Here is a 144179-nt window from a genome sequence, read left to right on the forward strand (position 1 = left end):
GTGAGACAAAAGATAAATATAAGACTTGATTTCTATTTGCTTCATCTTTTCCCATGCCAAACATGCTCTTACCGCCCACCCCAACTGACAAACATAATATTTGCAATTCCACAAAAGGGACTGCCTTATAGTCTTGGTATTCAGAGCTAGGTCTAGAACTAGTCAGGCCCTAAGATGAATCCAAAACTTGACTTTATTACTAGGATAGTGGATTAATCAGGTTTCATTTTTTCTTATTGCTTGGAATTCAAAAGTATTAGAATGTGAAGAGTTATCTGCTTTATCCAAAATCAAACTGCATTTTCTTTTTGATTAAGTCATTTGAGACCACAGTTTACTTTGTTTCTTTTACTGGGTAATTCCATTCACTGGAAAAACTTTCTTCTCTCCTTCTTTCTTCTTCTTCTTCTTTTTGATTATTTAACTATTTGACAGAAAAAGAGAGACAGTAAGAGAGGGAACACAAGCAGGGGGAGTGGGAGAGGGACAAGCAGGCTTCAGCTGGACGGGGAGCCTTATGTGGGGCTGGAACCCAGGACCTTGGGATCATGACCTGAGCCGAAGGCAGACGCTTAACAACTGAGCCACCCAGGTACCCCTCTCTTTATTTCCTTTAAAAGATTCTTAATCAGATGTATTTATCAGAGCATTATTTTATTACAGTGAGTAGATGTATTTTGTGAATTTTCTGCCAGGGTCAAACTGTTTTCCACATCTTGATGTTTATTCTCAATTGCCATTTCCTTTTAATGTCTTTAAATATTTTGGCATTGTACCACATAACTGGGCCTTGGATTTTTCCAGTTGCCTACTTTTTTTTTCCCTTTTGTATTATATTTTCCAAGCTTTCTACCCTTATCAAGTTTTTTGATATCTATTTTGTTTATAGTTTCATTAACTATTACTACTTTTAGGACCTCGTGGCACAACGGTAGCGCGTCTGACTCCATTAACTATTACTACTTTTACTTTGTAATTACTACTAGTACAAATAGCTTCATTAGTAAGAGAAGTTCTGGATCATGGTGGAGTTCTAAGTGGTTCTATTTGCTTATAATAGGATCTGTCTGCACATCTCAGTCAGTCAGTAGTGTCCATTTACAATAGAGTTTGGGGTTTTTTGTTCATATTTGGGTTTTTTGGTAGCTGCTTTTGTAGTGACCCAAAGTTGGGAGAATTTTCATAGTACAAAGTATTTTTTATCAACTGTAAGTACAGTAGTAAATGGAGAAGTTCCAATTTTAATGATTCTGCAAATGAGATGACCCAAAGGGATCCCCCCTCAATTTGCTTTAAAAGTATACACATTTATATTTTATTATTTACCCATTTATGTAAATAAGGAAGGAAAATTCACATTTTAAAGAGTTTAAAGAGCTGTTTGATTTTGAGAAAATTACCTGACCTCCCTTTGCCTTATTAGGTTGTAATGAAATTCATTGAGTTAGAACAATATTTGGTACCTAGTAAGAGCTCAAGTGTTAGCTATTAAAAAAAAGTGTTGTCTATTATTATTAACTAATGCAGCAAGTATAAATATCTGTTTTCGGGGATCTGTGTTTGCTGCTGTTGATAGTCACTATAGCACAGGAAAGAGAATGTTCCTCATTCTTGTCAAATAAGAGCAATTGTGCTGTGTTTCTCTGAGTATCAGTAACATCTTGAGGGTTTGGAGGAGCACAGTTTATGATAATTGCTAAACTAATGAAACTTTTTTTTCCTTTTAAATTGAAAACAGAGATTCAGAAAAGCTGAATTTAAGACAGGACTTTTAGATTCCTTGGGAACTTTTGGTTCATGTCAAACATATTAGCAACTTCTTGTTTGCTCAGTTCAAAAGCAAAGAAACAGCCTAAGTCAGGTTTCTCAAAGTATAGAGTGTGAAACTCTGCTCTCAATCTCTTGGGGTGGATGCTTGTTAAAAAGGAAGCTTTCCAGAACTCTCTTGGAACCTACTGATTCATTGAAGGGTTAACCGGTATCTCAATTGCTTCTTATATAACCTTAATTTGGAGATTCCTGGCCTACTGAGTAACGCTACTCGAAAATATCCAGGGAGGATATTTTCTCCCCTGCACTTGAAATCTGAAAGAATCAAATAGGGCCAAACCCTGGGCACCTTTTAGGGTAGGCTGCTTTGCTAATTGAGTTGCCACATTTGATGCTTTGCCTGGCCATCAAGCATCTCCCAACAATTGGTTCCCTTAGGATCCAAACCTTTCTCTGCCATTACAGTTGTGACTGGCGATCTTGAGTTCCTTAGCTGCTTTCATCAACAGTAGGAAAAGAAAAGGAATTCTGGCACGCTAGTGATTATGGAAATCAAATATGGGCCTGTTCCACCTTAAAGGGCCTAGGCTTGCCTAAGTGCTTGGGTCTTGCAGAGTTTGGGCACCACCATATTTGGAGCGTGCCTACTTTGGGGCGGGAACCTCCTTGAGAGTGATTAGGTCAGCGCTGGGGGAGGTGACCTTGTTTGGTTTCTGGCACCCGAGAACAGTGGTGCACTGTTTCTGCGGCCCCCGTTTACCTAATTGGCCCAGGCGCTCCATCAGAGCAAAGCCGCCCAAGAGCTCCTCGCCGGCCGCCCCCGCGGCCCGCAGCTCGGTAGAGGCGGGAAAGCAGCGCGCCTGCGCCGTGGGAACCGGGGCCGGAGGCGAAAAGCGGGGAGCGGAGGGGGGCCATTGGAGCCGAGTAGCGTACAGAGCGGCGTGTGACGCGGGGACGCCGCGCGCTCCCAACGTCGCCCCGGTTTGACGCACACGGCACCAAACTGTGAGTTTCAGGGGTTATTTGGTCGGATTCTCCGGGACTCGAGTGGGTTTCGGGCCTCTGGGCTGTGGCGGCGGCGGGATTGAGGGTGGCGGAAGAACTTGGGGGACCCGACCTTCGGCGCTCGGGCCCGGGCAGCTACGCCCTAGGCTGGGTCCCAACCATCCAAAAGGACGCGTTTTGCCGCACAGGCTAAGATGGCGGCGGCGGCCGAGGAGGCGGAGTTGGTGCTACACAAGGAGCCCGGGCCCCGGGTTCGGGGAGGCGGCGGCCGCGGCGGCCGCGGGGGGCGGCGGAGCCTGAGGTGAGCGGCGGCCGCCGCCACGGGGCGGGACTCGGCGGAGAGGGGATGGGGGTGGGGGAACCTTTCCACGGCGGCGTCGGAGAATCCGGTAGCGGACACAAAGGGGCTGAGCTGGGCACTAGACTTGGGGGTTTTGTTTAGTCACATGAAGCCGAGCAGCCAGTGAGCAGTAGGGGGAAGGGGCCGAGATCAGGCGGCTTGGGGAGCCTGGCGGTCGCCATTGCAAAGCACTGAGTAACGGGGCGGTCCGAGAGCAGTCACCAGCCCCTCTCCGGGGCTGCTCGGTTTTGGCCAGAAGCGCCAGTTCTGGCATTAACTGTACACACCCCTCCCCTAACGTGGGACCGGGACCGCATAGCCGTCCCCTCCCCCTGTTCTGCAAGATCTTATGCCGCTAGGTGCCTGGGAAGTAACAGCAAGAGGTAAATCGCCCAAAGTGTTTGGGTTGCCAGGGGCTTGGTGGGTGTCCAGCTAAAGCTTTTTGCTTCTCCAGGTCTGATTCCCTGGCCTTTGTGTCCCTGGGAGCTTAATCTCTGCCAGAGGAAAGCAGGTGTGCTCCACTTCTCCCGTGAACCTGAAGATGAGTTGTCCCAGACCCTTCTCAGTGATTGGAAACTTAGGTGGTGGAGCTAAAGGTTTCTTGTTACCAGACTTCCACAGACGACTCTCGTGTTGGGATCCATCCATGGTTTAGCAACATTAGTGGAAAACTTTTCTTGAACTGTCTGAGTAATCTGACATAAATTTAGTTTTTATAAAACTTTCATGTCTAGACTTCAGATTTTGTGTGGTCATTAAGAAGTACTCAACAAGGGGGTAAACAAAATGAGGGCCTAAATGATGGTCCTGTTTTGTATACAAGTCAATAATTACAACAGAAATACCAAAACACCATCATCTCTTCTGGCCATTTCCGACTAATGCCAGTCTTGTTGCATCTGGATGATAGATTAGATTTGCCTTAATAGTATATTGCTTCTCTGCTGTAGTTAGTTCCATTTCTTTGGTCCAAGAAGAAGGACAGCATTTCAAAAAATAGACAACTCAAGTTACTCAAAGGAAACCTGCTCTTTGCCTTCAGTGTCGTTTGTAAGTATCCAGGGAACTTGATGGCAGTAATCCTGCCTTGGTAGCTTTGGTGAGAAAAAATTAGTTTTTATGAGGAAGTTATAATTTAGACATTTTAATTGGTGAAACATGAAGGCTTGACCACTGTTGGTGGAGTGATAAGTATATTGCTATTAAAATCATGGCAGTGTAAATTTTAGAGATCTAACATAACCTTATGCTGCACTTATGGCTGCATCATACTTTGTATATTGTGTTAACTGGGATTTTAAATACAAAACTTGGAGACAACTAATGTTTTGTTTTGTCCAGGTCACATTAACAGAGTAAATAATGTGATTGGAGGGAGAAACACATTGAGATCGTCAACTTTAGATCTGTTCAAATTAAAATTTGACTTTTTTAATGTAACTTAAAACTTTCATTTTCCTTGCTTCTTTCAGATATATATTTTCCCCCTTTAAGCTTTTCTTCTAATAGAGAACAATCTTACTGTATTAATGAATAGAAGATACATTAACATTGGCAAAATGTTTTATTGAGTCACGCAGTGTTAGAGTGAAAGGAATCTCAGGGAACAGCTAGTTATACCCACTGTTTTATGATATATTGAGGGCCACATATGATTATATTAGTGCATAATGGAAAATTGTCTTTTCAACTTCTACCCCATTGCTCTTTTCGTTGGTCACATTGCTGGGATGAGAAGGTGACTCTCTGTAACTAATGGTTGAAAAATGAAACGAGAGTATGTTTGAAAGTATCTGTTATATACTATTATTTTAATGAGAACTTCTGTGACAATAAGTTAAAAGCTGTTATCTAACATGATATGGTGGTGTAGTTTTTAAAGTGACTTCTAGTGAAATAATTCCAGATACCAAATACAGACATTTCAGGTTAATTTTGGAGCAATGTTGTTTTTGAATTTCGAGTTTTTCAAAAAGCAGTCTTGACCCAAAAAATTTAGAGAAACAAACAGCTTGATGAACTTCTTGGAAAGTTTGAAATAACTGCCATTACTACCAGTTATTACATAAGAAATGAGATGCCAAAAACAATGATGTAGAGCCTTCATTTTGTAATAGATTTTTTTTGGGGGGGTAAATGGACGTGCCACTTAGATTAGCTCTTGTTAAAAACAACTTGCTAAGATTACTACGACCACCGAATAGATCTGTAAGATCTATTAGGAAATTCAACAAGTAGCAAAATCACTTATGGTGGGATCTCACAGTTCTTTAATTTCTTTATCAAATATAACAAAAACTTGTTAAATTGTATTGAGGTTTTAAAGCTCAGGTTTTAAAGTTTTATGGGTTATTTAACATGCATTTAAATTACTGATTTTTGAAGAAAGTTGGTAAGCTGTTGCTTTATTTTCAACACCTTGTGAGTGGATTTACTTGCATTTTAGTCTTATAATTAGGATTACTCTCAGATGATTTGTAATTACAGAGTGAGTCTGTTACCTGCAAACCTTAAACATTTTGCAGTTTTAGTTTGTTACTCAAGTTATAAGAGGGAGAGTTTTGGTGTGGTTGAATTGAGACTGTATTGGGTAGCAGGACAAGAAAAGAGAGTCAAGGACAGTCACTCGAAGTGGTGGGGATACCTGCAATTTAGAGAAATTGATAGAAAAAGATCAGGTTTGTCGGAGATATACAGTTAGTGTTAGGGTTACTTACTTAGATTCTTCACAGTGTATGATTCCAAAGGAAAAGCGTGGCTCTTATTCTTGTAGGAGTACTTTTCTTATGATTGCTTTGCAGGCAATCTTAAGGCAGAGGTTTGCTCTGAATTCAGAAATAGGTATGATGAATTAACAATTCCAAATTTTTAGAACATTCTTTTTAAAAAAGTGTTTTTAACTTTTTAATTAATAACTGTACAGTAAAACATGAGAATAAAGGATGGCTACTATGATATTTTGAATAGGTATTCAAATGAGTTCTAACTTTTTACATTAATATCATTAATCCCTATAGAGACTATTTTGTAGATGGAATTTGTAAATATTTACAAAGTTATGAGATGTAGCAATGACTAAAGCAGTTCTAGAAGTATTGTCTTTTAATTCTAGTTTATTAGAGGGATATCATTGCTTATAATATTATAAACCATTTACATCTTTGAATTTTCAGAAAATTGACAGTAATCAATCTGATTCTACCACTAGCTCACCCTGCTGGTTGGCTGAAGTATTTCTGTCTTCTCTTAAAAACAAGTAACAAAGATCATTGGAGACCTAGAAGGTAGAACAGCAAATTCAATTCATAGTCTTTCTTCGGGAATATGGGGTCTCCAAAAAGGTATTTTCTCATCTTTAGGGTCTTAGTTGCTCTACTGTTAAGTTTTTTTCTAAAATCTGCCAAATTTGAATTGTGGAGTTACTACCTCTTTGAATTTGCTAGGAACTCTTACGTGATTATGAGGAGTTACTATGTTTTTGTTTTTTTAAATTCAAGATAGGACATCCTTTGACAATTGAGAGATGTTAGCATGGAAAACAAAGTCCTGTGAGATAACTTTCCAGGAGGAAAAAACAGAGGATTTCAGGGAGAAGAAAAGAAGCATGCCAGGACAGAAGCAGCAGCGCACACTTCCAAGTGGAGGAAAGTGAGGCTGGATTAAGATTCGTGTTTCTAAGATACTACCTTTATACTCTCCCTCTGCTAATGTTTGCTTAACCTCTTCTGTTTGCAAGCTATAGCCTTCCCATTTCATTTGGGATTCTTCGAACTGTGATCTTGTGAGTAGCTTTGTAAAAAGTATAGATGAGTTATTTGTTCCTTGCAGTTTAATTCTGTTAGTCTAGATTGTGGTACAGTTGAAGTTGGTTAGAGTGATAAATACGATTTTTAGGTAATAAGCCTTTTAGTATGTGTATCATTCATTGAAGTTGAATATACAGCCTTTAAAAGTTTTTAAAAGACTTTGTAAAAGGTCCAGAAATTTAAATATGTTAGGAACCAAATGGGTAATTTAAAATAAAATCCTAATAAAGTGTTAGGATTAAAATACAAAGCATAGATATCTGTATTATATCAGTTTTTTAAATCTACCTTTTATAAGAGATTAACATTTTTATCCTTTTCTTTCATGGCATTTATCCTTTTATTGGAAAGTTTAATGCAAATCTTCATCAGTTTCTTAAGAAAGATGTTAAATGTAACTTTTATTTTCAAAACAACATTTATTGGGGAGGGAATGATTGCCAATTGTTGAATGGTTTGTGAAGGTGGATAAAACCTTGCCAAAGTGGGAATTAATTTCCTGCTGCTTACTATTGATTTACTGAATAATACATACACACACACACACGTGCGTGTGTATGTACACATACACACACAGGAAATCATAGTTGCATTTATAATTGTATATGAATAAAGAGGCAGGATGAGATAAGGTTTAAAAGTGTAAGCCTTGAAGTAAATCTAGCTGTGTGGGGATGCCTGTTGGGTCAGTCGGTGGAGCATGTGTCTTGAGTCAGGTTGTGAGTTCAGGCCCCACTCCCTACATTGGGCATAGAGAGGACTTAAAAAAGAAATCTAGCTGTGTGAGCACTAAGCAAGAGGATTTAACAGTAATATCATCTTCATAGAAGCTTAAGGTTTACATTGCATAATTCTCATAAAGTCCTTAGCTTTCTGGTACACAATGAATACACAAATGCTAACCTATTATAATAATAGTTATTACTATTACCATTGTTTAATTTTTTTTATAGTACCTTGATATTTTCACCTGCACGTGATTTGGAATCGTATACTTTTGCTGCTTTTCCTTTTTTAGACCCATGTCTATAAAGGTAAGGTTGTGAGGAAGTCAGAGGCAGGCACCAAAGTTTGCCTTCGCCAGTTCTAGCAGCAAAATCTATTAAACAGGTTCAGTATTTCAGGAACACATTTGCTTTTGTTACTGTCAACTGATGAATAAAGACACTTGAGAATGAGTACATTTTAGTAAAGTTATTTCCCAACCAATGTGTTGGGTTATCTTTGTTAAAACATCCTAAATTTCTTCACTCTCCTTTAAAATTTTGACCATGAGAATGGTGGTGATCATTAGTAGAGAGGAGAAGGTGAGTGGTTTTGTGTATTTGTACGTAATAACATATAAACTCCAGATAGGAGAGAAGAGAAGCTTCAACAGCAGCTAGATTGAGGAGAGGAGAGGCATGTTAATCTTTTCAATGCTTAGTCTGAGTCAGGGGAATTTCCTCAAACAGCATTTCCTTTTGCTGTTTTCTTCTCTATACTTTGTTTTTTATTTGTTTCTGCTGATAGAATCTTAAACTTATTTCTATCTTTAATTTTTCTTCTACCATGTACTTCTCTCACTGCCAGACAAATCTTAAGCTTTTTTCAAAAATTGTGAAAGGAAGCTAGTAAAATTAATTGTAAATTTACATGCAGAGGAGTGTGAGTCTGAAAAATTAGAAGTTTCATATATGCTTAAAAATACTTTCAGCAGTTTGGAAAATGAAGGGGGAAATGTCACCCATAATCTTTTCACGATTATATAGTTATTAGTATTAAAGGAAAGGGATATGAGACTGACATTAATTAAACATCTATGTATTCCTTATAATGATGCTTGATACATACATATATTCCCATTTTATATGCAAGGAAACAAATTCAGACTCATGTCACATAGATAGTAAATAGTCCAGCAGCCAACTTTGAACATAGGCATAGCTTGCTTCTATAGATAAATTCTATTCTGCCTTCTTCTCCTTTCTATCTATACTTTAACAATACTTTTATTACAATTTGTAAATTTTATTTCCTACTTATAAAACATAAAAGCAATTTTCTGCCTACCCTTATTTCAGGCGGTATCTTATTGCCCACATTGTTTATTCATACTACCATATAAAGACTCTTTGTCTTGGCTACTGGATATTGGTACAGTGATATTGGTCAAAGTAGAAGCTGCCTTTTTCTTTACCGAGTGACCAAGAAGAAAAATAATGTAAGTTAATCAGAACTAATACTTTCTGGTATTAGAAAAGCTACAGGTTTAATAATAACTATCTGATGAGACATTTAACTCAAAATTGGAGATACTTAAAATGTAGATGAATTTTCAATTTATAGCTGTTAGAGAACAACTTTTTAAATAATTTTATATTTTGAAATGCCATAAGCTTCCTTGTTATATTTTTAAAGTGATATTAAAATTAAACAGGCACTTAATTCTTTTTAGTTACTATCCATAATTCCTAATGTAATAATCACTCTAGGGTGCCCGGGTGGCTCAGTCATTAAACGTCTGTCTTCGGCTCAGGTTATGATCCCAGGGTCTTGGACTAGAGCCCCGCATCGGGCTCCTTGCTCAGCAGGGAACCTGCTTCTCCCTCTCCCTTTCCCCCTGCTTGTGTTCCCTTTCTCATGTCCCTCTCTGTGTCAACTAAATAAAAAAATCTTTAAAAAAAATCACTATAAAAGGGAAAAAATATTGAATTCTTATACTCTCATTGGATGGATGGCGTGTATTTAAAAAAAGTTGTGGGCCTTTTATAAATAGATTGTATAGGGCAGCACCCCTTGATAGAAATATGTTGAGCCACAAATGTGATTTAAAATCTTCTATAGCTTTGTTAAAAAATAAAAAGAAATAGGTAAAATTAATTTTATTAATGTGTTTATTTAACCCAGTATATTTAAAACATTTTTTAATAAATAAATACAATTGAATTATTTTGCGTTCTTTTTTTTTCCCATGCCAAGTCTTCAAAATCAAAAGTGTGTGTTCCACACTTAAAGCACATCTCAATTCAGAGTAGCTAAACCTCAGGTATGTAATAGTGACATGGCTTTCATATTGGACATTGCAGATATAGGTAGTAAGTTCTGTACAAGGATGGGGAAACGATAGTAAGTTCTGTACAAATACGGAGAAAGGATAAAGTAGAAATTGGACTGAGCCTTAAGGAATAGCTGTGAAAAGAGTATGCTGGAGAACAAATCTGTAGTGTTGGGAATTAAAATAGGAGATATAATTTGAAATCAGGTAATAGAGTGACTTGAATCTAGGGAATTTGTTTTATATGGAGAATATATATGTGAAATATATGTTAGAGGGTGCTTAATCATGTCTTGTACACATGAGCATTTAATGAATATTGAATTAATATTTGAGTGAATTAATACGAGGCAGAGCAAGAAAAATGCTGGAAGAATACTAACAAAGCCTCATAGGTCTCCTAAGGGGAAAGAGTTGTGCTTAGGGTATATTAGTGATCTGTGATTAGCAATATGATGGAGAATGATCAACATGGATGAGATTTGAGAAAAGGTTTTTAGATTTGACCATTATTGGTAAGTTATTTTTAAATGTTTTATTTTATTTTTTTTAAAGATTTTATTTATTTGACAGATCACAAGTAGGCAGAGAGACAGGCAGAGAGAGAGGCAAAGAGAGAAAAGGGAGGAAGCAGGCTCCCTGCTGAGCAGAGAGCCTGATGCGGGGCTCGATCCCAGGACCCTGGGATCATGACCTGAGCTGAAGGCAGAGGCTTTAACCCACTGAGCCACCTAGGCGCCCCATAAATGTTTTATTTATTTTTAAAGATGTATTAAGTTATTTGAGAGAGAGCAGAGGGGAGGAGCAGAGGGAGAGGTTGAGAATCTCAAGCAGACTCCCTGCTGAGTGCAGAGCCCAAAATGGGGCTCCATCTCACAACTCCAAGATAATGACTTGAGCTGAAATCAAGAGTCAGATGCTTAACCAACTAAACCACCCAGGCACCCCTATATATTGTATTTAGATATAGTTTAAATACAGTGAAGTGTGCAAATCTTAAGAATACAGTTCAGTGAAATTTTACATGTAAGTACATATAACTTCTACTCAGATCCATATACAGAACACTGAGAAAGGTGCCTTATGCCCCCTCCTATTAATCCCCCCTCCAGAAGTAACCACTATTTTGGTCTCTATCACCATGAATAAGTTTGGCTTATTTTTTAACTTGTTTATGGCATATTTGTCCTCCTTTCCAAAGGTAGTGAGAATTGATGGCTTGAATCTTTTCTATCCTTGTTTGGCCTTAAGTGAATTTGGAGGTAATGAGCTAGTAAGTAATTGGTTCCATGGCTCTTCTAGTGTTTTGTTTTGTTTTTTCCCCCAGTGTGGAGTATGCCAAAATCAGAGGGGTATTTCTTAGTTTTCATTAATTTTGACCCTTAAGAAGTTTTATGATGAGAAAATTTGTTTAGAATGCAGAGATTTGAATTGCCTCTTCAGATAACATAGTTATCTGGCTTATTTTCATTACAGTGTCCTCTAGGCATATAGCCAAGAAGTAGGTAGAGGAGGTCTTGGTTTGCCTCCTTATATAGAGGCCTTTTGGAACCTCTTTAATAGTAGCTTCTAAGCATTCTGTGAGTTAGCTTTCAAGCATTGCAGGTTACTTAATAAGGTATTTCAGTATTTCTGATTGTGATTGTAGGGATAAGAATAAATTGGTATACTTCTGTTTACAGCTCAGTTAGTATCCATTCTCAGCCTGAAAGATTTTGACATTTATGTGTGAAGAACTAAAATATTACCTTAAGGACAGCTGCACAAAAATCTGAAGGGTTAAAATCGATGAGGTACACTTTATAAAATGAGAACTGAAATGGAATTACTGATGATGATTTTTACTTCTAACTTGAATCAGTTTTATTTTTCAAATGAATTAATGGTTACAACATTGTGTTTCATAAATATTGAGCAGTGTAAGGATTGTTTACTAGTGTAACAATTGGTGCTTTTGGGAGAAGGATTTTTATTTCTGAAATATGTATTATAATAAAGTTGTAAGAAGTACATAATGAAAATATGTATCTTTATATTCTAGTATGCCTAGTTTTGAGGAATAGATATGTTTTATAAATTGTGCATAAGTGGACATGAAAATACTTCCTCATTAACGTTTGATTTGTGAATGCTTTTAAATTTATGAATGAAAATATTTATAAAGTTTCGGTTTTTTAAAATGTATAGCTTGGCTTAATTATACTCTTGCTCTAAAAATTTTAATAGTTGTTCTGAAGAAATAAAACCTCATCTATCAACTTATATAGGTTTTATATTTGTGAAGTATAGAAGGCTAAAGCAAATTGGTTAGATTAGACCTTGAAAACATATGGTTATTATCTACAAAATATTAAGACTTTATGTAGTACCTTTTGTGTAAGATTTAGAAAACCACAAACAAAACAATTAGAATGTTACTAATTAATAACCTTAAGAGCCGATTTCTATGGGAAGAAAAAACACATTTAAGGGTGTTTTCTATGTTTTTGTGTTGTTTTCACAAAAATGGATGTTGTATTTGAATGTTGTTTGGGGAGATTGGATTTTTTTTTTTTTTCCAGCAAAACCTTATTTGTATGGTTGTCTCTTCAACCTTTGCTTGTTTTCATTGGGTTAGTTATATATAGAATTCATATAGTATCTTGCTTGGGGTAAGAATGCTGTAATAATAGAGCAAAGGATATGGTTCCTCCTCTAAAGAGCTCATGAACTAAGACACAAATTGAGGAGTACTTAATAATGAAACATTTGAAATACTGAGCTGACACAAAATAAAAATGAGTGGTGTCAGATAAGATTGGATTAATTAAGCTTGGCAAGAATGTTTTCATAATCTAGGTTTTGAAGAAGTGGTATGAATGAATAGATTAGTGGAAAGGGAAGAGAGTATCAACTAGGGAGAAAAGCATGTTAAAAAGCACAGAGATGAGAATTGTGGAATGCAAGCATTTTCCTTACTCAAAGTAGAATCTATTTTAAATGAATGTAATGAAGAATAAATTTGATAAGATTGTGGCCTGAGCTGAAGGAATCTAAAGAAATTTGGATTAGAAATTAGAAATAAGGGATTCAACTAAGTCCACTAAACAGAAATAAATGAAGAAAAAGAAGATTAGCAGCCAGATATAACATAATTGAGTGAAAAGATTGAAGTGAAGAAGGCCAGTTAGAGGTTATTATCTCTAATATAATAAGGAGGATATAATAAAAGGGAGGATATTTTAGGAGTAAGGATGGGTAGTTTTAAAATCAGGCAGGTGAAATGTGTGGCTCTTAGGTTTGCATACAAAGTTAAAATTAAAATGGAACAGTTTTATTATCTCCAGATACTGAAAATAAATTTACTTGGACACAATTTGCAAATAAATTATTAACACTAATTAGGATACATCTGCCTGTTCTATTAAAAAAACTGATGAGCTTTTAAGTTTGATTTGAAAACTAAGTTAAAAAGTTATGCTATACAGAGAGAGTCAAGTATCATATGGTTTCACTTATTTGTGGAGCATAACAAATGACATGGAGGACATTGGGAGATGGAGAGGAGAAGGAAGTTGAGGGAAATTGGAAGGGGAGACGAACCATAAGAGACTATGGACTCTGAAAAACAACCTGAGGGTTTTGAAAGGGCGGGAGTGGGAGGTTGGGGGAACCAGGTGGTGGGTAATAGGGAGGGCATGTATTGCATGGAGCACTGGGTGTTGTGCAAAAACAATGAATACTGTTACGCTGAAAAAATAAATAAATAAATATTAAAATTGTAAAAAAAAAAAAGTTATGCTATAGTGGTATTTTCTGAATTGCTAGTACTTTGAACTAAAAAAATACTTGAGATGAATAGTTATAAGAGCTTGAATTGTAATGTTGTATTTTGAGTTATAATAGTACATTTTAGCCATGGTTTAAGAAACTGTTGGTATGGGAGTTGGGGAAACAGATAATAAAAATTAGTAGTCTGGACTTTCAGTGTTAAATTTGTTTTTTAAAATGCTTATTTTAAAATTTTAGGATAGTTGAGAACACACTGCTTTTATTGGGGGGAAGTTCCCTATAGTTCCTTTGGAGCAATAGTATTTTTTGATATTTAAGATATAAGTTGTTTGTCTTTACTAGAGTTTTTAAGAGCTCTTGAATGTGTACCATGTCTTAGAGTGAGTAAGATTATTTTTATTTTATTTATTTATTTTATTTATTTAATTGACAGAGAGAGATCGCAAGTAGGCAGAGAGACAGACAGAGAGAGAGGAAGGGAAGCAGGCTCCCTGCTGAGCAGAGAGCCCGATGTGGGACTCGATCCCAGGACCCTGAGATGACCTGAGCTGAAGGCAGTGGCCTAACCCACTGAGCCACCCAGGCGCCCAGTAAGATTATTTTTAAAGCAAGAATTTTTTTTTTTAAGGAGTTATTTATTTAAGAGAGAGAGAGCGCGCGTGCTATGGGAAGGGGCAAAGAAGGAGTGTCTCAAGCAGACTCTGCGATGAGATCCGAGCCTAATGGGGGCCTTGTTCCCATGACCCTGAGATCACGACGTGATCCAAAACCAAGAGTTGGATGTTTAACAGACTGCACTAACCAGGTGCCCTTAAAACAGAAGAACTAGAAAAATATGAAAAATTTATACAAGTACAGTTAAAAATTGTTTTCTGTACTTTTTGGAGTTAATAAATAGAACAGAATTTGGAAGTTGAGTCTAGGAATATAAGATAGTATATTAGTCTTACTTCAACAGGTTTACATTTTAATCATTCTCACAGCTAATATAGGGTTAATTTCAGTTAAGAGTTTTCTGGCAACATGGCAAAATAGGGAGGTACATTTGACTGTGTCCAAGTTACCTGTTGAGATAGCAGTTAAAGCAAAAGAGAATAGGCTGGTCCCTATTGTCACTGGAAATAGAGATTTCACTCATCACTCTGAAGTTTGGCATTTTGGTATAAATAGTATGGGTGAGAAGGGATGACAGCAGAACTGTCTACTCTGATTATCCTGATGAACTGTTGGTATGGGAATAGGAAGCTTCCCTGAAATTTCTTCCCTGGACCTCCTTTCCTCTTCCCTGTTTGCCTGTAAACTTGTTGGGAATAGATCCATCCCCACCTTTTTGTGCTCCTTGGGTCTATAAAGCTGAAAAGCAACGAAAAATCACGATGTGCATGAGGAGAGGCCGCAGTTTGAAACGGACTAGAAAACAAAATTGACTATTCCATACACATGGGCCCCATTGAAAAGTTCATACAGGAAAGAGGTGGAGGAGACAGAGATAATCTCCAGTGGCTGTGATGGAACCAAAAATCTTGTGCTAGGTCATTGAATGCCATAATGATGGTAGTGCCATTTAGAGTGATACAAATGGCATCCTACATAGGTGTCATTTAGTGTGATATTCCTTGTCTAACTTCCTCCTGGCTCATCTTATTTTCCAAGACTTACTCACCAACTTCCTGTCAAGTTTCATTACCTGATACCCTTCTAGCAGCTTTTTCTTCACATAACAGGAATTGGTCCTCCTTACTCCCTGCCTTTACATACTGGATTACACATTCTTGGTGTGTGGTTATGAGTTTTATCTAAGACATAATAACAGAAACCTTAAAAATAAAGGAATGGCAAAATAAAAGGAATGAAAACTTAGAAGTTCATCAATTCAAGTGAAAGAAAAAAACCTAGGGTAAAACTTTTTAATAAGTTAGAACAGCTAAACACTATCAGGCTTGGGGTGCCTGGGTGGCTCAGTGGTTTAAGCCTCTGCCTTTTGCTCAGGCCATGATCTCAGGGTCCTGGGATCAAGCCCTGCATCGGGCTCTCTGCTCAGCAGGGAGCCTGCTTCCCCCTCTCTGCCTGCCTCTGCCTACTCATGATCTCTCTCTCTCTGTCAGATAAATAAATAAAATCTTAAAACAAAAACAAAAACCACTCTCAGGCTTGAACTTTTGTGTGATAAACAGCATTGAAATGTAAAGTACAGTGTAAGTAGCCTTGTTTTAGAGAAATTAGTGAGAGCAACTTTATCTCTCAGAATTTCATAGAAAAATAAACAAAAATTAAGGCTCTGAAGATTTGAGTAGCAGCATGTTCTATTTACTAGATGTATGTCAAACTTTATTCCAAATAGAGAAAAAACGTTCTTTTCAAATTCCTGTGAATTTTTAAAAAAATTGTGTCTTGGGCTTCAAAGAAAATCTAAGGTTTTAAATTAGAGAAATTGAATTGTATAGGCCAATGTTTTCTGACTAAAGTAATAAAACTAGATGATTGTTAACTACTTGGATGATGAAAACTGTGTCCAACTGGGATTTAAGCTTAAATTTAATACTGGTTAGAGGTTAACAACAATGAGAACCTGACATGAAAAAACAGATGAGATAAATATTCATTTAAACATGATGCATTAAAACACTTTACTTTGCTATCAGATCCCTAATAGAATTATAATAGCAGTTTTCTTAAAAAGGCATTGGGTGTCAAGGACAGAGGAAATGGGAAAGCTAATTACAGAAGTAAAATTTTGGAAGCTTGAAAGCAGCAAGTGGTAACTAAATTTGTAGATCTGAGAAAACCGAATTTTCTGCCATTAGTTGGGGTGGGGGCGCCTAGAATTGGTACTGTAGACGCTGGGATTGAAATTTGGTGGCTTCAGAAATTGGTGGCTTTAGGTACTTTGAAAGAATTGCTCCAAGGCATATCATAACAAGTAAACAGTACTTGTGGTCCTAGGAAAGGGTTTCTTACCTTCAGGTTTTTTCTCTGATATTCAAATGAGACTTTCTGTATTTGAGAACTCTGCACACAGCTTGGATTAAGGGTATCATACTGAAAAAAAAAAAAAAAAAAAAAAAAAGAATTACTTAGAAATCTACATGTTGAATCAGGAATCATCCCCAGCCTCTTTTCCTCTATTCTGAGAATACTGGGTGTCAGGCTCATAACCCCGGATGTGAGATTGGAAGATTAATCCTGTTACAGCAAACTAATGATCAGGGGGAAAGACCACCAGATAGTAACAGTTGTGGATCCACTCAGGGAAATGGCCCAGATTGATCATCCTGCGATGACACCTACCCATTAACACAGAATTTCCAGACAGCTTTTATATGTTTCATTTTAAGATGGGACATTATGGATCATTAAACATTTGAGGATAACCCCAGTTATCCCACTGAAATATGTTTGGAAGTAAGGTAATTGTATCTTTGAAACAAGAAAGGAAGCTTGCTATAAGGCAACCCTCAGAAAACAAAAGCTCTTAGACATTTAGAATATGAAATAATAGGATTGGAAATAAAGAATATGAGATACTTAATAGAAGAGTTAGAAGTTTAGAATATAAAATTCTTGTAGAAGGTTGGAAGACAAAATTGAGGAAATCTTCCAGAAAGCAGGACAAAAAGAGATATAAAGAGGAAATTAGAGGATCATACTTGCCAATTCAACATAATGAAAGGTAAGAATTACCTTTTCTGGAAGAAAATGTGTGGAGGAAATTAATAATAATTGAACAAAAAACTTGGGTTTTCACATTGAAAGGTCTTACAGAATGGTCAGCATAGTGATTGAAAAACAACATATCAAAGTACATCATAATGAAACTTCAGACACCAGAAATAAAAGATCCCAATAGCTTTCCCATATGGAGCATATAAAGGAGATTAGGAATCAGTAACAATGGAAAGGAATCATTAATGGAATAATGCCTTCAAAACTCTTGAAGGAAAGTTGTGTCTAAACTACTAATTCTGTACCTTGCCAAGCTGTCAAGTGTGGGAGTAAGCTAAAATTATGAAACATAAGAGGTCATTGGAATATTTCCTCCAACTGCACTGTATCTCAGGAAGTTACTAGAGGACATGGACTTTATCAAATGATGAGTTAAGTAAAAAAGAGGAATTCTCCAGGAAATAGAATTTAGCATAGGAGAGAAGAGAATACATACCTAAAATGAGGGTGAAGGGAGATCCAGGGAGGGTAGGCTGTGCAGCAGTTCTGAAAAATGATGAGTTCAGATTGGGACAAGAAGAAAAGAGGATCTAGATGGTAGATCTTTAGAAAGACTTGTATGCAAGCACACACGAAATAGAGGGGATTTTTGTGATTTTATTCAAAAGGAACATTTATCTGTAGTTTTCCTGTGGTATCTTGGTTTCGGTATGAAGGTAATAATGACTTATAAAATGAATTAGGAAATGTTCCTTCCTGTTCTATTTTGGGGAAGGTTTGAGAAGGAGTGGTGTCATTTCTCTACACCTTGGTTTAAAGGTAGATTGCACCAGAGAATCCATCTAATCCTGTTTTATTTTTGGTAAGTTTTTTCATTACTTAATCTCTTTAATTTGGCATAGGTCTGTTTAGATTTTCTGCCTCTTCTTGATTCCGTTTCTGTAGTTTTTTCTAGAAATTTGTCCATTTTTTCTGGGTTATTTAATTTGTTGCTATACAGTTCCTAGTGTTCCCATATAATCCTTTTCATTTCTTATTACAACACCAGTAGTATTGATCCTTTTATCATTCTTGATTTTAATAATTTGTCTTTTTTTTCTTGGCTAGCCTAGATGAAGGTTTGTAAATTTCATTGGCACTTTCAAGGAACCAACTTTTATTGATCTGTATTTTCTGTTCTCAGTTTCATTCATTTAAGCTGTAGTCTTTATTATTTTCTTCATCTGCCTGTTTTGGGTTTAGTTTTCTGTTTTTTTAAGGTCAAAGGTTAGGTTATTGAATTGAGATCTTTTTTAATGTAGGCATATAGTGTTATAAATTTCTCTTTAAACACTGCTTTCTCTTCATTTAAATTTTAACATGTTGTGCTTTTGTTTGATCTTAACAGATTTTATAATTTTCTTGCCTGATTTCTTTGATCTATTGGTTATTTAGGAGTTTGTTGCTTAATTTCCACATATTAGTTTCCCATATTTCTTCCATGTGTTTAGAGCACATAATTTGTATGATTTTATTCCCTTGAAATTTTTGAAACTTGTATTATAGCCTAATATATGGTCTGTATTGGAGAATCTCATATACACTTGAGAAGAAAGTGTTCTGTTGTTTTGAGTGGAGTATTCTGTAGATGTATATCAAGTCTAGTTAGTTTATAGTGATAGTCTTGTTTCCTTGTGTTTTTGTTTTTTAAAGATTTTATTTATTTATTTGACAGAGAGATAGAGCACAAGTAAGCAGAGCAGCAGGCAGAGGGAGAGAGAGAAGCAGGCTTTCTGCTAAGCAGGGAGCCTGATGCGAGGCTCAATCCCAGGACCCTGGGATCATGACCTGAGCGGAAAGCGGAGGCTTTAACCCACTGAGCCACCCAGGCGCCCCTATTGTTACTTGTTTTTATCTGTTGTCTATTTTTACTTTCAATTTTATATGTTTCGGTTTCATGTGTTTTGAGTCTTTATTGTTAGGAGCATATATGTTTATAGTTGATAAATAATCTTTGATGAATTGATCCTTTTATTTTATAAAATGTCCTTCTCTGTCTCTAGTAACACTTTTTTCCTTAATATCTATTGTGTCTGACTCCAGCTTTCTTTTGGTTACAGATTTCTTGGTAAATCTTTTTCTATCCTTTTACTTTCAGCTTATTTGAATCTAAAGTGTCTTTGAACCTATAGTCTGTCTCTTTTTATTATTTTTTGTGTGTGTGTATCTCTTTTAGATAACATCTAATTGGATTGTGTTTTTTTACCCATTCTATCAGTCACTGGTTTTGGATTGGAATGCCCAATTAATTTGCATTTAATGTAGTTACTGATAAGGGAGAATTTATGTCTGCTATTTTGTTGTTTTCTGTGTCTTAAGATTTTTTTATGTTGTTCTTTTATTCCTTTACCATTGCCTTCCTTTGTACTAAATAGATTGTTTTCTAGTACCATTTAAATCTTTTTTTCACTGTATATTTTTTTCATTGTGGTTGTCCTGGGAATTGCAGTTAATAACTTATTTCAGTCTAGTTCAGATTAATATCAATTTCAATAATATACAATAATTTTGCTCTTGTATAACTCCATTCCTTCTCTTTCCTTTGTGCTATTTTGTCATGCAAATGATGTCTCTGTATGTCTTTTAAGTCAAAAGGAAAAAGTCACAAAATTAAAAATTGTACTGTCTTACATATTTACCTACTCAGTTACCTTCCCTGTGCTCTTTATTCTTCAGGTAGATTCAAGTTACTGTCTAGTGGCCTTTCATTTCACCCTTTAGTATTTCTTGTGTAGCAGGTCTTGTGGCAATAAGTTCGGTCAATTTTTGCTTATCTGTGAATGTCTTACTTCACTTTCATTTTATTTTTTTATTTTTTTATTTGACAGAGAGAGACCACAAGTAGATAGAGAGGCAGGCAGAGAGAGAGAGAGAGAGGGAAGCAGGCTTGCCGCTGAGCAGAGAGCCCGATGTGGGACTCGATCCCAGGGCCCTGAGATCATGACCTGAGCCGAAGGCAGTGGCTTAACTCCCTGAGCCACCCAGGTGCCCCTTCACTTTCATTTTAGTAAAGAATTTGTGGTTGACGGTATTATTTTTTCAGTACTTTGAATCTGTCTTCCTATTGCCTTTTGGCTTCCATGGTTTCTGATGAGAAATTAACTATTAATTTTATGGAGGATCTCTATATGTGACAAGTCACTTATCTGTTGGCTTCCTTCAGGATTCTTGATTCTCTGGTTTTTGAGTTTATATTAGTTCCTTAAGCTTTTTGGATGTTAGGGTAATATTTGTCATTAAATTTAGGGAAATTTTCAGTGACCATTTATTCAGCTATTTTTCTGCCCTTTTCCCTCTATTTCTTTTTTTTTTTTTTTTTTTTTTTAAAGATTTTATTTATTTATTTGACAGAGAGAGATCATAAGTAGGCAGAGAGGCAGACAGAGAGAGTGAGAGGGAAGCAGGCTCACCGCTGAGCAGAGAGCCCGATGTGGGACTCGATCCCAGGACCCTGAGATCATGACCTGAGCCGAAGGCAGCAGCTTAAACCACTGAGCCACCCAGGCGCCCCTTCCCTCTATTTCTGAGACTCCTATTACATGTATGTTGGCATGTTTAATGGTGTCCCTCAGGTATCTTAGACTCCTCTTTTTTTTTTTTCCTTCTTCATTTGTTTTTGTTTTCAGAGTAGATAATCTCAATCTTCAGATGCAATGAATCTTTCTTCTGCCTGCTCATATCTGCTGCTGAAAACTTATAGTGAATTTTAAATTTTATTTACATTTTTTTGCTTTCCAACTCTAGTTCTGTTTCACTCTTTTTCATGATCTCTTTCTCTCTGTTTTCTGTTTGTGGGACACCATCTCATTCTTTAGTTTGTTAGATTTCCTTTAGTTCTTTGAACATGTTTTAAGTAAGTGATTTGTGAATATTGGCTAGTAAGTCTAATGTCTGTGTTTTCTCAGACACTTTCTGTTGACTGCTTTTTGTTTGTTTCCCATGTGTGTATGAGCCATTCTTTCTCATATTTATGTCTTACCATTTTTTTGTTGAAAACTACATTTTAAATAATGTGGCACCTTTGATAATCTGATTCTCCCCTTCTCAGTGCTTGTTGTTGTTACTGTATGTTGTTTGTTTATTGAACTAATAAACAGATTTTTTAAAATGAATTCTGTCAAATCTGTTTTCTTTATCATGGTTGGCCACTAAAGTTTCTATTCAGTTAGCTTAGTGGTCTAATAATTCGACAGAGATGTCCTTAAATGCCTGATATCTCCCAGTCTCAACCTTCAGAATGGAATTTTATAACTTTGCCTTCCTCTTCACTTACTGCTTGTACAAAGCCTCTGGTTAGCCAGAGGTGAGTGCTTAGGGCCTTCTTAGGCCTTTCCTGAGCATATGCACATCGCTGTGCTTACAGTGACCATCTAGATGCTCAGTAATGTATTGCAGCTTTTCTTAGTGCCTGGTTTTTCTTTTTAAGCTCTTTGGTTAGCCTGTTATTTGTCTCAGCTCTTATCTACTGCCTTGGTCAGCTATAATACGAAACAATTGCCTCTGATAGTTTTTTTGACAAACACCCTTGGGGAAAAGTTTTGCTTTTTTTTATTTTTGCATTGGGTGAGCTCTGAGGTCAAATTAAGATAACTTTAGGAGTGGGGTCTTCCAAGAAACCACCAAACATGTCAAATAATGACAGTCCTCTGGGAATGTAGTAGAGGTGATATCATCATCTTCTGCCTTCCCCTTTCCCCCGTATAGCTGCCAGGCTATTAGTTTTCACCAGGTTTGTGGACTGTTGAGTTTCAAAGCTGCTATAGAGCTGCAGTGGCAGGATGGGAATAGGACAAAATAAAATGCTACAAAGTTTGCTGGTCTTAAAGATTTAACCATCTTTCTTGAATAAGTTCTCCCCAGATTGCGGCAAGACTTTGGTTAATTTCTCATTTGGAAAATGCTGACTCTTTTTTTTTTTTTTTTTTTTTTTTTTGCCATTGTTCTTATTGATTTAATGGAGGTGATGATTTTCAAATGTCCTTATTTTGACATTTTTGTTAGTCTTACTTTTGAGTTTCAAGGGTTCAATTTTAGAGTCTCGGTATGTAGTTTACATTTTCTCCAACTCTGTCACTTGTTTTTTAATCCTCTTAACAGGATCTTTCACAGAGTAAATAAAAGATTTTTGCTTTGATGAAGTCCAGTTTATTTTTTTCTTTTATGGATGATACTTTTGGTGTTATTTCTAAGAATTCCTTTCCTAGGTCTAGATACTGACGATTTCTATCTTCTACAGGATTAATAGTTTTACATTTAACATTTAAATCTATAATCCATTTTAAATTAATATAGGTATAGAGTGTGAGATTTAAATTGGTATTCTTTTTTTTTTCCTCTCTGTATATTCAGTTGCTCCAGCACCAGTTGTTGAAAAGACTTTTTTGCCCCCACTGAATTTCTTTTACACTTTTGTGATAAAGTCAGCCAGCCATCCTCATGTAGGGGTTTGAGGAGATTATAGAAAATATAGATGAATTCGAGAGTTAATTCATTCTCTTATATAGGAGGCAGTTAGATCCAGAATGAAAAACCAGGATAACCAAATTGTTTAGAAATCAGGTGGGGGAGGGATGGTTAGAGAAGAGGTGGTGGGTAGTGCTAGTTTTCATACAAGCCTTGTTTGATTCTTAAAATAGGCATTTGTGTAATTTTAATTAAAATAAAAACAAAATACTATAAGGTAATGCTAGTGCTTAGGGGAAAATTTAAAACCTTAAACATCTGTATTTTTTTTTTTTTTTTTTTAACAGGAAACATAACTGTTTATTTATTTTTTTTCAGCGTAACAGTATTCATTCTTTTTGCACAACACCCAGTGCTCCATGCAAAACGTGCCCTCCCCATCACCCACCACCTGTTCCCCCAACCTCCCACCCCTGACCCTTCAAAACCCTCAGGTTGTTTTTCAGAGTCCATAGTCTCTTATGGTTCGCCTCCCCTCCCCAATGTCCATAGCCCCCTCCCCCTCTCCCAATCCCACCTCCCCCCAGCAACCCCCAGTTTGTTTTGTGAGATTAAGAGTCATTTATGGTTTGTCTCCCTCCCAATCCCATCTTGTTTCATGTATTCTTCTCCTATCCCCCTACCCCCCCATGTTGCTTCTCCATGTCCTCATATCAGGGAGATCATATGATAGTTGTCTTTCTCCGATTGACTTATTTCACTAAGCATGATACGCTCTAGTTCCATCCACGTCGTCGCAAATGGCAAGATTTCATTTCTTTTGATGGCTGCATAGTATTCCATTGTGTATATATACCACATTGGGATTTCATCAAGATCAAAAGCTTTTGCACAGCAAAGGAAACAGTTAACAAAACCAAAAGACAGCTGACAGAATGGGAGAAGATATTTGCAAACGACATATCAGATAAAGGGCTAGTATCCAAAATCTATAAGGAACTTAGCAAACTCAACACCCAAAGAACAAACAATCCAATCAAGAAATGGGCAGAGGACATGAACAGACATTTCTGCAAAGAAGACATCCAGATGGCCAACAGACACATGAAAAAGTGCTCCACGTCACTCGGCATCAGGGAAATACAAATCAAAACATCTGTATTTTTAATTTTGAAATGTTTTTAATGTGGAAAAAATACTCAGAATAATGCATGGTAAGAAATATAAAACTTCAGAGTTCAAAAGTGTGTACCTGCTTAACCAACCTTAGAATTAAAACATTGGCAGTTCCTCCATTCTTTTCCCTTCCAATCAGACCTCCACCTCTGTCCTTGGGAGACAACCATCAAACCTTTTATGGTAGCCACCTTTTTGTATATTTTTGCTACTTTTTGAACTATGTATTTTTTCCTATTAATGAAATTTATATAAATGGATCTTGGCTTTTTCAGCATTGTTTGTAAGATTCATGTCTATTTTTGTGTGTAAGTATAGTTCATTCAATTTCATGGCTGTGCAGGCATACCTCATTTTATTGCACTTCACTTTGTTGAGCTTTGCAAATGGTGTTTTTTGTTTTGTTTTGTTTTACAAATTTAAGGTTTGTGGCAACCCTGTATCTAGCAAGTCTTTTGGTGCCATTTTTCCAACAGTAGTTGCTCACTTCATGTCTTTTTGTCACATTTTGGTAATTCTTGTGACATTTCAAACTTTTTTATTTCTGATGGTGATCTGTGATCAGTGATTGTTGATGCTACTATTGTAATTGTTTTGGTATGCCACAAACCACAGCCATATGAGATGGCAAACTTAGTAAATGTGTTGTGTGTTCTGACTCCTCCATTGACTGGCTGTTTCCCTGTCTCTCTCCTTTGACTTGGGCCTCCCTATTCCGTGAGAGACAGTGTTGAAATTAAGCCAATTAAGAACCCTATAATGGCTTCTAAGTTTTTAAGTGAAAAGAAGAGTCGTGCGTCTCTCACTTTAAATTAGAAGCTAGAAATGATTAAGCTTGGTAAGGAAGGCATGTCAAAGGGTGAGATAAGGCCTGAGGGTTAAACCTCCTGCACCAGTTAGTCAAGGTATGAGTGCAAAGGAAAAGTTCTTGTAGGAAATCATAAGTGCTACACTAGTGAACACATGAATGATGAGAAAGTGAAATAGCCTAATTGCTGATGTGGAGAACATGTCAGTGGTCTGGATAGATCAAACCAGGCACAACATTCCCTTAAGCCATAGCCTAATCCAGAGCAATAGGCCCTAACTCTCTTCAGTTCTGTGAAGGCTAAGAGAGGGGGAAGGCTGCAGAAAAACTGTTTGAAGCTAGCAGTTTGGTTTACAAGGTTTAGGGAAAGAAACCTTTAGAACATAAGAGGGCAAGATGAAGCAGCAAGTGATGATGAGAATCTGCAGCAAGTTCTTCAGAAGATATCTAGCTCAGATAATTAACAAAGATGGCTACACTAAATGACAGATTTTCAGAGTAGACAAAGCAGCCTTATATTGGAAGAAGATGCCATATAGGACTATCATAGTTAGAGAGGAAAAGCCAGTGCCTAGCTTCAAAGTTTCAAAGGGCTGGCTGACTCTTGTTGGGGGGTTAATACAGCTGGTGACTTTAAGTTGAAGCCAGTGCTCATTTACCATTATAAAAATCTTAGGGCCCTTAAGGATTGTGCTAAATCTGCTCTGCCTGTGCTGTATAATAAGATAACAAAGCCTGATTCATAGCGTATCTTTTTATAACTGTTTCGCTGACTATTTTAAGCCTACTCTTCAGACCTACTGCTTGGGTAAAAAGATTCCCTTGTAAATATTACCTCTCACTGACAGTGTGCACTTCATTAAGAGCTCTGACAAAGGTGTACAGTGAGGTGAATGTTTTCATGCCTGCTAACCCAACATCTATTCTGCAGCCCATGGATCAGGAAGTAAATTCAACTTCCAAGCCTTGTTGTTTTAGAAGTACATTTTGTAAGACTGTAGCTGCCATAGATAGTGACTCCTGATAGATGTGGACCAAGTAAATTAAAAACCAGGATTCAGGGCACCTGGGTGACTCAGTTAAGTGACTGCCTTCAGTCAGTAGATATTGATCCTGAGTACCCTGAATGCAAAGGTTAGCATATAAAGAATTCAAAGCAGCTTTTCTAACTATATTACAAATGTTAAAATAAATTCAGGGATACCTGGGTGGCTCAGTCAGTTAAGCAACTGCCTTCAGCTCAGGTAATGATCCCAGAGTCCTGGGATTGAGTCCCACATGGGGCTCCCTGCTCAGCAGGGAGGCTGCTTCTCCCTCTCCCTCTGTTCTCCCCTCTGCTCATGCTCTCTTTCACACACTCTCTCAAATAAAATCTTGAAAAAAGAAAACCTGGATTCATCGTTCTAGATACCATTAAAAACATTCTTAATTCATGAGAAGTGATCAAAATAAAGATATGAATAGGAATTTGGAAGAAGTTGAATTCAACCCTTATGGATGACTTGGAAGGTTCAGAACTTCAGTGGAGGCAGTAACTGCAGATGTGGTGGAAACAACGAGAGAACTAGAAGTGGAGCTTGAAGATGTGACTGAATGGCTGCAATCTCATGATAAAGCTTGAACTGATGAAGAGTTGCTTCATAGGATGAGTGAAGAAGAAAATGCTTTCTTCAGATGGAATCTGCTCCTGGTGATGATACTGTGAAGACTGTTGAAACGATAACAAAGGAAATACATATAACATACACACTTAGTTGATAAAGCAGCATCAGGGTTTGAGAGGATTTGGCTCTAATTTTGAAAGAAGTTCTACTCTGGGTAAAATGTTATCAAACAGCATCACATGCTACAGTGAAATAGTTCATGAAAGACGAGAGTGGTTGTGGCAATTTCTTAAAAATAAGAAAACAATGAAGTAGTTGTGGCCAACTTCATTGTTTTCTTATTTTTAAGAAATTGCCACAACCACTCTAATCTTCAGTTAAGCAATTTCAGTTAAGCAACTTCAGGAATCACCACCCTAATTAGTCAGCCGCCATCAACATTGAGGCAAGACCAGCAAAAAGATTGACTCTCTGATAATCCAGAAAATGGTTAGTATTTTTTAGCAATAAAATATTTTAAAATTAATGTATATGCTTTTTAGAAGACATACTGCTATTGCACACTTAATGGACTATAGTATATTGTAAACACACTTTTATATGTAGTAGGAAACCAAAAAATTAATTTGACTTGCTTTTATTACAGTTTTGCTGTAGTGTGGCAGTGTGGAACTGAACCCACGCTGTCTCTGAGGTGTGCCTGTATCATAGGGGACATTATATGAATAGCCCACAATTTATTCATTCTGTTAGTGATGGAAATTTGGATTGTTTCTACTGTTTAGGCTTTCATGAATAATCCTACTGTGTATTTCCTTGTACGTGTCTCTAGTGCATATATGCACACATTTATATTTAGTAAATTTTTTGGAGTTAAATAGCCTAGTTTTAGAGTGTATTTGTGTTAATTTCAGAAGATATTAAAAACTTCCTTCCCAAAGTGTTTTGTAACAATTTATAATCTCATTAACACTTTTGCACTTCATCTTCACCAACACCTTCACCAACATTTTGTATTGTTAATCTTTAATTTTAGCAATTTTAATGGATGTGTAGTGTTTTTATTTCCTATTTCCCTGATTCCAAATGTGATTGTACCTTTTTATATATTTATTGGCCAGATTTTATAAATATTTTGTGTATATTTGAAAAGAATGTGTTTTGCAGTACAAAATGGGTATGGTATTTATATATGTGTCAAGTCAGTTTTGTTAAGTATGTTGTTTAAAACTTCTACATTCCCACCAATTTAATTGCAGCATGTTGGCTAATTAGAGATGTGTTAAAATTTTCTACTGTTATTATGGATTTATCTTTCTTGTGTTACTGCCCATTTTTGCAAATTTAGAATTGTTCCTGAAATGTTTCTGATGAGTTGAACATTTTATCATCATTATTTCTCATTGTTTTTAGTAATTCTCTTTGCTTTGCAGTCTGCCTTAATTAATAACAATATAGCTACACGGTCCTTATAGTTAGTGTTTGAGTGGTTCATCCCCCCCCATCCTTTAAGTTTTTCTGTGCCTTTTTGTTTCAGAATTGTTTCATGTATCCACCATATCAGTTTTTCTTTCAATCTGATCAACAGTTCATCTTTTACTTACAGTATAAAGTTTATTTAGATTTCTTGTGATTATTGATGTACTGGGGCATATATGTGCAATCTGATGTGCTTTCTATTCTGTTATGTTCTTTTTTTAACCTTTCTTGCTGTCTTTTTTTTTTTTTAAGATTTTTATTTATTTATTTGAGAGACAGAGAGCACAAGCAGGCAGAGAGGCAGGCAGAGAGAGAGGAGGAAGCAGGCTCCCTGAGGTGCAGAGAGCCCAATGCGGGGCTCGATCCCAGGACCCTGGGATCATGACCTGAGCCGAAGGCAGAGGCTTTAACCCACTGAGCCACCCAGGCGCCCCTCTTGCTGTCTTTTTATTCTTTCCTCCCTCCATCTTTTTTTTTTTTTTTTTATTATTTTGTCTGTAGCCACAAATCTCACAAAGGTATTTTTATCTGAAAATAATCTTTTTTTATTCACCTTAATTTTGAAGGAAATTATTACAGGATATAGAAGGTGTTGCTCTAGTATGTCCCATTTTTTTCTGATGATGTCAGCCATTACTTGTGTTGTCATTATCATTTCCTATATGTATCCATTTTTCCCTGGCTGCTCTCAAGGTTTTTTCAGCCTTTAACAGTCTGACTATGATATGTGTGTAGAAATGGTTCTTGATATTTATCCTACTTGGGTTTGTTGAGATTCTTGGATCTATAAATTAATGTTTTCTTTCATCTGAGATGTTTTTGGTTATTATTTCCTCAACAAACATTATTTTGAACCTTTATTATTCTCTTCTGTTGCAGCTTGTATGTCAGTGTTGAGTTGGGTTATATTAATGTTGGACTGCCTGATTGTCCTACTGGTCTCTGAGACTGGTAATTTTTTCTTCATTCATTTTATTCTGTTCTCTGGACAGTAATTTATTGCCATATTTCAAGCTCACTGATTATTTTTCTGCCTCTAATCACCCCCCTCTGTTGATTTTTTTATTTCAGTTATTTTACCTTTCAACTTTTTCTTTATGGTTTCTATCAATCTTTGAATTTATTTTCTTTTTTTGTTTATTTTTTTTTAAAAGACCTTCTTCATTTTTCAGAGAGAGAGAGAGCACAAGTAGGGGGAGCAGCAGGCAGAACAGGTAGAGGGAGTAGCTGGCTCCCCACTGAGCAGGGAACCCAATGCAGGACTCAATCCTTGGACCCTGGGATCATAACCTGAGCTGAAGGCAGTTGCTTAACTGACTGAGCCACTCAGGCGTCCCTGAATTTATTTTCTTTTAATATTTGTAATACAGTTAGAAAAGCTGCTTTGAATTCTTTATATGTTAACCTTGACATTCAGGATACTCGGGATCACTAACTATTGACTCCCACTTTTTTCCCGAGTATGGATCACAGTTTACTGTTTCTTTTTGTATGATATAATTTTGCTTGAAAACTGGACATTATGAATATGTTTAGTGACTCTGCTTTCTTTTAATGTTCTTCTGGGAATTGTTGGGTGAAATTTATAGTCTGATTTTGACGCTTGCTCTGTGATTTTCTTGCTCCTAGAGATGCCACTAATTTCCCTGTTGTTCCCTTGGTCTTGAGTTCTGTTCTCTGGCACTTCAGCCTTATAAGGCTTCAGCTTTCTGTTGCCCAAACTTTCTCTTGCCCAACAGCATGAGAAATTCATGCTGTTGAAAAAGCATCAATAGTACAGCTCCGTTTTTCAAGTGTAAATATACTGACCTCTGCTAACTTTTTCCCCTTGACCCTTCAGTTGTTCTTTGTGCATACGTAATTTATCAGTCATCCAGTCATTTGGGCAAAATTTATACTGAGAATTTTTGTTTGCTTCTCTGGTTCTTACTGCCATATTCTTTCATTTAAATTTCCATTTAAATTTTCAGCTGCCTTTCCAAGCTTAAGTTCTGAGCCCTATGGTAATATCTTTTTCCAGAGATGATTTTTGTTTGCACCGTAGAAAGTAATGTCAACCATTACTTGTATTGTATGGGATCTCCAGCAGTCTGGGATTACTTTAATTAAATTTTAGGGATTGAGTTTATTTTTTCACCCAAATATCTTTAGGTAGGGCTGCCATACATGCAAGGACTTGTTTATTTCTGGCTCACTAGAGGTTAGTCCTTTGGGGTCTCAGCTCAAATAGTGGGCAGCAGTTAGCATGATTCCCATCATTTCTGAACCTTGCATTCCCCTTTTGGTTCCCTTAACTCTGTAACAATGTTAGAAATAACCATCAGTTTCTCAGCTGCCTCATCTGGATTGGCAAAACAAACTTTCTAGGCAAAAGTATCCTTGGGTGCTGGGTTGTTGTTGTTTTTTAAGATTTTGTTTGTTTATTAGAGAGATAGTGAGCATGAGCAGGGGAGGGGATGGGGGTGGAAGAGGACAGAGGGAGAGGGAGAAGCAGACTCCCTATTGAGCAGGGATCCTAAAGGGAGTCTCATTCCCAGGACCCCAGGATTGTGACCTGAGCTGAAGGCAGCCACTTAACCAACTGAGCCACCCAGGCATGCCAGGGTGCTGAGTTTTTATCTATAGGTTTCCATCTTCGATCCTGGCCTGGTCATTCTTTACTGTTGTGTCAGCTTTTCGGTGCCTTTTTGGTGACTGTTTTTAATATTTTGTTCAGTTTCTCTAATAGGTTTCAGTAGAAGGATTGATAAGTACTTGAATATTCTGCTATTAACTGCAATTATTTCAGACATGTTTGGATTGATAGGTGCATATCATTGTGATAATGTTTATATCTCATGGCTTGAGATATAAGCCATGGGTTTTTTCTGTGGTGGCTTCATTCCTAATTATGTTAGGAGGTGGCAGAGATAGCTACTGACTGCTCTGACATACATAATTCTCCTAGCTGTTATTTCCACTGAAGAGTATACCTTTCCTAGTACTTGCAGACATCCTGAGAAGGATTTTTAATTTCCTACTCTGGCCTACATTCTCATCCATGAACAAATTACTGTGGCTACCTGAGGAATTCTCATCAGCATGGGTGTCACTTGTTCATTCCTCCGTTCAGGGCTGTGTGATGGGTACCATTGTAACAGCTGAGTAAGAGTGTTTTATTAATGGGCAGTCAGGGTACTATTAACATAAATAGGAAAAGGAATGTTAGGTGAGATAACAGATTGCTCTATAATAGTTTTCATAGATTTTTGGAGTATCCTGAAAATTTTCATTATATGGTTGAATCTGGTAAAGCTGTCTAAGAACAGAATTTCATAAAAAAAATAGTTGACTGGTAACATTACTTGTAAAAAATGATTTTGCTCAGTTTATATGTCTCTTGAGATTAACAAACTGACAAAATGTTTGTAGAGTTACTGCTAATAAAACAGTAAAATAGACTTTTATGTCTTTTTTCCCTTGTTTTCAAAAATTAAGATCTAGACCAATTGTTAATCTAAACTTATTCTTCTTGGGATAGGGATAATTTAATATGCTATCTTTAGTATAAAGTTGTATCAGTTAGCTATTACTGTGTAAGAAACTACTCTAAAACTACTCTAAAACTACTTAAAACGTTGTTTTAAACCAACGTGTTTATTATTAAAATAAGTCTGTGAGTCAGCTGGGAAGTATTTCTGGTCTTGGCTGGGCTCGTTTATGGGTCTGCAGTTAGCAGCAGTTCAGGAGGGTGGCTTTGCTGCTCTTGGCTGGGTTCTTTAGGATGGCCTGTGGTGGGACATTTGGGCTGTCTTGTTTCCTGCAGCAGATTAGACGGGGCTTTTTCTTATGGTGGTAGCAGGATTCCAAGAGCAGAAGCCTGCAAGGTCTCTTGAGGTCTAACTCAGAATTGGCAAACTGACATGCATTGCATTCTATTGGTCTTCTTTAAAAGGAAGCCTAGAGTTAAAGGGTAGGGGGAACCACTCTGCCTCTTGATGTGCGAAACTGCAAAGCCTCATTGCCAATAATGGAGTAGTGTAGAATTGGGGCTATTTTTGCAGACAGATTTTTTGATTCATGCTGTAAAGCTCATTTCTATGTTCTAGTTTGAGCACTATCATATTTTAGTAGGAATTGTGTTTGAGTATAGAAGTTGAGGCTGGTATAAATTAAATACATCAATCTGTTTGGAGGTCCATATGACTCTAGTTATATTTGTTTTGTAGGATATATCTGATGATATTTTGGAAGCATTGCTCATGCATTGAATTACCAATTGTAGAGTAATTGTAGTACCAGTGATAGGTGTTGAAAGACGAGTGATTTTTTGCATCTGTTCTCTTTGGGTTATAAATGACAGTATTCTTTTTGTGCTCATTATTATTACTCTAACTTCTTTAATTTGAGATTTCATTGTTTTCCCAAGTTTATTAATATTTGCATATTGTGATCTTAAGTGGATTTGTTGAAGTATATTTGACATATAATAAATCTTGTTTTGTGTGTATAATATGAATCTATATACACCCATGAAACCATCACCACAATCAAGATAATAAACGTATCCTTTACCCTCAAAACTTTCCTTGTGCCCCTTTTTAGTTTTAATACTTATTGCTTCTCCCCTTATGCAGTATATAATCTTTTTGTCTACATTTTTTTTACTCATCATAGTTATTTTCAGGTTCATTCACATTGCATGTATCATTAGTTCACTCTTTTTCCATTATAAAGCTATAATGTAAGGGTTCACATGTTCATGGATGTTTTTTCCTTCAGCTTTTGGCTATTACAAATAAAGAACATTTGTATGTAAGTTTTTATATGAACATATGCTTTCATTTCTTTGGGTAAATATGTAGGAGAGTGGAATGACTGATCATACATGTAGTAAGTGTATATTTGACATTTTAAAAAAATGTCAAAACTACTTTTTACGAAGTAGTTGTACCATTTATCTTCTTGTATGAGTGTATGAGAGTTTCAGTTCCTTCACACATTTACCAGCATGTGGTATGGTTGGTCTTATTAATTTGAGCCATTGTTGTAGTTGTGTAGTGATAATTCATTATGGCTTAAGTTTGACTTTTCTAATGAAAAGCGATAGTGAGTGTATTTTCATGTACTTAACACTTGTATATCTTTGGTGAAAGATTTCACCAAAAGATTTGTGGCTTCAAATCTTCTGCCTATTTTTTGATTGGGTTGTTTTGTTTTAATTGAGGTTTTAAAATTGGATTTATTGAGAAATAATTGACATGTAGTGAAGTACAAACTGGACAGTATAAGTTTTGAGGTATAGATAGTATACACTTGGGAAGCTATCACCACACAAACAAGATAATACATTTATCACACCTGAAAGTTTCCTCATGCCTTTTTGTGATTCTTCCCTTCTGAGCCTCATTCCCCTTTTGGGTCTGTCTTTCAAAAGCATTTAGTCTAAGGTTACTCTAGTCAGTGCTACCTGAATTAAGAGGTTTTTCCACTCTATCTGAAGGAAACAGGTCTTATTTTTGGCTTTGTGTGAGACTAGGGCAATAATCCTTGTCATCCTTTTGAGTGGCTCTTTCCTTGGCCTTGGGCTTATTTTAATAATACGGGGGTGTTCTCGCTCTGTGCAGTTGTCTTCTCTAGTACTCTGCCCTGCAGTCCCTACCTGTCTTAGCTTTGGACTTCCAGTTAAGTCTCCTCAACTCAGAAGCCACCAGATTCTGTCTGGGTATCCATCCCCAGGTGAGGGTCTATAGTAAGTTGGGATCGTTGGAGGGTTTATTTACCTGATCTATTTCTTTCTCTTGGGGTTCACCCTCTGTATTTGCCTATCTGGTATCTGAAAACTGTCATTTCATATATAGGTCTGGTTTTTTAGGGTTTTCAGATGGTGGGCAAACTCAGTCCCTGTTAATCTATGTTGGCCCTTACATGTATTTTTTTTTCTTGGTACTTATTTTTTAAATGGTATTAAAAAGATTGTTTACCATCTTAACCATTCTAGTGTACAGTTCAGTAGTGTTAAGGATATTCACATGTTGTGCAGCAGATCTCTAGAACTTCCTATTTTGCAAAACTGAAACTCTGTACCCATTAAACTCTAATTTTATCACTCCCTCACTTCCAACCCTTGGTTAGCAACCTTTTTACTTTTTTCTGTGATTTTGACTACTGTAAATACTTGATATGAGTGGAATCATACAACGTTTGTCCTTTGTGGTTGGCTTATTTTACTTAGTGTCATGTTCTCAACGTTCATCCTTAATGTGACTTGTGATCGGATTACTTTATTTTTAAAGGCTGCACAGTATTCCATTCCAGTGCTTCATGTATATATCACATTTCCCTTACCTATTCCTCTGTCTGTGAACTTTCAGCTTGCTTCTTCCACTTGACTTGTGAATAATCCTACAGTGAGCATGGGTATGTAAATCTGACTTTGAGATCCTACTTAGAATTCTTTTGGATATATACCCAGAATTGGGATTGCTTGATCATAGGGCAATTCTATTTTTAATTTTTTTGAAGATGTGTTTATTCTTTTGAGAGAGAGAGTGCATGCACACAAGCAAAGGGAAGGAAAGGATGAGGGGAAGCAGACTCCCTGCTGAGCACAGAGCCTCACCTGGGGCTTGATCTCACCACCCTGAGATCGAGACTTAAGCTGAAACCAAGAGTTGGACACAACCAGACGAGCCACCCAGACACCCCTGTAAATGAGATTTTCATAATTTTGTTGTCCAGTTTGGTCATTATTAGTATATAGAAATGCAACTGATCTTCACATTGCTGATATTCTGAAATTTTGCTGAAATCATTTATTAGAGTAAATTTTTTAAGACTCTTTAATATCTTCTACCTAAAAGGTCATGTTGTCAGCAGATAATTTTACTTTTTCCTTTCTAATTTGGAGATCATTTGCTTCTTTTTTCCTATCTGTTTGCCCTGACTAGTACGTCAGTACCATGTTGAATAGAAGTAGCAAGAGTAGGTACTCTTGATCTCAGAGTTGTGAGTTAGAGCCCCACATTGAGTGTAGAGATTATTTAAAAACAAAATCTTTTTTTTTTAATATTTTATTTATTTGACAGAGATCACAAGCAGGCAGAGAGGCAGACAGAGGAGGTGGGGGAGAAAGGCTCCCTGCTGAGTGGAGAGCCACGACCCTGAGATCATGACCTAAGCCGAAGGCAGAGGCTTAAACCAGCAACCCAGGCGCCTCATTAAAAAAAAAAAAATTTTTTTTTTTTTTTTTTTTTTAAAGAATAGGCACCCTTCCTTCTTAATCTTAGAGGAAAATAAAATCTTTACATCTTTCACTATTGAGTGTGATGCTAGCTGTGAGCCTTTCACTTACGGCATTTATTATGTTGAGGGTAGTTTTCTTCTATTCCTAGTTTGTTGAGTGTTTCTATCATGAAAAGGTGTTGGGTTTTGACAGATGCTTTTTCTGCACCAATTGAGATGATCATGTGGTTTCTGTCCCTCATTCTGTTAATAAGGTGTATTCCATTGATTTTCATTTGTTGAACCATTCTTGCATTCCAGGAATAAATCCACCGTGGTCAATGTGTAGAATTCTTTTAATGTGTTAACTTTGGTTTTTAGTATTTTGTTGAGGATTTTTGCTTAGTATTCATCCAGGTATATCGATCTGTAGTTTTCTCATTGTGTCCCACACTCAACTAAACAATATCCTAATTATACTTTTTCGGTATGGATTTAAAAAGTACTTCCTATCAAACTTCATTATAAATTCCCCATTTAAAAATATAGTGTTTACAGTGACTTAGTTTGGCTCTCTGGGGAACAAATGCAATTACAAGGTTTTTTCCCCTCAGACTTTGAAATATTACAGAATAAAATAAAAAAGAACTAAAGTCAAAGGTTACTGTCTTGGTATTGTGTTTAACATTTAAAGCATTTTAAAGTATAGGTAAGTGGCATCAAGTGCATTCACACTGTTGTGCAAACGTGTATATCCTTGTATTAGTCTGCTAGGGCTACAATAACAAAATATCACCAACTTGGTGGCTTGAGCAACAAATTTATTTTCTCACAGTTCTGGAGGCTACAAGTCCAAGATTAAGGTGTTAGGTTTATTTGAGGCTTCTCTCTTCTCAAGATGGCTATTTTCTTTCTCTGTCCTTACATGGCATTTCCTCTATGCATGCATCCTGTGTCCTTACATGGCATTTCCTCTGTGCATGTGTCTTTTTCTTCCTATAAGGACACCAATCCTATTGGATTAGGGCCCCATCCTTATGTCCTTATTTAACCTCAGTTAACCTTTTTGAAGGCCCTTTCTGCAAATGCAGTCACATTGGGAACTAGGGTTTCAACATATGAATAATCAGTTCATAACACCTTTTATGTAGTGCTTCTGGTTTATTTCCTAGAGAACCTACCATCATCAGTATAGTCATTTCTTACTGTTGTTCTAACAAATTACCACAACCTTTAAACAATAAACTTACTGTCTGGCAATTCTAAAAGCCTGAAGTCTGAAATTGGTATCACTGGGCAGAAATCAAGGTGTCAGCGGTGTTATTCTCTCCAGAAATTCTAGGGGAGGCTCTATCCCTTGCCTCTCTAAATTTCTGGTGGCTACTCACATTCCTGACTATGAGTTCAATCTTCAAGGCCAATATTATCTCTCTCTTTTCTGTCCTTGCATTCTCTGTGTATAGTGAAATTTCCTCGTCTCCCTCTTTATAAGAATACATGTGATTGTAGTTAGGACCCACCCAGATGATCCAGGATAATTTCTCCATCTCAAAATGTTTAACTTAATCACATCTGTAAAGAGTTTTGTGTTGAGGGGGGAAGGGTCATATAAGGTAATATCCACAGGTTCTAGGGATTCGAATGTGGATTCTCTTGCAGGGCCATTTTTTTTTTTTTTCATCCCATTACACTCAGCAATTCATAGTAGACTTTTAGTGTTCTTACTGTGATTTATAACTTAGCTTATAATAGGTCACAGTATCCAGTTCTGGGTAGGTAAAGATTGGGGGCAGTGGGTGGCTGAGAGAATATTCTTGCCTCTTCTAGACTTTACGAAGAAAACTCCAGGTCTGTGGTTCTAAGTGTGTGGTCCTGGAAATAGGATCACCTTAGGAATTTACTAGAAATGCAAATCACTGGGCTCCAATTTAGAATTACTGAATCAGGAACTTTGAGGGTGGAGGCTAGCAGTCTGTATAACAGGCCCTCCGGGTGATGCTGATATGTGCTAAAGTTTGAGAAACAGTTTGTTAGACTGTTGACATTATTAGTGTTAAGACCATATTCACTTCCTTCTCTAGCTTTTTTCTGCCTCAGTCTAATACTTCAATGAGTCTAGGATTTATAGTCCACAAACTTTGTTTTCTGTAGGGGTGCAAACATTTAGTACTAAAATCTTGGTATTGATGATCAGTGAAATTAATTAATTCACTCAATAAAAGTTTGCACCGGGCTGATTTTTTATCAGTTGTGTTTTTACTTAAATATAATTATTTCATAAAGTAATATTACTTGATTCAGAAGTGCTGTGAATTTTTTTTCTAATCTTTAAGTTTGCCTACACTGTTGTATTTTTACTATGTGCCACCCAGTGAAAATGCTGAAATAAGATCAATGAATTCTTATCCTCCATATGTCCATACTGTAGTTCAGAAAACATTTAAGTGAACAGCTGATACAGAGTCATCACCAGTTCCTATAACAATTGAGAAACACCGTAACTGTGAAGAAATTGAAAAAGGATCTTTCAAGGTGACTAAACTAATTATTGCAAAACTAGTAAAAAAAAGTTTTAGCAAAATTAAAGAGAGATAGAAGGTAGGACAGTTCACTGTGCGAAGCGGCGAGAAAGCTGAGAAGGCATGGGGACTGCTCTGGAATTTGAAGGAGTTTAGTATTAGAAACCTTTAGTGAATGGGAGAGTAAAGATTGGGGATAATTGATAAGGATGAGATCATTGGTGAGTACTGTTGAAGGACTTGAATCATAGATGGGATATCCTCAGGATAGCCATTGCAAAATTATACCTTACATGATTCTGGGAAGAATAAATCTGAGATGATAGTCTGGAAATAGAATAGTTATAGGAATCTAGGTGAGAATGGCAGTAGGTATGGTGGTGCCATTTTCTGTGAATAAGAATGCAAAAGAATAAGTTAGTTTCAGGTTGGGGAAGATGTGTAGAGTACAGGATGAGACATACTGAGTTTTCAGAATTTATGGAATGTGATAAAATTAGGGGTAGATTTTTCCCAAGTCAATTTTCAGTGGAATGTTGGGATAGCTGTTATACTAGATTGTGAATTAAATTGAAGAAGCAGGAGAGTATCAATATGTACTATCCTCTAGAATAGTGGTCCTTGGCATTTAGTATTTAATCATTGTTAGCCGTTATTGTATTTATTGTTAGTATATACTTTTATGCCATCTCATACTTTTTTGTTCTTCAGCTTTTCGGTGTAGTTTTTGGTATATATGTAATAGTATTAGATAAGCATCTAGATAGAAGTGTGTGTTTTATTAACAAATACTGATTTTAATTGCTATACTATTAAAATTAATGAAAATAAGTTATAAATTTTTTAAAGAAAACTAGAAAGTTTGTCATTTGAATAGATTATTGTTCATTAAAGAAGTGGTATTTATTCCTAAAAGTATAATATGATCATCTTTTAGTTGAACCACTCTTTTGGACACATTATGTCAAAATAACTTGATTTGTGATTTTTAATTTCAAAGAGTAAGTGTATCATAGATGTACTTATTCATACCTGACACAAAAATTAAATGATGGTCTTTACATGTATTCTTTCAGGTTTGAGTTAATTTCGAATGAGATTGTTTTTGCAACGAGATGTTAATAAGACAAAATCTAGGTAAGTAAAAGACTACTTTGTTAAATGTTATATATCAAAGTAGGAATAATAAAAAAAGTTATGTTTTAAAACTCTGCCTTCAAGTTCAAATTTAATGAGTTTTTCAATAAAATTTTGAAATACAAAGAATTGACTTAGAGGTACTTGCTCCAGTCGATTTGGTGGGAGTAACAATAGAGTCATCAAATTGTGCTCTTAGTTTTCCTTCCTTTATGTTGAATTTAACTTAAGTATGTCACTATTAATTATGTGATAAAATTGAGTTGGTGTTTGGCTTAGCTATTCAGAAAACAGTAAGAGATTTGCTGCATGCTTCAGTGTTCTCTTAGTGGATTATAGTGCTTGAGTAGTTTTTGCTTTTGTGAATTTTACTTATTTTGATTGATGGAGTACTTCCATAAATTGATTAAATTTGCCAAATTGTGACTTCTTTATATTAATATAATGTTCAGAATATAAATGATTGTTTCAAAGAGTATCTCTATTGGTCACTGAATTGGTCAAAGTCATTGAATGACTTTTCTAATTTAGCATTCTGATTTGCATTCTTTTTTTAAGACTGTTGACTTTCAGGAAATTGAATTGTGATCATGTACTTTTTTGGTCTGATATGTGAAAGAATGTTTTTTGTTGTGTGTGTGTGTGTTTTAGGTTTTATTTATTTGAGAGAGAGAGAGAGAACGAGAGGGGAGAGGTCAGTGGGAGAAGCAAACTCCCCACCAAGCAGGGAGCCTGATGTAGGACCTGATCCTGGGACTCTAGGATCATGACCTGAGCCGAGGCAGTTACTTAACCAACTGAGCCACCCAGGCACTCTGAAAGAATGCTTTTTAATGATATAAACCGTTCAGATGTTAAAAAGACTTACTGTCTTATAGCAAATGAACATGGTTTCAGGATATAAGCAGATTAAAAAGAATACTTAAATTGTAGTTAACTTGGTCTTTCTCTAAGCTAACCAGATGTTTAAGCTGTTGGAAACTTGCTGATCTCAAAGTTAAAAAAAGGAAAATTAAAAATATAGAATGAGAAGTGCTGTAGTTGAGTGATAATGCAGTTAAACAGTGTGTTCTTAGTAAGTGGTTTAGGCATAATTTGAAGGAGAGTTTCCATTTTATTGCTATTATATAATAGTAATTGTAGTGATCGTGTTGTATGTTGTGTTAACTGCTTCTCATGCCTTGCTAATCTTTATAGTACTTTTGTAAGGCAGGTACTCCTGTGTAGAAAAGTTTTACTTTTTTTGGTTTATAGTGAGCTATTTGTTTTCTTTAGGAAGAGTGCATTATCTCTACAGGAGCTATTATAAGGAACACTTGCTTATATATCTTCTTGTAGGAACAAAGAAGCTAGACTTTGTACTTAAGGTCTTAAAGGGATTTTGTTTGTTAATTGAATATACAGTGTGTTAGAACCTTTATTCTGATTTCTTATGTCAGATATTGCTTAAGGGATGACACTGGTTTAACATATTCTGACCCTGTTCTACAACAATTATGAATTTTTTGCATAGAACAATGAAAATGTATCTTATATTTTTTATATAAATTAAATTGTAATTTGTGTATGATAAAATTTAAAGTATAGAGCTGAATGAGGTTTTTACATATATGTTCTCACATGTAACTACCATAGAGATGAAGATGTAGAACATTTTCATTGCTCAGAAAGTTCCTTATACTCTTCCCTTTCCAGTCCAATAGCCGCCTCTTCCTGAGGTAAATTTCTGAATTTTATCAGCATAGCTTAGTTTTGCCTGTTCTTGAATTTTATGTATATAGACTTATATAATATGCATTAGTTAATATGTGGCTTTTTTAATCAACATACACCTTACTGTATGAGTATCAGTAGTTGATTATTTTTTATTACTGAGTACTATTCCATTGTATGACCATGCTACAAATTTTTTATGTATTCTCTCTGTAATTTTGTTTATTGGATTCTTCTATTCTCTGACCTCACTTTCCAGCATTCTACACTATTTTCCTTCCTCTAGTTGTCCTCTTTACTGTTCCCCTGTCACCTGCACAATAAAATGTAAGCTGCATGACTTGGCATACAATGGTCTCACTGCAGCTATTCCAGAATGCCTAGAATTATCTGAATAAACTAAGTCTGATGTTTCTTATGTTTAGTTTTAGTCCTAATTATATGTTGTCACTCTTCCCCACCCTCTCACCTCCCCCAACCATCGTTGTCCTTCCTTCTGCTCATCAGCTTATCTCCTGAAATATCTCCTGAAATCTTATTCTTTTTTTTTTTTTTAATATTTTATTTATTTGACAGAGAGAAATCACAAGCAGGCAGAGAGGCAGACAGAGAGAGAGCAGGAAGCAGGCTCCCTGCGGAGCAGAGAGCCCGATGCGGGGCTCGATCCCAGGACCCTGAGATCATGACCTGAGCTGAAGGCAGAGGCTTTAACCCATTGAGCCACCCAGGCGCCCCTTGAAATCTTATTCTTTGGGCCAGACCTGGCCATATGGCAGTAGAGTGTTTTCTTTACTGGACTGTGAGCCCCTTGAAGGTAGACACCATCAGTGTTGTACTTATCTTAGTAGCACAATGCCAGAGTACTGTGTGTACTTAGTGAATTTTATAAAACATGGAACAATGAGCATAATTCTCATTCAGAGGGATTCAGAATACTGCTGGAATGGGATGAGGACATTGGCACAATTGCTATTGGACTGTAGGAAGGAGCCAATGAGGACAATACGGAAGCAGCATTGTAGGTATTTTGGAAAGCCCTAAAATATCCCCCAAGTCTTCTTTCAATCCAGTTAAAAAAAAATGGCGAGTAATGTTCTTAGTTGAGACCTTAAGGAAAACTGTGTTGATTTTGATTACTCTTTTCAAATGAAGGCATTAACCCATGTCATAGAAATTGGAGTGCTTGCTACTAACAGTATTCTTTTTGTGAGTTTGTGCTAGTTATTTCTTTAAAGATTTTAAAGGATATATTAGATTAATACAAGTAGAAGGCTAGGAAGACTGGTCACATCTATAAAGAAAACTTCTCATTTTCCTAAAGGTAAAAAAGAAATTGGGAGTAGAGAAGGAAATTGAATCATAGTCTGGAATTGTGATGACATTTTTTATTTTTATAGCTTAAGAAGCTTGCTATTTGATGAAATTTAAAAAATTTGTTTGTATCATTGTAGGTCTTAATATATACATAATATGCTTACTTAAGAAACTTTTAAAATATGATAAAGTACTTTACACTAGTTTTTTTTTCTTGAAATTAGGCTTGTTGGGTTGGCCATTGTAGTCACCTAGGGGATTTTTATGCCTTCTAGCAAGTCCAAAGCAAGGAGAGGTTCTTCCCCACTGGGATCAATTTGTTGCTTTTCCTCTCTACAGCTTCTGCCATAAAGGTTGAATACAGAGTTGGACATTGACCCCATCTCATGCTGTTTATTCAGATCCCTACAAGGATTTTCTTAGACATAGATTCTTATCAAATGTTAGAACTTCAGTTATTTGTTTTATTTCATCATTGATGTGAAGTATGTTTAGTTTTCTTGTTGATAAAATTTGAGTATTCAGAGAAATATAACCTTCAGGTTGTTTGACCTTACGTGTATTTGAAAGATTTTAGGCTAGTTTCTCTTCACAGATAGGTATACCTCAGTTTCAGACTCTTCGTCTTCATTCTGTGCTTCAATATTTTATATGGTCAGCCACTGCTTTTTCCATTTTACAGAGTCCCTGAATCCAAGGATTTGAAGTTCTTTATATATACTTACCTTATATTAGCTAATTTCCTTCATTTTCAAATTAAGCTCTCTGTGCTTCACTTTAGTAGCAATGTAGTTACGTGCTGACCTTTGTTGCAATGTGAATAAGACTTAAATTAAAAAAAAATTTGTTCTTCATTCTAGATGAGATTGCACAGTGCACATTTGATTTTTCAAATATATTGCCAAGTAACATTTAGTATTTTTGAAATTTTATTTTTTTTTTAAAGGTTTTTTATTTATTCATTTGACAGACAGAGATCACAACTAGGCAGAGAGGCTGGCAGAGAGAGAGGAAGGGAAGCAGGCTCCCTGCTGAGCAGAGAGCCCGACTTGGGGCTCGATCCCAGGACCCTGAGATAATGACCTGAGCCGAAGGCAGAGGCTTTAACCCACTGAGCCACCCAGGTGCCCCTGAAATTTTATTTTTTTAATGGAATTCACATATTTATTTACATATTTACGTATGAGCAAATAATATATAGATGTTTAGAATGAGTAAACTCTCTCACCCAGCACTGTGTGCCCTGTAAATTATCAGAAATAGTTGATATGTATTCTGCATCTTTCTCTTTCCATTTGCCAGTATGTCTTGGACATTTTTCCGTATATGGATTACATTTAATATAATTGTTTCCTTGTTGATAGAGACACTTTGGTAAATCTAAAGGTTTTTTGCTTGTATATGCAGTGCTGCAATAAATATTCTTCACTACATTATTGGAATTGTGTGAGGATGTAAGATAATTTGTAGCAATGGAATCCGGGGTCAGTGTATATGTGCACTTTAATTTCTGATACTGCAAAATTACAATGAGATTATATCACTTAATGTTTTTGTTAGCAGTGTTTGAGAATATCTTTCTCCACACCCCACCAAGTATTATTAACTCATGTTTTAATCCATGCCAGTCTAACCAGTGAAAAGTGGTATTTTTTTGGTGCATTTTTTTAAGAAGGATTTTACATTTCCAAGGTTGTTTTTTTTTTTAAGATTTTATTTATTTATTTGACAGAGAGAGAGATCACAAGTAGGCAGAGAAGCAGGCAGAGAGAGAGGAGGAAGCAGGCTCCCTGCGGAGCAGAGAGCCCGGTGCGTGGCTCGATCCCAGGACCCTGAGATCATGACCTGAGCCGAAGGCAGTGGCTTAATCCACTGAGCACCCAGGCGCCCCCATTTCCAAGTTTTTTGAGAAAGCAAAATTAATGCAGTGCAAATCAGAACATCCAATTAATAAATATAACAACAAGCCAAAGTAGTTTTGTTAACAGAATTAACCCATTTATTATGGGCTAGCAGTGTTTCAAATGGTGGAGCTTCTACTGGTCTTTCAACTCCTTCTGTCTTCTGATGGCGCACTTCACTGTGACAGCAGAAGTGATTATGTAATGGTAGGTCCAGGCACCCCTGGCTGCTCTTTTCATGTAGGAACCACAATACCAGATCTGACAGCTTGTCTTTTCCTCTTGGTTTTGCCACAGGGGGAGCAGGTGTATATGGCACACTGACCTATTTTACTCCTCACCATTTTCCTGAGTGAGGGACCATAATGGGTCCCATATTTACCTATGATTCTGACCTTCTTGGTGCATTTAATTCTACTGTTGCAAACTTGAGAGAGCTCTCATTGTGTTTTAAATTTACATTTCCCTAATGACTAATGATGCTCAACATCTTTTCAAGTGATTATGTGCATTTTTATCTTCCCTTAGGTGAAATGTCTGTTCATGTCTTTTGCTCTTTGTCTAGTTGGATTGTTTATTATTTTTTACTGTTGTTTTAAGAATTACATATTCTAGCTACTCATCCTGTTAGATAGGGTTTTTCTAAGTACTTTCTCCCATTCCAGTCTATAATTTGTTTTTTCTTAACAGCATCTTTAAAGTTCTAAATTTTCATGAGGCTCAGTTTATCACCTATTTTGGTTTTTTTGGAGGTAGCATTGTGATTTTAATTTCAGATCCTGTATGTTCATTGTTAGTATATGGAAATACAGTTGTTTTTTTTCCAAGATAGAACTCACCTAAAATATATTATTAATTTTAAAGTAAAAAATTGAGTGACTTTTTAGATTTGCAGTATTGTGCAATTATCACCTCTAACTAGTTCCATTATATTTCATCATACCCAAGGAAACCCATTAAGCAGTCAGTCCTCATTTCTTCCTCCCCTGCCCACCCAAGTCCCCCACTAATCTTTTTATTTCTGTGATTTTACCTGTCCTAGATATTTCATATAAAAGGAATTATACAGCATGTAACACTTGTGTCTAGCTTCTTTCACTTAGCCATAATATTGGTTCCTTTTGGAGTGTTTTGTTTGTTTTTAAATATTTATTTATTAGAGAACACATGAGCAAGCATGAGCAGGCTAAGGGGCAGAGGGAGAGGGAGAAGATTATTTCTTGATGAGTGGAGAGCCTGACGTGGGGCTCGAACCCAGGACCCTGAGATCATGACCTCAGTGGAAGTTAGATGCTTACTTAACCAACTGAGCTACCCAGGAGCCTCAATAATAAATTTTTTTAATTTTAATTTTTTTAAAGATTTTATTTATTTATTTGACAGAGAGAGAGAGAAATCACAAGTAGTCAGAGAGGCAGGCAGAGAGAGAGGGAGAAGCAGGCTCCCCGCCGAGCAGAGAGCGCCATGCGGGTCTTGATCTCAGGACCCCTAGATCATGACCTGAGCTGAAGGCAGAGGCTTAACACACTGAGCCACCCAGGCGCCCCTAATTTTAATTTTTTAAATAAGCTCTACTCCAACATGGTGCTCGGACTCACAACCCTGAGATCAAGAGCCGCACACTCTGTCTACTGAGCCAGTCAGATGCAGCATAACATTTTCGAGGTTCATCCATGTTGTAGTATGTAGTTGTTTCATTCTTTCCCTTTTTTTAAAGATTTATTTATTTGATTTAGAGAGGGCATGCGTGAGTGGTGGGAGGAGAGGCAGAAAGAGAGAATCTTCAGACTGCTTACTGAGCTGGGAGCCCTTCCCAGGGCTCCATCTCAGGACCCATGAGATCATGACCTGAGCCAATACCAAGAGTCTGACACTTAACCGACTGAGCCACTCAAGCACCCTCGTACTTTATTTTATGCCTGAATAATATTTTATTGTATGGCTATGCTATAGATTCTCTGCCTGTTCATCTTTGGATGGACATTTGGAATGCTTACACCTTTAGTCTATTTTGAATAGTGCTGCTGGGTGCATCTTAATCATTTTATAAGTGTATGGTTCAGTAGTATTAAGTATATTCACACTGTTATGAAACAGATACCCAGAACTTTTTCATCTTGCAAATCTGAGAACCTGTACCCATTAAACAGCAAATTCTCTTTTTACCCCTTTCCCCAGCCTTTGGTAATCACATTCTACTTTCTGTTTTCATGAATTTGACTACTTTAGATAACTCATATAGGTGAATCATACAATATTAGTCTTTTGGGGACTGACCTGTTTCTTTCTGTGTAATGTTCTTCAGGTTCATCCATTGGGTAGCATGTGACATGTTTTTTCCCCCTGTTTAAGGCTATATAATATTTCATTGTGTCATATACCACATTTCCTTTATTGATTCATCCATCAGTAGACATTAGATTGCTTCATCTCTTGGCTGTTACGAACATGGGTGTGCAAATATTCTTCAAGACTCTTTAAATTTTTTTGAATTTTTTCGAATATATACGTCAAAGTGTTATTGCTGGATCATATGATATTTCCATTTCTAAGTTTTCCAGGAATGCCCATACTGTTTTTTCACCACTTTACAGTCCCACCAACAGTGCACACACCGTAACCAACATTTGTGGGTTATCCGTTTCTGTTATCTGTTATCACAACCGTCCTAATGGATGTGCAGTGATACCTCATGGTGTCGATTTGCATTTCTCTGATGATTAATGATGTTGGGCATTTTTTATGTTTCTTGGCCATTTTTAGATCATATTTAGAGAAACATCTATTCAACCCAAATTTTAATTGGGTTATTTGGGGGGGTTTGTTTTGTAAGAATTTTTTAATATTTTCTAGACATTAAATACTTATATCTACAGTTTGGTAATATTTTCTCCCATGCTGTAGATCACCTGCCTATTGACTCAGTTGATTGTGTGCTTTTTTTTTTTTTTAAGTTTTTATTTATTTATTTGAGAGAGAGACAGTGAGAGAGAGCATGAGAGGGGAGAAAATCAGAGGGAGAAGCAGACTCTCCAAGGAGCAGGAAGCCTCATGTGGGACTCGATCCCAGGACCCTGGGATCATGACCTGAGCTGAAGGCAGATGCTTTTAAAGACTGAGCCACCCAGGTGCCCCGGGAGCTCTTAATATTTGAATTTTAGGGTGAATTTATCTACTTCTGCAAAAAAAAAAAAAACCACTGGGAATTTGATAGTGATTATGTTGAATCTGTTGATTGCTTTGGATAATATGGACATCTTAATATTAAGTCTTCCAATACTTGAACACTGAATATTTTTCAATTTGTGTTTTTTTTTTTTTTTTTTTTTAATTTTTTTTCTGTGGCTTTCAGTGCACAAGTCTTTCATCTCTTTGGTTAAGTTTATTCCTAAGTTTTTTATTCTTTTTGATGCTTTTGTAAATGAGATTGTTAAATTTTTTAGGCTGCTTATTGTTAAGGTATAGACATAACTGATTTTTGTGTGTTAATTTTATATCCTACATTGGTGAATTTGTTTATTAGTTATATTATTAGTTATAACAGTTTTTTTGGTGGGTGTTTTTTTTTTTTTTTTTTTTTTGGTTTTCTACACAAGGTCATGTTGTCTATGAAAAGAGATAATTTTTTTTAATTTGAATTTTTTTTTTTAATTTGAATTTTTTTTTTCTTGCCTGACTGCTCTCGCTAGGACTTCCTGTACTATGTTTGATAGGAGTAGCAAGAGCAGATGGTCTTGTCTTATTCTTTGTGTTAAAGGAAAAGCTTTCAGTATTTCACCACTGAGTATGATTTTAGCTCTTCTGTTTTTTTGTAAATGGACTTCATTATGTTGGGGTAGATTTCTTCTATTCTAGTTTATTGAGAGTTTTGTTTATCATGAAATGGTGTCGCATTTTGTTAATTGTTTTTTCTGCATCAATTGAGGTGATATATGTTGTGTTTGTTCATTCTGTTAATGTGTGGTATATTATACTGATTGACTTTCATATGTTCAGTCATCTTTGCATTCCAGTGAAAAATCCCACTTACTCATGGTGTAATAATCCTTTCAGTGTGCTTTTGAAATCAGTTTGCTTTTAGGTTATTGAAAATTTTTTGGTATTAATATTCATCAAAGATACTGGTCTATAGTTTTTTGTCTTTGTCTGACTTTGGTTAGAACAGGGTAATGCTGGCCCCATTGAATGAGCTTGGAAATGTTTCCTCCTCTTCAATTTTTTGGGAAGAGTTTCAAGAGAATTGGTGTTAATTCTTTAAATATTTGGTAGAACTCTCTAGTGAAGCAACTTAATCTTGGACTTTCCTTTTTGGAAGAATGGGATTTGATTACTGCTTCAGTTTCCTAACTAGTTATCGGTCTGTTCATATTTTTTATTGCTTCACGATTCAGTCTTTGTAGGTTGCATGTTCCTAGAAATTTATCCATTTCTTGTTGGTTATCCAAATTTTGGTGTTCAGTTGTTCATAGTATTTTTTTGTAATTCTCTTTACTTCTGTGACATTGTTTATAACATCCCCTTTTATTTCTGATTTAATTGAATCTTCTTTTTTTCTTAATTCCTAACAGAGGGCTTGTGATTTTGTTGATCTTTTCATAAAGCCAACCTTTGTTTCATTGGGTTTTTCCCTATTGTTTTTGTGTTCTCTATGCCATTTATCACTGCTCTAATCTTTATTATTTGCTTCTTCTAGCTTTGGGTTAATGTTTTCCTTTTCTAATTTCTAGAACTGTAAAATTAGGTTATTGATTTAAGATCTTTTTTCTTTTTTAATCTAAGTATTTACAACTGTATAATTATCTGTTAGCATTGCTTTCATTGTGTCCCTCAAGTTCTGGTTTGTTGTGTTTTCATTTTCATTTGTATCTAGGTATTTTCTTTCTTTTTTTTAAAGATTTTATTTATTTATTTGACAGAGATCACTAGTAGGCAGAGAGGCAGGCGCAGGGGGTGGGCGGGGGTGGTGGACAGAGGGGAGGGCAGAAAACAGGCTTCCTGCTGAGCAGAGAACCCAATGCGGGGTTCCATCCCAGGACCCTGGGATCATGACCTGAGAAGAAGGCAGAGGCTTTAACCCACTGAGTCACTCAGGCGCCCCATGTCTCAAGGTATTTTCTAATTTCCCTTTTTTTCTTTGTTTTGACCCTTTGGCTGTTTAAGAATGTTAAATTTTCACCGATTTGTTTATTTCCGGTTTTCTTTGTGCTGATTTCTAATTTCATTCCTTTCTGGTCAGAAAAGGTATTTGTATCATTTCAGTCTTGAATTTTTATTGACTTATTTTGTGGCCTAATGTGGTCTGTCCTAAAAATGTTCTGTGCATACTTTGAAAAGAATGTATATTCTGCTGTTTTTGGGTAGAAGTCTGTTAGGTTCACTTGGTCTGTAGTGTTAATCAAGTTCTCTATTTCCTTATTCAAAATCTGTGTGGTTGTTCTATCCCTTACTGGTTTGGGGGTTTGTTAATTGATCTTTGTGTTATGCATCATTTTGACTTTCTTCTTATTTCCTTTTATGTATATTTTTTAGTTGTTGTGTTTACCTTAGTAATTACAGTTAACATTTTAAGATTCAGTAATCTAGTTTAAATTAATACCAGCTTTGTGTCCATAGTGTAAAGATTTATCTCTACAGCTCCATCCCTCTTCTGTTTTGATGTTACTATCCCAAGTTACTTTACACAGTAGTACTGGCTTTTAGGTTTGCCTATGTAGTTGTCTTTACTGTTGTTCTTTACTTGTTTTTATAGCTTTGAGTTACTGTATAGTGTGTTCTGTAGCCAGAAGGATTCATTTTAACATTTCTTGTGGGGCAGGTCTTGTAGTGGTTAACTCTCTTCAGCTTTTGTTTTGCTGAGACTATCTTAATTTCCCCCTTTTTTTGAAGGATAATTGTGGTGGGTATTGAATTTTTGGTTAAAAAGTTTTTTCTTTTAGCACTTCCTTATGTTGATGCTTTGTAGCCTCCCTGGTATTTTATGAGAAATTAGCTTTTTGTCTTCTGAGGACCCAATGTATGTGACTAATTGCTTCTCTTCTGCTGCTTTTATTATTCATCCTTTGTGTTTGTGTTTTGACCATTTTATGTTAATATGATTTAGTCTGGATCTATTTTGAGTTTTCCTACTTGGAGTTTGTTGAGTTTGTTGGCTGTTTGGTTTCATGTCTTTTATCAAATTTTGGATATTTATCATCATTTTTTGAAATATTCTTTCACCTCTTTCTCCTTTGTGTCTCATTTAAATAGGTTGGTAAACTTGGTGGTGTCTACAGGTCTCTTAGACTCTGCATTTTTATCTCTAAAATTTTATATATAGACATTTCATTTTATATATAGACATAGTCATTTTATATATAGACATTCTCTATATTGAGTCATTATTTGTGTTGTTTTCAAGTGGCTTTTCTAACACAGTCATACCTGCCACAGGTAAATAGGAACATTTAATCTGTAGGTTGGAAATTACTTTAAATGTAAATGGTATAAATAAATCCATCAAAAGAAAGAAAATGACAGGTGTATAAAAGATGTACAACTATACTATATGTAGCTTACAAGAAATTTACTTCAAATTCAGTGACATAAATTGGCTGAAAAAGATATAAAAGACTATATGATGCAACCATTAACCTAAAAAAGAAGCAAGAATGGTTACATTAAATTATGATAAAGTAGACTTAAGAACAAAGAAAATTATCAGGGACCAAGAGGAGATTAAGTAATGATAAAAGCATCAGTCTACCGGGAAGACATAAAGACCCTGAATGTGTATGTACCAAATAGTAGAGCCATCATCTACACTAAACACACACACAGACACACATACACACCAAAAAACTGATAAAGCTGAAAAAGGAAGAGATGAATCCACAATTGTAATTGAAGACTTCAATATTCTCCTCTCAACAACTGATACAACTATTAGGCATAAAATCATCAAGAATATAAAAAATCTGAACACAGTAAAGCAACAGGATCTAAATGACCTATATAGAACATCCCACCTAGCAACACGAGATACATATTTTATTCAAGTGCCCGTGAAATACTCATGAAGTTAGACAACATCTTCAACAATAAAACAAACCTGAACAAATTTAAAAGAATTGTTTGATACATAGTATATTCTCTGACCATAATGGAATCAAATTAGAGATCAATAACAGAAATATCTCCCTTGACTAAAAATTAACACACTTCTAAATAATCCATTGCTTAAAAAGTCTCAAAATTAAAAAAAAGAATGAAAATGAAAATATATCAAAATATGTGGAATACAGCTAAAGCAGTGCTGAGAAATTTATAGTACTAAATGTTACATTTGGAAAGAGAAAATGTTCATGTGGTAGAAAATGAAAAGCAAAACAAACCCAAAGCAAGCAGAAAAAGAAAATAATAAATTTAAGAGTAGAAATAAATGAAATTAAAAGAAAAATCACTGAAACAAAAAGCTATTGTATGAAAAATCAATACAATTGATGAACTTCTAGGAGGACTGACAAAAAGAAAGTGGATAAAAATTACCAACTTAATAATGTAATGGGGTATCACTGTAGACCATTATAGACAGTAAAGGATAATAAGAACTTACTGTGAACAACTTACAGGCAAAATTTAACAATTTGGATAAATGGCCCAGTATCTTAAAACACAACCAATCACAACTCACTCAATGTGAAATTTATATTTAATAACCCAGTAACTGTTAAGAACATTGAATTTAGAATTGTGGAACTCCCAAAAAAAGAAATCTCTAGACCAAGACAATAAGTTTCATGGGTAACTTTTCCAGTATTCAAGTTTCAGTGGAAAATTCCAAGCTGGAGAATTACTGTAAACAATAAACAATTTTAAGAAGAATTAATACCAGTTCTATCTTATCTTTTCCAGTAAGTGGAAGAGGGAACTAGTAGAGACAGTACAAAAACGAGAAAACTACAGATTAATGTCTGATGAACCTAGATGCAAAAAATTATCAACAAAATATTGGCAAATTGAGCAAAACAATGTATAAAAACAATTATATATTAAAAATAGGTAGGATTTATCCCAGGTATGTGAATGGATTCAACATTTGAAAGTAAGAGTCCAATGTCATTCTTTTGCATGTTTATTTGGGCTTCTCAACATCATTTGTTGAGAAGACTATCTATGCCTTTTAAATGTTGTTGGCATCCTTGTCAAGAATCATTTGACCTTATATATGAGAGTATATTTCTGGGCTATCTATTATAGTCCATTCATCAGTATGTTTGTCTTTATGCCACTACCACACTGTTTTGATTACTGTAGCTTTGTGGTAGTTTTTAAAATCAGAAAACATGAGACCTATAACTTTGTTCTTCATTTTCAAGATTGTTTTGGCTATTTAGGGTCCCTTGAAATTCCATGTAAGTTTTAGAATGAAATTTCCTATGTCTGAAGAAATGCTACTGGTATAATCATAAGGTTTGCATTAAATCTACTTTGAATACTACTAACATTTTAATGTTACTAAGTCTCCTAATTCATGAACACTGGATGTCTTTTCATATATTTTTGTCATCTTTAATTTCTTTATTAAGAAATTTTTTTTGAAATGTTTTCAGTACACAAGTCTTTAGCCTCTTAGGTTAAGTTTATTCCTAAATATTATTTTTTAAAATTAATTAATTAATTTTTAAATAGACTCCCCACCCAGTGTGGAGCCCAAGGCCGAGCTTGGACTCATGACCCTGAGATTGGGACCTGGGTTAATCAAGAGTTGGACACTTAACTGTGCCACTGAGAAACCCCAATACTATATATTTTTTTATGCTTTTGGAAATGGTATCAGTTTCTTAATGTTTTTTTTCAGGATAGCCATTGTCTTTATGGAAATGTAGTTGACCTTTGCATGTTGATTTTTTTCCCTCTATTGTTTTTAATTTTTTAGTTTTATTGAGATATAATTCACATTTATCACTATATAAGTTAAGGGTGTACAACATAATAGATTGACTGTCACATCCAGTTGACCTTTGAATGATATGGGGGTGAGGGGTGCTGACGCTCTGCAGTAGAAAATCCATGTATATAACTTTTGACTCTCCAGCAACTTTAATACTAATAAGCAACTGTTGATCAGAAGACTTAATCAATAACATGAAGAGTTGACTAACACATACTTTGTGTGTGGATACTGTTCTTAAAATAAAATAAGCTAGAGAAAAAATGTTGTTAGGAAATTTGTAAGGAAGAGAAAATACACTTATAGTACTGTACTCTGAAATACTGCTTAAAACTGGACCTACACGTCAAAACCTGTGTTGTTTAGGGGTTTAGCTGCATTGTGAAATGATTACTGCCATGAATTTAGTTAGCATCCATCATCACAGATAAAATAGAAAAAGCAAAAAAAGAGAAAGAATTTTTTGTGTGTGATGAGAGCCCTTAGGATTTACATTTTTAACTTTCCTGTATATCCTATGGCGGTGTTAACTGTAGTCATCATGTTGTACAGTACATCTCTAGTACTTACTAGTCTTGTAACTGGAGGTTGTAATTTTTGGTCTCCTTGCTCCAATTTCCCCCTCCCACTACCACCCCACTTCTGGGTAAATCTGATCTCTTTGTGAATTGTTTTTTCCTTTTAGATTCCACATATTGTTTAAGTCATACATTATTTGTCTTTCTCTGATTTATTTCACTTAGCATAATGCCTTTTTTTTTTTAAGATTTTATTTATTTTTTTCTTTACTTGACAGAGACACAGCGAGAGAGGGAACACAAGCAGGGGACTAGGAGAGGGAAAGCAGGCTTTCTGCCAATCAGGAAGCCCAACGCGGAGCTCTGTCCCACAACGCTGGGTTCATGACCTGAGCCATAGACAAACACTTAGCTTAATGACTGAGACACCCAGGCATCCCTCACTTAGCATACTGCCTTTAAGGTCCATCTAGGTTGTTATAAGTGTCAAGGTTTCCTCATTAAAAAAAATGATACAATGACAAATGTTGTAAAGATTTATATTACTTTTATATTCTAATTAGTAGAAATATTAAATAAGTTTTTCTCTTTGTGCACACACAGATGGCTAGAGGGAGGCAGTTATCCAGAAATAGGCAACGTGTCTGGATAAAACAAAGTTAGTAAAAAAGAAAGTTTGCTTTGTTGATTCTCATAATTGATTACAGGCTTTATTATTCACTTACAGTTAGCCTGCTTTGTCTGTGTCTGTTTATTTAGGTATTCAAGCACCTTCTAGTTGCTGAAAACATGGTATACACAACAAAAACGTAGTTCCTATTCTCTTGGAACTTAGGTTCATTGGGAGAAATATATTAATAAAAAATGTCATAAATTAAATATTTTAAAGACATTAGAACTCTGAAAGGAATGCTCTTTTCTTCAAAAGCCTATGCCAGAGGAACTTGACAGTGTGCTTGAGGAAGGCTTCCCAGAGTAAGTGACATTTAGAACCATGATCTGAAGGAAACTTAGGAGTTAACTATGTTTATGTGTTGGAGGGCTGGGGAGAGGAGAGCAGAGGATTCCAGATCAGAGGAACTACATGTGCAGGGGCCCTGTGATGAGAAGGGACACACTGGGGAATTTGAGAGAGGGCCAAAGTGGTTGAATCCCTGAAACCTGTGAGACCAGATGGAAAGGTAGACAGGACCCAGCAAAGCCTTTTCAGCTGTGATAAAGACTTGGGACTATGTCCTGTGAGAGAGGAAGATTTTGGGTTCCACAGAGAAGTAGTGAGTTTGAAAAGGTCACTCTGCCTCGAGATGTGAAGAACTGATTAGAAAGGAACCAATAGATCCAGTTAGAAAGCAGATGCATTATTTTGTTTAAAGATTTTATTTATTTATTTGATAGAGAGATAGCACAAGTAGGCAGAGTGGCATGCAGAGGGAGAGGAAGAAGCAGGCTCTCTGCTGAGCAAGAAGCCTGACGTGGGGCTTGATCCCAGGATCCTGAGATCATGACCTGAGCTGAAGGCAGCTGCTTAACCAACGGGGCCACCCAAGCACGCCGGGAAGCATCAATTTTTTAAAAATTCTTTATGCTTGTGACACTACACAAATACAGTAGTCACACTAGGTACTGTTTTAGATGTCAGGGGTACATCAGTGAACAAATCATTAGTCTTTGCCCTCATGCTTACTTTGTAGCAGGGGAGAAAAAAACAGGTAATCAAATAACTGTATAATCTGCTGTTATTAGTAAGTACTTTGAAGAAAAAGAAAACCAGAGAGGGGGATGAAGAGTGACTAAGGGTGCTGTTTTATTTAGGATGATCTAAGAACTGAGATCATTGGAACTAAAGGAACTGATCTATGCATATACTTGAAGGAAGACCTATGATGCCAGTTGCAAGTCCAGGTTGTTACCTTGTTACCTGTATCTCAGACCCCCCCCCACCATTGGCTGTAAATCAGGGGTTTCCATGACCCCCTCCGTGGGTTGATTAATTTGCTACAGCAGCTCACAGAACTCAGGGAACCAGTTTACTTACTAGACTTCCAGTTTATTATAAAAGGATAAAACTCAAGAACAGACAGACAGAAGAGAGTCATAGGCCAAAATACGTGGGAAGAAGTGTGGAGCTTCCATTGTCTTTTCTATATTGTCTTCTCTAGGCTCACCACTTTCTCAGCACATCCCTGTTTACCAACCCAGAAACTCTCTAAGCCCCATCCTTTAGGGCTTATACGGTGGCTTCATTATATTTGCAGGATTGATTAAATCACTAGCAGAAGTCAGTTCACCCAGCCTCTAGCCCATCTCCCCTCCAGAGTTCTGATGGGTAAGCCACATAGTTAGCATGGTACCCTCTGGCTAGCAGTCCCCAACCTTAGATTTCCAAAAGCCATCTCACTAATATAACAAAAGACATCTTTATAACTCTCTACTCTTGGGAAATTCCTAACGGTTTTATGAGCACTGTGCCAGAAACAGGGAGAAAGACCATATATGTCTCTTATAAATCACAATATCACAAGTATTCGTCATTTAATAATTTTTAGAAAAGATTTATTTATTTTAGAGGGAAAGAGTCTCAAGCAGACTCCATGCTGAGCTTGGAGCCCATGACACTGAGATCATCACCTGAGCTGAAACCAAGAGTTGGATTCTCAACTAACTATGACCACCCAGGTGCCCCTCATTTAATAATTTCTAAGAGCTATTTTGTCTTTTATTTATTTATTTATTTATTTACTTAAGGACTTTGAGAGAGTGAGAGGGAGAGAGCACAAGGCGAGGGGGTGGGCAAAGGGAGAAGCAGACTCCCCACCTGACAGGGAGCCATGCATGGGGTTTGATCCTAGGACCTTGAGATCATGACCTGAGCTAAAATAAAGGCACATGTCCAACTAACTGAGCCACTCAGGAACCCCATATATTTTTTTAAAGAATTTATTCATTTCTTTGACAGCGAAAGAGCATGTGCGTGCACAAGCAGAGGGAATGGCAGGCAGAGGGAGAGGGAGAAGCAGGCCTCCCCATTGAGCAGAGAGCCCAGAGAGCCCAACGATGTGGGGCTCAATCCCAGGACCATGGAATCATGACCTGAGCTAAAGGCAGATGCTTAACTGATTGAGCCACTCAGATGCTCCTAGTAAGTGTTTTTAAGTAAGAAAATATATCATAAAACTACAAATGATTAGTATTATTGCTTCAAATTGTACCACCTCCCCCAACCATGAATTCACCTCCACTGCCTCCAGGTAGGACCTGAAGTAGGTACCTTAGAGTAAACCTTATTTGGAGATCGGGATTTATAGAGGTCATCAAGTTAACAGTAGGTCATTAAGGAGGATGGGGCAAACCCACTTACAACTAACTGATGTCCTTATGAAAAACAGGATATTTGGACGCAGAGACATGCACATGGAGGGAAGACAGTTTGAAGAGACATGGGAAGATGATCAATAAGCCAGGGAGAGACCTGGAACAGATCCTTTACAACTCTTTAAACTTAATTGGGATAATAGTGTTATAAAACCTTCAGGTCAAGAAGTGCCTGGGTGACTCAGCTGGTTTAAGCCTCTGAGTCTTGGTTTCAGCTCAGGCCAGGTCTTGGGGTCATGGGATTGATCCCTAGGTCAGAGTCTATGCTCAGTGAAGAGTCTGCTTGGAATGCTCTCCCTCTGTCCCTCCCCCCTCAAATAAGTAAAATTTTTAAAACACCCTTCAGGTCTCTTACTGTGTGTGTTTTACTAAGTTCTAAAGCAATTTAAGTCTTTTAAGAAAATCTGGAATTAAAAGACAAGCAACAAAATGTAAACGCTCCAGCATTATATTCATAGTTGTTTGCTTTCTAAGAAAAATTTAAATTTGAAACTTGATACAAATGTTTTCCAAGAAGACTGACCTTTTTTTGTTTTTTAAACTTTTATACCAAATATTTTGCAAACTTATGTACTTAAAATTTATTGTCAGATTGATTTTTTTATTCCATTCTGATACTATTTTTCAGTGTAACTTTTTCTGTTGCTTCAGAGCGGTTATGTTAAGAAAAAAATTTGCCACCACTTGGTGGCACTACTTGGCTTAAAAATGAATCGAATTGTCTGCTGTTAACTGCTGTTCTACATAAATGATTAAATTCAGAGGGGATCAATTTGATATTAAGCAACTTAATATTATAAATATTTGACTCTTATTTTGTAAACAAAATAATAATTGGTGTTATAAACTTGAGTTATTTTAAATGCCATATGGAATATAAAAATAAAACTAAGGCTTAGTTTGGTAGGGAGGGAAGCATTCCAATTTTTGAAAGAAATATCTTTTTAGTTAGGTGTCATTTATATTCTGCCTTAATCTTCTTTGTCTCTAAGTGTAAGAAAAATATTTTTAATATTAGAAACATCTTCCATTTTTATGTTATAATTTTTTAAGATGTGTATTTTATATAAAGCTAAGAAATTAGATTTTTCTTTTTAGGTGATCAAACCAAATTAAACACATAGGAAAATAGAATATATAAATATATTTAGTTATGTCTTTCTGCAGCATACTGAAAACTCTGACAGTCCTTTTTAAGATATTTTATTTGTTTTATTTAAATAGAGAAAGGATCCAGAAATGTAGAAAGTTATTATGCCCCAGACATGACTTTTACTCCTAAATAGTTGATGCCTAATATCATAATAGCTAAAGCAGTTGTAATTAAAGTATTCTAGGTTACATATACAGCATATAAAAGATCGTGATCCGTGTCTTTGTAAGATTCAAATGTAATACATACCAGAATTTGTACAACGTGTAAGTGTACAGCTCGGTGAATCACCACAAAGTAGACACCCCATGACTACCACAGATCAAGAAATAGAATATTATCAGCAACCGAGAAACTCCCTATGTTTCCTTTCCCAATCACTTTCTCTTTCTTATTTCCTTGGAACAACCACTGGCCTGACTTCAAATAATATATTTTTTAAGATCTGCTTTTGTACTTTTATATAAAATAGAATTACATAGTAGTAGTATTTTGTCTCTGCTTATTTTGTTTAACATTATGTTTGGGAGGCTCATAGATATTTACAGAAGTAGTTGTAGCTAGCTCACTTGTATTTTATCACTGTCTTTTTACATTTGGATTGAATAAAACTGTCATAACATCGTGTACGTGTGGGGGCACATGCACAATATTTATGTTGATTAGATACCAAGAGTGGAATAGCTGGGTGGTTGGTGTATTTGGGTTCAAATTTAGAAGATAATGCAAGAATTGTTTTCAGTATGGTTGTACCTATCCCGTCAATAGAATATAAGGGTTCATGTTACTCTGTATTTTTACCAGCGTTTGGTATTAATAGCCTCTTTAATTGTAGCCCTTCTGGAAGATGTATTTCCCTGATTCAAAATAAGATTCTACTTTTTCATAAATATTCTGGTTGTTTATAATATCCTCTTTTGCAAAGAAGTCTCCCCCCCTTTTATTAATTATTATTATTGAATTTTCTGTAGTCCTTATTTATAGGCGTTATGTACTTTATGGATATGAGCCCCTTTTTCCCTTTTGGTGCTTATGTCATTTTGTTTTTAGGCGTTTTTATATGTGCTAGATAAAAGACCTTTGTTGAGTTACATTTGTTAAAAAAATGGCTTGATTTTTTTACACTACTATTATTTTTTAAGTTTTTTTTTTTTTAAGATTTTATTTATTTATTTGATAGAGAGTGAGAGAGAGAATGACAGGGGAGAAGATCAGAGGGAGAAGCAGACTCCTCATGGAGCTGGGAGCCCAATGCGGGACTCGATCCGGGATTCCGGGATCATGACCTGAACCGAAGGCCCCAACTATTATTATCAAAAATAATAATAGTTGGGGTGCCTGGGTGGCTTGCTTAACCAACTGAGCCACCCATGCGCCCCAACTATTATTATTTTTGATGAAAGGAAGGTCATAATTTTAATGTAGTTCAGTTTATCATTATTTTCCTTTATAGTCAGTGCTTTTTGTGTCCTGTTTAAGAAGTCTTTCCCTGCTCCAAAGAGAGGAATATAATATCTTTTATATTGTCTTCTAGAATAATGGTTCTTAACTAGAGGCAATTCTCCCTTCACTCACCCCACACTTTCCATCCCTGTGCAGAAAATTTGGTAATGTTCAGAGACATTTTTAGTTTTCACAGCTACGTGAGTGGAGTACTCCTGTCTTCTAGTGAGTTGGCTAGGGATGCTTGCTAAACATCCTACAGTGCACAGAATGTTAAACATCCTATAATGCACAAAACAGTTACCTAGCCCAGAGTGTCACTAGTGCTGAGGTTGTAAGACACTGTCCTAGAAACTTTATTATTCTGCTTTTTACTTTCTTCCTAGAACTGACTTTTGTATATTATTTGTTTAGATTTACTTTCTACCTAGAAGTGATTGTGTATACACTTGACCCTTGAACAACATGGGGGTTGGGGCACTGACCCATCCATTGTCGAAAATCAATATATAACTTTTGACTCCCAAAAAACTTAGCTACTAATAGCCTACTGTTAATTGGAAGCCTTACTGATAACCTGAATAATCAATTAACACATATTTTGTATGTTATATTTATTATATATTGTATTCTTACAATAAAGTAAGCTAGAGAGAAAATGTTAATAAGATCATAAGGGGCACCTGGATGGCTCATTTATTAAGCATCTGCCTTGGTCCTGGGATCGAGCCCCACATTGGGCTCCCTGCTCCGTGGGAGGCCTGCTTCTTCCTCTCCCACTCCCCTTGCTTGTGTTACCTCTCTCGCTGTGTCTCTCTCTGTCAAATAAATAAAATCTTTTAAAAAATCATAAGAAAAATACATTTATAGTACTGTACTGTTTTACTGAGAAAAATCCATGTGTAAGAGGACCTGAGTAGTTCAAACCCATGTTGTTCAAGGGTCAGCTGTATTAATGTATAGTGTAGAGGTCATTTTTTCTTTTTCTTTTTTCTTTATTTCCTTAGGGATATGTATTGTATGAAGCACCATTTACTGAAAAGGTTGTTTCCCCACTGCTCAGTGGGATCACCTTTGCATAAATCAGGTGACGTATGCACAGGTCTGCTTTTGGGCTGTTTTTTTTTCCCCCCCATTAGTTTACTTTGTCTACCCTTACACCAAAACCATGGTGTTTTAATTTACATGGCATTATAGCAAGTCTTTATATTCAATAAGGCAAATCTTTCTACTGTGTTCCTCTTGATTCTTTGCACTTCCATGTAAATTTTTATAGTCACATTATCAGTTTTACAAAAATTGAATTTATTCATTAATTTGAGATAGAGTTGACATCTTTATGGTATTGTCTTCCAATCCATGAATGTAATATTATCTTTTTATGTATTTAGATAAGGAATCTCAAATTCTGTATTCTCAAGACCCATTTAAATTCTTAAAAAGAACTTTGTTTATTTGGTTATATCAGTGTTTCTCATCCTTGGCATAGATGACATTTTGGGTCAGATAATTTAATTGTTCATGGGAAAAGTTTCCCATTAAATGTTAACATAAATAACGTTAACTTTGTGAACAATATACTTTCCAAAACAAAAAAAACCTCCTACTCTTAGTGGTAAGAGTAACATTCTTGTACATTTTTGCAAATCTCTTTCAGTATCTAGCTTAGTACAAAACAGCTGCATTCTTACACCTACTTCTGCTTTAATCTGTTGGAATATCATGAGTCAAATAGACTGTGAACAACACCATTGTAGTTTTGAGAGAATGGGAGTGAAAAAGCAAATCAGGTCTTTGTGTTATTATGAAAATAGTTGTGATTTTAAAGATCCCCTAATAAGGTCTTAGGGATCCCCCAGAGGTCTGCAGATTGCACTTTTGGGAACTGCTGCCCCAGAGATTACAATATATATCTTTGACCTGTAAGAGTCTAGTTAAGTTATTTTATATTTTCCAGACAATTAAAACACTTTAATTCCATCAATTCTTTCCCCTTCACTCAATTTTTATTTTTGGCAATGCTCATGTATTTTTAACTCTGTGTGTATTTTAAGCCCCATAAGACATCATCACTGTTTTATCTCATTATTTTAGGTTTACCCACATAGTTATCTTTTTAAAAAAGATTTATTTATTTTAGAGAGTATGAGTGTAGGGTGGGGCAGAGAGGGAGAGAAGCAGACTCCCCATCGAGCGGGAAGCCCAATATGGACCTTGATCCCAGGACCCTGAGATCACGACCTGAGCCAAAATCAAGAGTTGGATGCTTCATTGACTGAGGCACCTAGGCACCCCATATAGTTACCATTCTTATCACTTTTTACTCTTTCCTGCATATCCAATTCTCCATCTGTGATCACTTCCCCTTTTTTTGAAGAGTATATGCTGAAAAATTGTCCATATTTGAGGTCTCATCATGTTCTGTATTTCACCTTCATTTTTACTGGTTAAAATTCTGGGTAGGCCATAGTTTTCTTCTAAATATATTATCCCTTTATGTTCTGGCTTCTGGTTTTTTTTTTTTTGTTTGTTTGGTTTTTTTTTAAGGTTTTATTTATTTGAGAGAGCGAGACAGAGACGAATATGGGCAGTGTGGAGAGAGAGAAGCAGACTCCCTCCTGGGGCTCTATCCTGGACCCTGGGATCATGACCTTACTGACAGCATATGCTTAGCCAACTGAGCCACCCAGGTGCCCTAGCTTCTGTTATTTCCATTGAGAGACTAGTTGTTAGTCTTGTCAATGCCTTCCAGCCAAAAAGACCAGTGAGAACACTTACAGGTTTTTTTTTTTTTTTTTTAATACTTCTTACAGTGAGGGATTCTTCATGTATTTATAGGAAACCTTTAGGTGTTTTCTTAGGATGGTATTAGAAAAAACCTATTAAGGATTTGGATTTTGGTTGAGTTATTTTAGAGAGAATCTAAGGCAGCAGAAGTTTGCTGCAAATTGGATATTGTCAGAACATGGGAACATTTTAATACTGTCATTTTTTTTTGATTGAGGTGAAATTCATGAAGTATACAATTAAACGTACATTTTAAATGTACAGGTCATTGTTATTTAGTATATTCATAATATTATGGAACTATCAGCTCTCTTGTTTCAAAACTGTTTTGACACCCTAACAGCTATATAATTATTTCCTATTTCCTCCTTCCACTATCACCTGATATACTTTCTGTCTCTTTGAATTTGCCTATTCTGAATGTTAATAATGTGACCTTCATGTCTGACTTCTCTCACTTAACATAATGTTTTCAAGGTTCATCCAAGTTGTAGCATGTAGTTTGTTTCTTTTTTTGGCTATTATGAATAATGATGCTGTAAATATTCATGTACCATTTTCTGTGTGTGTATATAAGCTTTCATTTGTCCTGTATATACATCTAGGAGTTGAATAGCCGGGTCGAATGGTAATTTTCTGTTACACGTTTTTAGGAAACACCAAACTAGTCTTCCGTAGCAGATGCACCATTTTACATTCTCACCAGCAATGGACTAGAATCTCATTTCTCCATATTCTCATCAACACTTGTTATTTTTCATATTTTCCTTTTTTTTAAATTAAAACTATTCTAATGGGTGTGAAATGGTATTTTATTGTGGTTTTCATTTTCTTTTTCTTAATTTTTTAGAAAAGATTTTATTTATTTGAGATACAGCACTCCCTTCTGGACTGCAAAGTTTCTGCTGAAAAGTCCACTGATAGCCTTATGTGGTTTCCCTTGTATGTAACCGTTTTCCTTTCTCTTGCTGTTTTTTAAATTCTCTTGATCACTTTTTGTCATTTTAATTCCCTTAGTGTGAACCTCCTTGGGTTGATTTTATTGGAGGCTCTCTGTGCCTCCTGGATCTGGATTTCCTTTTCCTTCCCCAGATTTGGGGAAGTTTTTAAGTTTTAATTTATTATTATTTTTCTCTCCTTTTCAGCTTGATTGCATTACATTACTCTGTCCTTCGTATTGCTGATCCATTCTTCTGCTTCTTTTAGTCTACTACTTACTCCCTATACTGTGTTTTTGAGTTCTTCATCTCTGATTGGTTTTATGTTTTCTCTCTTTGTTGAGGGTCTCACTGAGGCCCTCCACCCATTTTTTAAGTCCAGTGAGTATCTTTATGACAATTACTTTAAATTCTCTATCACATATATTACTTATCTCCATTTCATTTAGCTCTCTTGTTGTGATTTTACCCTATTCCTTCATTTGGAACATAGTCCTCTTTCTCCTCATTTTGGGTAACCTTCTGTCTCTTTCTCTGTATTAGGAAAATAATCTGTTTCTCCTGCTCTTAAATGTAGTGGCGTTATGAAGAAGAGGCCCTGTAGTGCCCTGCAGTGCAATGTCCCCAGTTCACCAGAACCAGCCATTTCAGGAGTGTCTTGTCCTACTTGTTGTCTTGTCCAACTTGTGTTGGCTTTGTCCTACTGTTGTGGATGAACTACATTTGCCATCAGCCCAGTCATCTGCAATGGTTCTTTGCCATTTGCAGTGGATGACATTTGGTCCCTGTGGTGTTAGTGGGCAAGTCTGGGCCTCCTTGGGCTTGAACTGTTTCTGACCAGGTGTTTGCCAGAGCCGTGCTAGCACTGATCTGCAGGATACTTTCTCATTGTTGCCCCTGAGAAGCTTTTGTTGATGGGCAGGGCCTGCAGTCAGATCAGAGGTGTTAAAGCCACAGTTGGACTGACGTGTGTGGTTATCTTTCCCGCTCCCTGGGGTATGAGTCATTTTGGAGTTGTGCTTGTCCCTGGCAGGGCTGCTTGCACACTGCTTTGGAAGGACTCCTCTGGACCTGCAGGAGAGCATGGTGACAGGGTACAGAGTACCAGCAAAGTCTCTGCCAGTCTTCTGCAAGAGGGGACTTGTAGCTGCCCAGGATGGAGGGATCAAGTCTGCAGAAGAGTGTGGGGCATGGGAACCCTGTTAGAAAGCTAGGTAGAGAGCGTTTGTGCTGCATTGGTTCCCACAGGTATCCCTGTATCTAGGCTGGAACGCATGGGAGGGAAGTGGCATTGCTAGCTCTTTTGTTGTTGGAAAAGTCTTCCAAAGATCCTGCACCCTCCAGCATGTGCTCTGAGATTAGTAAACCAATCTCCCTCCTGTATATTCCCTGGCATTTTTCAGACTGTTGATTCTATGTTGTATCTCATCAGGCCTGTTTGTAGTGCCGTCTCTTGAAGGGCAGAGTTTCTTCTCACCTTGCCTGATGATTTTTAAAGTTCCAGTCCCCTGGTTTTCAAAGCCACATGTTAACGGGGATTCATCTTTGCCTGATACGGAGTCTGTCCATCTCCCTTCTTTGTGCCTGTGACATCCCTCCCTCCTGGATAGTCCCATTGGTCAGTTTGGCTTCCTACCATGTCTCTACCCTTCCTATCCTCTTCTTTACATTTAACTGTGGACAGTATGCTCTGCTGGTCTTCTTGTCATTTTCTGGGTTACTTACACTGATGTGGGTATTATCTGGTTGTATCCATGGGATCAGGGGAGCTTAAGGTTCTCCTTTGTCATCTTCCACATTAGTTCTAAGCTGAGCCTTTGTCCATTTTTAAAATTGAGTTGTCTTTTTTTTTTGTTCAATTGTTAATATATTCTTTGTTAAAATCATTTTGCCACAGGTGTTTGGGTTTGTTTCTGGATTCTCAAATCTTTTCCAATGGTCTCTAGGTCTACCATTATGCCAGCACAACACCTGATTACTATGGCTTTCTAATACGTTTTTAAATCAGAGTGAGTATTCCTACTTCATTTCTTTTTAATATTGCTTTTGCTCTTCAGAGCCCTTTGCAGTTCCACATGAATTTGAGGATCAGCTTATCCATTTCCGCAAACCAAGCTCCTTAGAATTTTCATTGGAATTACAGTAAATCTATAGATCACTTTGGGAAGTTTTGACATCTTAACAATATTTCATCTTCAAATCCATGATCATGGATATCTTTCCATTTATTTATACCTTCTTTAATTTCTTCATCACTGCTTTGTTGTTTTAGGTGTATAAGCCTTTTACCTCCTTGTTTACTTTTATTCTTAGGTATTTGGATGCTTTTGTAGATGGAATTGTTTTCTTAATTTTCTTTTGGATCACTCATTGCTGGCATAGAGAAACAACTGAGTTTTGTGTTTTGATCTTATACCTGCAGTTTTGCTGAATTTGTATATTATCTCTATATAGAATTTGTATGTTTGTGTAGTCTGTAGTATTTTCAAAATACATAAGATCATGTCATCTGCAAATAGAGATAATTCTATTCCTTTACGATTCAGATCTTTTTTATTTCTTTTTCTTGTATACTTGCTGTGGCTAGAACTTCCTGTGCAGTGTTGAATAGCAGTGATGAAAAGCAGGCAGTCTTGTTACTAATCTTAGAGTGAAAGCTTGGTTTTTAACCATTGATGAGGATGTTAGCTCTGGGTTTTTCATGGATGCCTTTAATTTAGAGAAATTCTCTTCTTTTCCTAGTTTGCTCACTCAGTGTTTTTGTATGAAACAGTGTTGGATTTTATCAAGTATTCTTTCTGTGTCTCCTGAAATGATCGTGTATTTTTTTTCCTTTGTTCTATGATGTATTACCTGGATTGCTTTTCCTGTTTTGAACCATCTTTGCATTCCTGGAATAAGTCCCATTTGGTTATAGTATATAATCTTTTAATGTGCTGTTGGATTCAGTTTGGTAGTATTTTGTTGAGATTTTTACATTTGTATTCATAAGGGCTGTAGTTTTCTTTCATTATCTGGCCCTGGTTTTAGGGTAATGCTGGCTTAATAAAATGCATTAAGAAGTGTTTCCTCTTCCATTTTTGGAAGTTTGTGAAGGATTGATGTTAATTCTATAAATGGTAGAATTTATTAGTAAAACAATCTGACCCTGGACTCTAACTTTGGGGGAGATTTTGGATTACTGTTTCAGTCTCTTTACCTTATAGATCTGTTCAGATTTTCTATTTATTCTTATGTCAGATTTGTGTTTCTAGGAATTTGTCCTTTTCATATAACTTATCTAATTGTTGGTGTCTTACTGTTCATGGTATTCTGTTAAAATCCTTTTAATTTCTCTAAGGTCTGTAGTAGTCCCTCCCTTGTTTCCAATTTTAATTATTTGCATCTTCTTTTTTTTTTCTTAATTTCTTTGTTTTGTTGACCTTTTTGATTTGTTTTACTCTATTTTTATATTTTATCTGTCCCCTAATATTTTTTAATTCCTTCCTTCTGCTGGTTTGGGGTTTAGTTTATTCTTTTTCTTGTTCCTTGAGGTGTAAAATTGGGTTATTGTTTTGATACCTCTTTTTTTTTTTTTTTAAGTTTTATTCATTTATTTGACAGATCACAAGTAGGCAGAGAGGCAGGCAGAGAGAGAGAGGGGAAGAAGCAGGCTCCCTGCTGAGCAGAGAGCCCCATGGAGGGGGTGGGGTCGATCTCAGGACCCTGAGATCTTGACCTGAGCCGAAGGCAGAGGCTTCAACCCATTGAGCCACCCAGGCACCCCTCTTTTCTTTTTTTAGAGAGAGTGCACTGACATGGGGTGAGGGAGAGAAAGAGAGAGAGAATCTTAAACAGGCTCCATGCTGTGTATGGAGCCCAGCACGGGGCTTGCTCTCAAAACCCCGAGATCATAACCTGAGCTGAAATCAAGATTCAGATGCTTAACCAGCTGAGCCACCCAGGCACCCTTTGTTATCTTCTTTAATGTAGGCATTTATAGCTATAAATTTACTTCTGAGTACTGCTTTTGCTACATTTCATATCTTGGTATATTCTGTTTTGATTTCATTCATCTTGGGTTTACCATCTTAATAAATTAATTTTAACTAATTAGTAGGGAAGGTAGACTGAAATTGGTATCCCAGCTTATAATTGATAAAGAAGATTGCAGTCAGCTCAGTGAAAGAAAGGCATGTTCAGTACTTTGTGTTATGCAGTGACCTTCTCTGAAGTGATTATTTTGTGAGATATTTTATGTTCAACAGGAGAACAATTGATTTAGCTAATGGCATCAGATTAAGTGCTTGGACTTCAGGAACTAGCTGCTTTTTTTCTGCCCTTGGGGAAATTACTGTCTCTTTATATCTATTCCTTTTCTGCTGAAACTTTTAAGATTTTCTTACTGTTTTGCATTGTCATCACTTTTACTGTGATGTATCTAGGTCTGTTTTTCTTTTTATATATTCATCTTAGAGTTCCTGGTGCTTCCATAAACCATGACTCCTTGTCTTATGTCAAGTTTTAGAAAATTCTTGACCATTATCTTTTCAAGGATTGTGTCTGTCCTATTTTCTCTTTCCTTAAATATATGCTTTACTCCCATTAAATAGATGCTGGATCTTTTTATTGTATCATCCTTTGGCACTGTTCCTTTCTCGGTTTTCTATCTTCTTGTGTTTCCTTCATTTTTTCTTTATTCTGACCTTTTTCTAGCTCACTAACTCTTTTTGTTTGCTTCGTTTTAGTAGATATTCTTTTCCCCCAGTTTTATTGAGATGTAATTGATGTGTTAATTAACTCTTTAATTGTACTTAATTTTTAGTTCGTTGCATGGTGGCCAGAGAATATAGTCTACAAGATTTCTGTCTCTATTGGGAATTTCTCCATGGTTATTACAATATATAGTCAGGTTTTATAAATGTTCTACTTACGTTTTGAAGTAAGAAAACGTATTTATGTTTAAAATAAGAATGTTGGTTTCTTGTTGTATAGTGCTATCTGTATATTTGATCATAGTTTTTACACTTTTTTCCTTGTTATTTCCTAATAGAATTTTGAAAAACTGGTGTCTTTAAGTTGGCATTTGGATTTTTTGTCACGAGTGAAAATAATTATCAGTGTTTATGTATTGTGTAGGTGCTGTAAATCTAATTTCTTCAAAATCTTTGCACTGTAGATTTAATTCATTCAGCCCGTCTTCCCAGCTAAATCAAAGTAACCCTTTGTCAGTAAAAATGTGGCTTTACTTTTTAAATTCAGGTATCATACTTTTAACCGTTGACAGCCTTTTCATTTCTGAATTTTAATTCTAAAACTGGGAAATGGATTGTGGGGGCTATGAAAAAAGGGAAAGTGGGTGTGGTGGGATAGAAGGCAAAGTAAAAGGGACAGGGCACTGGACTCTTGCCTTGAGTTTTCAGTGAACTAAGACTATATAGCCTTTCCATATTGTTTGCTTTGCTGCCGTGGCAAGGAAACACCTATTTCCCAAACCTCCTTTTACTTAGTACCCAGAGGTTTTTACATAGAGCATTATCAAAGCAATGGCCAATACCAAGGTTCTGAATGGTGACATTCTTCTAGACCTTTGAGAGATTCCGTTAACAAATAGAAAAATCTATGCCCTGAGTTCTGTAGGAAGGATACACAGACAATAACCATAATAAATATTACACAGTATATTAGAAAGTGATAAGCGTTTTGAGCTTAAAAAAAGGGGGGGCGTGGGGTAGGTAAGCCGGTGTAGGTTTATTTGAGATTGCCCACAGACAAGAGAAGGTAAGGGAATTTGGGATATCATTTTAATAAAATGGTCCAGGTAGGCATTATTCAAAAGAAAATGTTTGATCAAAGGCTTGAATTAAATGAGGGAATTTGCCATGAGGGAAATGAGTATCTGGGAGCAAGAGCGTTCTAGCTGGGGAATAGTCAATAGTAATAAGACCTTAATATGGGAGAGAATGTGTTCAAGGACTAGTAAGAAAGCCAGTGTGATTTGAACTGGGTAAGTGAGTTGGGGGGAGGAGTAAGAAGTGAGATCAAAATGTTGCTGGATAGGTTCTTCATAGGGCATTACAGGCTATTATAAAGATGTTGGATGTTTTTCTCTAAGAGGATATGATCAAGAGCTATTGAAGGATTTTTGAGGAACATTACCTGTCTTAGGTTTTAAAACGATTCCTCTGGTTGTGATATTAAGAATAAACAGTACGGGGGCGCCTGGGTGGCTCAGTGGATTAAGCCGCTGCCTTCGGCTTGGGTCATGATCTCAGGGTCCTGGGATCGAGCCCCCACATCGGGCTCTCTGCTCCGTGGGGAGCCTGCTTCCTCCTCTCTCTCTGCCTGCCTCTCTGCCTACTTGTGATCTCTCTCTTTGTCAAATAAATAAATAAAATCTTTAAAAAAAAAAAAAGAAAAGAATAAACAGTACGTTTGTAAAGGTAAATGCACTAACACCAATTTAGGAAGCTATTGAAATAGTACAGGGGAGAGATTATAGTGGATCTGGATGTAGCAGTAGTGAGAAGTGATTGGATTCTGGATATAATTTAAAGATGGAGGCAGTAAGATTTCTTGATAGTTTTGGTATGAAGTGTGAATAAATGTGAATAAAGAAGATTGCTCCAACGTTATAACTAACAGAGACAGGGAAGGTTGCAGAGTTGTTGGGAACCTTTTTCAAGCGTGAGAAGGGTGATCTTGAAGGAGGAGTTAGATAAAACTGGAATATTGTCCTTGATCTGTTGACTTTTGGGGAGAAATTTTAAAGCCTCCCTCTGTGACTGTCAGTTTTGCTTAACACTTGTAGATATTTATTATTTATGTATTTTGTAGCCATTTTGTTATGTGCAAAGGAGCTCATGAATACTATATCTTCTTGGTGAATTATATCTTATTATATATAATACTCATCTTTAGCAGGTGTAGTGTTTTTTTTTTTTTTTTAGGTGTAGTGCTTTTTACCTTAAATTATATTAGATTGTTCTGATAGTAGATAGTTATTATTAACATTTGCTTAATCTTTTTATCATCTTTTATCCTCAGCACTTCCTTTCCTTTATAACAGCGTATAGCATATATCAAAATAAAACAAGTATGAATGCCTTTTTTTAAATTTATAAACATTTAATATTTATTGAGAAGACTGAGGTGTTTGGACTTCTCTGCTTTTTATTTTCTCTTTGATGTCTTCTGTTGTTACTTTTTATTTTAATTTAATCAATCAAATTTTCTTTACTTTTTATTTTTAATTCTACAGATTTGAAATTTATATATCTTATTTCACTATCTTATTTGGGCACCCTTAGCATTTTAATACATTTTTTTTTGTTTTTTTTTTAAAGATTTATTTATTTATTTATTTGACAGAGAAAGAGATCACAAGTAAGCAGAGAGGCAGGCAGAGAGAGAGGAGGAAGCAGGCTCCCTGCGGAGCAGAGAGCCCGATGCGGGGCTCGATCCCAGAACCCTGAGATCATGACCTGAGCCGAAGGCAGCGGCTTAATCCACTGAGCCACCCAGGCGCCCCTTAATACATTTTTTTAAAGATTTTCTTTGAATCAGTGTCCGCTAGTCTAACCTACCATGGTGAAATCTTTTGGGCTTCTTAGTTTCTGTATTATATATAATATAACTCTCTTTCATAGTAATCTTTTTGAACAATTATTAATAGTTACTACCTTTAGTTGCCTTTTTCAGTGGTTTAATTGCTTTCTAATGTTTATTGACTTTTTTTTAAAGATTTTATTTATTTGACAGAGAGAGAGCACAAGCAGGGGGAGAAGCAGGCTCTTTATAGAGCTGGGAGCCTGATGTGGGGCTTGATCCCAGGACCCTGGGTCATAACCTGAGCCGAAGGCAGATGCTTAACTAACTGAGCCACCCAGGCACCCCTGTTTATTGATTCTTGTGTCTTTCTTTTTATGTATTCTTGTTTCTGTGCTGGAGAATTACTCTATGAGTGGATGATAAACTTTTGGAATCCTTACTTGTCCAAAATGTCTATATTCTGTTGTTATGCTTGAGTGGTACTTTAGCTAGTTATTGAATTCTGGGTTGAAAAGTATTTTCACATCTTTCACCGTGATGCTGGCAAAAAATTTTAAGACTGTGGGAAAATAGGCATTCTTACACATTGGAGGTAGATTGACATATTGATAGAAATTTGGGGAATGATTTGGAAATGTGTAGTAAACAAAAATACACATGGAACTTTGAAAAATCTATATCACTGAAATAAAAACACTACTATAAAGCTATCTATACAGGGTTATTTATGGTAGCATGTATATTATATAATCCCACTTCTATAAAGAAAATCAGAAAACAAACATGTCGTATGTTTGTATGAATAAGAAAAAGGAATAGAAGGATACACCAGACTACACCAGACTGTTACTACATTGGTAACTGAAGTAGGAGAGAGTGGAAAACATAGATGAGATAATTTATTCAGACAGATTTTATTTTATTTATTTATTTTTAAATGTTGGCTATTTATTTATAAGACTGTACTCCTTTGACAGAGAGAGACACAGTGGGAGAGGGAAAAACAGGCCTCCCAGAACAGGAAGCCCGATGTAGGATTCGATCCCCAAAATCTGATGACATTGCTAATGAAGAATTGTGTGTTATTGTTTTTTAGGTAGTCCAGTTTTCGCTTTTATCTTGTTTTCTGGAAATGAGTAGAATTCTACCTTTTATTCTTAGAGTTCTGAAATTTTCCCAGTACTTGCACTCTTTGGGCCCCATTAATCTAAAGAGTTATGTATTTTTTGAGCTCTGAAATATTTTCTATTGTGTCCTCTTCTTCAGTCCCCTGGGCTTTGTTTTGTTTTGCTTTTTCCTATAATTCCTACTTGGTATAATCTGGGGATCTGAATTTCGTGGTTTTTTTTTAACTCCCTTTTTTTAAGAAGTCTTTGTAAGAATACCCCATTTCATCAGCCATATTCACTCTGCTTTTCAACTCACCCACAGAGAGTTCTTTTGTTGTTATTGTTGTTGCTGTGTAGTCATTTTTTATTTCAAAGTTCTTTGGCACCCTCTTGCTCAGAGCATATTATACTTCTTTACTTAAAACACAATAGTTTATAGAATTTGAGGATCTTAAATATATTTACTTTTTGTTCTTCTAGTGATTAACCTTATAATTCTGATGAACACTTAAGTTTATACATTATTTCATACACTTAACATAATAATTTTAGCCATTTTCAAGACACACCTCTCCCCCACAATCTTTTGGAAAAACTTCTGAGATGGTAGGTGAGTGGTGAACTTAGAGGCCCTGTGCCATTACACTTGAATGTTATGTACTCTGTCTCTATAAGATTCTATACTCAAAATAATTTTAACCCCAAACTCTGATGTTATTGTACCCTTGACATAATACTTAACTCTTGACAGTGAAAAATCTGTTGCTTTTCTGATTCATATTTTTTGGTATAAAATCTGTTTTTAATCTTTTTAGAAGATTTTATTTATTTATTTGACAGAGAGATCACAAGTAGCAGAGGGGCAGACAGAAAGAGAGGGGGAAGCAGGTTCCCCACTGAGCAGATTGGGCAGAGAGCCCAATGTGGGGCTCGATCTCAGGACCCTGAGATCATGACCAGAGCTGAAGACAGAGGCTTAACCCACTGAGCAACCCAGGTGCCCTTGTTTTTGTTTGTTTTATTTGGGATCGCCCTCTCCATTCTTTACAGCAGTCCTCATCTGTGACTGTTCTAGTTTATGGTTTTAACCACCTTGGTATGTCTCTCTGTTCTAGCTCATCTGCTTTCATTTCGTTGACATTTTATGAGAGACGAAAATTAAATTCATGTCCTGATGGACCCTAAGGAATCAGAAACTCCTAAATCCTGAGTGGCCACGTCATGTCCTTTTTCCTTGGAGCACTCGGTCAAACACTGTAATTCCCCTCTTTCTTGCTTATTGAATTACTGAAGCCCTGCTTTATCCCTGCAAGAGTGTTATTCTTACAGCCCCAGCAACTCCTAAGATGTGTTTCTTTTTTTTTTTTTTTTAATATTTTTTATTTTATTTATTTGTCAGAGAGAAGGAGAGAGAGAGAGAGCACACAGGCAGGCAGAGAGAGAAGCAGGCTCCCTGCCGAGCAAGGAGGTCATGCGGGACTCGATCCCAGGACCCTGGGATCATGACCCGAGCTGAAGGCAGCGGCTTAACCCACTGAGCCACCCAGGCGTCCCTAAGATGTGTTTCTTCTGACGGTTTAGCTTCTGCGCATTTATCTTAGCGGTGGTTTTGAGGTACCAGGTATCTCTTCCCAGAATAAATTTCTGCTTGTAAGGGCCTCCTTCATCAGTAGGAGCAATGTACAAATTCACTGTCATCATTCTCCATAAATGAAACAAGTTCATGGCAGGGTTAGAGGGAATTAACATTCCCTATATTAGTGAGTAATTACTAAATACCAGGCCCCTATGCTGCATGTTTTATATTGTCTTATTTAATCCTCACAGTCCTCTTAGTAGGTTTCATATTTACTTTATTGATGAAGCAACTGAAATTTAAGAAAAGTGGAAGTGGGGCGCCTGGGTGGCTCAGTGCGTTAAAGCCTCTGCCTTCGGCTCAGGTCATGATCCCAGGATCCTGGGATTGAGCCCCGCATCAGGCTCTCTGCTCCGCAGGGAGCCTGCTTCCTCCTCTTTCTCTGCCTGCCTCTCTGCCTAGTTGTGATTTCTCTCTGTCGAATAAATAAAATATTAAAAAAAGGAAAAGAAAAAGAAAAGAAAAGTGGAAGTAACTTTGCTGCAAGGTGCAAGTTGTGGAGCCATTTTTCAAACTCCAGCATGTCTGACACCAAAGAGTGATTCTCCTGGCTCAGTACACTATAAAATTTAGTTAACACTCTCATTTTTCTGAGGCTTTTCTTATCCATGGTGTTTATAGAACCTTCTATTTCCTCTGAACCTTAAAAAGTATAATCCATATTACTCACTGGGGACATATTTATTGCCTTTTACTGATAGTAGTTTTTTATACTATGTATATTATACTATACACTATACATAAGTGTCCTATATATAGTCTTCCTTAGTTAGATAGCAATACAGTAAGGAAAAAAATTGCCAGCAATAACATTTGATTAATTTTAATAATTAAAATTTTCCCTGAAATAATCTCAATTTTTTTTTTGGACTTTTTTTTTGACAGAGAGAGATCACAAGTAGGTAGAGAGACAGGCAGAGAGAGAGGGGGAAACAGGCTCCCTGCTAAGCAGAGAGCCTGATGCGGGGCTCAACCCCAGGACCCTGAGACCATGACCTGAACCAAAGGCAGAGGCTTAACCCACTGAGCCACCCAGGCACCCCTAATCTCAATTTTAAATATGCTTTAGTCACTTTTTATAAAACAATAATGTACTATTCATAACATTTTGGTGTTATGGCTATTGAATAAATTGGAAATCATGGATTCTGTAAGTTTCTTCTGGTTCACAATTGCTACTTTTGACCTTGCCATCTTTCTCTCTTTGTAGGAGTAAACTAGAAGGAAATTCTTTTAAATCACGCTTGTTTGAATAGAGCCATTTACATTTGATTATTAGTAATAAGTAATTGCATTTTCTAAATATTCGTGTTTTCTTTAACATTTTGGAGAAATTTTGTTATTATTTATATTCACAATAAATAAATGTCTTTGGTTTTATACATGAAATTCCAGAATTGAACATGTAGTAAGGAAAACTTGTTAAATCAGAAAAATGTCATGGCCGGTTTGTGATTTGCCATCACCAAAATATGTTCTTTTTTTTTTTTTTTTAAAGACATGGGTGCAAGAGAGGTACATCTTGCTGCATATTTTGTTTAAAGTAAAGCAGATTTCTTGTATTTGATTTTTTACCATCCTAGGTGAAGATTAGTAGAATATTGATTACTTTGGAATATTTTTCTTAGAAGATAATTGTATTTGGGGGGCTGATTTTAGAAAAAGAAAAAAAGGTAAGTTGAGTAAATGGTATCAGAGTTCAGATTTAGTGAAAATACTTTATAGAAAGTAAAACTTCTGGTTGTGTTTCATTTTTCTAGTTCTTAGAGTGTCAAACTTTCCCATCTATATATAAGTTTGAATTTACCTACTAGAGTTTAAATGTACATAATACGGTAAAAGGCTAAGTAGTCATTACAGATTATTACAGAATTGCAGAAGTTTTCTTTTTACAATTTTAGCCCCTTTCAATAAAATTAAATTATAATTCAGTTACAGAATTTATTCTCTCGACCTCATAATGTTCAAGTTTACTTGTCTGACTATAAATAGCTTTGTACTTTATAAATATGACTAATATGTGATTACTATATGAGTTACTGGAACTTTAGTAATAAGAGTTTAACTGTAAAATCTACAAAAGTTTTTCAAAAATGTACAAACAGTTGAATATGTGAGGTTTTGAATTTGAAAGAGCAAAATTATTGAGTATTAGAAGGAGACATCTGTTATGTTTCAGGCAGTCTTTTGATGCCAGATTATCTCTTCTACTTTTGTGGGAAATTTCTTCAAAGCCCAATTGTTTGCGTTTGCAGTAATGTCACTAACTTTGATGTGCATATTCTAATGGACCTTTGTCCTGTGGAATCATACATGGTTGGGGCAGAAGTTTCATCTGCAACACTTTGAACATTATTATTTTTAAGTTCTTGAGCAAATTCCTAGTCTTTCCTGAAAACCATTGGCAAGGAGACATCTAACATTGATGCTGATTTTGTTTTTAAGAACTTCTTTTGTCATATTTCCTTATCTCTTGCCGATTATTGTCAGATGTATAGGCACAGTAATTTCTCAATGGTGAAATCTTTGTCCTTCACAATTATTTCAGCTTTTAAGCAGTTCATTCCATATGTATATACAATATTTATATTACCACTTTAGATGTTACTATTATCTCTATTTTCACTTCTAATATAATTATGTTTGGTCTTCCAAGGACTTTTAACACTTACACTTCTTTTGCATTTATTGGACACAATGGGTTTATGTTTATAAAATATCTCAAAACTCTAAGCACAAAGAGCAAATTGATCAAATGATACTAGAAGACCCAAAGTAAAATAACAATTAATGTAGTTAATCATCTGTTGGCAGAGGGTAGAGTTGACACACTACCTTTGGAGTGACACATTTATGATTACATAATTGTTTTCAAACCTTTGCTCCGTTTGAAAAATTTATAAAGAGGTTATTACTTATTTTATTAAAAAAAAAAACCTACATGAATTGTTATTGTTGAAGTAGTGCATATGTACATTATTTACCCTAACAAAGCTCTGATTATCACATAACATTTTTCTCTAAGTTTTTTTTATTTATTTGAGAGAAAGAGAGGGAGAGAGCATGAGCAGGAGTGAGGGGGAGTACAGAGGGAGAAGCAGGCCCCCTGCTGAGTTGGGGAGCCTACACAAGGCTCGATTCCAGGACCCTGAGATCGTGACCTGAACTGAAGTTAGGTGCTTAACCGACTGAGCCATCCAGGTGTCCCAGTCATCACTTATCTTCTTCTGACTGTATGAAAGCATAAACAATGCAATAAGCAGTCATTCCATGCTGAATATGATTTAGCATTCTCCTTTGGTTGCAACTGTAATTTATTGCCTTACCTCTTAAAAATACAAAGCTCTTCGTTAGGAAATTAGCCTTCAATTAGTGACTATCCATTTGTTTTTTTGAATACTCTTACTTCACATTATTGTATAATTTTGTCAGGTTGCTAAAGTTAGGCCTTTGCAGCTCCCCACCTTTTGTCCTTCTTGTAGTTACCTGCTTCTTGAGATGTGTCAGATTATGTTAAGTATTTAGTATACTTGGCAGTAAGGATAACTTTGTGTTATTAGGTGTTTATGATCTAGTACCTTATTATTTGTAACATTTTCCTACTAAATAATGAAGATAATTAATTCATGGCATCAGGAATGAAACTATTCAACAAGTTCAATGTAATTTGATGGAAGGTGGTAAAATTACATAAAGATCATTAGTTTTTAATGGTACCATTGCATGCTGCTTGGGAAGAAAGCATTATGTGCCCAGTGTATTCTTGCTTTATTTTTCCTGTTTATGTATTTTCTATTTATTTGAGCTCATTGACCTTTTTTTTTTTTTTTTTTTTTTTTTTGGTATTACCAATAGGAAAAAACCTCTTTATGTAGTTTTCATGATTGTAGATAGTTCTGTGGCCTTGGTGTGTTAGTCATTTAGTACCATATCATTGTTCAAGAATCAGCTTATCAACATACTACAATTACAATATTATTTCAAGTCATTATGAATTTAGAGGATCTTTTTAAAGTCCGATAGTATAATTTTCACTTCATTTTTAGCTCCTTATTTCAAGTAATGTTAAATGTTAATGTAATAACCAAAAATTTAACATATATAGTACATATCAGAGAGGATGTTAGAAATCATCTTATCCAATCGCCGGTGCCATATTACCTTCTACAGGTGTTCCTGACAGTAATCTAAACTGCTGAGCCATTCAGTTCACTATTGTGTTACACAACCCTTTGCAATAGGTTGACTGTTTCCTGTTTTTAGTTTATTTAATCTTGAGATGAAATCCATCTTTGTGATTCAGACACATTAATCATATCTTTTATATGCCACACCTTCGAACATTTGAAGATTGTTAATTGTATTGGCTAATTGCTAGGCTACGCATACCAAGTTTTCTCTTTATTTCATCGTGTGGCATGCTGGATACCCTAATGAATTTCTGTATTTTTTTAGTATTTTCTCTCAATGATATCCAGAGTAGGATACTGCCTAGATGATATGGTTAAATAGTATACTCTGTCTTCACTTGAATTATATATTAGGTGAGGCTTGCATATATATATTTGTACACTGTGTACATACATATAAACTTAAATATCACAGTAATTATAGATATAGTATTTCAGTTAATTAAGTTTTGTTTTGCAATTAGAATGACAGTTGTGAATGTTTCTCTCTTCTTGACCCAATCTTATATATGACTAACTGAAGTTGTCATGTGTTCTCAAGGACAATTTAAATGAACATGGGGTTTGTGAAAATCTGACAGATCTTAACTGTAACTCAGCTAGTAGGCAACATTATAATTTATTTATAGGTTTGTAATATAGCTATTAATGAGCTAATATGGAATGAGGGCAAATTGTATTATATTTTAGTATGAAATTATACTACATGACAAAGGTTGGTATTATGTAATAAGTGCCCACAAAATATTAACCTACTAGCAATAAATACAATTAATAATGTACATAAAAGAATGAAGTTAAGCTAATTTTCTATAAAAAATTATTCATGAACAGAAAGTGGACAGCATAGATTTGATGACAGGAAGGTTGTATCTAATCTGAATTACTGAGTGACCTAGGAAGCTTGCTCAGAGGGATTACAGAATAATTATGTTAATATGCAATTATCACCTCATTTCTTCTATAGTAACCTCAAGATGTAGTGTAGTGAGGGTGTTATAGCAAGTGCTGATAGTTTGCAAAAATACTGATGTTTGAAATTTCTAAGACAATAAGTCTAGCTTGAGGCATAAAAGTGATGATCTGTCATCTTGAAGATAGATCTGACCTTTGTACTGGTTTTTTTTTTTAATGCTCATAGTATATAACTACAGGCAGTTATAGCTGTAGAACTCATTATGATTTTCAAGAAACTGAAATATGTTTTATGTAGATTTAAAGTTCCATTTACAGCTTTTTATAAAGTGTGTGAATTTTTTAAGGAATATTTTAAAATTCATTTAAAAGAAAAATTCTATGGTTATATGATTACATGGAGGAGGATAAAGTAAAAATATCTAAGCATTTTATTAAAATATCCTAATTGATATAGCAGAGTCACTGCAATTTAAGGAGTCGAAACAATATAACATTGGTTTGATTATTTAAATTTATTAGTTTCCCTTTTTTGAACTTACTGAATAATGTCTACCCTCACATATGTCCCCCACTTAGTTCTGTTAACATAAACTGGTGTTGATGGCTCTGTTACATATATTTAACTACATAAAGATAGTTGGAAAAAGTATTTGTAAGTGTGAAATTAACTTGTAGGTTAAATGCTTTCTTGCCTACATGCTACATAACCATCCATGAATGTAGGGAAATAATTTTTGATGTCAAAGATCATCAAAAATTTTGATGATCCATTATTTACTGCAAAGTATTTTGATGGTTCAGTGTTCTGCATTATATCTCAATGCAACAGCTATAAGTTTTGAATATTCTTAAGAAAAAATGTATTTTTAACATTTTTTAGTTAAGATATACTCTGAAAATTAAACTAGGAAAAAATTTTTATTGTTGCTAAGATACTAGCTAGGAGCCATTTCTTATAGCATACTTTTTAACTGATGGAGTACATTTTTAATATTAATGTGCTAATAAATATTCTGAAAAAGAATAACCTATTTTTGAATAGAGGTAATCATTAATTTGGGGACAGATAAGGTATATTTCTTTAGGTGTGAAAGAAAACTTTGTTAAAGACTTCATTTTATATTTTAACAATATTTAATTTGATCTTTTGTTTTTCCTTCTGCTGGATGTATTTTATAGACAGAAGATGTCATATACATATATTCTTCCTATGTTTCTGAGCAAAACAGTTTGGTATCTTTAGAATGTGAACTTTTGGAAGGCTCCTATAAAGCCATTCTGGTTAATGAGAATGCAGTCTCCAAGCAGACATGATATTCTCATAGTTTGTCACCCTGCTGTTCAGGGGGTACCAATGAAGTTGCTTTAAATGGGAAGCGTCTGTTCCATCTCTGAACCTCTAACACCAGAACAGATGGGTGGAACATGGAACATAGAAGGTTTTACCTCTGAGGTGGTAACAGTGAAGCCACTCATTAACACTGAATTTACCACTTCGTTAGCAGCATTGCTTCCTGTTGAGAAATACTAATATAGGCTTTCAAATTGACTGAGCATATATTTGTCTACCTCTGTGATTATAATAAATAGGAATACAAAGTAAGTGTCTTGCAGGCTAGTTCTTTAAAAATTCTGTTGTCCACTTCAGATTTGTGAGATTGTTCCTATTTGAACGTTTTACTTTTTCTATGTAATTTCATGAGAAATGTCAGGGATGGGTAATAGTTATAGCATCAAGGTTTGCTTTTCTTTTCATTGACATTTGCACACTCTTCCCTAACACATGTTTATGTGCTGCCCATTTTTAACTTCTGTGTATGTGATGTAGAGACTCCTGCTGGGTGCTGCATTAGCACCATTTTGGGGTGATATCATTGAATATGATCTTATTGGACGTCTATTTTTATTACTGTGGAAGTTTGCCAATCTCAAAACAGAATTCTGAGGCCTATGAGGGGCAGAAAAATTGTTGGTATAAATAATAATGCCAAAGACAGATATTTGTTGTATTTGTTTGTAATATTTGTTGTATTAAAGAACACATCTTGTGGAAGGAGTAAGCTCATACTTAGAAGCGCTTATTCTAGATTGTGAAATAAGAAAGTAATTAGAAATAATTCTTTTATTCTTTAACTAGACTTAATGTTTTACAGAGCATGTATTTAGTACCATGAAAGATATTAGAAATAATGAACTATATTGAAAATGTTTTAATTTCTAAATATTAAGTTCCTCCTGTCTTAAAATAGTGTTATTTGTTATACAAATTAAAAATACCGTGGCGGGGAGGGGGGGAAGTGGGAGACTATTCTTTATCAGAGAGCAGGAACCTCGTCTGTCTTGTTTACTGTTGGTATCCCCAATAATAAAGCAGTGCCTGGCACGTGGTAAGGGCTCAGTAAATACTTGGAGAATGGATAAACTGTACTTGCTACCTGTACAAAAGGAAAAGAAGTACAGAGTTTTATCTAGCACTTCAGATAGTTCATACCTAGGGTTGCCAAATAGCAGGTTCTTTAAATTGTACTTGAGGATTATTGGACATCTTGAAGGCCTTGCTGTCATTGCTGGGTCAAGAAGTCAGAACCATGATCGAATTTGCATTATTTGAATGGGGTGTCTACATTTCATAGGAAGAAAACTGTTTTCCCTCTTGCATACTTTGGCTTTGATTTTACAGTTGTATTTTTATTCATTCAACATGGTAGTACTTTATTCACCAAATACTGCCTAAGCACCTGTGCCAAGCACTGCGCTAGATTCTAGAGATAGGAGAGTGACTGTGTACAGTACCTTCCCTCGAAGAGCTTACATTCTTCCAAGGAGACAGGCAATTCCAGTATAATGTGGCCAATTCTAATGTTGCTGTTCCCTAGACATTTTGTAGATATGCAATATGGGGTTGTTGTTGCTTAGCACAAGAAAAAAATTAACCTTTGAGATACTTTTAAAGTCTTTCACAATTTGTAAAGTGTTTCTTCATTCTTAGAAAATTATTAGGATCTTGTTATAAACAGTGGAGTTACACTAATAAAAATGTGTGCTTTGAACTCTCCATACATTCTAAAAGAATTTTTTCTTTCATGCAAATCTAAATTTTTTTTCTTCCATTTTCTAGACTAAATGTGTTAAATGGGCTTGCCAACAATATGGATGATGTGAAGATAAACACCGATATTACTGGTGCTAAAGAAGAACTCCTAGATAACAACAGTTTTATCTCAGACAAAGAGAGTGGAGTTCATAAACCAAAAGATTGTCAAACATCATTTCAGAAAAATAATACGCTCACTCTGCCTGAAGAACTGTCAAAGGACAAATCTGAAAAAGCCTTAAGTGGAGGCCAGTCTACTCTATTTATACATGCTGGTGCTCCTACTGTTTCTAGTGAAAACTTTATCTTGCCTAAAGGAGCTGCTGTTAATGGACCAGTTTTACACTCCTCCTTAGCTAAGACTTCCAATATGAATAAAGGCAGTGTTTCATTAACCACTGGACAACCTGTGGATCAGCCAACAACAGAATCTTGTTCAACTTTGAAGGTGGCACCTGATCTTCAACTATCTACACCACAAAAAGCAAGTCAACACCAAGTTTTATTTTTGTTATCAGATGTAGCACATGCTAAAAATCCAACCCATTCCATTAAAAAACTACCTACCTCTGCTTCCGTTGGTTGTGACATTCAGAATTCAGTAGGGAGTAGTATAAAGTCAGAGAGCACTTTAATAAGCCAAGTAGAGGTGGGTGAGGATAGTGATGATTTATTGATAAAAGATGATTGTGTCGATACATTGACAGGAATTTCCTCAGGTACAGATGAATTTAGGTCAGAAAATGATACAAACTGGGATCCCCAAAAAGAGTTCATTCAGTTTCTTATGACTAATGAAGACACAGTGGATAAAGCTCCAGTTCACTCTAAAGTAGGTCTAGAGAAAAAGAGAAAGCGAAAAATGGATGTAAGCAAGATTACTCGTTATACTGAGGATTGCTTTAGTGATTCTAATTGTATACCCAATAAGTCAAAAATGCTAGAGGTAGACTTTCTGGAACAGAATGAAGAACTACAAGCAATAGACTCACAGAAATATGCATTATCAAAAGTGAAGCCTGAATCAACTGATGAAGACTTGGAATCTGTGGATGCTTTTCAGCATCTAATTTATAACCCAGATAAGTGTGGAGAAGACAGTTCACCTGTTCATAGTAGCACTTTTCTTTCAAATACCTTAAAAAAGAAATGTGAAGAAAGTGATTCCGAGTCACCTGCTACTTTCAGCACTGAAGAGCCATCGTTCTACCCCTGTACAAAGTGCAATGTGAATTTTAGGGAGAAAAAGCACCTCCACAGGCATATGATGTATCATTTAGATGGGAATAGCCATTTTCGCCATCTTAATGTCCCAAGGCCATATGCTTGTAGAGAATGTGGACGGACATTTCGAGATCGTAACTCACTTCTAAAGCATATGATTATTCACCAAGAAAGAAGACAGAAGTTGATGGAGGAAATTCGTGAATTGAAAGAACTTCAGGATGAAGGAAGAAGTGCACGATTACAGTGCCCACAGTGTGTGTTTGGTACCAATTGCCCTAAGACATTTGTGCAGCATGCTAAAACCCATGAAAAAGATAAAAGGTACTACTGTTGTGAAGAGTGTAACTTCATGGCAGTGACAGAAAATGAATTAGAATGCCATCGAGGCATTGCCCATGGAGCAGTGGTAAAATGCCCTATCGTCAGTTCTGATGTAGCCCAGAGAAAAACGCAAAAAAAGACTTTCATGAAAGATTCTATTATAGGATCATCCAAAAAATCAGCCACCTACATATGTAAGATGTGTCCTTTTACTACTTCTGCCAGAAGTATTTTAAAAAAACACATGGAGTACTTGCATTCATCATCATGCATTGATTCATTTGGTAGTCCTCTTGGACTTGATAAAAGAAAAAGTGACATTCTCGAAGAACCTATCGATATTGATAGCACTAAACCATTAATTAAACAGCAGTCAACCACATTTCCAAAGAACTCTGCTTTAAAACAAGATGTAAAGCGAACATTTGGATCATCCTCACAATCAAGTAATTTTTCCAAATTCCATAAGAGACCACACAGAATACAAAAAGCTCGGAAAAGCATTGCCCAGTCAGGTGTAAACGTGTGCAATCAAAACAATTCTCACAAGACTGTTACGATTAAAAGCAGCACTGACCAAAAACCGAAGTATTTCCATCAAGCAGCAAAAGAAAAATCTAATGCCAAGGCAAACAGCAACTATTTATATAGGCACAAATATGAAAACTATAGGATGATCAAAAAATCAGGTGAATCATATCCTCTACATTTCAAAAAAGAAGAGCCCAGTTCATTAAATTCTTTACATCTGTTCTCGTCATCAGGTAATTCTCACAACAATAGTTTCATTTCAGACCCTCAAAGCTCTGACACCAAAAGGCCAGAAAGCTTCAAAGAACACAGGCGTGTAGCTGTAAAGAGAGTAGTTAAGGAGTCTAAGAAGGAAAGTTCTGTTGGAGGAGAAGACTTGGATAGCTATCCAGATTTCTTGCATAAAATGACTGTTGTTGTTCTGCAAAAACTTAATTCCGCTGAGAAGAAAGATAGCTATGAAACAGAAGATGAAAGTTCCTGGGATAATGTTGAACTAGGTGACTACACTACACAGGCTATAGAAGATGAAACCTATAATGATATTAATCAAGAACATGTAAACTTATTCCCACTGTTTAAAAGCAAGGTGGAAGGTCAAGAGCCTGGAGAAAATGCTACCCTTAGTTATGATCAAAATGATGGCTTTTATTTTGAATATTATGAAGATTCTGGAACTAATAACTTTTTGCATGACATACATGATCCTCAGCATTTAGAAAATGCGGAAACTTCATTGTCAAAGCATAGTTCTGTTTTTCACTGGACTGATTTGTCTCTTGAGAAGAAATCATGTCCTTACTGCCCAGCAACATTTGAAACAGGTGTTGGATTGTCAAATCATGTCCGAGGACATCTTCACAGAGCTGGACTAAGCTATGAAGCCCGACATGTTGTATCACCAGAACAAATAGCCACAAGTGACAAAATGCAACATTTCAAAAGAACTGGCACAGGGACACCTGTTAAGCGAGTTAGAAAAGGTAAGTTTCCATGCAGATAATATGGGTTAATATGTCTGTATTCAAGTTCAAAGGATTCGAAGGTTTTGCTCAAATTTGGTCTTTTAGAATCACCTAATTTTGTATTTCAGAGTTAGTTGGCTTTACGATGATCACTTTATAAAAGATTCTGATGTTACTCTTAAAAAATTTTTTTTAGCTATAGAGAAGTCTGAAACCACTTCTGAACACACTTGTCAGCTCTGTGGTGGTTGGTTTGATACTAAAATTGGATTATCGAATCATGTTAGAGGCCATCTGAAAAGACTTGGAAAGACCAAATGGGATGCTCACAAATCTCCAATCTGTGTTTTGAATGAGATGATGCAAAATGAAGAAAAATATGAAAAGATCTTGAAAGCATTGAACAGTCGTCGTATTATTCCCAGACCATTTGTAGCTCAAAAACTCGCATCAAGTGATGACTTTCTATCTCAAAATGTTATACCTCTTGAAGCATACCGTAATGGCCTAAAGACTGAAGCTTTATCAGTGTCTGCATCAGAAGAAGAAGGGCTGAGTTTCTTAAATGAATACGATGAAACAAAACCAGAACTGCCCAGTGGAAAAAAGAATCAGTCTATTACACTGATAGAACTGCTAAAAAATAAAAGGATGGGAGAAGAAAGGAATTCTGCTATTTCTCCTCAAAAAATTCATAATCAAACTGCAAGGAAGAGATTTGTTCAGAAGTGTGTTCTTCCATTGAGTGAAGACAGTCCGTTGATGTATCAGCCACAAAGGATGGATTTGACTATGCACTCAGGTAAGAGGATGCCCATGACTGTCGTATAGAATTTAAACACAATTTATTATGCTTACTTGTATGGAATATTTGTAGAAAATACTTTCTTAGAATCCTTTACTTAAGCTGCTTTTTTTGCAGAGCAGAGATTGGTTATACTGTCATTTCTATATAAGTCATCAGTTGATGCTCATCAGCACTGAATTCTCTGTGCCTCATTTCTTGGTCAGAATGTAAGGTGAGAACAAAAACAAATAAAAAGGTGATCTGTAAAAATAAAATTTGCTATGGCTGGGGGATGGTCCTATGGATGGGAGGTCGACGTTGTTCAAAAAGCGTAGCGTTACTGAAATGGCATACCTGTCCTACATATGCCAGTGCTCCAAGGTGATAATGTGTTGTAAACCTGTTGGTTTTCCTTCTGCTCAAACAAATAAACAAACAAACAAAAAATAGACTCTTTAAACTGAATGGACTGGTGTCTGTTGTGTGTTGTGATTAACCCGAAGAAACGTCTCCCTCTCCAATTCCTCATTATATTGTGGGATAGTATGGTTTTGGAGAACTGTTGTGAGTATAAAGCATTTGTTTGGGGTTTTAGATTTTACAGTGGTGGTCTAAAGGAACAGAACAGATGGTTTAGGTTAGTGCTTGTGCACCAGTAGTTTTTCCTTTTCAAAAGAATAGTCTGTGTGTGCCAGCAAGTGATGTAGCAGGTAAAATAGAAAACTGTATGTGTTCTTGCTAAGTCTGGCTTATACTTTTAGACTAGAAAAATTTTAAGTGTCTTTGTAGGTTTCTTTTGGAGGCTAAAAATGTTGAAAACGAACTTAGATGGTCTTATAACTTAGCCCTGAGTTGAATGTGTCTAAGGTAAAAGTAACTGGTCAGTGGATTAATAATGAATATAATTATTCATTATAATGAATGTTGATTTGCTTGCTTTGGCAGACATTGGGATAGCCCAGATATTTGTATGCAGTTTTGATTTAAGGAAAGATTACCTTGTGTTATAAGTGGTCTGCAAAACTATCTTGTATGGGTTTGTGGTTAGTAGGGTTCTTTCTTTTGTATGAAGTGAGTCTTTCAAAGTCAAATCTTCAACCTTTTTGAGAAGGAGAAAATGTAAGAAAGGTGTGTTAGCTGTGTTGACTAAGGTGTGGTACACTTGAGAGATGGAAAGTGTATTTGTGGCTGATTATCATAGTTACTGTTGAAGAAACCAACTGAAAGGTGTTGGGGGAGTGAGGATTGTCTTTGAAGTTCGGAGTTTCTTACTGTTTCAACATGTTTTCTTTTCCTGTGATGACTAAGATGTTAGCTTGTTGAACATTTATTTAGCGCAGAGATTTTAGCAAAAAACTTCAAATCATTAACTTTCATTATTGATTGCGCATTCAGAGTAATGAACATAAAATGCCCTGAATAAAATGTTGTGTCTAACAGCTGCTCAATGGTGTGTTTTACCACCTTTTCTCCCAGCCTTCATCAGAAAGCCTAATTTAGTATTGAGCCTTTTACGGTTTTGTGGGTAAAACACTTTAATTACCACTTTGTCAACTAGACTTTTTAATTCTTTTTATTGGTAATGTTGTAAGCTTTGAAACTTCTCAACTGAACTATGCTCTTCAAATCACAGGATTGTATTTTAGGTTTAGGAAATGATCTGCGTAACACAGAAATCTGCAAGAAAGTGATAATAGGTGTTAAATCCAGAGGAGCTCAGAGGTTCATGGCACTCCTCTTCCACATTTCCAGAGAGCATGGGTTGGCTCTAAATACTAACAACAAACTAATCATAGTTAACTTAATTCCCCCTCCTTATTTTAAGTTAAGCTAATTCAATGAACGTTTTTTAAACCATCCTTACTGTGGTACTTTTCTTCACGCTTTTAGCTAAGAAAATTTCACTTTTTAAAGTGAGAACTGGATTATAGTTTTCTTTTGAATGATAGGTATGCCTGTGAAGCTTAGAACATGTGTGCATTGCAATACGACGTTTACAAGTGCTGTTAGCCTGTCCAACCACTTACGCGCTTATGCACGAAAGAAGAGTGCTGGACTTTTGACTGGTACAGGTATGTTTGAACAGATAACACAGCAAGTCTGCTTGGTACAGTACACTTTTTTTCTCACCAGACTGGTGCTAGCTCAGTTGATATTTATAGCTTTCTTTGGTAAGCACAGTTGAGACTGAATATACATTAAATTTCAGCAACTTGTAAACTATTAGATATAATTTTAAGGAAGTTATTCTTTTTCATTTGGCTCTTATCGACTTGATTTGGGGGAAAAGAAAACCAACAGAGGTGTGGAAGTTTTGAGTCTACAGAACTCCCATTGATTTTTAAATTATACAGTTTTTGATTTTTAAAATTTATTTTTGTTAGTGGATTCCAGTAAGGCACCTCTCTTTGGTAAAATAGGTTGTAGTTCTAGCTTGAGGAAATGCTTTATTAGGAAAGGAAATTATTGTGAAATTTCAAATATGTAGATTGATTAGAAAACTAAGCAAAATTTAAGGAATTTTCATTAGTTTATAGATCAGGTCTTTAAAGAGACAAGCCTTAACAATGGCCCATGTTGACAACTGAATAGATTTTTCTTTTAGTGCTCCTAAACTATGTTTAGGATTAATAAATACAGCCAAGCACATAAATGTTAGCATGCACATTTCTGTGTTATTTTGGTTGGTTAGCCCAACCTTGCAGATAACCTCTTCATATTGCTAGCCTGTGAAGAATTTTATTAACTTACTCACATGTAATACTGCTTCTTACCCTACAAAATGCCTTGCTCTTTTCATTTGTAGCCTTTCAAGCTACCCTGCTTTAGCAAATCCCATTTCACTCACGTCTTAAAATATACCTTCTTTCCTAAATATATCCACATAAATCCTTTTGACTAAAATTCTCCTTCCAGTCTCTTTTATTTCTCTTGCTCTTTGAGATAACCGCTTTCTGCTTTCTTCTAGTTGTTGTTTTCCCAACTTTTTCGTTCTTCCTCATGTCTTCCTATGGCTTATATCCAATATGTTCTTGCTACCAAAGAAACACTTGTATTCATACTAATGTCTTTCTTTCTTCTGCTTCTTTGCTTTATCCTTTTACTTGATACACAAATGACCAGGGTTGACCGTTGACTGTTTTAAAAAGAATAGTGAGTTTTACTTTACTGGATTATAACCTCTTATTGTGAAATTTTAGTTTTTGTGAGATTACTCCTACCTTCCTCAGGCTTGGAAGGTGATTACTGACATTAGAAGCAGGAAGGCAATAAAAATAAAAGACTGTGGAAACAGAAATTCATCATTGTTATCATAATCACTAACTTTTATTGAACAATTTACTATGTGTCAGGCACTGTGCTCTGCAGTTTTCATGCATAATATATAGCTTCACAACCACTGTATGAGTTGTAGGTACAATAATTTTACAGGACACTGGGGCTTAGAGAACTTAAGCAAGTTACCCAAACTTACATAGTTATTAATAGCAAAGTTGAAAAATCGAGGCTGTCTTATCCTAGACCTCTGTTTGTAATCACTATTGTCTGCCACATATAGAACATAAGCAATTGGAAATCCTAAAATGAAGTTCACTTTAAGGTGGGGAGCATTCTGCTGAAGAATAAATAAATAAGAGTGTTAGAACAGGGATCCAAGAAACAAGCCTGGAGTAGATTTTAGAAGACTTTAGAGAAATGTTTCAGTCTGACTATTCAGGCAGATAATTGCAAATACTCAGTGAGATACATCTCTCCAGTACAGATTTTGTAGGCCATTTAAAAAATGGCTTTACCCCATCTGAAAATCTTTCGAAACGTAGGATTAATTATTTATAAATTACTGAGCATAACCCTCCACTGACCAAGGGTGCATTCTCAAAATAAATAAAATCTTAAAAAAAAAAGGTAATATCCTTTTTTTTTTAAGATTTTATTTATTTATTTGACAGATAGAGATCACAAGTAGGCAGAGAGGCAGTCAGAGAGAGAGGGAGAAGCAGGCTCAACCCCAGGACCCTGAGATCATGACCTGAGCCAAAGGCAGAGGCTTTAACCCACTGAGCCACCCAGGCCCCTGAGGATATTACTTCTTAAAGAACTTTAATACTAACCAAAATGTCAGAAGTGTTAGAAAATATAAATTGTGTGTTTGGCAGTCCTAAGGCAAAGAGAAAGGAAATGAAAACCTGAAGAAAGTCTAGGATGGTATTTTCTACAGCCCACACCTACTTTTAAGAAAAATTTTTAAATGCATCCACCTTTTTTTTTTTTTTTTAAAGAAATTCTGATACTTTCCCCCTGATTTTTGAAAGCTTCTTGACCAGTAGAGCTACATGGAATATGTATTTGCTACTTACTTATGCCTACTAAGAAGTTTTTTTTTTTTATCCGCTTTAGTGACATTTTTCATTTTCTAAATGGGAACATTGTATTCTCTATTTATAAATTCCAGGTGTCTATTTTCTTTCCCCATATCAGTTTCATGGTGTAAGTCAGTGGTCCCAACCTTTAGTTTCTGGAAGGTTCCTCTGGATTGTTATAAGGGATTCATCAATTCATACGAATAGCAAGCATTATTTTTCAAGAATATGTAGATGTTATTTTGATGAAAGAAATACAAAATTGTGTTTAAAAAAACCTTACCTTAATCCAAGTAGATTATAAAGCTGAAACAATGCAAGAAAATATGTAGGACTAAAGCTTCCATAAGAATGTCTGGTACTTAGTCTTCATTCATGTGGATGTGGCCTCCTCTTTTTTTTTAATTAATTTATTTATTTATTTATTTATTTGACAGACAGAGATCACAAGTAGGCAGAGAGGCAGGCAGAGAGAGAGAGAGGAAGGGAAGCAGTCTTTCCACTGAGCAGAGAGCCTGATGTAGGACTCGATCTCAGGACTCTGGGATCATGACCTGAGCCGAAGGCAGTGGCTCAACCGACTGAGCCACCCGGGCGCCCCTGGCCTCCTCTTGAAGAAAAAGCTTAGGTGTCCCTAGAGTGAATGCCAACAGTCTGCAGTCTGCGGTCTGTGGTCTTCGGTCTGGTCCACGTGGTTACCTAGGATAGAATAAATCCCCAAGCTGCCTCTTCTATGGGAACTATCAGTCTGTTGGGGGAGGTAAATATTCTAGCTAGCCTGAATAGACCAAAAAGGATGCTCCTCTGCTTCCCCAACTAGCTATTTACTTGAGGACTCACATAATTCTGATGTGATAGTTCTCAATCTTTTTTGGGTCATTGCCCTCTTTGAGAATTATGAAAGTTGTGGGCCCCATTCCAGAAACATGCACTTATTTAGCCACAGATAAAAAGTTTTCTGTATACAAGTTTTGTATCTCTTTTTTTTTTTTTTTTAAGTTTTGTATCTCTTGAAGGTTATCATCTATCGACCCTTCTTCCTCTGATGGAAAGCTGAGAAAAGGGGGATGACAAAAGAAAAATGAAGTAGAATGAAGTAGAAAGGACACAGAACTAGGTATCAGGAACCCTAAGAAATCTTTTTTTTTTTTTTTTTACATGAGTTAGAAAATACTTAAAATGCTGGAACTGTGTAACATCAAAACTAATTTATATGGTCACAAATATAAATTAAAATATAATATGCTTCATAAATTTTAGTAAAAGAACATGATGAATAATAAAGTAAGAAAGCTTAGAATTGAAGACATGGAAGGGTAGCCATACTTGGGACAGAGTTAAACTGTCAAAAAAGAATAGATTTCATTTTGCCCAGAACTGATCCAATTTATAATCCATAGAGCAGGTTCAAATAATTTATCTAATAATTTCCGTGCAATTGTGGATAATCATTTATGAAGTGTTTTTTTTTTTAACTTTTTTTAAAATGGATTGTTGTCTAAAGGGAATAGTGCCAAAGGATTTACTTTATTGTAAATTCAAGGCATACTTCTAAATAGGAATTTATTACAGTTGAGATAGACTGCACTCTTAGTAAAATTCTTTTTCAGGTTTTGTTCTCTTTAGATTAACTGCTCATGTAAATTTTTTCTGGTTGATTCTTTCTACAATTTAATAAGAACATTACATAATTTTCATTAAGAATCAGAAATCTTATGTAGTTCATATTAAATGCTTTTAGACTTTTAATTTTACTATTGACTTTTTTGTGTTTAATATTTAAATTAAATGGTATCCTTTTTATACTGGCAGTATTAAAAACACAGCATTACTAAGTTATTAATAGAGTGACTGTACACATTGGGTTAGCTCTGTTGTCCCAACCAAGTAATAGAAAAGTACCTCTTTTAATAAGTGTCCGGAATTGGACAATAAATTATATGGTCACCTTGGTTATTAAAGTTTCTAAAATCCAAAATCTTTTTTTTAAGATTTTATTTATTTATTTGACAGACATATCACAAGTAGGCAGAGAGGCAGGCAGAGAGAGACGAAGAAACAGGCTCCCTGCTGAGCAGAGAACCCGATGTGGGGACTCACTCCCAGGATACTGGGATCATGACCTGGGCCGAAGGCAGAGGCTTTAACCCACTGAGCCACCCAGGTGCCCCTAAAGTTTCTAAAATATTTAAAATTATTTAAGGCAGAGTATACTCTATCAACTTGATCTGCAATAAGAAACCAAAAAAAAATATTTTGAGATCAAAGTATAAGAGTGAATTCTAACAGGTAAAGAAAAGGAAATAATTAAAGTCTGAGTAGGTTGTTGTGAAAGGAAATGTATCAGTAAGGTAAATGCATGTTTGCACTATGCTTTCCTGTGGTACAGAGCCATGTTAATCTTTTGGAAAGAAGAAAGAGTAACAGTGATGTTCAGCACTTTTATTGGAGCTCCATTTTACATCTTGACCCTGTATACAAACCCACATTAATACACGTACTCATTTGTTCACTCATTATTCACCTGAATTGAATGTGATGTACTCTAATATTTCTACTTTTTCTTTTTCATTAAAAATAATGCTAGTCGTGACCCAGTAAATTGATTTACTACTTACTAAGAAGTTACTACCCACAGGTTGAAAACACTCCCCTTAAATAACTTTTTCTCTTAGGGACTAGTACCGACCAGAATCAACAATAGTAACATTTAAGAAATCACAATACTACTTCTATGGCAACAAGTAATTTTTCTTTACTCTTTGTATTCAAATGTTTATCTGTAGATCATATTTTTAAAAATAAAATGCTGGCCTCCAATATTTAGAGTAAATTGGAGATTTCTAGTTATTTAAAATTAATGCAAGAAAAACTTTTTTTTTTCTTTTTAAGAAGGGGTGGGGCAGAGGGAAGGCCGAGTAGGCTGCACATGTCCAGCACAGAGCCCAACACAGGGATTGATCCCACAACCCTGAGATCATGACCAGAGCCAAAACCAAGAGTTGGACACTTAACTGACTCAGCCACCCAGGTGCCCCTGAAAACATTTTTATATGCAAATATATTTGGGGGAAGGGTTTCATTTCATTACCTTCAGAGTACTTCCATGACATTTTAGAAGTAATGCAGGATTACTGCTATTCTACACCAGTAGACTCACCACCATCATAATTAACAAACAACTTCCAATGAGAAAAAGAGAACTTAAAAATTGATACTAGAAAGTCTTTCAGTCAATACCACCAGTGCAATATATCTACATTCTTTTTTTAGTAAAGTCAGTGTTTTATTTTTCATATCATCCACTTTTAAGTGGATTAGTAGATTGTGTGTTACTTAATAGGGTCTTTTGACTGTTTTCAGCTTTAATGATATAATTGGCCATAGAGGCCTACAGCAAGAAGTGCTAATGAATGTGTAACACAGTGCAGGTGCTGAGCATGTGGATAAGCCACCAGAAAGTAATTCTTCTATTGTGGAAAGTGCTATAGGAACACTTTTCTCTTGTGGTGGAAAGAAAAAAATAGTATTGTGAAAGCTAAAGATGGCATTAAAGTATTTGTCTTTTTGTGAGTGTCTCTGCAGTGTCTTTTTAAAAATTATTATATTGCATCTTGAGGAAATTGAATTTTTTTGTAGTGATTCATTCTGCCTGAAAGAGTAGTAGAAATAACATTTTTATCTTATGATGATTAAAGTTTAAAGGAGCAAACTAGCTTTTAGTTAAAGTAGATACCTTTGCAATTACTCTAGACTAGGCTATATGGAGGATACAGGAGAAGTATGAAAATATGTCCCTGTTACAAGAGAACTTAGGAGAGCATTATTGGCAACACATATAAAACTAAAATTAGAGCTATGCAAGATAATATACAAGTGAATGGAAGTAAAGTATATGTGCTGTAGGAGATAAAGGTGTTTATTTTACTTGAGGCTTTTTGAGGGGAGCTAGGAATTAAGTTGGGTTCTTTTTTCCTGCTGCTCTCACAATTTGTCACAATTGTCTCACAATTTTTAAATAGAGCCTCAAAAAGAAGGAAAAGGAAAAGTAAGAGTAGTTCATGTTGCTGCTTCTTGTTATTATGTTTAAAATGAGAGATTAAAACTTGTAGTCAGAAATTTTTCATTCTTTAAACAAAATTTTTAGTTACTATATCGTATACCAGGACAGTGCTAGCTCTGAGGCTGTAAAGACCCTGTGCTTGAGCTGCATAAACATACTCATGATCCTGGAGGATAAGTACAACTGCACTAATATGGAAAAGTTGATAAGGTTTCAGCTAGACCCTAGATTTGATGAGTAGTTTTAGGAGGAAGAGATGAAATAGAACATTCTAGGTAGAGCGAAGGACATAATTTAGGCACAAAGGGATGAACTTTTGAGTTCAGGAGGTACTGGAAGATTGAATTACAGGTATTTGGGAACACAGTAATGAAAGAAAGGTGGGGTTGACGCTTTGAATCCTTGCTAAAAATTTTAGGAAATCATGGAAGGATTTTTTAAAATAGGGGAATAATGTGGTCAAACTTGTATTTTAAAGTTATTCCTGATAAAGTGGAAGATAGGTTTCTGTATTTTCTTGGCTCTAACTTATCTCTGTAGTACTATTCCTCATTAAAAGTGCATATCTCTATATATTTGCACAATTAACATACCATCATTCAACATTAGCACATTAAATTGTTCAAGTAGAATAAATTTTCCAGGTATTCAAAGACTAGTGTCACACTCAATTTTATCCTAACCATTTTGATGATGTTTCTAAAATGTTCTTATTTATGCCTTGTGAAACGGTAGACTGACTATAATTTAATCATTTGGTAAATAAGAGTCACCCTTATGTTTTATAATGGCAGCAAGAAATGGGCTATTTGCCCACAATACTAAAAATTGATTGTCTGATTTATTCACTAATTCAACAAGCTATTTTTTCAGTTCCTGCTTGGTTTATGCATTGTGCTAGTAAGTACTGCAGAGATAAATTGGATCTTATAGTAGAAGCACATTATACATAACTGAAATACAGGACAAATTTTAAGTGCCATTGGAGAGGTACACCTCTCCTCATGATATACTGTGGAAGTTCAGAGGAGGAGGGAAGGTACTTTCAGCTGGGCCAGGACCCAGCAAGGCTTTTGGAAGTAACCTTTGATTTGGACCCTGAGGATAGCTAATTGAAATGGAAATAGGGATCAGGGGTAGGGAAGAAGCTTACCTACAGGAGGGAGCAACTTGGGACAGTGGGAAGTTTATTGAAAATATGAAGAAGTAGGAGGTAGAGATGGACGGATAAAGGATATGGAATGCTAATCTCTGGTGACGGAATTAACTTTGTAGTAAGGAAAAAGTGAAGTTTTGTGGGGGTTTGGGGGATTTTTTGTTTGTTTTTGTTTTTAAGAATTTGAAAAAAGTTAAAGGATTTGCTGGGGAGGTGCAGAAATTGTAGGTGAGGTCATTTTAGGAGTTCTGAATCAAGACAATGACTATGAATGTAAAGGAAATGTAATATTATGGAAGTAAGATAAGAATTCGGCAGATTAGTTAGAAGTAGAAGAATAAGAGGACAGAGATAAAGATGACTCGGATTTTAAATCATGTTACCAGGAGGATGGTTATACCAATCAGTATAGTTAATGAATCTCTACCATGGTGTTTCTAAGCAAAGGGTAGACTTCATTACTTATCCAACAATATGTTATCATCTAGGTATTCACTGTAACAAAGCAAATAACCACACTTATTCAGTCAGTAAATTTGTGTTTAGGAGAGTGAAACCCTGAAGAGTTTTGTACCATTGTAGCCCAAAATATTTACATTTTATGATGCCTGCTTTTGATGTCATTAGTTATAAAATTCGGGAACTCTATTTGGTTGATAACCTTTTTTTACTAACCACTTGTTTTTCATAAAAATCTTAACTAGTCCCCTACCATTCTTGTTCATTCTGTTACAGTTTCTGAGTTTTGCTTTTTATATCTTGTTTGATTTTTTTTTAACAATTGTATTAACCTAGATTTTTATATATTTGGATTTTTTAACATGTCTAATACCTTTATATCCTTTGTTGTAATGTTTTGTGTTTGCTATGATTTCTATTCTAACATGAATTTTTTAATGCTGTTTATAATCTGGATTAAGATATAATTATGCCTTACAAGTAACAAGGCATGTTCTGGCCATTAAATGACTTTATGAAAATAATGAAACAATACACAGACTTTCTCTTTTGGAGGTTAGGGCAAGAGGATGACTTGATGGAGGCTATTGTTCCCTCATGTATCTAAGAAGTGGAAAAATAGTATTCACTCTTTCTTTGTTGTGTCTGGAATTTGAAGATTAAGTTTAATTTTTTGCTGTGCAATGTTTAGAATATATATTTAATTGTTGCCTTAGCTGGAAGTTAATTCAAAGCAGAAGGTACCGGTCAGCACCATATTTGATTATAGTTTGGATTTTGGCTGGAATGTGTAAATACTTCAAAATCATTTAAAAAAAAAATCAGATCTATTGGTATTTGTGCATTTGTGACCTTTAGATATACTGTTGTAATTATTGTGCGCCTTATATAACTTGGACATGTTTATATTAAAGAATTTATGGCAATACTAAAGTAACGTGGTTTCATTACCTAATTTTATAATCAGAAACATGTGTTTAATTACTCCTACTAAATATAAAATGATATTTTGAAAATGCTGAGGCTTTTAGGGGTCAAGGGAGTGTGATTATATACAAATAATTCTAAACAAAAGTTTTTTAACAGATTAGTTATATATTTTAATGTTTATTCCAATTTTAGATGTGTCTTAGTTTTGGAAGAGTGGTTGATATTGGTAAGTGCATATTTTGCTTTAGTAAAACAGCATGCAAGTCCAACTCACTTAAGGAATTTTAAATGTTTTTTTCCTAACCTGTTACCACAGAGAAATAATAAATTTGCTATCCTTATTAACTCTTAACTGACCAGTAAATAACTTGTAGCCAGGGTATTGTTAGCTTTTAGCTTTTGACAAGCTAGAAAAACTAGTCTGCTTGCGGTTTCTTTGTAAAAATCTGTGTGGAAGTATACTTACCTTTAGCTTTTTCCTTCACCTAAGGGACTGTTGTTCAGAATATTCTTTTACAAATATCCCCCCTACTTTGAAATAGCAGAGACTTCTACAAATTGAATGTACCTTTTTTCTCCCAAGTAGACCTAAGCTTAAATAAAGGCTACCTTCATTTGCTTGAACTCATTCTCTGAACCAAGGATAGATAGAAGGCTGTTTCTACCCTTAATATAATCCTTAATATGTAGGCCAAACTCAAGCTACCTGCCTCTTCTAGATTAATACTTTAAGTAATAAACCTCATACTTAAAGCAAAGGAAATCTGCTTTTCACATATTTTGCATTCCATCCTCTTCTAGGTAGAATGTTAAATCATGCAGGATCTAATTAACTTTGCTATGATTGCTCTGTGATTCTGGGTTAGTTATACTTGTAGTTACTGAGAATGGAAACTCTAAAAATTGATGAAAGTAACATATAGGATCCAGGAAAAAATATCCAATTTTGGAGTGAAACTATCAAGAGAAAATAATGGTGGAAATATACTTCTGAGGTTGCTAATTGTATATCTATCTATATGCTTAATTCTGATTGGAAGGGGAACATTGCTTTTCATGACAATAAACCCCTTAAACTGCTTTATATGTATCTTGGGAATAATGATTGGTTTGATTATGGCAGTATACCTAGGAACAAAAAATTGGTATTGGGAGTAGGAAAGTCCTTTCCATTTTAATGGGCTATGGAGAGTGGAATTTAATGATTTTTCTCTTAATAGCTATTTTTTTTTATGAGCCAAGAGATTAAGAGGTGGAGCTGAGGGGCTGCCTTTCTCATTCAGAGTGGTAGGTACTCAGGAACCAGATCTGGCTATGTAATATGCAGGATCCAGTGCAAAATGAAGATGTAACGTCTCGTATTTAAAAACTATTAAGAATTTGAAGACCGGGAGCATAATAAATAACATGGAGGACATGGGGAGATGGAGAGGAGAGGGAGTTGAGGGAAACTGGAAGGGGAGATGAACCATGAGAGACTATGGACTCTGAAAAACAACCAGAGGGTTTTGAAGGGGCGGGGGGGGTAGGAGGTTGAGGCACCAAGTGGTGGGTAATAGGGAGGGCACGTACTGCATGGAGCACTGGGTGTGATGCCAAAACAATGAACACTGTTATGCTGTAAATAAACAAAGAAAAAAAAAAAAAGAATTTGAAGACCACATACGACAACAGTGTTTACCAAGTATGGGATCCTATGTGACTGCACAAGTCATATACCCATGAAGTCTTACAGGCACTTTTGCAAAGAGAAGAGTGTACACTGAAGAAATAAGAATTTGGCTTCCTCTATCCCCCATCCCTATTTTATACAAGGTAACATGTTTCTTCTCTCATCCCCCCAAAAGCAATGTTCCCTTTTTGGTTGGGGCTGAGGGAAAGAAATGCTCTTTGCACAGTTCTTTATATGATTGGGACTTACGAACTTTGAAGGATTAATGATAGCAACTAGAACTGAGTTTATTTATCATCTCAAATTTGTGTGCCCCTTGGGACATATGCACTCTCCTCCCACCTCTTGCATTGCCATTACTTACCCCACTACCAGTGTGTTAATGGTGGTGGAATGATGTCTTACATGCTTCCATCTTTTTATTCCTACTGTCTTCCTGAATGAGTTCTTAGCTGTTGTTGCTACCTACTATCTTATACAGGCTAACTAGGTGAAGAAGACCTTCTCTACCCTCTAGTAGAGCTATACCATACCTCTTATTTTGGATGTATATAACCTGGCCATTGTATTAATTTTCACTTTACACCAGAGATGCCAAAAACCAGTTAGGAACAAAACAAATGAGATGGGAGATCCAATTGTAGGGGAGGATGACTGCAAATAAAAATATTTTGGAGGTAAATGTCAACTTAGTTATGATGTGCTTCTTTACCACACTGAAGCTTCAGATGTTTCTAAGAAATAAATTCTCATATTTGGAGGTCATTTGTGTAGTGAACTAAAAAGAAAATGAAATTCAAACAGATGTATGTAATGGGAAGAAAGGTGGAAAGGTCAAAAGGACATATTGTTGGAGCGCAAAGTAAATGCTTTTTCTTCTAGGTGTAAAACTAAATAAGGCTCAGAAAACAAACTGGAATTCGTATCTCTTGTGTTACTCATTGATTTACTTTTAACTGATTTGGTTTACTGCTTTAGACACATTTGTTGTTGTTGTTGCTTTTGCTGTTGTTGTATTTTGTAGCATAGCAGTATGGTGTTCTTTTTGAGCGTTCATAATTCTACTGTATTTCTCTTTCATTCCTATTTGATCACACAGCTGTTTTATTGTTTTAAAGGAAAGGTATACTCTAAAACTTTGTATATAGCCTTACAGGATAATTTATTCTCCTTACAAGTAAAATACTCTCAGTAGCAAATCAGATCCTTTATAAATCAGATAACTGCAAAGATGTTTTCAACAGTCTTCTAGTTAAAAATTGATCACTTTTCTGCCCCTTCCCACCAATAGGTGCCTTAGGACGGCTCGAATGATTGAGTTTGTTCCTTTCTAAAATGCAGTTAAACTTGACGAGAAGAAAATCAGGATTCTAAAACCAGTCTAGTATTTTGTGTAAATTTTAAGTATAGAAACATTGGTAGATTTAAAATATTTTGGGAGAGATAAAAAAGTGTGCATGTTTTTACTTTTTGACACTAACAAATAAAATCCTGTTACAAAGAAAGACTTTATATAAAGTTATGTATTTGGCAGATTATTAATATAAACAACTTTGTTAAACCTTTGGCTATTTATCACAAATATTGATAAGCCCCATTATACTAAAATTGGATGTGTTAGTGTTCTGTTTTTAATGTTCTAGTGACTCCTGGTGCAGGCCAGAATAAAACTGCTTTTCCCTTTACATACAATAAAAATTGTTGAATAAGAACATTTGTATAATATGTTTGTGCATCATCTTTTTCATTTAGTGAAACATTTTGTGTAAATCATCTTTTTCATGTAGAAAATACCATATGGATGTCCCCTTTGTGTGCATATTAACATATTAAATGCTAATTTTTTTGCAGATTTTTCTAAAATGTTTGGGCAATAATGCAGGGGTGAAGTTTGGATGTTGGTATTAGAAAAAACTATTCTTGTAAAATGTATTCATGTTTTACCATCTAAAATAGATAAGTGATGTTTCAAGGGATAAGAAATTTAAAAATGATCATGGAGATATTAAGACACCAAGGTATTTAGGTGTAACTACCAGAGGTCCCAAGTTTTTCACATCCTTACTTTATAGACAAACTTCCAAGGATGCCCAATACTTGTGGTTCTCTAAACTTACTTGGAATCCTGGGTAATGGAGATTCTCAATCATATGCTGGCAGAGTTTTCCTACTTTCCAAAGTCATGATACTTTCAAGTATTAAATTACTATGAAAGCCTATGGCATTGTCATTTAAAATTATATCTGCTCATTCATAAAATCTCAGTTTCTAGAGTCCATACAACATCAAAAGTCAGAAAATTTCTTTTTCCTGTATTAAAGTAAAAAACATTTCTATATCTCAAACATGTCCATTTCCATTTTTTAAAAATTATAGCATCTAGATATAACTGACAAAACATTCTATTGCCTACTTGCCCATCACCCTCTGCCCTTGTCCCTCAGTTTGCTTTACACACTTAACATTAGCATTCTGTGAACAGATTTTTAAAGGATTGTTATAATTCATTCTGTTTGTATCCTACAGTAATTTATTTACATTTTAAAAGAATTTGAATACACTGTGGCAATTTTGACAACCAGCAAGCTCATCAAAGTAAGATTCTCCCTGTAATCTCATGATAAACCAAATGCTTACTCTGTTCCACATAACAAAGACAGGGATTGTGTGTGGTTTACCTTTTAGATAGGGAAAGAATAGCTGACACCTAGGAGCACTTAACCCTTTGAGTTCCCTAATCTCTTTACTTCTAGTGTATGAATTGCTCTATGCTTTAAAATCCACTTAAATTCATATTGCTTACCAGTGCAACTAGGAAACAGAAGGTACTAATTACAAAGTACTTGATACCTCACTCTTCCTACTGGTTGTGAAGAACTTAGTTTCCACATCTGTAGACTGATCAATGAAGAATTTCCATGTGACTTTTAGCAACATACTCATTTAAACAAATGACCCACAGGTGTTTTGCAGGAATGCTACCTGTATTGCATAGTGGTAGAACAAATTTCCATTCATATGCTGTCTAAACGTCAAAAGTTAAAAATTTGGGTTTTCCTTTGGTTTTTTACACCAGAAATATTTGTTGAGTTTCTACTATGTGCCAGGCTCTTAATTGAAATAATTAATAATTTGCAAGATTTTTCTATTCCAGATTTTGGTTGTTTAGCTTTGAATTAGCCATTCTTAACTTGATTTCCTGCAGTTCTTTACTTACTAGATTCTTCTTCTGAGCATAAGCAAGGGAATCCTCTGGGCCCAAGCAGGATTTTACTTTTAAAGAGGCAGGTGACAAGAAGCAGAAACCAGCGGCTTGAATGAGATTTATCTAGGCTTCTCATGGTTTTTAATTTTCTATATGACATTTCTGTTAGCATTGCCACTTGACTACTGTAAGGAACTGTGTTTACTGGTTTTGAAATAGTAGCATCTATTCTTTTGGAATCTGGACTTGGAACAACTCATTTCATAGAATCCTTGAATAGCCAGTTCCTGTTCTCTCTTACCTAGAATTTTCCAGGAGATTTCATGTGACAGGTTAACAGAAGAAAAGCCATTTGTGTAACTCTTCTGTTACATTTGTTTCCCTCCCCCTTGGATCCCTAGAGATAAACTCTTACCTTCTCTTCCTGCTAATTGACCAGCAGCACCCTGGAATATTGTCATCCCTTTGTCCAAAGGAATGGTGTAGTTATATTCAAAGACCAACAAAATGTTATGTCCTATCATTCCTACCTATTAAAAAAATACCTTTTTTCCCTTTATTAAATTAGATTTTTTAGAATACGTGATTGAAGAAGTCAAATAATAGAAAATTTTCAAGAACAGCACAAAATTTTGATCCACTTTTAATATAAAAATCTTTTTCCCCCTTTAATCACATTTTAAAAATAAGTTGTAGGAGAAAATGTAAAATTATTTTAAAAATGTAAAGAATAATTAGCATTACATTTCTGGTCCATTTGTAAATTTATGTGAGATAATCTGGATTTACATTTATTTCTTAATAAAATAAGATGTTACTGTACATGCAATACAGGTTGAGTTTTTAAAAAATGAGAGTTGAGCTTTTTTTGCCCTTTCAAATGTTGGGCCAGCATATAATTTTAAGAGCTATTTGATATGTATTTGCTATAAAATTGATTTCTCATTGACTTTTTATTATGTTGATGATTCTTTACTAAGTTTTCAAAGCATGTGAGACCTATTTAATGGACTAGTAATCAGATGGAAACTTAATTTAATGATCTTAAATAAAAGGTTGTAATTTTCCTGGAAATAAGGAAGAGTAATTAGACATGAAAATAACATACTTATGATGATAAGAGGAAAGATTATCATTGTGATAATTGGCCAATTTAGTAATTTCGAGTTTATTTACATTCAGTTCTAGTTCGGTATATGATAGAGCATTATTTGAAAAGTAGTGCAGGAAGAATGCATACAGATAATATTACTGTTGTTAAAGACCCAGCTGCAAGTTTAATGCATGCTTCAGGGAATACAAATGAATATAGACTTTTTCTAACTTGGTTTAGATGGTCTGATCTCTCTAGAAGTATGTATTTCTATTTTAGAATATATATATATGAAATGCTAAGTCTTTCTCTTCCTTTTTAGCCTTAGACTGTAAGCAAAAGAAATCAAGGTCAAGATCTGGAAGCAAGAAGAAGATGCTGTCATTACCTCATGGTGCTGACGAGGTTTACATTCTCCGATGCAGGTATGTGCTTATGTTGCCGTATCTGTTTGGTTTCTTCAGATTTTGCTTTGAGACATATTAGGGATTTTTAATTTGTGGCAGAAGGTGTATTCTCAGCTATCAAGTTATAAATGAAGTTTTGAAGACAGGCTTAAAATCTTACTTAGCTCATAATACACTATTTCACAACGGATGTATAAATTTTTTATATTATATCAGAACTTTGATGATACTGTGATTTATGAAAGGAGCTTTTTTTGTTGTGGTGTTTTATTTATTTGCTTTGCTTTTGTATTTATGTACTTTGATTTGGTCTGAATTTTTTTTTTAATTTGTCTTGCGTTTCTACTTGGGAATGCATTTCTCTCCACTCATACTTCTAAGTATAGTTATACAAACTTATTCCCACCTTCTTCCGTACTCATCCTCATGCAGTTTAAGGAATTCTGAGTTGGGGAAGGGTCTTTTGAAAAGAACGGTACATTTTGGTATTACAGTTGTTTTAAATGTATTGAGTTGTATAGGTATTAAGACCTTTTAATTAATTTAATTTAATAATGTTTCTGCCTCTACAAATATTACTACAGGTAATATTGCTGTTAAGCATATGAATTGGCAGTTTTATAGTGTATTAAATAATTTTGACTTTATATGTATTTAAGAACTTTTGTTAAGTACTCCAGTTTGTGATAGTATCTCCAAGATATAGTGAAGCCTACTTCTTATGTATATGGATTTTATGTGAATTGGTTTTAAATAAAGGGAATTGGTCATGTTAAGAGAACTGTTATCAACTTCTTCTGTAGGTTTTGTGGCCTAGTCTTTCGTGGACCATTGTCTGTTCAGGAAGACTGGATTAAGCACTTACAACGACACATTGTAAACGCTAATCTTCCACGGACTGGAGCTGGCATGGTGGAAGTCACGTCACTACTTAAAAAGCCTGCCTCCATTACAGAAACTTCATTTTCTCTACTAATGGCAGAAGCAGCTTCATAGAACAAGGAAACCTTTTAAATAGCAAATTTAAATTGGATGTAAATTTGAAATTCTTTGTCTTTTTTTTTAAAGCCACGTTAAATTATCCATTTATAAATACTAAAGCAGGAAAATGGGGAAAAGTGAATTACAGTGACATCAGAGCAAACTGAGTACTTCAAACAGTAAGTAGTCTATATATTTTATATAGGATGAAAGATGTGTTTTTAAGGTTTACTAAGTTTTGTCAGTTAACTGTGTTCACTCAATGAAAGATCAGTACATGTAAGCAGTCATTAGTAAACTGTTACACATGGATAACTTAAAGACAGACTTAATTGGAAAATTACATTTTCTTCAGTGTTACCGGAATCAAGGTTCTGTTTATTCCCCACAAGACTTGCATTGAAAAATAAGATATTATATTTTGTTTGTATGTATTTAGTGTTTTGTATAATACCAGGAACCGCTAAACTAAATTTACTCAACTTAGGGCATTAAATATCATGTACTTCATAGTTTGAGACTGTTTACTCAAATAGGGCAGAGTACTATTCTATCTAGATGTGTAAGTGTTTTTTTTAAAATCACATGGAACGGTTTTTTTTATACTAAAAAGTGGAGGGAGATTTGTTTAAACAAGTATTTCTAAAAGAAATATGTACATAGTCCTGGAAATTATTTGTGGTAAGGAAATATTCTTTACTCCAGTTGCATTTCTCAGACAATAAAGTGGTGCATCCATGCTACCTCCTACTTTGTCAACAAAGATGCTATTTACCCTTTACATTTTTGTATCATAATAGATTTAAAAAATCTAATGTTCTTTATTGCAAGACATCCTTTTGTTAACAGATTTGTTTCTTTTTAATGTTTTACCTAAACTTTGACATGCTTACAGGACAGGTTTGCCTCTTACTTTATTTAACATTGTAGAAATGTAATTAATAAACAGTGCTCACTACACAACTTAGAATAGGCTTTCTCATTTATATTCCAAATTTGATCAGTTAGCAGAACTTAATACACCAATTGAAATATTTCTACATATGATGAGAATGTTTACAATTTAAATTTTAGAACTTGTTTTGGATGTGATTATATGTACGAAAATCGTGTAACACTATGCTCATGCTAAGAATCGACATAACGGAATTACTGAAATAAATGTGCTGTGAGGAATGGAAAATATGGTGCAGATGTCTTGGTCATGATAAATTGTGATTCTTTTAAACTCTTTCCAAAAACATTTCTTTTAATCTGCAGTCAGATTCCTTTACAAATAACAGTTTTTGTATGCAAGCACCATTTCATTTTATTTCATGTAGTATGGCTAATACTATAGTTGAAATAAGGATATGCATTGATAATTTTCTTCATATGTAAATAAAGTTAAAAACAGTTAAAATAAGGAGTATTTTGGTAGAGTATATACATACCTCACTGCCAGTGAAATTGCTTTCCTATGGTATATCTCCTTACCAGAAAAATCTCTAAATAAAAAAGACTTAAAGAAAATTATAATGTCTATATTGTGAAGCATTTCTTATTTTTATCACTGGTGGAAATAGTCCACTTGAGGTTGTGTTTTATTTTATTTAAATTGTTTATACTTAGCAGGTTACTTTATTTGTATACCTTATATAGGAAATTAGGAAGTTGGATTAGATGGATCATTCTTATTAACCAAGGGTCTCCGGATCTCTGGGGTACTAGATAAGGGAAAAGTATTTCTAAGTTACTTTTATATTTTGAAATGCCTAATGCAAACTGTATTTCTCTATAAATAATGAAACTAATTAAAATTTCAAATTTCTTTACTTCCAACTAAAATTTACTTCCATCAAAGTCTGTATATACTAGTTGTCTCCTATGGAGCATGTTTCATTCATAGTTATAAATGAATATATTTTTTAAATTGGAGGAATTACTTACATAGCAAGTAGAGTTCAGAAATTTTTTTAAAATTACAGTTTTAGGGGCGCCTGGGTGGCTCAGTGGGTTAAAGCCTCTGCCTTCGGCTCAGGTCATGATCCCAGGGTCCTGGGATCGAGCCCCGCATCGGCCTCTCTGCTCGGCGGGGAGCCTGCTTCCCCCCTCTCTCTCTGCCTGCCTCTCTGCCTGCTTGTGATCTCTGTCAAATAAATAAATAAAATCTTTAAGAAAAAAAAAAAAAGGATGAGATTAACTGAACTTTAAAAAAAAATAAAAATAAAAATTACAGTTTGGGGAGGGAAAGACTAGCAATCACTATAACCCCTTTCAGCTCTAATCTTTATAATTCTTTGATTTTTATTAAGCAAACGATCAAGATGTAAGAATACAGGTAGAATAGGTAGTTTGACCACAGGTTTTATAAGCAAATCTATATTAAATTTTTTATGTTAAGCCATTTAAAACAAGAATTTCTTTTTCTACATGTGACAAGAATTAAATGGAATAATTCAGATTAAAAACAGTAAACTAGAGGGATTCCTGTAAAGTAAAGTAAAAAACACTTTTCATGGTAAAGGTATTTGGGTTTCAAAATTTTAAAAATTCTTTTGGAAGCCAAGTTTATCTTTTAGTTGACAACTAGAGAATTAAGACTTAATTTCGTTTGGCTTGCACTAGAAAAGAAATTATATTGTCTCAAGTTACATGGTATCAGAATATGGCATGATTCAATGTTGACTATTGCCTAATTTTCTTTTAATTCTTTTTTTATCATTATCTAAAATATTTGAGCTTTTACAGTATTAGAGTTTTTTCTTTTTTTAAAAAATCTGATTAAAAGTATTGATTTATTTAAAGCATCAAAACAAAAAGGTTAACTTCTCTAAAAGTAATATTTTCTACTATGCTTCTTTAGAATATATTAGAATGTTGGTGTAGTGAATATCTCTGTTTTGGAGTTCACATTTAATTATGGGTTAAGGAAATAATTTTCAGTAGTAATTTAATAGATTTTTCTTATGGACATGCATATAAACTCTCAAGAACTGTATAGTTAAAACCTATTAGTCTTAAAGATAGCTTTGATTTTTTTTTTCCTAAGAAAGTTTAATATATGCTCATTTTGGAAATATGAGAATGAAAAAGTAAAAAATGGCAACATTACCTTGGTATAATCAAAGACATTTACTTGTAATAGCTTGTTATATTTCTTTCTCTTGTCTTATTGTTTCAGTGTACCTGTAATTGTATGTAATGTATTCTGCTTTCCCAGTTTTAAATTTGAGTGGAGCAATGTATAGACTAACCTTTGAATACTAGATCTGGAGCTTTTTCCAATACCAACAGCAAATTTTCTCATTCTCCAGGTGCCATCTGGGTATCTAGGAATTGGATTCAATTCTAACATTAACTACCTAGAGTTAGCAGCAGACTCCTTAGGCTAAAGAGCTCAGTCCCCACTCTTCAGATGCCATTTACAAGTATTGAGTCACTTGTACTTCTGACCAACTGGCTATAAATCGAGGGTTCCCACAACACCCTCTTCAAACTCAATTTCTTAGGAGAGCCTACAGAACTCAGGGAAAACATTTGACTTTCACAGTTCATCATAAAGGACATAACTCAGAAGGAACCCGTGTGGCTTAGTCAGTTGAGTGTCTAAGTCTTGATTTTGGCTCAGGTCATAATCTCAGGGTCCTGTGATCGAGCCCCACACCAGGCTCTGTGCTAAGCACAAAGTCTACTTGTCCCTTTCTCCTTTTGCTCCTCCTCTCTTTCTCAAATGGATAAATAAATAAAATCTTTAAAATAAATAAAGGACATAACTCAGGAACAGACAAATGGAAAGAGATGCAAGGTATGCAGGGAAGAAGGTAGCATGGACCTTCCCTGCCCTGTCAGAGTGCACCACCCTCCCAGCATCTTGATGTGTTTACCAACCTGGAAGCTCTTTGAACCCTCATTGCTTAGACATTATTATGGAAGTTTTATTACATAGGCATGATTGATTAAATCACTGGACATTGGTGGTTAACTCAATCTCAAGCCCTTTTCCCCCCTCCCTGTGGTCCTAGTGGGGCCAAAGCAGGGATGGTGGGGAGGGGTGCTAAAAGTTGCAGTCCTCTAATCATGCGTTGGTTTTTCTGGTCATCAGCTCCCATCCTGAACCTATTTAAGGGCCCCCCAGCCACCAGTTGTCTCATTATTCTTGTAAGTTTAGCTGTTAATCATTTTAAAACAAGCTGTTCTGTATTTCCTGATTACTTTTAATATATTTACTTAATTTTATCTCTAGTTTTCTAAAGTTTTGCTATATGGGTGGGAATTTATTTTTTACTATTGTCAAGTTTGGAATCTCTGCTGGGCGTTGGAAATTTCCTAGCCGTTGTCTCCCAGCTATTTCTTCTTCCTCATTCTCTTTCTTTGGAACTAAATGTATGTTAAATCCTTCTCACTGTGTCCTCTAGGGTTTTTTTTTGTTTTTGTTTTTTTAACCATTTCTTCTCAGTTTTCTGTTGATGCTACATTTCAGTTAATTTCTTTTGACCCAACTTCTAGTTTACTCATTTTCTCAGTTACTAACCCCATTTACTGCAGTCTTAATTTTGGTTGTTATATTTTTCAGATCTAGAATTTCTGTTGGTTCCTTTTCAGATACGCTTTTTATTGTTTCTCATAGTCTGTTTGACTGTTATTTCCTTAAGTATGGTCTACATAGTTATTTATATATTCTCCTTCTGATAATTCCAAATAATTGTGGGTCTGGGCTTATTGATAGTTGCTTTTCCTAATCCTTGTTTATGGTATCTTGTTTTATTTGCCTAGATGTTTAATAGTACATTATTTTTCGACATTATATTTGAAAACTATTGTAGAACTATTTTGAAGCCTAGCATAGTATCTTTTCCCATAGGATTTTCATTTACTTCTGCCAGATGAGTAAGGGTTCCACCAGTTTAGAACATGTTAAACCCAAATTCCAGATTTGTATTTTCCTAGTCTACTAGATGACGTAAAGTCAGGCTTTGTAAGAGGGAGATCATGGGAAAGTTCATATACCTCTGGTTCACCTTTTACGCTGTGAATGTAGTTGGTTCTACTAGCTCCATGCAGCCACCGAAATTGCAACTTAGTTTCATAGCTATTTCTTCCAGATAGTATATGCCCTCTGGGCAAAACTAAAAGGCTATATTAGGTGGTCCCACAGGGTTTCTTGTCTTCCCTTAGAGTGTGACTGGTTAATTTTTTACTCTTGTGTTATATTTTTGTTGCTTATATGATGTTTTTGTTTTTATTAATCCAGCCTTTTTAGTTGACCTCAGTGAAAGAAGTTATTGAAATTAGGTAGTCTGCTATTATCAGAATCAGAAGGCCTTATATAAATTTCTGGGAGAGGGGATTTTGTGTGTGTTTTCAGTTCTGTTTTCCTATAAGAGTTCTAGAGGCCCCTGGGTGGCTCAGTGGGTTAAAGTGTCCAACTCTCAGTTTCAGCTCAGGTCATGATTTTAGGGTGGTGGGATTGAGGCCTGCCTTGGGCTCTGTACTCTGTACTCGGCACGGGGTCTGATTGTCCCTCTCCCTCTGCTTCTCCCCATGGTCGTGAGCACGCTTTCTCTCTCCCTCTCTCTCAAATAAATAACTAAAATTTTTTAAAAAAATAATTCTGGGGTGCCTGGGTGGCTCAATGGGTTAAGCCTCTGCCTTCCGCTCAGGTCATGATCCCAGGGTCCTGGGATTCAGTCCCACGTCAGGCTCTCTGCTCAGCACGGAGCCTGCTTCCCCCTCTCTCTCTCTGCCTGCCTCTCTGCCTACTTGTGATCTCTGTCTAATAAATAAATAAAATCTTTAAAAATAAATAAATAAATACATAAATAAAAATAATTCTGATACTGTACATCCAGTCAGTATTCACTTAATGATTAAGTGAATAAGCTGTTATTTCAAAGCAAATATTAATACTTTATGGGATACATTCCCCTTGTTTTTCTTCTTAAAAATAAATTTTGGCTTTTTTAAAAAGTTTTTATTTAAGTTCTAGTTAGTTAACATACAGTGTTATGTTAGTTACAGGTGTACAATATAGTGATTCAGTACTCTTCACAAGTGCTCTCCTTAATCCCTATCACTTTTGTAATCCATCCACCCACTCCCTCTCATCTGGTAACCATCAGTTCTCTATAGTTACAAGTCTTCTTTCTTGGTTTACTTATATCTCTGAGTTATTTTCCCTTTCCTTGTTTGTTTTGTTTCTTAAATTCCACATAGGAGTGAAATCATATAGTATTAACTGTTTTGCTCTTCCAGATCTGTATTTTTAAAATTAGTTTGTTGGAAAAATAATTATAGTTCACCAAATTCCATTTGAACTCTGAGATTTTGTTTAGAACTGTACTGAATTTATGAAGTAATTTGTGGAGAATAGGAAAATATGGGTCTTTTTAAGGAATTTGGTATTTTTAGGAATATGGCCTATTTTCTCATTGATCTTCATATCTTACAGGAAAGTCTTACAGTTTTCTTTATAAAGAATTGCACATTTAAAATTTGTTTCCATAAATTTTAGCTTTTGCTGCTATTGTGAGTGGATTCTTCTTAGAATTTTTAGTTGAATATTGCTGATATGAAGGGAAAGTACTGATTCTTTGTGTAGCAGTCATTTATATACTCTCACATTGCTGAACTCATAATTTCATTCTAATATTTTTTCACTTAATCTTTTGACATTTCTATAAACAATCATATCATCTGCAAATTGTGATATTTTCTCTTCCTTCCCAATATTTATCCTTAGTCTTTTTCTTGTGTTCTTATATTATCAAGGATCTCCAGTACAATATTGAATATTAGTGGTGATATATTACATTCCTGTCTTGCTTCTGATTGTAATGGAGATACTTTTGTTTCATCATTAAATATAATTAGCTGGAAGTTACTTGTAGACACAGTTTATTGAGTTAAAAAGGGTTTATTTCTTATTGGATAAGAGTTTTTTACTTTCTTTTAAATAAAAAATGGACTCTCAGTGTTAACACATGTTTCTTCAGCCTCTGTTGAGATTTGCATATGATTTTTCTTATTTAATCTGTTGGTGTTAGCAGAAAAAAATTAGCAGACTTCTCCACATTGAACCATCCTTAAATGTCTCCTTATCTTTGCTTTGCTTCAACTGTGAACTTAATTTGCTTCTATTTCATTAAAGTATTTTTTAATGACTGTTACTGATATTGACTTTGCTTTTTTCTTCTGCTGTATTTGTCTGGATTGGGTACCCAAGTTATGCTGACCTCATAAAATGAGTTGGGAAGTTTAAATGTATGTGCCTACGCTCTGAAAGAATTCTCTTAACATAGGCAGTTTTGCTTTCTTAAAGATTTGATAGTACTCATCCATAAACTCATGAGCCTAATACTTTTGAAAGAGAGATCTTTTGATTACTTTTACTACTTCTTTTGTAATCATTGGTTAATTTTTTTCCCCTCTCTGAAGCAAGTTTAGTTACATTTTCCTAGAAGAGTACCGGTTTGTTTTTTGTTTTTTTTTTTTAATTTTTATTTATTTATTTCATAGATGGAGATGACAAGTAGGCAGAGAAGCAGGCAGAGAAAGAGGGGGAAGCAGGCTCCCCGCCGAGCAGAGAGCCCGATGCGGGGCTCCATCCCAGGACCCTGAGATCATGACCTGAGCCGAAGGCAGAGGCTTTAACCCTCTGAGCCACCCAGGCGCCCCAAGAGTACCGGTTTTTTCTAGATTTTCTAAAATTTTGGAATAACTTATACATAGTGTTCTCCTACAAGTTGTTTAATCTCCACATCTGTCATTGTTTCCTCACATTACTAGTGTTTACTTCAAGCTTAGCTTTTTTCCTTAATTAAACTTACTGAAGATTCTGTCTGTTTTTGTTAGTCTTTTCAAGAATTTCTACTTGGTATTTTTTTCATCACCTCTATTTTTCTACCTTCCACAACTTAAGCCTTATTTTCGTTCAACCTTCTGGTTTCTAAAAACCATACATAAGGCTGTATATTTTCAGAAGCATATCAAAATTGATCATATCTCATGGATTTAGATATATAGAGCTATCATCATTATTTATTACCTTATGTTTCCATTTCAATTTCTTTTTTAGCCAGTTTTTACCTTTGGGGAATTTGTTGAAATTTTCTGTGTAGCCTAAGATATATAGTTACTTGTTGGCAATATCTCATGTAAGAAAACAATGTATAATCTCTGAGTTTGGAGGTACAGAATTACATATATATAGTTGTATTTGTGATACAAGTCATATATTAAAAACATGCCAAGTACATAAGTGTTATGTGTGTGTATATATAGGTACACAGTGTGTGTGTGTGTGTGTGTATACATACATACATACATTCAGGATTTAAACAATGCCATTTAAATTATATCATACTCCTGTGTCATGTACTTCACCTGCCAGGTTCTGTGAAAGGTATGTTAGGATCCCAGGATGATTGCTACTATGTCTATTTCTCTTCATCCTCAGATTTTGCTTTTTGTATATTTCCAGTCACTGTTCTTGAATATATAAAGGTTCATGATGACTATTGAATCTACTTGGATGCAATAGAAACACCCCCAAAAAGCCCCATTTTTAATTTTTATTATTTACCTGATATGCTTTTTTGCATCTCCTTTCTAATATCATTTTATTTTAGGTTTGCCTTTTGTCAATGACATATAGCCCAGTTTGAGATGAATAGGTTAATATAACCACTCATATTTTTGTGCTTATATATATGTTTATGCTTATTCTGTCCATATTATCATGTATCTTCTATGTATTGTGTTTTCTTAATGTTTCTTTTCCTTTCCTATCTTTTATTGAATATGAGTATTCTTTGTTAAATACATATATATAATATGTATGTATATTATATATATATATATATATTTGTATTGAGGTCTTATAGGACAAAGAAAAATATCTCTTTCGTTTAATACAGTTTCTAGATTCTCTTGGAATATATATATTTTTTCAAATTAAGTCTTTATTGTGGTCTCTATTTTGTGTCGTTTTCCCCACCCCACCCATCCCCACCATCAAATTCTTAGGTTGAAATCCTAACCACCAAAGGTGATGGTGTGAATACATGGGGCCTTTGGGGCTGATAAGGTCATGACAATAGATCCCTCATGAATAAGATTAGTGCTTGTATAAAAAGATTTCTAGCCCTTCCCACCACAGGAGATATCTGTGACTTTTAAGAGGGTTCACTACAGTCTGACCATGCTAGTCCTGATCTTGGACTTCTAGCCTCCAGACCTATGAGCAATAAATGTTTCTTTTTTGTTTATAAGCTACCTAGTTTGCGGTGTTTTCTTTTTTTAATAGCAATCAGAATGGACTAACACTTTGATTTAAACTAAGTCTTTGGGGGCACTTGGGTGGCTCAGTGGGTTAAGCCTCTGCCTTCGGTTCAGGTCCTGATCGCGGGGTTCTGGGATCGAGCCCCGCATCGGACTCTCCGCTCAGTGGGGAGCATGCTTCCCCCCCTCTCTCTCTGCCTGCCTCTCTGCCTACTTGTGATCTCTGTCTGTCAGATAAATAAATAAAATATTTCAAAAAATAAAAATAAATAAAAATAAAAATAAACTAAGTCTTTGGGACACCTGGGTGGCTCAGTGGTTAAAGCCCACATGCCTTCGGCTCGGGTCATGATCCCGGAGTCCTGGGCTCTCTGCTCAGCGGGGAGCCTGCTTCTTCCCCTCTCTCTGCCTGCCTCTCTTAGACTTGTGGTCTCTGTCTGTAAAATAAATAAATGAAATCTTTAAACAAAACAAAGCAAAAACTAAGTCTTTAATCCATTTGAAATTTGTTTTTGTTTATGGTGTAGTGTAGGAGTCTTTCTCTCTCCTTCCATAATGGAAAGATAGCTGTACAACACCAATTTTTTTATACTGTTCTTTGTCCAACAGAATTGAACTACTACTTTTGTCACATATTAAATCTCAGGTAACCTGGGATCTGCATCTGGAATCTCTGTTCTGTTCAGCTGTTTTTTTGTGTGGGTTGTTTTGTTTTTGTCTTTTTTCTAAGTCTATACTAAACAAATATTGTATTTGTTTGATTACAGGGGGTTTTTTAAGGCTATATTCTGAAAACTGGCAGAGCAAAATTCCCTGTCCCTCTTTAGAATATACTTAATCTTCTTTACTGTTCTCTCAGAGTGAGATATTTAGAGTGGTATTACTGCCTTTCTATTGCGCTTCAAAAGTTTTAATTCCCTATTTTCATAACAGTGAGATGTCTGGCCTTATTCATTTCTGTTTAATTTCACGTGGCTAACCAGTGTTTCCATTTCTTTTATTCCATCTTGAGGTCTCTCTTTAGCTTGTTTTTTTACTTTTGCTCTGAAAGGTGAATAATAAGTTCACTGACTAAAGGCTCTTTAGAGGCAGTCCTCGTCTCTCAGAATGGGTAGATGCTGTTTGTCTCAGGGTGTGTAGATGAGCCAATCTGAGTTTTTTCCTTTAAGTAACTTGCTTTTTCGACGTGGATATTTATAAGATTGTCTTTTTATCCTTAGAATTCTAGAACTTTGCCAAGCATGCCTAAATGTGTGCTTTTCTCACCAGTGCAACCTGGAACTTAGCAGAATCCAAGCTTTCTGTAACTCGGGTAAAATTTTCGGCTATTATCTTTTGAATAGTTTTATCTTTTCTATTTGTTTTTTTTTTCTCCTTCCAGAATTTCTATTACCTGCATTTTGTATTTCCTTGCCCTGTTTTTCAAATCGACACCCTCATGATTTTCAATTATGTATGTTTGCCTTGTAATTTGAAATATTTTTTGCACTTACAGTGAATGAGCTCCTCTTAAATTCATTTAAATTTTGTTTCAAAATGAAATAAAATTTTGTTTCAAAAATACGTTACTAAGCTTTCAGAAGTATGTGTGTGTATGCATGCGCACGTATGTGTGCGCGCACTGCACTTGAATCTCCTTATGTGCTGTGATTTCATTTCTGTTTTCATGTTCTCTAGTATTTCTGTTTACTGAGTATATGTTTTGATTATTTTGCTGATTTCCTCTCTGGTTGGTGGGCTGCCTTAAGTAGATTATTTTTCTTTTTCAGCTCAGTGGGTTCAGATCTGTTTGTTGGGTGTGGGGATATCCTTTATATTAATAGACTTCCAAGTAATGAAAAGTGAAGTGGCAATCCCTTGCTGAGGTACCTGAAGGATATCCCCGATGTCTCTCTGCACTCTATAATCTCTCCACCTCTGGAGCAGGGAGGGTTCAGTCTACCCATTCAGTTCCTTTTGGGCTTGAAAAGGATATAATATGCTTACATAGGGGCCAGATAGCTCTGATTATCAAGCTCTTTCTAGGACCCACCATCTTCTAGTCCTAACCCTTGAGTTTCAACACATGGAGAAGAAAGTTCTGTATCAGTTCCCTTTTCTCTCAGATAGGACCGGCAAGAGAGCCCCATGTCTCACATTTACACCAGGTTTTTTTTGTTTTGTTTTGTTTTTGTTTTGTTTTAAAGATTTTATTTATTTATTTGACACAAAGAGAGATCACAGGCAGGCAGAGAGGTGGGCAGAGAGAGGGGGGGAAGCAGGCTCCCTGCTGAGCAGAGAGCCCAACACGGGCCTCGATCCCAGGACCCTGAGATCATGACCTGGGCCGAAGGCAGAGGCTTAACCCACTGAGCCACCCAGGTGCCCCTCACATTTACACCAGTTTACCTCTAAGTCTCAACAGTCATCTGGCTTAGAAAGAAACTTAAAGTTTAATAGTGTTGAGAGTAGAGGAAAAGGAAATTGTTAAAATCACACGTATCCCATAATTTCCTCACCCTTAAAACTTTTTTAACAGTTATTAATTTTTAATTAGTATCTACTATAATCAATATCTGTCTCTTCCTCCAACACCACAAGAACCTTAGCATGCTTTACTTCCTTCCTTTTCAGCAATGTGTATTTTTCTATCCTCACGTTTGGCTTCCATATTTATTAAATTCTTTTATTTATTTAGACAGATGGTATGAGTGGTGGGGGAGGGATATAGGGAGAGGGAGAGAGAATTCCAAGCAGACTTCATGCTGAGCACGGAGCCCATGACCTTGAGATCATGACTTTAGCCGAAACCAAGAGTCAGATGATCAAGTGACTGAGCCACTAAGGTGCCCCAAATCTCTGTCCTTTCATACACATCTTTTTACAGTCTATGTGAAGAATACATAAAGCCCTGTGTATTGAAGTACAGTGGGTGGGTTTGGATTTCCTTTTTGAGGCAGATTCCATTTATCTTCTGTTTTTTGCAGGATTACTCATAGTTTCTGATTAATCAAAATACACTCTCTTCTTTCCCAGCACTGTTAAAGACTTTCACATTTTTTCTTTGTGTCAGTTTTTAGGCATCTTGACCCAAACTTCAGAAACGAATCCATAAATTATTGTGAATATATAACTTTCCCAGTTCACCCAGATAACTTCTCCAGTGAATTTGTAGTCACTGGTAAACTTCAGTATGTTGCACAGTCTATAAGACTTGATTTACATGTCTTTACATGTAATTTATATGTAAAGCCCTTTTTTGATTAATAGGAAAAAAGTTCATATAATTGGAGTATATATTATTTTCTTAAACCATTATGAAATCATGTTACAGCACATGGTATTTATGTTCAAAACAGTGTTCTTTTTAGGTGCCTCAGATTTTTTTTTTCTATGTATAAGTCAGTCCTTTCAGAATATCAGAAGAGTGCTTCCTACTCACTGCAGTCACTAGATATATATTTTATAAAGATGCATAGAACAAGATAAGAAATGAAAATATTTTATTTTTTTAGAAATTAGTCTAAAATACAGATTTCTTTTTTAAGATTTTATTTTTTTAGGGGCACCTGGGTGGCTCAGTGGGTTAAAACCTCTGCCTTCGGCTCAGGTCATTATCTCAGGGTTCTGGATCGAGCCCCACATCGGACTCTCTGCTCAGCAGGGAGCCTGCTTCCTCCTCTCTCTCTCTGCCTGCCTCTCTGCCTACTTGTGATCTCTGTCTGTCAAATAAATAAATAAAATCTTTAAAAAGAAAAAAAAAGATTTTATTTTTTTAAGTAATCTCTATACCCAGCATACAGCATGAACCCAGAAGCCCCCCCGAGATCAAGAGTTGCATGCTCTACCAACTAAACCAGCCAGTCGCCTCAACAGATGATTAAAATGAGTAAATTATTTACCCTGTGATTTAAATATTATATTTTGCTTTTCAGTTTTTTGTTTTCAGGTGACATTTATTGTTGCGCATTTTTCTCTCTTCAAAGTAACCAAGGTACTAATACACTAATACTAATACACTAAACTTGTATTTTGATGCCATTTCAGAACCAAAACATTTACCAAGAGTGAAAAATGTATGGGTGTGGTTTACCAAAACCCCTGCTATCTTTTTACATAGTATATTTAAGCCCTTTGAGTTCTAAATATTATAGATACAGCTTATGAGACCTCACCCAGAAGGCCAATACAATAAGGACCTAAGGCCATTCACTGAGAAGATGGAGAAACTTATGTTCTCTTATATATAACTTTAAAGGTCTATTTTCACTATTAGATATATGCTACTGCTCTGTTTCCTATTTTGACATAGGAGGCAAATGTCCTTAAGTCTGAAGCTAACGTGGCTGTTTGAATTGATGATTGGGAACTCTAGTAGAGTAGGTAGTCTGCTGTGTGGTTTGGGACCCACACAGTTTAAAAGGAAGTTAATTCCTCACATAATTACTGCTATAATCACAGGTTCTAAATAGTAATACAGGCACAACAGTAAATTTTACTTTATTTTTATGACTTATTTTCTGGATGATCCTCTGAATTGCCTAAAAACATGCAAAATGTTGTGTGTGTAGTTAATGGTAAATGGATTCAGTTAGGCCTAACTTTATGTAAGATCTACCAGTATCCTTAATAAATTCCATATTTTATTTAACTTTTCAAAGGAAAGAAAGGTCTGATCCTATTTGTTCTTCATTGCTTCTTCTAGACTCCTCCCTCTGTCCTCCCTAAAACTCTCAGTTTTGAAGCTTGTCCTAACAGACCGCTCACTCAGGCCCATTGTAGCCATCCAATGGTTCCCCCAGACGCCGTAGCCTCAAAGATTTTTAGCTCCTGGTCTGTCTCTGCAACACTACCCATGTTCTAAATCTTGAAGATTTCAGTGTCTATGAGAAAGTAACATTAGAGAAAGTTGCCAAAGAAGGTGAGGGAGCTAGTTACATAATTATCTTGGGGATAAGTATAATGGGCTGAGGAAACAAGTGTAAATTCTGCAAGTAGAGCATGTTTGGTGTGCTGAAGGAACAGCAAGACCTTCATAATGGCTGGAGCAAAAAAGCAGGGACAAGGGAGGAGGTAAAGTCAGAGAAATAACAGAGCTGGGTCATATAGGGCCTCTATGCCATTGTAAGGCATACACGATGATAAGATTTTTCTAGCAAATTTATCCTTCACTCTGTTTCAATTCTCTGATAATGATGTCCTGAACTTTATGTGTATTTATAATTACAGCACCATCTTTTTTCTCAGTTCTAGTATTCCTACTCTGAATTACCATTTCTTGCATTCCAATTTTACTCTCTTTTATACCCTGATTTCAGTAATTCTTGAACCCCACCAGGGCCTACCGTCCGGTTACCTTAATATCATTTTTTATTGACCTAGCCTCTTCAAGCCTCCTTACTCTCCCTTGCTCCCTTATGGAAATTATATCCATTAGTCCTTCATCAAGATCATGCTGTTGTAATCACTTATCCCTTGTCCCTCTGTCACTTTGTGTACTCTGTTGAGAAAATCTCAACCCCAGCTAAACCAGCTCTCCACACTTAGCTTTTCTCCCATATTAAAAAAATTGTTTTTAGTAAAGACTTTTGGCCTCCACTATCCTCTCCAGCTACCATCCATTGCTATTTTTCCTTCTTAAAGCAAAACTTCTGTCAAAGCTTTATATATAATGATCATGATAACAGTAAATAACATTTATTAAGCACTTGCAGGCATTGTTCCAAATACTTTACATATAATAATCTTATTTTATTCTCATAACAATCCAATGAAGTAAAAAAAAAAAAACAAAAACAATTTTTATAATGAGAAAAAGACATGAAGAACTTATTTTCCCAGCTACTCACTGGCAAATAGTGAAGCTGGAATTAAAATCCAGGCAGTCTGTCATCAGAGCCTCTACTAGCCCAAAGTGATGTGTTCTAAATCTCATTTCTCAGACACATTAGCAGCACACTCCAGTTTCCAAGAGTGAGTATACCCTGCCCCAAGCCTCATTCCTCAGGAGCAGTAGTGTAATAGGTTCTGTTTGCAAAGCCATGGTATTGTAAGGTGGAGCTTTTCATGTAACCAGAAGGTTAAAAGTGATTTCTTCTGGGGCGCCCAGGTGGCTCAGTTAGTTAAGCATCTGCCTATAACTCAGGTCATGATCTCAGGATCCTTGGAATTGAACTTCCACATCCAGCTCTCTGCTCAGTGGGGAGTCTCCTTTCCCTTTGACACTCTGCCTACTTGTGCTCTCTCACTCTCTCTGTCAAACAAATAAAAATCTTTAATTAAAAAAAGTGATTTCTTCTAAGTGAAGGACTCTTTTTCTCCCATGTAACCTTTTAGTCTTTTTGGTTTCCTTGTGCTTTGCATTTCCCTCTTACTTCTTCTGTCAGTTCATTGGTAAGGGGTTCAAGGCTGCCTCTCTTTTTGGTAGAAGCTCATTCATAGTGTGCCAAACAGGGGCCGGATTGGGGTCCAGGGTAAAGAAGTTATAGGAAAGACTTTTCTGATCCTGATCTCTAGTTAAGAAAAAAAGTCCCTGAGCTGAATCAGATTCATAATAAACAGGTTTTTTTGTCTGAATTGCCCCTGTGCATTTGCTGCTTTGGAATCTGTGGTGTCAATGACTTTGCACTATTTATCAAAGAGTAGGGGAAAAAACTAAACTAATAACATGATTTTAAACTCATCAATTGGGGAGTTATCTTTAAACCCTAATCTAACATTCCTAGAGAACTTCTTACTCAATTAATTCATTATTAATTTGTCACTTCTTTATTTATATCATCTTTAGGAAGAAAGGAATTCAGTTAAACATTTAATGTATTTTTAAAGTAACTATTGATATAGAAAATTTCAGGTAGTAAATCCTCAAAATCAGTTTTTAAGTTTTAAGAACAAGAAAACATCAGCAGACTAACATCATTCTAGCTGACTAACGTCATTCTCATTGGCAGGGGTCATGTGCCCTTCCCTAAACAATTGCTAGCAAAGAGAAGGGATTTCTATGATTGACTTTTTTGTTTTCTGGTTGAAAGAGGTTGTAGAGTCAACCACCATCCTGAAGAAGAGTGGTTGGTTTTTTTAAGTTCCTTTTTGGAAGTTATCCTCATATAGTTTAAATCTCTCACTGTAAAGAGCAAGCATGCTTTTCCTAGCTATGTTGTTGTCCCTCACACCCACCCTATCTACCCCATTGTAGTGTATAGCATAGTATATAATTCTGCCTTCCCGTAGCCACATGTTTTAATTATATTCAGCTTGCAAAAATGTTAAAATTTTACTTACAGTGAATGGTCTAATCTGTTTGCTAATATGAAACCACTAAAAGAGAATATAAAAGAGTTGACCTATAAACAACCATGGCAAAACGAAGTTCTAAACATTACCCAAATGATTACTTTTCACTGTGGAGGTTTTACTTCTCAGGAAACATAAAGCTGAATAATTTTGCCAAACCAGCCTAAACTTGATGAACAAACTCCATTGGCCCTTTAAGACTGATATCTGAGCCAGTTATCTCTTCAGTTCTAAAAAATATATTTAATTTGATAAAGATTTGGCTTAAGAGTTTGAAATCCTATATACTTTTGGATGAGTTGATCCCTTTTATTAGACATCTGTCTGCCTTAGGACTTTGATCTAATTACTTTAAGTGAATAAATTATTTTCATATAGATGGTTTAAAGAAAAGCAATATTATCAAGGATTACAAAGATGAGGAATAAAAATTTAACAATCTAAAAACCCAGGGTTTTGCTGTAATGTATCCAGTTGTACCTGTGTTGGATGTTGCCACTTACTGCTGCTGGAAAAGGCCCTTTATGTGTGTTCAGTGTAAACACTAATCCTCACACAAGTCCTTCAGGTTAATGTCAGTAGTGTGCCATGAGGACAAAATCGTATTTATAGTATGCCATACTCCAGAGGGATTATGTATTGAGCAGGAGCTGTAGAGAACATGAGAGGTTTGACAAGGCTGAGCAAGTCAGAGTCTAATTTCTACAAGTAGAAATCAGAGAGTAGAACTAGCACTAGAGAGTATTAGGATGCAGATTTCAGTTTAGAGCAGTTTCAGACTCAACCCAGTGGATATGCTTAAAGAGCCAGCCTTCAGGAAAAAAACAAAAATGAAAGTCTTTGTTTCTTTATGTGGATTTAGGGAGGGTTCCAGGAAGAAAAAAAAAGGGGTGTTAAAATTCATACAAGGAGGTACAGGAGGGAAGAAGACTTCTGATTCAGTAGTACCTCTGTTTGCTCTGTCCTTGCCACCAATTTTCACACGACTACTTTCTCTGGTACTGTCAGAAATACCCAAATGACAAATACAACTTTAGTTGACTTTTTTTAATTGAATAAATACAACTTTTTTCCCCTGATCATAAGAAAGAAGAAAATTTTACAGATAGGAGACCTTTTTCCATGGCTTAAAAAAAAAAAAGTCGGTAGTATTTCTCACTATGGTCATTTGATGATCGTGAAAATCTTGAGGAGGACGAGGTGGACAAGGACAGGGATGATGATAAAAGCATTTTGAAGTTTAGTGGCTATTGGGGGAGGAAGTTGGAAGTAGTGGAAAGAATACTAAAGCAAGTATTATAACTTGATTTTTAGGTCTGGGTTGTTGTTCCTTACTTTAGCCAAACATAAGACTGAATTCATATTGACTTTAGTTTCTTTATTGGTAGGAAGTGGCCAATATGATCTCTTGTCCTTCTGCCTCTAAAATTCTGTAATTACAACAGCAAGTGTCTGCTAATGCTAATAAAATAGACTGAAATAGTATCAAGAATATGAAAAAACATATTGAATAAGTATCCTTTTATAATTAAATTTATGCTTAATTAGAATAAGTTTATATAACAAAAAAATTTTTTCCAGAACCTCTGTACCTCAGAAAGAGTTGCACAGTTCATTTTGGCAAAGAAAAGGCAGAACTGATAAGCCTGTCATATTGCCACATGGAGGCTCACAATTAGACATAAAGCCAGACAAAATCACAAGGAGAGCCATAAATAAAAGAGTCTTAATGTGATTTAAATACCGTGACTGAGTTGCATTCAGTGTCAGCCTGGTCACCAAGTCCAACGCGACATCATCCTCTATAGAGATGTATTCTAGCAAAAGACTTCTGCATCCGCCATCTGGCCCCTGACTCAGGGAACACATCTCACTGAATGACATAACCCAGTGGGATGCACCAAATTTGCTTAAACATGAGAACATCCTCTTCTCATAACAAAGGCTGACTATGACCCTAATTTTATATTCTGTAAATTGTGTTGTGGATATTATTATAACAGTCTTCTGGGGAGGCCTGTAAACATTTACTGGTCTTGTTTTCATTGTCACAGTCACAATTTCAAGAAATATTATAAATTTCAGCTTCAGTTGAGAAGCGAATTAGATGTGCTTTAAATTTAAAAATTCATTCTTTACGTGATTAAAATACAGAAATAAAAAAGAACTGTTTGTGACTAGACAGTCTGACTTTCCAAACAGAAGAGTGTGAGCAGAGTTCCAAAAATTAGTTTCTGTTCTCTATCACAACCTTCAGGGAGGTGTGCCAGATGAGCTTTACTCAAGAAAAATGTCTCTGGAGTGCTGATGTTTAGTTTATACCTTAAACTGTGATTTCAGGCATGTTCCAGAGTAAAGGCAATCATATCCAGTATTTCCTGTCTCTAAGACAGGGTCTGCTGGGCTTCTTTTACTCTGTATTACTTTAGAAGTATCTTACAGTTCAGAAGGAACAGTATGATTTGCCTAAATGCAAAGTATTTTTTCCTTTTAGTACATCTTTGGTACATGTAGAGTCTGACGTGGGCCTGAACCCATGACCCTGAGATCACAACCTGAGCTAAAACAAGAGTCGGTAGTTTAACTGCACCACCCAGATACCCTTCACTCTACTTTCTGATTAATACTTTATATGAAAATTAGCATTAGCATTTATGAATACTTATTCCATCTCTTATAAATTTAAACTTTTAAAAAAGTTGTTTTTTTTTTGTTTTTTGTTTTTTTATTCCAGTTAATTGAGGCACCTGGTTGGTTCAGTTGGTTAAGCATCTGCCTTTGGCTCAGGTCATGATAACATTTTCTCAAGTTTCAAGAATTGACCTGAATTATTATGGAGACAAATGATAGTGGAGTCACTATCATGAAAGGTAGTGAAGTGAATGAAGACTGCAAGAGAGCATCATAATGTTGAGATTGTCAGATGTCCAGTCAAGTAGACCTGCTAACCTGTAAACTGCTGAGATTAGTATAGGGAGAAGAAATCTTAACTTATAAACTCATTTAAAAATAAAAGCAGTAGGCTGGATAATAGCAGTTTTGATATTTTTTAAGAATCAAGCCTATTCAGCCAGTCTAATTCCAGATCCTAAGCTTCTGTCTTGAATGTATGCTCTACCTGATTATTAAAGGCCATTAGATGGAAGGTGTGGACCAGCTATTCTTTCTCTCTTGAGTTCAAACAGTAAGAAATGGGCATACTCTTTAGTGTGAAGGATTTGGGCAAAGAATGAGAAAGAATAGTGTGAATTGAAGTGCATTCCTGAGTGAATTTTATTCTATGGAAGTCTTTTTAAAAGTCATTACTATCACTCAAGATACTTTAGTCTGTCTGTGACATACATAGGTAGCACTGCAATAAGAGATGTGAATAATTACACAAGAATTAGAATGTCTTTGAGTTGGGGAGTAATTAGCCCAAACACCTAATAACATGAGAGAGAGGGGTGCCTCTCTGGCTCAGTGGGTTAAAGCCTCTGCCTTCAGCTCGGGTCATGGTCCCAGGGTCCTGGGATCAAGCCCTGCATCGCATCAGGCTCCCTGCTCAGCAGGGCGTCTGCTTCCCCCTCTCTCTCTGCCTGCCTCTCTGCCTTTTTGTGATCTCTGTCTGTCAAGTAAATAAATAAAATCTTAAAAAAAAAAAAATAACATGAGAGAGAAACATGGAAATACATACCTACAAAAATGAGAGGGGTGGGGTGCCTGGGTGGCTCAGTTGGTTAAGCAACTGCTTTCAGCTCAGGTCATGATCCCAGGGTTCTGGGATCAAGTCCCACATCTGGGCTCTCTGCCCAGGAGAGAGCCTGCTTCTCCCTCACCCTCTGCCTGTTGTTCCCCCTGCTTGTGCGTGCACACTTATGTGCTCGCTCGCTCTCTCTCTCTCAAAATCTTTTTTAAAAGTTTTTTTTTTTTAATTAAAAAAAAGACATGTACAGATCAACATACTGACAGCGCCAAGCTAATTAAACTCTTTGGAAATGTTCTAACTGCTTTTGGAAAGCAAAGAAGTCTTCATTTTTAGCGTTGTCAGTTGACATAGTTTTGAATTGAGTCCGATTCTCATTGGCATCTATGATTTATGTATACAGTTATACATAAAATGGAACAGCCGTTTCCTGGATAAAATTTTCAAACAAACATTTGGCATCAATGGAATATTTTTATCACACTGTCAGTGTTTTTCATCAAATGGCATTTGACTTCCAGAAGATTCAGACTGTTCTTAGAGGCTCTGAGAACCCTAGGGTATATTAGATGAATGCCAGGTCCACTACAATGAGGGCTTGGACCTGGGGAACTGGAATTCTGAGAACTAGGATGCCTGACCAAGATTGAACTGTCTGTTTTTGCTGATATAGACCCAGGAAGATATCGATAGCATTTTAGATTGAAAATTTTCAACCTCATTCAAACGGCCTGTAAAAGCCACATTCCCTTGTATCTGTAAAATTATAGAGTTCACGTAAGAATATGTTCAAGAAGATTTAGTTCTATGCAGTGGTGTGCTGGTAAATGTTTTACTATCTGGTTTTCCAGGCAAGGAGTGTGTGGTTTGGGGGGTCGAGGAGTGGAAGTGGGTTTGGTAAGCAGGTGTCTGATTTGTAGCATTTGCCAATTTCTATGATGTCAATACCCCCACCATGCAGTTGCAAGCTACCAAAATGATATCACTGAAGCAAAGTTGGGAAGAGGTACACAGCTGCCTCTTGCACATGAGTGGTCCTATGTCAGGTATACAATAAAACACCAAAGTTCAGAAACCTCACTTTGTGTCATTCAATTACAGCCCCATTGTCATTATGAAGTAGAACTTCTAACTCCCACTTTGTGGCAAATGAAATATAGAAGACATGCCTAACAAACACCTGGCTTCTCCATCTGAGAGCTGTGATTTTTAAATCCTACTGAAGACTATATTATGTAACAGAAGATTCCCCCACAATACTGGTCTTTGTAGTAATATCACCCGGTCCTGTGTATGTTCTCACTGCTATAAACAGCAAACGAAATGCTTATAGGCCAACAGAACTGGTTCTTAGAAGCAGTAAGCACAACCTTCAGAATAGAAAAATCATTTGGAGGCATGTTTATAGTATTTTTGGTGGATTTTAGTATTTTGGGTGTTAAAAAGACTGTTAATGCACTGAGAAACAGTGTTTACCATTCATTAAAAGCCTGGCTAGAAACACATTTCATAGCAGTTCAAGAATTTCTCAATTTGCTTATTTTTGGAAGCAGTAGAGCCATTACATTAACGTAACAGTTTATGGCCACTACCTCCTCCCTTCATTCCCAGACCTTCACATATCTTTATAACCCCAGCATAAATTTTATCTCGTATCTTAAGTCTTTCTGTAAAAGACTTTTTGTAAAACAGAATGGCATTAACTTCCCCAGTGCCAGAATTCCCAAATGCCTCGGGTTCCTGACCATAAAACAAATCTTGGGTAGGAATTGGAAAATCTAGTTGCTTTAACATTTACTTAAGAATTCCTGCTCTTTGTGTTTAAAAGACAAAACCATTTAGCAAAAATCCTCCAGAACCTTCAGAGAGAAAGTAAATGGATTCTTAGAACACAGTCATTCCAATCATGGCATGGTTAATATTCATTCTGAACTGATAATGTTCAGGATAACACTTATATTGCCATTTACAGTGAACTTTCACATGGATATCCTCCCCATTACACAATACTAAATAACACTGGTAACATGAAATGTCAATTGTCCAGTCTCAGAGCCCCTGCCAATAATTAATATGTATTTATTCATTAAGTAGGTGATAGGTGCTTTCTGTGGTGAGCCATTGTGGAATGTGTCAAAATGAATTACGACCAGTCCATTAGTATTTGACTTAAGCTGGGCAGGGTGTAGAAATGCTCACACATATTTATATTACATGAAATTTTTATTTTCTCTTATCACTGGAAGAGAATTTAAACTCAAATAGGTCATCACCGTGGTCCTAATAAAATTTTTGTTGTTAGATTGGTTGTTTCTTTTTTGGCTAATTGTTTAATATAAATAATGATCAGAGTTGATGAATACCTCAGTAAGTCAATGAGTTTTATATATCACACATCTAAGGTCATTCTCCAGATTTACTTTTTCACTGAATTCTTGCCCAACAGTAACAATTAATTACTTAATTACTGTGAGTTAGCAGAGCTATTCTGCATTGCTGTTGGCTAATGAATCCAATTCATTGGCTGGTTCTGAGAGGGCTTACATAACATGTCACTGATAGAGTTGAAGAGGAAAGCAAACTCTAGTCAATACATGAAGACACACTAACACAACATCACAATCTGTGCCCAAGGAAGGATGAAAAAACATACAGAGGTCCTCCTGACCATTTGCCTTAACATTACATTTTTATTCTCCTCTGATACTAAGAAAAAAATTAGTAGCAGCATGAAATTTCTGAAACTATAATTTATGAGTTGCATTTTGGGAGAAATTGAGATGTTTCATGGAATAAAGAAAGGATGAGGGAAATCTTAATAAATTAAATATTAAGTTGGGCTGGACCAGGGTGAAATCATCAGAAGGTAAGTAGAAATACAGAAGTAAATTGGGTGTTTCTACCAAGTGCTGATCCATTTATCTAATCCTTATTCACAGTATAATTAGGTGTAATCATGTGAAATTGCTGATATTTGGCCATTTTTGACCTACAGAAATGGTCGTGGGTGTGGTTCAACTTAATAATTAACTATGAACTATTGGAAACTATAAACTTGTAAATTTGTAAAGTACATAAAAAACACATTGAACTATCCCATGGCTTCTAATAGTAGGGAACTAGAAAAACAATCCAGAAAAAAAGTTTTTAAATGCTGTAGTCAATAGCCTCAAATATATGGACATTTAATCCAAAATACTCTCCATTTACTTGGGGAAGATTTGAAAAAACTACACATTTACAAGGATTGCAAGCTAGTTAAGCAGACATTTTCTGTTAGCTCCAAAGGAATGTAACACCAAACAGTGTTTTTCATTTTTAAGAATCTGGAGGACGGTAACTTTAGAAAAGATCAACAACTATCACATGCTGGTGAGTATTAGCCAGTCTTTCTGCAGTGACCATGCAAAACTTCCTCAGCTTTGGAGTCTCCCACCCACAATTTAACTTTGACCTGTGTTGCTGTTCACAGGTCCTGTACCATCCTATAGCAGGAGAGTGAATGGGGGTCTTCAAGCAAGCATTCAGGCCTGGTTGTGCCAGCTTTGCCCTGACCTACCCCTGGCCACAAGTAGGATGTGGATTCTGAAGAGAACCATCAATGTGTTATTCTTGCCACTTCTCATCCATTGTTTCTGGGTCATTTGAGACCAGCTTTTTGTGTTTTTTAACAGATCTTAATATGTATGTATATATATTAATATATACATTTGTATATGTTTATAAAATACTGTGTATATATATATATGTATATATAGTGGAATATCATCTAACCTTAAAAAGGAGATCCTGCCATCTGCAACAACATGAATGAACCTGGAGGACGTTATGCCAAGTGAAATAAGCCAGACACAGAAAGAAAACTACTGCATAACCTTATTATATGTGGATCCTAAAAAAGGTTGGATACATAGAAGAAGAAAGTAGAATGGTCTTTACCAAGTGGGGAAAATGGGGAGATGTTGGTCAAAGTGTATGAAATTGCAGTCCCATAGGATCAGTAAGTCTGGAAAGCTAATGTACAAGGTGATGACTATAGCTCTTAATACTGTAGTGAATACTGGAAATTTGCTCAGAATGTAGATTTCAGGTGCTCTGACCACAAAAAAAGGTAACTATATGTAGACATGGATATGTTAATTCACTTGACTCTAATAATCATGTCATTATGTATATGTATGTCAAAACACCAAGTTGTACACCTTAAATATATACAAGTTTTATTGAATAAATGATAAAACAGTAGCATTGTTTTTAGCCTTGAAACTGCAGTTTGAGCAGGGCTCAGTAGGGGAATACTCAGCTCTCTCCTAGTTACTGTTAACTAGGGCTGCTCAATGGCAAATGTGCCAAAAATTCATTCATTCATATGACCGGTGGTTACTACTAGCTGTCAGCTTGGACTTTAACTGGTCTTTTGTCTTGAACATAATCATGTAGCCCTTCTGTATGTTCTGGGCATTCTCCCAGAATGGTGACTGTCCCCACTATCACTCCTTCCAAGAATAAGTGTCTCAAGAAAAAGCTGGGTGGAAATAGTATCACCTTTTCTAACTGCAGTTTAGCTGCAGCCTGATATAACAGCCCACATTCTAGGTACCTTAGGGAGCAGAGTAGACTCTGTTCACAAAGAATTGTCATAATTTAAACTGTCTAGTGGCTTTACATTGCCTGACTCAAAACTCAGTTTTGATGGTGTTTGTTGAAATATTTTACAGGGAGGTCGACTGGGGTGGCTCAGTTGGTTAAGCGACTGCCTTTGGCTCAAGTCATGATCCCAGAGTGTTGGGATCCAGTCCCGCTTCGGGCTGCCAGCTCCATGGGGAGTCTGCTTCTCCCTCTGACCCTCTCCCCTCTCATGCTCTCTCACTGTCTCTCAAATAAATAAAATCTTTTAAAAAATATATTTACAGGAAGACATTTTAGTTGATGCTGCAAGGAGGAATAACAGTTGGGGCAAACAATATCATGATGAAAAAGCTTGGGAGAAAAGACTGGGGAATGCAGTGTCATTAAGGGCTTAGAAAAGCTCTCTACATGGAAATCTAGAAGGCCACACACATTTATAGCATTGTATGCATACTCAAGAAGGCCCTAAGCTATCACCTCTGGCTGACCTTGAGGCTCTGCACAATCAGAAAGAAAGCTAACACAGTTGTAAGCCTGATGGTATGCTGTAGGTATGCCTCAACACATTCAAAATCCCTTGGCAAAAGCCAATATTCTGTGGGTTCCAGGCCTTTAAGGAAATCTCTGTGCAATTATAAGCTGACCACTAAGCCAATCAAGCAGAAACTGCAGTGGCTTCAAATAGGAAGGGATGTAGTTTTACAGGATTAGTTCAGAAATGTCACTAAACCGCAGACCCTAAGGAGAGAGAACTTGCCACATTATAATCAATATATCCAGTTTTCTAAAAACAATGAGGCATGCAATGAAACAAAGTATGACTCCTCAAAAAAATTTTTTTAATCCAATAGAAAGTGTCCAGAAAAGCCCAGGTATTGGACTTTGTAGGAAAAATCTCAAATCAACTACTTTAAATATGTTCAAAGGAGGGACACCTGGGTGACTCAGTTAAGCATCTGCCTTCAGCTCAGGTCATGATCTTGGGGTCCTGGGATCCAGTCCTGCTTTGGGTTCCCTGCTCAGTGGGGAGTCTGTTTATGCCTCTGCTACCCACCCCACTTGCATACTCACTCTCCGTCAAGTAAATAAAATCTTAAAAATTGAGAAACTAGAAAAAGAAATCTAAACTCAAAACAGGCATAAGGATTTTGTTTTGTTTTTCCTTTTGGTTTCAGGTTAGAGATCCCCAAATCCTATGAGCTTCTCTTAGATGATGTGTCTTTATTCTGTCCTCACCAATGGTCCCAAACCTTGATTACTAAATGGGGAAAAAAAGGACTGCCCCCTTCTCCTAACCAAGTTCTGGAGGTCTTTAACAGAGACAATTGAAAGTGTAAATGTAAACACTGTGAGAAATCCAATTTTTAAAAAAGATTTTATTTATTTGACAGACAGACACAAGTAGACTGAGAAAGAGAGGGAGAAGCAGGTTCCCCGCTGAGCAGAGAGCCCGATGTGGGGCTTGATCCCAGGACCCTGAGATCATGACCTGAGTTGAAGGCAGAGGCTTTAACTGAGCCACCCAGGAGCCCCGAGAAATCCAATTTTTAAGTCGTAGAATAGAAATGTCAATATTAGATATTTTCAGGCTCCTTTGTACTTTGTACTTACCATATATCCCTGATAAAATGAGATGATGTCAAGGGCGCCTGGGTGGCTCAGTGCGTTAAGCCGCTGCCTTCAGCTCAGGTCATGATCTCAGGGTCCTGGGATCAAGTCCCACATCGGGCTCTCTGCTCAGCGGAGAGCCTGCTTCCCTTCCTCTCTCTCTGCCTGCCTCTCTTGTGATTTCTCTCTGTCAAATAAATAAATAAAAATCTTAAAAAAAAAAAAAAAGATGATGTCAAAATATTACAAGCCAGGGCCCCTGGGTTGCTTAGTTGGTTAAGTGACTGCCTTCGGCTCAGGTCGTGATCCGGGAGTCCTGGGATCAAGTACCACATCAGGCTCGGCAGGGAGTCTGCTTCTCCCTCTGATCCTCCTCCATCTCATGCTCTCTTTCTCATTCTCTCTCAAATAAATAAATACAATATTTTAAAATATTTTTAAAATAAAAAAATTTTTTAAAGGCATAAAGAGGGAAATAATGAAGATAATAGATTAAATACAATAGAGAAAATCAACATAACTAAAAGATCCTTGATAAAAGTCAGCAAACTTGACAAAAGTCTACATAGATCAAGAAAAAAGCCTCAAATTACTAAAATCAGAATTGAAAGAACATTACTACTGACCTTACAAAAATAAAAAAGAAATATAGGGGAGATACTATGGGCAATAATATGCCAACCAATTAGAGAACTAGATGAAATAAATAAGCCTAGAAACACAAAACAGATTCAAAAGAAATAGAACACTTGAATAGAACTATCTAAGAAAAGAGATGGAGTTAGTAATTTAAAAAACAAACAGAAAAGCCCAGGACTAGATAGCTTCACTGGTGAATCCTTCCAAACATTTAAAGAACAACTAGCATCAATCCTCAAAACTCTCCAAAAAATAAAATAGGAGAGAATGTGTCATAACTCATATGAGCCCAGTGAAACCCTGAAATCAGGACCAAAGACATAATAGGAAAGGAAAAATTATAGACCAAATCTCTTAGGAATAGAGATGCAAAAATCAACAAAATACTTGGAAAACTAAGCCAGCAGCACAAAAGTATTATATTCCATGACCAATTGGAATTTATCCCAGGAATGGAAAGTTGTTTCAAAATTTGAAGATCTGTGTTACACCATATTACTAGGATAAAGTGCGAAAACCCATCATTTCAATAGATGCAGAAAAGAGCATTTGGCAAAATGCAACATCCTTCTATATAATATAAATACAAATTGTGACAGAATATATAGTGTGTGGGGGGGAGATAAAAGTTTTTATATGAAAGTGAAGTGGTAAGCTTAAAATAGACTTGTAAATATATTTTATGTAAATCCCAGGGTAACTCTGAAGAAGATACCTATAGAAGGTACACAAAAGAAAAAGGATCAATTCAAAAAAAGAAAAAACACCACAGCAAGAGAGAAAAGGCTAAAAGAACAAGACAGAACAGTTCACAAAATGGCAAAATTAAGTCTTACTGTATCAATAATTATGGATTAAATTTAGAACCAAAAGACATAGAGTGAATGGATTAAAAAAAAAAAAAGCTAGATCCAACTATATGTTTACAAGAAATTCACTTTAGGACACACATAAGCTTAAAGTGAAGAGATGAAAAAAGAACACTTAACTACAGTAAGAAAAAAAGACTCAAGTAAAATCAGAATTGAAAGGAGGAGACATCACAGTGAATGTCTCAGAAGTAAAAAGAGACAATTATATCAATAAGTTTGATATCCTAGAAGCAATGGATAAATTCATAGAAATATGCAACCTATCAAGCCTGGGTTGAGAAAAAAATAGCCTGAATGACCAATAACAAATACGGAGATTGAACCAGTAATCAAAAACCTACCATAGAAGAAAACCCAGTAGCAGAGAGATGGCTTTAATTTTTTTTTTCAGAGTAACAGTATTCATTGTTTTTGCACAACACCCAGTGCTCCATGCAATACGTGCCCTCCCTATTACCCACCACATGGTTCCCCCAACCTCCCACCCCCGCCCCTTCAAAACCCTCAGGTTGTTTTTCAGAGTCCATAGTCTCTTATGGTTTGCCTCCCCTTCCAATTTTTTTTTTAATAAACATATAATGTATTTTTATCCCCAGGGGTACAGGTCTGTGAATCGCCAGGTTTACACACTTCACAGCACTCACGATAGCACATACCCTCCCCAATGTCCATACCCCCTCCCCCTCTCCCAACCCTACCTCCCCCGAGCAACCCCCAGTTTGTTTTGTGAGATTAAGAGTCACTTATGGTTTGTCTCCCTCCCAATCCCATCTTGTTTCATTTATTCTTCTCCTATCTCCCTAACCCCCCACGTTGCATCTCCATGTCCTCATATCAGGGAGATCATATGATAGTTGTCTTTTTCCGATTGACTTATTTCACTAAGCATGATACCCTCTAGTTCCATCCACGTCATCGCAAATGGCAAGATTTCATTTCTTTTGACGGCTGCATATTATTCCATTGTGTATATATACCACATCTTTATCCATTCATCTGTTGATGGACATCTAGGTTCTTTCCATAGTTTGGCTATTGTAGACATTGCTGCTATAAACATTCGGGTACACGTGCCCCTTCGGATCACTGCGTTTGTATCTTTAGGGTAAATACCCAGTAGTGCAATTGCTGGGTCATAGGGTAGTTCTATTTTCAACATTTTGAGGAACCTCCATGCTGTTTTCCAGAGTGGTTGCACCAGCTTGCATTCCCACCAACAGTGGAGGAGGGTTCCCCTTTCTCCGAATCCTCGCCAGCATCTGTCATTTCCTGAATTGTTAATTTTAGCCATTCTGACTGGTGTGAGGTGATATCTCATTGTGGTTTTGATTTGTATTTCCCTGATGCCGAGTGATGTGGAGCACTTTTTCACGTGTCTGTTGGCCATCTGGATGTCTTCTTTGCAGAAATGTCTTTTCATGTCCTCTGCCCATTTCTTGATTGGATTGGATTGTTCTTTGGGTGTTGAGTTTGCTATGTTCCTTATAAATTTTGGATACTAGCCCTTTATCTGATATGTCGTTTGCAAATATCTTCTCCCATTCTGTCAGTTGTCTTTTGGTTTTGTTAACTGTTTCCTTTGCTGTGCAAAAGCTTTTGATCTTGATGAAATCCCAATAGTTCATTTTTGCCCTTGCTTCCCTTGCCTTTGCCGATGTTCCTGGGAAGATGTTGCTGCGGCTGAGGTCGAAGAGGTTGCTGCCTGCATTCTCCTCAAGGATTTTGATGGATTCCTTTCTCACATTGAGGTCCTTCATCCATTTTGAGTCTATTTTCATGTGTGGTGTAAGGAAGTGGTCCAATTTCATTTTTCGGCATGTGGCTGTCCAATTTTCCCAGCACCATTTATTGAAGAGGCTGTCTTTTTTCCATTGGACATTCTTTCCTGCTTTGTCGAAGATTAGTTAACCATAGAGTTGAGGGTCTATTTCTGGGCTCTCTATTCGGTTCCATTGATCTATGTGTCTGTTTTTGTGCCAGTACCATGCTGTCTTGATGATGACAGCTTTGTAATAGAGCTTAAAGTCCGGAATTGTGATGCCACCAACTTTGGCTTTCTTTTTCAATATTCCTTTGGCTATTCGAGGTCTTTTCTGGTTCCATATAAATTTTAGGATTATTTCTTCCATTTCTTTGAAAAAAATGGATGGTATTTTGATAGGGATTGCATTAAATGTGTAGATTGCTTTAGGTAGCATAGACATTTTCACAATATTTATTCTTCCAATCCAGGAGCATGGAACATTTTTCCATTTCTTTGTGTCTTCCTCAATTTCTTTCATGAGTACTTTATAGTTTTCCGCGTATAGATTCTTAGCCTCTTTGGTTAGGTTTATTCCTAGGTATCTTATAGTTTTGGGTGCAATTGTAAATGGGATTGACTCCTTAATTTCTCTTTCTTCTGTCTTGTTGTTGGTGTACAGAAATGCAATTGATTTCTGTGCATTGATTTTAGATCCTGACACTTTACTGAATTCCTGTACAAGTTCTAGCAGTTTTGGAGTGGAGTCTTTTCCACTCCAAATACTATATTTTCCACATATAGTATCATATCATCTGCAAAGAGTGATAGTTTGACTTCTTCTTTGCCGATTTGGATGCCTTTAATTTCTTTTTGTTGTCTGATTGCTGAGGCTAGGACTTCTAGTACTATGTTGAATAGCAGTGGTGATAATGGACACCCCTGCTGTGTTCCTGACCTTAGCGGAAAAGCTTTCAGTTTTTCTCCATTGAGAATGATATTTGCGGTGGGTTTTTCATAGATGGCTTTGATAATATTGAGGTATGTGCCCTCTATCCCTACACTTTGAAGAGTTTTGATCAGGAAGGGATGCTGTACTTTGTCAAATGCTTTTTCAGCATCTATTGAGAGTATCATATGGTTCTTCTTCTTTCTTTTATTAATGTGTTCTATCACATTGATTGATTTGCAGATGTTGAACCAACCCTGCAGCCCTGGAATAAATCCCACTTGATCGTGGTGAATAATCCTTTTAATGTACTGTTGAATCCTATTGGCTAGTATTTTGGTGAGAATTTTTGGATCTGTGTTCATCAAGGATATTGGTCTGTAGTTCTCTTTTTTGGTGGGATCCTTGTCTGGTTTTGGGATCAAGGTGATGCTGGCCTCATAAAATGAGTTTGGAAGTTTTCCTTCCATTTCTATTTTTTGGAACAGTTTCAGGAGAATAGGAATTAGTTCTTCTTTAAATGTTTGGTAGAATTCCCCTGGGAAGCCGTCTGGCCCTGGGCTTTTGTTTGTTTGGAGATTTTTGATGACTATTTCAATCTCCTTACTGGTTATGGGCCTGTTCAGGTTTTCTGTTTCTTCCTGGTTCAGTTGTGGTAGTTTATATGTCTCTAGGAATGCATCCATTTCTTCCAGATTGTCAAATTTGTTGGCGTAGAGTTGCTCATAGTATGTTCTTATAATTGTCTGTATTTCTGTGGTGTTAGTTGTGATCTCTCCTCTTTCATTCATGATTTTATTTATTTGGGTCCTTTCTCTTTTTTTTTTTTTTTTTTTTTGATGAGTCTGGCCAGGGGTTTATCAATCTTATTGATTCTTTCAAAGAACCAGCTCCTAGTTTCATTGATTTTTTCTTTTTTTTGGGGGGGGGGGGTTTCTATTTCATTGATTTCTGCTCTGATCTTTATGATTTCTCTTCTCCTGCTGGGCTTAGGGTTTCTTTCTTGTTCTTTCTCCAGCTCCTTTAGGTGTAGGGTTAGGTTGTGTACTTCAGACCTTTCTTGTTTCTTGAGAAATGCTTGTACCGCTATATATTTTCCTCTCAGGACTGCCTTTGCTGTGTCCCACAGATTTTGAACCGTTGTGTTTTCATTATCATTTGTTTCCATGAATTTTTTCAATTCTTCTTTAATTTCCTGGTTGACCCATTCATTCTTTAGAAGGATGCTGTTTAGTCTCCATGTATTTGGGTTCTTTCCAGCTTTCCTCTTGTGATTGAGTTCTAGCTTCAGAGCATTGTGGTCTGAAAATATGCAGGGAATGATCCTAATCTTTTGATACCAGTTGAGACCTGATTTGTGACCCAGGATGTGATCTATTCTGGGGAATGTTCCATGTGCACTAGAGAAGAATGTGTATTCTGTTGCTTTGGGATGCAATGTTCTGAATATATGAATATATCTGTGATGTCCATCTGGTCCAGTGTGTCATTTAAGGCCTTTATTTCCTTGTTGATCTTTTGCTTGGATGATCTGTCCATTTCAGTGAGGGGAGTGTTAAAGTCCCCTACTATTATTATATTATTATTGATGTGTTTCTTTGATTTTGTTATTAATTGGTTTATATAGTTGGCTGCTCCCACGTTAGGGGCATAGATATTTAAAATTGTTAGATCTTCTTGTTGGACAGACCCTTTGAGTATGATAGTGTCCTTCCTCATCTCTTATTATAGTCTTTGGCTTAAAATCTAATTGATCTGATATAAGGATTGCCACCCCAGCTTTCTTCTGATGCCAATTAGCAGGGTAAATTGTTTTCCATGCCCTCACTTTAAATCTGGAGGTGTCTTCACATCTAAAATGAGTTTCTTGTAGGCAACATACTGATGGGTTTTGTTTTTTTTTATCCATTCTGATACCCTGTGTCTTTTGATTGGGGCATTTAGCCCATTAACATTCAGGGTAACTATTGAGAGATATGAATTTAGTGCCATTATTAGCCTATTAGGTGACTGTTACTGTATATTGTCTCTGTACCTTTCTGATCTACTACTTCTAGGCTCTCTCTTTGCTTAGAGGACCCCTTTCAATATTTCCTGTAGAGCTGGTTTGGTGTTTGCAAATTCTTTCAGTTTTTGTTTGTCCTGGAAGCTTTTTATCTCTCCTTCTATTTTCAATGATAGCCTAGCTGGATAGAGTATTCTTGGCTGCATGTTTTTCTCGTTTAGAGCTCTGAATATACCATGTCAGCTCTTTCTGCCCTGCCAGGTCTCTGTGGATAAGTCTGCTGCCAATCTAATATTTTGACCATTGTATGTTACAGACTTCTTTTCCCGGGCTGCTTTCAGGATTTTCTCTTTGTCACTAAGACTTGTAAATTTTACTATTAGGTGACGGGGTGTGGACCTATTCTTGTTGACTTTGAGGGGGGTTCTCTGCATCTCCTGGATTTTGATGCTTGTTTCCTTTGCCATATTAGGGAAATTCTCTCCAATAATTCTCTCCAATAGACCTTCTGCTCCCCTCTCTCTTTCTTCTTCTTCTGGAATCCCAATTATTCTAATGTTGTTTCGTCTTATGGTGTCACTTATCTCTCGAATTCTCCCCTCGTGGTCCAGTAGCTGTTTGTCCCTCTTTTGCTTGGCTTCTTTATTCTCTGTCATTTGGTCTTCTATATCACTAATTCTTTCTTCTGCCTCATTGATCCTAGCAGTGAGAGCCTCCATTTTTGATTGCACCTCATTAATAGCTTTTTTGATTTCAACTTGGTTAGATTTTAGTTCTTTAATTTCTCCAGAAAGGGCTTTTATATCTCCAGAGTGGGTTTCTCTAATATCTCCATGCCTTTTTCGAGCCCGGCTAGAACGTTCAGAATCGTCATTCTGAACTCTTGATCTGACATATTACCAATGTCTGTGTTGATTAGGTCCCTAGCCTTCAGTACTGCCTCTTGTTCTTTTGTTTGTGTTGATTTTTTCTGCCTTGTCATTTTGTCCAGATAAGAGGATATGAAGGATCAAATAAAATACTAAAAGGGTGGCAAAGACCCCAGAAAAATGTGCTGTAACCAAATCAGAAGAGACCCCAAATTGTGTGTGGGGGGGGGGGGGGGGAGAAGGGATAAAAAGAGGTTCAGAAAAAAAAGAAAAAAATTTAAAAAATAAAACAAATAAAGAAAAAATATAAAAGGAAAGAAAAAATATATATATTTAGATAAACTAGTCAAAAAACGTTAAAAAAGAAAAGGGTAAAAGTTTTAAAAAATTTAGCAGAAGAAGAAGAAAGAAAAAAATTGAAAAAAGAAAAGAAAAAAAAATTGAATTAACCACAAGACTAAAGAATCATGGGGAGAAAGCCATGAGTTCCGTGCTTTGCTTTCTCCTCCTCTGGAATTCCGCTGCTGTCTTAGGAGTTGAACCTGCTTTCCTTGATAGATGAACTTCGTCCTGGCTGGATATTTTGTTGATCTTCTGGGGGAGGGGCCTGTTGTAGTGACTCTCAAGTGTCTTTGCCCGAGGTGGAATTGCACCGCCCTTACCGGACTAAGTAATCTGCTGGGGTTCGCTTTTGGGAGCTTCTGTTCCCTGAACGCTTTCCGTAGAGTTTTGGAGGACGGGAATGAAAATGGCGGCCTCCTAGTCTCCGGCCTGGAGGAGCCGAGAGCCAGGGGCCCCACTCCTCAGTGCGCCCCCAGAGGACAGCACCCAATCACTCCCGTATCCCCAGCCTCTAGCCGCGCTCCGAGCTCACCCAGCCCACGACCAGTTCAAGGAAACCCCGAGCTGAGAGTTCAGTCCTCGGCTCTGTCTCTGTAGCTGGCTTCTCTGTTCTAATACCTGCGAGCTCTGCGACACTGACACCCCTGATCCTTCTGTGACCCTGCGGGACTTGGGGCCACGCTGACCCCGCGTGGGCTTCACCCCGGTTTGGCCTCTGGAGCAATGTCCCTTAGTGGAACAGACTTTTAAAAGTCCTGATTTTGTGCTCCGTTGCTCCACCACTTGCCGGGAGCCGGCCCCTCCCCCACGCTCTATCTTCCCGTCGTTTTAGATTCACTTCTCCGCTAGTCCTACCTTTCAGAAAGTGGTTGATTTTCTGTTTCTAGAATTGCTGTTCTTCTCTTCGATCTCCCGTTGGATTTGTAGGTGTTTGCAATGTTTAGATAAGCTATTGAGCTGATCTCCTGCTACCTGATGTAGTCTCAGCCTGCTACTTCTCTGCCATCTTGACTCCTCCTCCCCCGAGAGATGGCTTTAAAGGCGAATTCTAACAAACATTCAAAGAATTAATACCAATTCTTCTTAAACTCTTCCAAAAAATAGAAGAGATAACACTTTCAAGCTCGTTTTGTGAAGCCAGAAACACAGTGGTATCAAAGACAGACAAAAGCATCACAAGAGGAGAAAATTATATGTCAATATCTCTAATGAATACAGATACAAAAATAACAATCTAGCAAGCTGAATTCAATAGCACATCAGAAGTCTCACCATGATTAAGGGGGATTTATCCCTGGGGGATGGTTCAACTTAACAAATCAATAAATGTGATACAACACAAACAGAATGAAAGATAAAGCCCAAATCATCTCAGCAGATGCAGGAAAAAGCAAGAACAAGTTAAATGTTCTGATTTCATAATATATTGCAAAAATGGGTAAGTGGAATTGCATCTAAAATGCTACACAGACAAGGAAACAACAGACTGAAAAAGTATCCTGTAGAATGGGAGAAAGTATATGCAAACCATGTATGTGATAAGGGTTTAATAAGGGTTCAGTAAGGAACTCCTGTAATTTCATGGAAAATAAAAACAAAAATATTTTCTTAATGGGCAAAGGACCTGAATAGACATGTCTCAAAAGAAGACATATGAACATATAAATAGCCCAAAGGTACATGAAAAGATGCTTGATATCCCTAATTGGCAGGAAGTGCAAATCAAAACTACACTGAGATTAGAATGGCTGTTACCAAAAAGAAGAGATACCAAATGTTGGTGAAGATGTGGAGAAAACGGAATCTTTGTATACTGTTGGTGGAAATTGTAAATTGGTATAGCCATATGGAAAACAGTATGAAGGTTCCTTTAAGAATTATAAATAGAGCTACCATATGATTCAGCAACTCATCCCCTGGCTATTTATATCCAAAGGAAATGAAATCAGTATCACAAAGGCATCCGGAATTCCATGTTAATTGCAGCATTATTTACAATAGCTATGATATGGAAACTAAGTGTCTCTCACACATCTCTCTCTCTCTCTCTCACACACACACACACACACACACACACACTAGAATATTATTCAGCCTCAAAATAAAAAGAGGAAATCCTGCCTTTTGCAACAACATAGATGAACCTGGAGGACATTGTGTCAAATGAAATAAGCCCAACACAGAAAGACAAATACAGCATGATCTAACTCTCATATGTGAAATCTAAAACTGTTGAACTCATAGAAACAGAAAATAGAACATGGTTGCCAGAAGGTAGAATAGTGGGGAAGTGGGGGAAATGGGATGTTGGTTACAAAGTTTCACTTATGTAAGATGAATAAGTTCTAAAGTTCTAATATATAGCATGGTGACTAAAGCCAACATATATATTGTATACTTGAAATTTGTTAATATAGTAAATCTTAGACTTACCACACACACACAAATGGCAACGAGATGGGGTGTTGAGTATGCTAATTAGCTTGATTGTGGTTATCATTTAACAGCATGTACCTACATCAAAACATCAAGTTATACACTTAGACTATATACAATTTTTATGTAATGATTATATCTCAGTAAAGCTAAAAAAGAAAAATACATCCTTTCATGATAAAAAGAAATTTCAACAAACGGAATATAAAAAAATTCCTCAATCTGATAAAAGACATCTATGGAAAATCCACAGCTAGCACCATACAGAATATATGCAGAAAAAACTGAAAGTTTTGTTCTCAAGATCAGAAGCAAGACAAGGATGTTTACTTGCTCTCAGAACTTCTATTCAACATTATACTGGAGGTTTTAGCCAGAGTAATTAGTGAAGAAAAATAAAGATATTCATATTGGGGGGAGGGGGGAAGAAGTAAAATGATCTCTGCAGATGGCATGATGTTACACATTTGGAAAACATTACACCCTTGACATGCATGCCAAGACCATTCAATGGGGAAAAATAGTCTTTTCAACAAATGGTGGTAGGACAATTAGGTATCTTCATGCAAAAGAATGAATTTGGGCCACTGCCTCACACCATATGCAAAAATTAACTCAAAATGGATTAACAACCTAAATGTTATCAGAGCTCAAACAAAAAATCTTAGGGAAAACACATCTATAAGTCTCCATGACATTGGATTAGGCAACAGTTTCTTAGACATAACAAAACATAAGGAACAAAAGAAAAAAAAATTGAAAAAGATTAAAAGCTTTTGCATCAAAGGACACTACCAAGAAAGCAAAAAAACAACCTACAGAGTGGGAGAAAATGTTTGCAAATCGTGTGTCTCATACGGATCTGATATCCAAAATATATAAAGATCCCTTACACTTAAGTAATAACCCAATTTAGAAACAGGTAAAGAATTTGAGTAGACAATTTTCCAAAGATTTTTAAATGGCAAGTAAGCACATAAAAAGATGCTCAACATCAGTCATCAAAGAAATGCAAACCAAAACACAGTAAGATAACCACTTTACATCCACTAAGATGGCTATAATAAAAGATGACAGAATGTGTTGGTAAGGATGTGGAGAAAGTGGAACCTTTATATCACTGGTGGGATTGTAAAATTGTATGGCCACTTTGGAAAACAGTTTGGCAGTTCCCCAAAAATGAAGAATTGAAAACATGTTCACTCAAAAGTTTGTGTGTTAATTTGCATAGTAGCACTATTCATAATAGCCAAAAAGTAGAAGCAGCCCAAGTATCCACCAACTGGTGAATGGATAAACAAAATGTGGTATATCTGTACAGCAAAATAATACCCATAAGAACAAAGGAAATACACATACTAAAAGGTGGATGTATCTTGAAAATATTATGCTAATGAAAGAAACCAGAAGTAAAAGGCCAAATATTGTATGATTGCATGTATGAAATCTCCAGAACAGGCAAAGAGACAGAAAGTAGATTGGTGGCTGCCAGGGAATTGAGGGGAAGGGATGTGCAGAAGAAGGGGAAATGGGAATGACTGCTAACAGATGTGGAGGTTCTTTTAGTGTGATAGACATTTCTGGAATTACTGTGAATATACTAAAATCCACTAAATTGTAAACTTGAAAGTGGTTTTATGAATATGAACTACATTTCTTTTTTTTTTTAAATATTTTATTTATTTGGCAGAGAGAAATCACAACTAGGCAGAGAGGCAGGCAGAGAGAGAGGAGGAAGCAGGCTCTCTGCGGAGCAGAGAGCCCAATGCGGGGCTCGATCCCAGGACCCTGGGATCATGACGTGAGCCGAAGGCAGAGGCTTTAACCCACTGAGCCACGCAGGCGCCCCTATGAACTATATTTCAATAAATAAATTACAAAAGAAGAGATGAAAATGAAAAGAGAGTCACTAAATCCAGCCCACATTCAAGGAGACAGGACTAAGACTCTACCTTCTGATGGGAGGAATGTCAAAGAATTTGTTGAGCAACTTTTTCCAAACCACACATACTATATACATTCATCTGAATGGCTAATATTGAAGACGGCAATAAATGTCGGCCAAGAGCAACCAAAACTCTCATACATTGTTGGTGAGAATATACAATGATACAACCACTTTGGAAAACATTTTGGCAGTTTTTTTTATAAAATTAAATATATGCTTACCATGATCCATGACATACATAACATGATGATCACATCCCTGGGTATTTATTCAAGAGAAATAAAAACATATCCACACAAAGTCTTCTACATAAGTATGCATAGCAGATTTATGCATTATAAACCAAAGCTGGAAATAATAGTATTGAATAAACTGGGGTTTATCCAAACAATGGAATACTACTCAGCAATAAAAAAGAATGAACTACTGATACAGGCATAAACACAAGTAAACTTCAAAAACAAGGTGAGTGAAAGAAGCCTGACACAAAAAAGAAAATAAGGTATTGTTCTAATTTGCATGAAACTATAGAAAAGACAAACCTAACGTATCGTTACAGAAGGCAGGTTGGAGGCTGTTTGGGTTGGGGATGGGACGCTTTGACTGCAAAGGTACAAAAATGCCCTCTGTTGCTCTCTCAAACAAAAGGGAGGTGGGACACTTTGACTTCAAAGGGACATTCTTTTTGGGTGATGAAATTTCTGTATCTTGATTGTGGTAGTGGTTACACGAATTGGTCAAAATATATAGAAATGGATAAATTACATTCTATATAAATTAACTCTTTAAAAAGTTAGGCAAAAAGTTCATCCAGAATCTAACCCTCTCTTAACTGTTTCTATCCTGATCAAAATCCCTATCATTTTTCACCTACTTTATCACAACAGGCTTCTAACTTTACTCTTGCCCTCTTTCAGCCTATTCTCAACATAACAATCAGGTGATGCTATTAAAACACAAGTCATGTGACCCCATTCTTCTGTTTAAAATCCTGCAATGGCTTACAGTCTTTTTTTTTTTTTTAAGATTTTATTTACTTATTTGACAGAGATCACAAGTAGGCAGAGAGGCAGGCAGAGAGAGAGGAAGGGAAGCAGGCTCCCCGCTGAGCAGAGAGCCTGATGAGGGGCTCAATGCGGGGCTGGATGCCCGGATCCTGAGATCAGGACCTGAACCGAAGGCAGAAGCTTTAACCCACTGAGCCGCCCAGGTGCCCCAGTGGCTTCCAGTCTTACTTTAAGCAAATGTCAGGGGAACTAATTTACAATAACCCTTTATGTGATCTGCCTCTATGGCCCATCCCCAACATCTGTCCGCCTCCTTTTCCACTCCAGCATTCTGGCCACTTTGTTGCTTTTTGACACCCCCCCCCCCCCCCCGCCGCCCCAGGCACTTCCTACCTCAGACCTGTACATTACTGTTCCTTTTGCTTTGCGTGCTTTCCCCCAGCATTCCTACATGACTCTCTTTCTCACTTCCTTCAAGTCTTTACTCAAATGTCACCTTTTCTATAAGGCTTTCTTGACCACCTTATTTAAAATTCTAAGCCCTTCCCTCAGGTTTAAGAACATTTTGGCAATTTGGTGATTTGTGGAGATATTTTACAAAATAAATAGTAAATAATGTGAAAATAATTGTTTAATTGTTTTTTTTTTCCTTCATGAAGAAAATGTTCATTAGGTCTGCTCATCTGTTTGGGGCTCAAGAAGTCATGCTAACTCAATTTGTTGAACTGTAAATGCAGTGATGCCTCTAACACACTCTTACAAACCTCAAAAAGTTTTACCACCTTGAAAAGCTCCGAGGTAAGAACAGGTATTTAATAGTGAAGTGGTAATCTTTTTGAAAGTTGCCACAGCTATGAACAGCATGGTCTAATGGTGAGAGACCAAGGACTCCTGTGCCCCATAAGCTGGGCTGTTACTTCTAAAAAGAAAGGGCATAAATTGACCAGGGACTGCTTTTTTAAACAAAGATGTTTCCAATATATGCGTAGCTAAAAGGAACTGTGAGAGTCTTTCTGCTTCCTGTCCCTCTACCCCTCATCCCCCAAAGTTTTGGCCATCAGCCCATGTCTTTTTATTTTTAATGTATTTTTAAAATTTTTTATTATAAAGATTTTTTTTTTATTTTTAAATAATCTCTACACCCAACATGGGGGTTGAACCCACAACCCCGAGATCAAGAGTCTCACACACCACTGACTGAGCCAGCCAGGTGCCCATTAGCTCATGCTTTTAAAAAAACAAAACAAAACCTTCGGGGACTGAGTGGGTCTCAGAAAACCTGTATATTGGAAATTTTAGAGAAATCCTTTGTCTTTTATTGTGACAAATAGAGAAAGTGTGAAGGCCAGACTGCCCATGGAGACTGAGAATAAGCTTAAGCTTAAGGCCAGCTGAGAAAAAAGTTTATGCTGTTAAGGGCATATTTAATATGAATGATTTCTGAAGTGTTTGT

General features: G+C 36.0%; 1 protein-coding gene and 1 pseudogene across 18 annotated transcripts; one reads left to right on the forward strand and one right to left on the reverse strand.

The window, feature by feature from the left end:
• Positions 1 to 2515: 2515 nt before the first annotated feature.
• On the forward strand, positions 2516 to 104180 carry ZNF644 (zinc finger protein 644). 18 transcript variants are annotated; one of them, XM_046000048.1, is made up of 10 exons: positions 2816 to 3076; positions 3570 to 4165; positions 6613 to 6763; positions 8985 to 9124; positions 38700 to 38760; positions 81330 to 84367; positions 84546 to 85151; positions 87086 to 87208; positions 102398 to 102500; positions 103286 to 104180. In XM_046000048.1, exons 5-10 carry the CDS (start codon positions 38717 to 38719, stop codon positions 103476 to 103478), a joined length of 4107 nt encoding a protein of 1368 aa, XP_045856004.1. In that variant the 5' UTR covers positions 2816 to 3076; positions 3570 to 4165; positions 6613 to 6763; positions 8985 to 9124; positions 38700 to 38716; the 3' UTR covers positions 103479 to 104180. The 18 variants fall into 18 exon arrangements, with proteins under 18 accessions (XP_045856014.1, XP_045856021.1, XP_045856069.1 ...); XM_046000058.1 differs by lacking the exons at positions 2816 to 3076; positions 8985 to 9124 and adding an exon at positions 2516 to 2775; XM_046000065.1 differs by lacking the exons at positions 2816 to 3076; positions 6613 to 6763; positions 8985 to 9124 and adding exons at positions 2516 to 2775; positions 37533 to 37636.
• Positions 43824 to 46382, reverse strand: LOC123946982 (annotated as a pseudogene).
• Positions 104181 to 144179: the final 39999 nt, after the last annotated feature.

This window comes from Meles meles, chromosome 1 (assembly GCF_922984935.1).
Source record: "Meles meles chromosome 1, mMelMel3.1 paternal haplotype, whole genome shotgun sequence".
In the NCBI taxonomy this organism is placed as follows: domain Eukaryota; kingdom Metazoa; phylum Chordata; class Mammalia; order Carnivora; family Mustelidae; genus Meles; species Meles meles.

Bases quoted from the DNA above. Each gene is read 5' to 3' on its own strand.
- ZNF644 (XM_046000058.1), top strand. From the start codon at position 38,717: ATGAGATTGTTTTTGCAACGAGATGTTAATAAGACAAAATCTAG. The intron at 87,209-102,397 runs GTATGTTTGAAC...CTTCCTTTTTAG, and splicing joins TGGACTTTTGACTGGTACAG to CCTTAGACTGTAAGCAAAAG. The intron at 102,501-103,285 runs GTATGTGCTTAT...CTTCTTCTGTAG, and splicing joins GTTTACATTCTCCGATGCAG to GTTTTGTGGCCTAGTCTTTC.